General features: G+C 43.7%; 1 long non-coding RNA gene and 1 other non-coding gene across 2 annotated transcripts; both read right to left on the reverse strand.

The window, feature by feature from the left end:
* Positions 1–7,424: 7,424 nt before the first annotated feature.
* Positions 7,425–110,916, reverse strand: LOC105466903 (uncharacterized). Its single transcript, XR_011607421.1, has 5 exons — positions 110,509–110,916; positions 97,590–97,722; positions 29,940–30,106; positions 14,847–14,922; positions 7,425–7,617 (listed from the first exon to the last, which is right to left on the reverse strand). It is a non-coding gene; the product is annotated as an uncharacterized lncRNA (long non-coding RNA).
* A 24,526-nt stretch (positions 110,917–135,442) lies between these two features.
* On the reverse strand, positions 135,443–135,502 carry LOC112424329 (U7 small nuclear RNA). Its single transcript, XR_003015060.1, has one exon. It is a non-coding gene; the product is annotated as a U7 small nuclear RNA (small nuclear RNA).
* Positions 135,503–144,179: the final 8,677 nt, after the last annotated feature.

Consider the following 144,179-nt stretch of genomic DNA (forward strand, 5'->3'; position numbering starts at 1 on the left):
TGTTCACACACTTTTGAACACAGAAATGCCAGCCTCACTGTCTTTGTTGTCCTTTGTCAGGATATCTTATAGAGCCAGCAGTCTGTGGTAAGTGCACACTACTGTGCTATTATTGAAGCACCTGAGGCATTCCATTTAGGCCAATGGTTCTCAAACTTCAGCATGCATCAGTGCTACCTGGAGAACTTATTAAAACACAATTCCTGAGTCTATCCTGAGAGATTCTGATTCAGTAGGTCCAGGGTGGAGCCCCAACATTTACATTTCTAATAAGTTCATAGGTGCTGCTGCTGCTGCTAGCACAGAGACCATACTTTGAGAAGCAGTGGCTTAGCAAGATTTAGTGATTCCCCAGAAAGAATAATGACCTGGAGGGAAAGGAGTGGTTTTCTAGTCACAAGGCCTGTTCTTTTGGAATAGTAAATGTACCATTTCCTCACCAAAGCATCATGGTGAAAGGATACCTGATTTTTAAAGGCCAGGGTTGAGGGCTTAAAGGAGAAGATGAGATCTGACCTGGGAGCACAATTAACTTGGTAGTGACAGAAGCTATGGTAGAAGCTGGGTAGTTACAGAAGCTATGGGAGTCTGTTTAGCACAGGAGTTGGGAGTACTAGCTTTGTTGTCAGGCAAATCATCTCTCAAGCTTCAATTTCCCCATCTGTCATATGGGTATCATACCTGCTGTATTAGTCCATTCTTGCACTGCTGTAAATAAATACATGAAACTGGGTAATTTATAAAGAAAAGAGGTTTAATTGACTCCTGGTTCCACAGGCTGTATTGGAGGCTGGGGAGGCCTCAGGAAACTTACAATCATGGCAGAAGGCAAAGGGAAAGCTGGCAAGCCCTACATCGCTGGAGCAGGAGGAAAAGAGCAAACCAGGCAGTGCTACACACTTTTAAACAACCAGATCTCTTGAGAACTCACTCATGAACATGAGAACAGCTCCAAGGGAGAAATCCACCCTAATAATCCAATCCCCTCCCACTAGTCCCCTTCTCTAACACTAGGGATTACAATTCAACATGATATTTGGGTGGGGACAGAAATCCAAACCATATCACCTGCTATGGTTGTGGGAAGATCAATCAAATTAGCCAGCAGGTGGAAAGCACTTAGCACAATGTTATGTGGCAGCCACTTAATAAATGCTCGCTGGGACTAAGGCAAGAATTAGGTACAGGAAGTGAGACATCAAGGCCAGACAACAAACCTGATTTGCTGAGCATTTGGTCCAAGTTCTCTTAAAATGCTTTTGTCTGAGATTGGTTTCTTTGTGCAGGACTGGGATTAGAACTCAGAGGCCCCTCCATGGGGAACTGCAGGCTCCAGGAGCCAGGCTGCCATCTCAGAAACCACCAGGTCTTTTGACTCTCCCAAAGCTATCTATAGCCCACAATGACACACAGTAGGTGCTCATTAAGTATCTGTTGAAGCATCAATGCACTTAACAGAGGGATGTGAACAACCTGACCCCCAGGAGCTACTGAACAGTAAAACACTGAGGTTTGCTTTAGTCAGACAAGCTTTGTCTTCTTGGAACAAACAAAAAAACAACAAAAATAAATCAGACAAGGCTTTGGTTCTGAAAGACACTGAACAAATACACTTGAGTTATTATCTCAAGAAAAATCAATGACTCCCATCCACCAGTGTATGTGCCTTCGGCATTGACTTGGAAACACTGAAACCCTCCTGCCCCAGTGCGCTCTTGAGTCCACAGGCTGAGAACACCAGTTCCAGCATTCCCAGCTGGCTGAGCCGATGAGAACTCATTTCCTTCTTGGAGTGCAGAGCCATCACTGCAGGTACTAACATGCCTTCGTGCTCTCTGCCTTCTGGCTAACAAAGCAAGCAGACAAAGAAAAGAGGAGGCAATGCAGGCAACTGTGAGGCTAGGAGTTTTGAAGAGTGAGGTTCGGGAACTATTATGGGGAAGTTAAGTGGAGGTGACAGGCTGGCCTAGAACCAAGAAGATACTTGGCTGGGCCATGGAATCACCTGGGGACTATTAATTAATTTATTTATGAGATAGGGTTTCACTCTGTTGCCCAGGCTAGAGTGCAGTGATGTGATCATAGCTCACCGCAGCCTGTAACTCCTGGGTTCAAGTGATCCACTTCAGTTTCCCAAGTAGCTAGGACTATACAGTCCTGGGGGCCTTTTAAATAATGACAGTTTCCTAGGTCCTACCCAAGACCAGGTTCTCCATCTTAAAATGCTCTTTAGAAGATTCTATGATGAAAAAAAATTGCAGAAATCAAGTTCTGCATAGACACCATTACTCTGAGTGACCTTCAACCTTTTGCAGTTCACCAAGGGGGTCTCAGACTGGAGAGAACTTCTCCCCAAGTGTTCCCCTGGGAGGACTTAGCTGACAATATTGAAGAGGAGGGATGTTTTTTTAAGGACATACAGAGGTGTCTAAAATAGTCGAACTCATGGAAGCAAAGAATAGAATTGTGGTTGCCAGGCACTAGGGGGAGAGAGGAAAAGAGTTGGAATTTAACAAGAATAAAATTCCAGTTATGCAAGATGAATAAGTTCTAAAGATATGCCCTACAACAGTGTGCCTACAGATAACAATACTATATTGTACGCTTAAATATCTGTTAAGAATGTAGATCTCATGTAAAGCATTCTTACCACAATAAAATGTTTTAAAAATGAATGGAAGAATAAAAAAGAACATAGAGCATGGAAAAGAAGAGCTGGAAAATTCTCAAAGGTGTGTCTCATGGTTGCAGCCATGTGTCTGTAAATACATCTTGGAAGGAATTCACCCTCAGAAATAATTACACAGAATGACTAATATAGAAGAGAAGTGTTTCATTATATCGGTTTAATAGAGCATCAAAATTCCTCCTTTTGGTACTTTGGCTCTCAGGAAGAAAAAGTGGATGAGGAAGACCCTTTGGGCATCATCAAAAGAGGCATCATTAGCAAATGAGGGGGTGCCAGTCCTGAGAGCCTGAGAGACTGTGAACAACCCTCCCACCTGCTCTTCTCTGTCTGTCCCACTCCTCATGACAATGACTCTCCTCCTGGAGGGCCTGCAGTAGCATTCCACATACATATCTCATTTAATTCTAACAAGAGTCCTGTGAAACAGGCTAGGATTTGGCAAACAATTGTCTGCTACCTGTTTTTGTAAATACAGTTTTATTGGAACATAACCACCACAATTTATTTACATATCGTCTATAGCTGCTTTTACTCTACAATGGCAGAGTTGAGTAGTTGTGACAAAAACTCTAGGCCCTGAAAAGTGCAAAAATTTATTTTACCATGTAGCCTTTTACAGGAAAAGTGTGTTGACCCCTTAAATAAATGGGACGTTGCTCCCACTTTACAGATGAAGCACAGAAAAGATAAGCACACTGACTGAGATCATTTGGGTTATAAATTATAGTGTCAGAGACGTCTCGGACCCGGAGACAACTGTTCCCTATGTTTTTCTCCACCCTACCTTATAGTGCCTCCTACTCTGTCATATTCATTTGTTCCTACTAAATGTGTCAGCCAAAAAGAACACATTCATTTGCACTGAACAAGATGTCTCAGGTTGACCATCACACAGAAGTCAACAGGAGGTTTCTGGAGAAAGTGATCATCCAGCCTAACCTCTCCTCTCCTAGCCACTAAGGACTGATTCCTCATCTGCCCAGAGTGTATAAGAGAGACAGTCATCCAACATGAATAGAGATGGTCTGAACAGGCATGGGCTCTTTGAAATCCAGAGAGATCAACTCAAGAATACACTGGAAAGAACCAAGTTGCCCCAAGCAAAAGGCAACAACTGCCCTTGGTTGAGCAAGGTTCCTTGGGAAGCTTATCAGAGGCCCCACCTCTAAGGATAGGCCCACATTTGCCTTGTCTGCCATTCTTCCCTTACTGATGTATTCTGACCCTGTCTTGGCTTGATTTATCTTTGGTGTGGCTCATGACCATGCTGCCTTCTTCCTGGGAGTTCCCATCTGGTCCTGGTTTCTGCTTCTCTTGCCTTAGCTCATACTCAAACCGTGTGGGTAACAACCCATATGTCAACAGTGGTCTGCAGCTCCTGAGGGGTGTTGAAAAGATTGCTTCATTCAATGCCATAAAAATAACCAAGACTACAGCAATGGTTGTAGAAATGATGGTGAATCTGCACAATGAAATACTATGCAGCCATTAAAATGGACATCAATTCAGATTTCTAAATGACAAAATGTAGCAGAGACAGGGTTCATGGATGTGGGTCCTACACAGTCATACAGGGCCTCACACTTACAAGGGCCCTACACTTGGTTTAATGCTCCATGGCTGCCACCTTGAAATTCTTAATAGTTTTTTAACAAGAGTCCTCCATATTTACATTTCACATTGAACCTACAAATTGTTAGCTAGTCCTGAGCAGAGGTGACTCTGAGTGCCCATTTTCTCCTGTCTTTTAGTAATAGAACCTCCTCCCTTTGCTTAATACATATACCCTGACTGGTGTTTCCATGCTGGAATTCCTTTCCAGTATTTCTTGAGAATTTTTTATGTTTCTCCAAATCTTGAAAGAAAAATCAGTCAAGAAATTGGGAAAAAGTATTGTAATTATCCTGCAGGAATCAAAGCTTAATGATCAACATAAAGACATCACTGGTTTGAATCCATCAATGTCAAAGGAAAAGCAAGAGCAGGAAAGCCTGGCAGATGGAGGAGCATATAACACATAGGAGAGCACATAGGTCAAGAGCTGATCAGTCAATCTTGCTTGTAGCTGTTGTCCTGTTCTAAGTGCGTGTTCTTGGCCCTGACTGATGCTAATGGCAAGTCATTCTTGGAAATAAAATAAACAGTATTAGGTTTATATGTACGTATACTTTATTCAAATCCTGCTAGTGATGTTCTAGGAAATAACAAGTTTGGGAAGCAAAATACGCCCTTAATTGGCAATTTCAATGTGTGATTCTGTGAAGTGCTTTAACTTTGCTAGGAGATCTGAATGTCACATTCTTTGAATGTTACCCAAAAATGTTCACTGGTATTTTCCAATGTTTGATTTTTTTTTAAATCTCAGGCTATAGTTGTTTATAAATTCACTAAGCTTAGCATTTCTTATTTATTAAACCAATTTCTTTTAGATATCCATAGTAATGACTTAAGAGTATAAAGATTGCTGGAAGTCTTTTATTTTCTTTTTGTTATTTAGTTTTTATTTTGTAATTATAAGCTTAACTCTGCGATCCAGCTAGACATGGAAAGGGATAAGGAAAATATGGAACCTAAAGGACTGTACAAAGATTATAGGATGCTGTGAGCAAATGGGGTGGAAGCATGCTCTCCTGAGCTACAGAAGGAAGGTCTGATGGTTCAGATAAAACAGTCAAATTTATTACAGTTGTCCACAGTCAGCAGCTGTGATCTTCTTGCTGGTCTTACCATTCCCGGCCCTAGAGTGTTCCAGGGCTTCCACAATACTCATGCCATCTTTCACCTTGCCAAAGATCACATGCTGTCATCCATCCTCTCAGTCTTGGCAGTGCAGATGAAAAACTGGGAACCATTTGTGTTGGGTCCAGCATTTGCCGTGGACAAGATGCCAGGAGCTGTATGCCTCAGGATGAAGTTCTCCTCATCAAATTCCTCACTGTAGAGGGACTTGCCACCAGTGCCATTATGGTGTGTGAAGCCACCACCCTGGCACACACCCTGGAATGATTCTGTAAAAGCAGGAACCTTGATCACCAAATCCTTTCTCTCCAGTGTTCAGAGCACAAACATTTTCTTCCATCTTTAGAACTTTGTGTGCAAATAACTTGAAGGAGATGCAGCCCAAGGACTCACTATCAACAGCAATGTTGAAGAACACAGTGGGGTTGACCATGGCTGGTGGCAGGGAGCTCTGGGCAGAAGCGATGTCTGTAAATGGAAGTCTTTTCAGAATAACATGAGTTTACCTGTATAGCAAACCTATACGTGTATCCCTGAACCTAAAATAAAAGTTTTTTTTTTTAAAGGATAACTTTTTATTTCAGAGATTTCTAAGAATTCCCAGGAATTCTAACTTCTCATTTATATATCCTGATGAGTATCCATTGGGTATTTGGAAATGCCAGTTTCTGGCATATGATTGCTTAGCTAGAGACTACATTTTCAGCCTCCTTTGCAGGTAACTTTAGCCACGTTCTAGGTTTTAGCCAATGAGATGTGAGCAGAAATGAAATGTGTGCCTTCTGGATTTTATTTTCATAAGAAAGTTGCTTGTCTTCTATTCTTTTTCCCTCTTCTCTCTGGCTTGAAAATGATGAAAAGTACAGGACTCACTGGGACCAAGATTCAGAAATTACATGTTAAGGAAGACAGGGCTGCTCCTCTAGCCTGTTCTCCTTATGACCTTGTGGAACGGAATTGTCTGCCTGCCCTGGACTATCCTAAGGTTGTCATATGATGAGAAATACATTCTATTTTATTTAAACCTCTGTGTTTTGTGGCTTTTTTGTTACAGCAGCTCAGCCTATACTAACACAGATGGGAACATACTATCCTAAAATGCTACTTGGTAAAACATACACAATTTCATATCCAATAGAGCATCAATCACTAAAAAAAAACCACACACACACAAAGAAAATGCCTATGCCTAGGAGAAAATATGTCAAAGTACAACAAAAGGTAAGAGAGAAGCCAAGTTGGATGCTGTTCCAGAAAGAAACTAAATGGTATTACCTACATAATCATGAAGCAAACTGAGCACTGCTTATGTTCTGGGCAAAGGGCTAGAACAGGGAGCAATAATGACATCTTTGTGTTGGTATGGAGTTTATAGTGAAACTGGAAAGGGAGATGTTTGTAAAAATTACTAGTATGAATGACATAAATAATTTATTCTCTTTTCAGTAGGTCTTTCTCCAGGGACTGGAATATTGGTGAGGTTTGGGGTTTAGGATAATCTCACCTCCTTCAAGGACTGATAATTTCCAGCACACCTAGTAGAAGCTGGTGGTTTTAGCAGGAGGGGATCCACCCCTTCAGCAAGTTCTTCAAGAGGAACAACAGGCAGAAGCAGCCCATGGGCTCCCGTTTTGCCGTCCTGCTTCTCCTCTTCAGAAACCTCAATCCAGCTTCCCTAGCCCTGGGAAAAGAAAACTGGAAAATATCCCAACCCTGTTAAGCTCTTTGTGTCAAGGGAGCCCTTCTTATCTGAGAACACCTGGCTAGCTGTTGGGTTGCCATCTTGGGAAAATTGATAGCGTCTATTTCGTTTTGGTTTGGGGGAAAAGCAAAGAAAGCTGAACAAACATATGAGTGGAAATTTGGCACTCGTTTTACACAGTAGCCTTAATTTTTGTAGACTTTTTAAAAAGTGAGAAACTCTAGTGTTTTGTTTAGCAGAAGTCATTAAATATTCTGGAAGAGCTGGTTTGAGTCAGCAAGAGGTGGTAAATTTGCTGTTGAGTAATGCTCCATGTTTACCAAAGACTTTATCCATCTATTTGTCCATCTACCTGCCTGGCTAACACAGCCAGCTCTGCCCACCCCTGGAGGGCATTTCTTTCCACATACCTGTCAGACTCCATTTTTCACCAGAGGCTTCATTACACAAAATAGGAGATGAGTGTTCTTAGAGGCACTTTAAACAGCTGAAAATAATGAAGGAGAAGTCAATGCAATTAACCAAGCCCTTGGCAGGAGGATTTGAATAGTGAAGGAACTAATTAAGTGCCCCAGGCACTGATGCCTTATATTTGCCACATTATCAGGTCACAATAAAGAATGTCCCAAAACTGTGCATCTCAGAGGACAGGAGTGAAACAAGCATTGCCTTGCTGAATTCCTTTCCTTCTCCTTCTCCATAAAGAAGACCCAATCTTGCGAAGCAGAGGCTGCAGTTTTTTACCCACGATTTATTCTTCCCTTCTTCCTTACTAATAGAAGCAAGATTTTACTCAGATTGAGAATGTGCCCAGACAAGAGAAGGTATTTCCTAATATCCCTCAAAATTAGAAGTGGCCAATGAAATGTTGGTGGAGGTCAATGGAACCTTCTAGAAAGGCTGTCCTTCTCCCCATTCTCCTTCTTCCTACCTAAAACACGGATGTAATCAATGGAGTACCGGTAGTTATCTTGTTACCATCAGGAAATCTCGGGGTTGGAATTCATGAGTTTAAGACCAAACAGCAGAAAGATAAAAGAAGGCTGGGTCCCTGATGGCCATGAAGATGCCATACTGTCATGGATTCTTAACCTCCAGATGTTATGTTATATGGTAGAAAAGTAAACCTCTAATTATTTATTGCAACTGTTAATTCAGATGTCTATTACTAGCACCAAGTATAATTTTAACAGATACAACATACACTCAATTTCCTCCTCTCCCACAAGTCGTTCCAAAAGCCCCTAAAAATTCAGTCACTTACTGAAGCAGTCATTGATCCACAAACAATTACTTAACTCCCACTAAAGGCCCAGCTCTGTGATTCACATGGGGTATGGAAAAGATGGATACGCATGATCCCTGACCCTGGGTACACACCTCCCAGTTAGAATGACTTGCTGTCACTCACTGAAGTTTGGTTGCTCCTGGAGCTGGCTCCCCAAAGAGGAATTGTGTAAGCGGCTAGAGAGAGAGAGAATCTGCCTGTCCATCTTGGTCTCACCCATGGTCCCTGGCACAATGGCTCCCCCTTTGGTGCTCAGTGTCCATAGGCAGCGGTATATAAAAGCTGAGCCTTCAGCCCAGCTCAGCTTGTTTAAGCAACTGCACACATCTGACAGCCACCACATAGTCACCTAGCCCCAACTCTGTGGTCACTGATGGTCGCCAGTCACACATTTCAGAGCTCAGCTTCCCCGCCGTTCCACCCTCCCAACCCTCTCCAGATAAGACACAGCGGAAGACGTGGCTTCTCTCAGTTCTAACCGTCTGTCCATCCGGGCCTTGCTTTAGGCATGGCCATGTCAGCTTAGTCATGCCCCAGGACCCTCAGGCAGTGAGCACATTCAGTGTCCCCTGGCTTGGCCACAGGTATTTAGGCTGAAAAAATCACCCTGAGGCCAGACTCAGTGGCTCATGTCTGTGATCCCAGCACTTTGGGAGGCCGAGGAGGGCAGATCACTTCAGCCCAGGAGTTCAAGACCAGCCTGGGCAACATGGTGAAACTCTGTCTTTACACAAAATACAAAAATTAGCCAAGCTTGGTAGCAGGCACCTGCAGTCCCAGCTACTTGGGAGGCTGAGGCGGGGAGATTGTTTGAGCCTGGGAGGTTGAAGTTGCAGTGAGCTGAGATCATGCCACTACACTCCAGCCTGGGTGACAGAGTGAGACCCTGTCTCAAAAAAAAAAAAAAAAAAAATCCACCTGAATCGCCCAGGCCATGGCCCATTTTATCAAATAGCCTAGAGTGGCCTAATCTCCAAAGGTCCAAGTTTTCATCAGAGAGAAGGAGCCACTGGGTCTCTCATGGCACATCCCTGAGGGTCATTTTTAGCAGTGGAATTGTGGGCCAAATATGCCATTTGTCTCCCTTGGGCTCTCCACTGTGCCAGTCCCCAAGCCAGTCATGACCAAGGTGGGCTGTCTGCCAGATTCTTACTCCTGCCAACTGGCAAGGAGGGTAACCATTCTGCTGTCCCAGCCCAGGATATGCTGGAGGGCAGCATGGGTTTAAATGTCAGCTCTATCCCTTTCCACCTCTCGGGCTTTGGTCAAATTACTTAATCATGTTAAGTGTCAGTTTTCCTGTCTGTAAAATGGGTATGTGAGGTATCATTTTTATGGAGTTGTTATAAGGATTAAAGGAGTCAATATGTAAAAGTCCTTAGCCCAGTTCCCAGAACACAGTGAGCACTCTATAAATGGTAACTATCATTATCTGTGTTATTAAAGCCCGGCATCCCCTGTTGTTATAACTGTCTCAGAAACTGGTGAATATTAAACCTATTAAAAGCTCTGATTTTGATAATCCCAGCTGGATTTGGGGGGAGGGGTAATTTTGATAGTGACCTTTTTCACATATTTTCCCAAACTCTCTATTTTATGTCCCATTTTTCTGTCTAGTGATATTATTTGTCTGTTAGATCACAAGGAAGAAACCAAATTCCAATCCAAACTCTCATTCTAACATCTTTCCTTGGAAGCATCTTTATCTCTTACCATCCAACTGGGTCAACTTGCTGATGTTTCTTCTCTTCTGAAGTTTACAGTAGAAGCTCAAGTTACCTGCCCCTTTTCTCTCCAGGACGTTTCCATCCACACACATGTGTGAGGTGTGAGGAGACAGGCAGAAACACAAAGACGCATGTGGGAATAAATGTGTAAATGTATTTAGACTTTATTTGGGGAAACTGGGCTTTCAGCGCTATCCAAGTTCAACAGAAATGGCTGTGCAGACCAAACAGTGGTTAGTCATTGACACCAAAAACCGCTTGCAGCCCAAATTAGACACAACAAATCTGGGAAAGAATTTTTAAAAATCCAAATCTTGCAACCTACCCCGCACCCCAGAATACTTTAGGTATCAGAGGAAAGGAAATATGTATTCCAGGAGGAGGTAGGTGGGGGCAGAGAGAACCCCTCGGGCTCTAGCAGGTGAAAAAATGCATTTGCTTTATTTGGGACAGAAAAGCTGGGAGGGCTTGTGAGTCAGGGCCCTCAGTCTTGCCTCCTCTCTATCCCCACTATGAAAAGCTGTCACAGCTGAGGGTTTGGTCACCCTTATACCAATGCTATGGATAACAAATTGGAAAAACTCAGGGATTGTCTATGAGCCCAGCCGAGGTTGAGCGTGCAGAGACCTGCAAGAGCAGGATAGGAACATCCAGAAGTGGAGTGGGCAGTCTAAGACCAAAGGCCTTTGGGACTGTGGTGGACCAGAGACTGCAGGCCCAGCAGGAGAAGAGACAGCCTCCCCGCACCCCCTACCACGTAGGGGGAACTATCTATGAAACTCAGGCTGGTGGTTCCTGAGAAATGTCGGCCTGGATGACCAGATTTTCAGATGTTTTAAGAAACGCTATAAAAGCCCCTGATTCAAAAATGTTGGAAACTGATTCAACACACTGTACAACAGTGTGTACAGGCTGAAGCAAACAAATCTGTTGGCTGGATCCAGCTTGCAGGGCAGCCTGCTTCTAAATTCTGGGTAGGGGCAGACTTTTATCTTACCTCTGAAGCTGGGAGTTTCAGGGGGTAGGTTGAGAGCTGACATGTATACACATTAACTCTTCTGCCCAGATTTTCCTACTGCTAAATTAATCTAGCCTAAGAACTCTTTTACAGCATTGAGAAAAGTGCAGCTCAAAATCAAAGTACAAACCCAGAGAAAAACCTTCCAGGTAGCAACCTCAAAGATTGAGCTTTACTTTTATTTTTTATGTATTTTGTAATGCCCCAGAATGGTTGGTCTTGTTAAAATCAAGTTGTGTAATAGTCACCAACCCCTCTGTAGCTCCTGACCCCACAGGACAGGCTTGGAAAGGGCAGGAGAGATGAGGGTGGTATGTGATACACCCAGAAGGCTGAGGGGGCCCAGTCAGGAGACAAATTTACTTCTCTCCTCCCCCAGCTCTTAGTTTGAGTCCTGTATCCCCAAGCCACCTCGAGAATTTGGACCATCCAGACAATGGCTCGGCTGGACTCTTTGAAGAGCAAGGTTTGGAGGGAAAGGCAATGTGTGTGGGCGGGAAGAGTGAGGTCAGAGGCTGCCCCAGTGGCAAGGTTGAGGGGAACCCCTGCCCCCAGCAGCAGGGCACGATGGCACCTCTAAGTCCTTCACATTGACCAAACATGGACTGTTCATGGGAACAGATGTAAAGGCCAAGGTGCTTTGAGGTGAGGACCAGAGCCAGAAGACACACACTGCACACAAATCTACAATTCCAGGCAAGTGATATAGCAGCACAGCCAGGACTTCTAAAGATTGGCGTCCTTCTCCTCTTCCCTGCACAGTCTACCTTCACCGTCGCAGCATTCTGGGGAAAGGGAAGAAGCGGAAGGCAAAAAAGCAACAGAACGATAAAACAAAGGCCAGGTACAGCTCTCAAGCCTGTGATTAAGCCCTCAAGGGCTGGCTGCTAATCACCACGGTGGGAGAAGTTCTCTCACCCACACCCGCCTTGCTTTTCTGTGCAGACACAAACGTCCCTCTCTCCCCAGAAGCACGCTCCAAACTTTCGCTTTGTTCCCTGGAGCTCAGACACTGGGGCTGCTCCGAAAGATCTAGGAGCTTGCAAAGCACTGTGGGTACTGGCATGCAAATGAGGAGCACAACCAAGCGTGTCCCACATTGCTTCAGAGGACCTGAATTTTTTATGGCTTGTATGTGCTTTTTGATGTTTTCATTGTCTCCCAGCATAACTGATAAGCATTCCGATTCTGACAACTAGAAGTTGTGTGTGTGTGTGTGTGTGTGTGTGTGTGTGTGTGTGTGTGTGTGTGTGTTTCTTTTCCTGGAGCTGGTCTTCTCTGCTTTTTTTTTTTTTTTTTTTTTTAAGTTCCAAGGAAAAAAACCCAAAAAACAAAAACAAAAAAATCTACCATAACAAACCGAGGTTACTTTAAGAAGTGAAATATTTTAAACAATTCAACCACAGATGCAACCAGGAAAGGAAAACATGTTGATTCTCTTAAACTCCTTGGAGTAAAACAACTTCAGCATGCCTACCTCACTTGAAGGGACAACTTCCAAAAGAAGAAGTAAGGGGGAGATGGGGATTTTTTTTATTATTATTAATTTGATGGTGGTTTGTGGTGAAGAGCCTATTTCTATTAGGAAATACGCCCTTCCCATCTGTTTGCACTTGCTCTTAATTAGCTTGGGGACGCTCCTTTGGAAAAAGTGAGAGCCTTGTTGGACCCGTCCTCTGTACACATGCTCCAAGGACTAAGTCAGTGAACTTTTAAGGGAACCATTTTTATTTTACAGCTATTTTCCCTTCAAGGATTTAAAATGCATCACCCATGCCAAATACCTCAGGTTTAGTGGTATTTCTGGTTTGGCTACAGGGAGGAATTGCTGGACAAGTCACAGGGAAGTCATTCCTGAGAGAATCCCGCCAATGTCCGCCCTCCCAGCCCCCTCCCTCTGGTGGCTAAGATCATTCGGATAACAGGCTGAAGCAGAGAGGGCCTGTCTGGACCTGGACTCAGGACCTTCCAAGCATTCCCGTTTCATTCCAGCCTTCACTGCACAAAAACAGCGCAAATCATGTAAACGTGAACGCAACCACAATATCTATAAAAATCCTAACAAACCTTGCATTTTTCTCACCATTCTTCTCATCCCAGGTCTTGCAACACATCATTCCAGCCTCCGTGTCCCTACTTGATCCAAGCCCAGCATCATTCCTTTCCTTCAGCACCATTCCTGTGCCTCCACTGGCCTCAGACCACTCACCAAATAAAGGACAGACTCCCAGCTCCTCAGTGTCCCCACTCTCCACCCTGCATGGCCTGGACAATGGAAACCCAGTTGCTCTTTCACACCTTTCCTTGAAACTTCCTCCTCCCCACTCCTTCCACCATTGCTGAAATTTTCCTATAGCCTGGTGGTGACTCCAGGTTCTGAGGTCAGAGCTGCTGAATGGTGTCATCAAGGTCAGAACTGTTCTTCTGATAATTTCTCTCTCCATCCCCAGCTCCTAGCAGCTTGCCTGGCATGCAGTCAATGTTGCAGGGCATTTCTGAATGAAAGAATGCGGCACTTCACTGTTTGCTAAACAGTTGCAGACAGTTTACATCTGCACCAGAGGCCTAAGAGGTATTATCATTTCCACTCCCCAGATGGTAAAATTGAGGCTCTGAGAGTGTAAAAAACTTGTCCAAAGTCCCCAGCTGTTAAGTAGCATCCTCAGCCCAGTGATTTCCCAGTGACGTGCTGCTTCTCCAGCAGAGATAACTCTTAGTCCTTTTCCATTTTCAAACCACTTCCACAAACAATGGTTCTGTGACCTCCACAAAGACCCCATAAGATAGATATTAATAGTAACCCTGTTTTACAGATGCAGGATCAAGTAGCAGAAATCTCTGCATTCCATTGCAGTTCTGCTCTCTTTTTCCAGAACGTTCCTTGGGAGACCACAGCTGCAGTGACTGAAAAGGAGTCTGACTCTCCCATAGCATAAACTACTGGGGATGGGAGAGGGGTCAGTTAGGAACTTGAAGGAGCCATATTACCCTTTACAATGACAAAAGTCTTAAGCTGGGCAAGGTGGCTCACGTCTGTAATCCCAGCACTTTGGGAGGCCAAGGCGGGTAGATCACTTGAGCTCAGGAGTTCGACGCCTGCCTGGGAAACATAGTGAAACCCTGTCTCTACCAAAAATACACACACACAAAAATTAGCTGGGTGTGGTGGTGTGCACCTGTAGTAGCAGCTACTTGTCGGGCTGAGCTGGGAAGACCGCTTGAGCCCTGGAGGTCAAGGCTGCAGTGAGCTGTGTTACTGTCACTGCACTCCAGCCTGGAAAACAGAGTAAAGCTCTGTTTCAAAAAAAAAAAAAGTATCTAGTCTCTAGGGGTTTAATTCACCAAACCACCCTCAAGACCACAAGAATTTATGATCTTTCTAAATATACCCAAATGAGTCTCCGGAAGTATAGCAGGTAGTCAGAATCCAGCTCCCTAAAGCACATAAATACAGTTAAAATAGCAGTAAAATATTTCCACCCTTCTTTTTTTAACTATTGAATGTTGAGAAATGTTGGCAACCACCTTCTTAATAATGCTATTTATACTTAACACATTGGGGTATAAATGGAAGCACAGTAGGCTCACGTACCAGATCTTGGTTTATTTGCTTTAAACCTCAGAGCCAGACAGTCCTGATTTTATACTGACAACAAAAATAAAGAGGTCCCAAGTGTTCTCACCTCCCCTTTGGTTCCCAGATCTGGTGCCCTTTGACATATTCAGTTTTCTCCCAAATGGAGGCATCCGAGAGGTCTCCTGTTGGAGAAGGAGAGGGACATCCAATAAGCTCAGCTTTCCAAATCATATCAAAGAAGAACATTTCTTGAAGAAGGCTTTGGTGGTGGCTGCAGTAGGGCTCTAGAAAACTCAACTGGCACAAATTAGGGTGGACACAAGAAGAAACGATACTCCTAACTTCACATAAAAGCCGTCCAAACTTCCCCCTCCGAACCCCTCCCCAGCCCCTCACATTGTTTAGATTTCAGGCTCTTGAAGAACATGCATTTCTTTTGACATCTAATAATGTCCGTTGACATGCAACATCCCTGCTAGGGCTTTTTTTTTTTATTAAATGATGTAAGTTCTGTAACTGATACCAGTTGTCATCAAACATCATAAAAGCCAATCATGCCTCAAGTCATCAATATTTATTGTCCCTGGTGGGGGAGAGGCTGTTTTCAGTTTGGGGCAGATGGGTTTAATTTTTAAGTGGAATAGTTAAAACAGACGCACCTAATATAAAATATCAGACCAGTGAGGATCGGCCAACGTGGTACAATTGAGATGTTCAGGCAGCTGAAAGGAAGATGTAGAAAGAGAAGGAGAGAAGAGGTTCACAGAGAAAAGAAATATAGGACGTGAAAAAAAGAAGGAACAAGGCGAGAAAAGGAGTGTATGCTTATCAAATGCATAGCATCCACATAGAATAAAATGTTTCCCTGTTGAAAGCTATCAAAATGGCTTGAGTAGATGGAGAACCACCATTTTTCTAGCAGACTGAGCATGGTTTTAAAAAAAAGTGAGATAGAGGAGGTAGAAGAGAATGAAAGCGGCATGAAAGAAAATGTGAAAGAGGCCAGGCGCAGTGGTTCATGTCTATAATCCCAGCACTTTGGGAGGCTGAGGCAGGTGGATCACTTGAGCTCAGGAGTTCAAGTCAGCCTGGCCAACATGGTGAAACCCGCTCTCTACTAAAAATACAAAAACTAGCTGGGTGTGGTGGCGTGCGCCTCTAATCCCAGGTATTCGGGAGTCTGAGGTAGGAAATCGCTCCAATTCCGAAGGTGGAAGTTGCAGTGAGCCAAGATCATGCCACTCCACTCCAGCCTGGGCAACAGAGCGAGAAGAAAAGAAAAGGAAAGAAAAGAAAAGAAAAGAAAAGAAAAGAAAAGAAAAGAAAAGAAAAGAAAAGAAAGAAGGAGAAGGAAGGAAGGAAGGAAGGAAGGAAGGAAGGAAGGAAGGAAGGAAGGAAGGAAGGAAGGAAGGAAGGAAGGAAGGGAGGAAGGAGAAAGAGAGAGAGAGAGAGGAAGGAAGGAAGGAAAAGAAAGAGGGAGGGAGGGAGGAAGGCAGGAAGGAAGGAAGGAAGGAAGGAAGGAAGGAAGGAAGGAAGGAAGGAAGGAAGGAAGGAAGGGAGGAAGGAGAAAGAGAGAGAGAGGAAGGAAGGAAGGAAAAGAAAGAGGGAGGGAGGGAGGGAGGAAGGCAGGAAGGAAGGAAGAAAGGAAGGAAGGAAGGAAGGAAGGAAGGAAGGAAGGAAGGAAGGAAGGAAGGAAGGAAGGAAATGAGGAAGAATAAGATAAAGTGTGAGAGATAATGAAAGAGGGAAAAAAAAAGGTGAGAAAAAGAAAATGCAAGAGTAAAATCAAAAGTTAAAGAGATGGCCGGTCCCAGTGGCTCTCGCCTGTAATCCCAGCATTTTGGTAGGCCTAGGCGGGTGGATCATTTGAGGTCAGGAGTTCAAGACCAGCCTGGCCAACGGGGTAAAACCCTGTCTCTACTAAAAATACAAAAACTAACCGAGCATGGTGGCATGGGCCTGTAATCCCAGCTACTTGGGAGGCTGAGGCAGGAGAATCGCCTGAGCCTGGGAGGTGGAGGTTGCGGTGAGCTGAGATAGCACCACTGCACTCCAGTTTGGGCAACTGAGTGAGACCCTGTCTCAAAAAAAAAGTTAAGGAGGCAATGAAAAGGAGGAGAGATTAATGGAGAGAGATGGTGAAAGAGTGAGGGAGTGGAAAGGTAAGATCAAGGGAGTCAAGTGAGTCTGACATCCCAGTGCCAGCAGAGGCCACAGAGCCTGGCAGGGGACAGGCCAGCATCCTGGGGGTTTGGTAGGCTTTGGTCAGGCCAGTCCCAAGTAGGGCCAGTCAGGAATGGGTGAGATTTGTCTGTGGCACCCCCAACTGCCCTATCTGTGTCCCCTTCCCCCTTAGATGTCCCCATGTTACTTGGCAGGTGATATAGTTGGGATGTTTGTCCCCTCCAAATCTCATGCGGAAATGTGATCCCCAGTGGTGGAGGTAGAACCTGGTGGGAGGTGTTTGAGTCTTGGAGGCAGGTCCCTCATGAATGACTTGGTACCATCCTGTGAACCCTAATGAATTCATGTAAGATTTGGTTGTTTAAAAGAGTGTGGCATCTCCACTCTCTCTCTTTCTCTTGCTTCCTCTCTTGCCAAGTGACACGCCTGCCCCCTCTTTGCCTTCAACCATGAGCTTCCTGAGGCCTCTCCAAAAGCTGAGCAGATGCTGGCACCATGCTTGTAGAGACTGCAGAACTGTGAGCCAAATAAACCTTTTCTTAGTAAATTACTCAGCCCTAGCCTCAGGTATTCCTTTATAGCAACACAAAATGGACTAACACAGGAGGGTTCTGGAGGGCTCTAGAATCTTCTCACTCTCTCCTCTCAGGAAAGCTCTAGGCATTGCATTCACACCGAGGTGTAAATGCAAACTTCCCCGTCCGATAAGGCTTAATGAGATACTACTGACAGGGCTGAAGTTTTTCCTCTTTGACTTTAGTACTAATGACACATTCTGAGACATCTGTCAGCCAGGTGGGGAAATTTTTAGGGAATGCGAAGATGGTAGCCAGAGTCTCCCATGGACAAATCCATTCTGCCTCTTAAATGTTCTGTTGGGGTACACTTTACAGAGCTGAAGTTCTTTTTGGAGTAATAGATTGGAGAAGTGTGACTAAGCCTTGGGCCTAGATGGCTTAGGGCCTGAGGCCTCTGCTTGGTACCCCAGACCTGGGCTGCTGGGTAGAGGAGACTAGAAAGTGAGAGATCTAGGGGATGAGGATTGAGAAACCTTGTCCTTTGTCCTTGGGGTTCAATGGGACTCTTGCAGAGACCAGGGCCTGGGAGGGGCCAGGAAGAGACTCACTGCTCTGCAGTGTCCCCGAACGCACAAATTCTGCCCACGCTGGCTTTTGTGTTGACGTCAAAGTCAGAGGGAAGAAAGGAAGAGGGAAGGAAAAACCTTAACAAAGAATGTTTCCAAAAAAGCTCCTGGTGAAAAATAAATAGGTCAAACCTCAAAGCAGCCCAGCTAACTCCTCCTAATGATCCAACCCACTACTTGGATTTTGAAATTACAGGCCTTCATATTTATGTAACCTGGCCTCTGAGGTGGATAGGGGCAGGAGCCACTCCCACAGCATGGATGAGGATTCTGAGGCAGGAATGGCCCCTCCAGAGGATCCCAAGGCATGTTGGAAGTACCAGAAGAACCAGAACTGAGGATCTCATATCTGCCTGCTTCTTTCCCTCCTTGAAAGACTGAGAAGCAGGGCATGGGTGTTCATGTTCCCAACGTCCCATGACTATTCTGTATTTCCCCCATCATGTGCATTCCCAAGTGGAAAGCTACTGCATGCTGCACCCTCCTCTTGAATGTCCCCATCTCCTCCAGATGAGCCCCAGGATGTGAATGCCACCATGGTCTCTCTTCTTGGTCTACATCCAGGCAGCCCTGGAGATTACCTGGTAGTTCATGTACAGCTCTACCTTGCTTTACTTGAAACAGTTCTGTGCCATTCCTGCCCAAGGGGACAGCTAGCAATCCTGAGCTCAATGATGGTAGCATGGCTGTTGACCCTTGTCTGTCTCCAAAGGACACTGGGTCCTTGTACTTTTGGAGAATTGTGCACAGTGCTGGCTGCTGGGAAGGCTCCTGCTACCCCGCATCCTCCCTGACACCTGATCTTTTTTTCTAACTTTTCTAATGTTTACCATTGTCATCTCATTGCTATTTTAATTACTGATGAAGTTAATCAGTTCTTCGTAAACTCATTAGCCATCTAGTTTCCTCTTCCAGGAAATGCTCATTTCCCTCCATTAGATTTCCTGTCTTTGTCCTGTTAATTTGCAGCATCTTATATTCTAGAGCCTATTCCTTTGTTGGTTTAGACAGCGTTCATTACCTCCTCCCAGTCTGCAGCAACACGTTCGTTAACCACGGCTCTAGTGGCCACATTTGAACACATATATTTAATTTTGATGTAGTCAAGTTCACCAATTTTTGTCATGTGATTTATGCTTTTAGTGTCTTATTAAAGAAGTCCTTACCACCCTTAGGTCAAAAAGGTAGTCTTTTTTACATTCTTCTATTGAATTCATAACATTTTCTTTCACATTTCGGTCTTTCCTGAGTCATTTTTGAATGTGGTTTGAATTAGAGCTACAACTTTATTCAGCTTCATCCAGTGAGCCGGTTACCCCAACAGCACTACTAAATAATTCATTTTTTTTTTCCTCCACTGAATACTGGTGCCTCCTTACCATAGACTATGAATCTCTTTCAGAGTTATTTTCTTTATCCCAGTTGTCTATTTGTCTGTTCCTTCACTAGTATCCCACTATCTTTATTACCACATCTTTGTAACGTCTTGATATGGAACAGGGCAAAGTTTTCTTTCTTTATTCTTTTACTTTTCAAAATTATCTTAGCTGTTTATGTAGCTTTATTTTTCTAAAGATCCAGAAAGATGAAATTTTATTAGAATTGAGTACAATTTAAAGAATTAATGCAGGGGGAATTGACATCTCAACACATACATAAACATGTACTGGGCTTTGGCCAGGCACGGTGGCTCACGCCTGTAATCCCAGCACTTTGGGAAACCGAGGTGGGCGGATCACGTGAGGTCAGGAGTTCAAAACCAGCCTGTTTCTACTAAATACAAAAAATTAGCTGGGCGTGGTAGCTCATACCTATAACCCCAGCTACATGGGAGGTTTAGGCAGGAGAATCGCTTGAACCCGGGAGGCAGAATTTGCAGTGAGCTGAGATCGTGCCACTGCACTCCAGCCTGGGCAATAAGAGCAAAACTCCATCTCAGAAAAAATAAAATAAAATAAAACCATGTATTGGGGTTCTACTTATTTAGGTCTTATTTTATCTGAATTTTTCTCTGTAAAGATCTTGCATATTTTTAGGTTAATTTCTAGATACTCCTAAGGTGGGGATGGGGTGGGCTATTAGGAATTATAACTTGAGTTCTATTATATTTTTCTAGTAGGTTATTGCTAATACAGTGGAAACCACCCCTTTTTTTTACTTTTTTGAACATCATCTTTATCAGAATAAAAATTTATAAACAGTAAGATATACTCATTTTAATTGTAGGATTTAATGAGTTTTGATAAACATATACACCCACATGATCATCACTACAATAAAAATACAGAACATTTCTATCATCCCAAAATATACCCTCATGCCCCTTTGCAGTCAATTTCTATTCCTTCCACACACCCAAGGAATCCCCTGATTTACTTTCCATCACTATAGATTAGAATTGCCTTTTCTAGAATTTTATTTTCTACTTTTTCTTTGGTAGTATATGGAAATACAATTCATCATTGTATACTGACCTTGTATTGTGAAATATTGTTAAATTGGTACATTAGTTTCAGTTGCTTGTTTAGAGACTTCTCAGGATTTTTAATATAATTATGTCATTTCCAAACAGAGTCTCACTTCTTCCTTTCCAATCTGTATGCCTCTTATTTTAAACATTTCTTGTCTTATTGCACTGCCTAGGACCACCATTACAGTACTGAACAGACATGGTGAGAGATGTTTATCTTTGTTTGTTTTCAATCTTAAGGAAGAAGTTTTAATCTCTCACTATTAATATGATGTTAGTTCTAGGTTTTTTCATTTAGAAGACCTTTATCACTTTTAAAAAGTTCCTATTTCTAGTCTATTGAGATTCATTATCATGAATGGGTATTAAATTTTATCGAATGCCTTTTCTATATCTACTGAGATAATCATATGAGATTTCTACTTTATGCTCTGTCTCCCAGGATGGAGTGCAGTGGCATGATCTCGACTCACTGTAACCTCTGCCTCCTGGGTTCAAGCCATTCTCCTGCCTCAGCCTCCCAAGAAGCTGGGATTACAGGCATATGCCACCACACCCAGCTAATTTTGTATTTTTAGTAGACATGAGGTTTTGCCATGATGTTTTATTCATTTTTTAATGTTAAACCATCTTGAATTCCTGGGATAAACCCCACTTGCAAACAATATATTTTTCCATTTTATACATTAATAAAATAGAATTACTAACATTTTGTTAAGCATTTTCTCATCTGTGTTTGAGGAGGATATTGGTTCATGATTTTCTTTTCTTTTCTTTTTTTTTCTTTGAGACGAAATTTCGCTCTTGTTGCCTAGGCTGGAGTGCAATGGCGCGATCTCGGCTCATGCAACCTCCGCCTCTTGGTTTCAAGAGATTCTCCTGGCTTACCCTCCCAAGTAGCTGGGATTACAGGGATGTGCCACCACACCCAGTTAATTCTGCATTTTTAGTAGAAACAGCGTTTCTCCATGTTAGTCAGGCTGGTCTCGAACTCCTGATCTCAGGTGATTCGCCTGCCACGGCCTCCCAAAGTGCGGGGATTACAGGTATGTGCCACCACACCCAGCTAATTCTACATTGTTGGTAGAGACAGCATTTCTCCATGTTAGTCAGGCTGGTCTCGAACTCCTGACCTCAGGTGATTCATCTGCCACAGCCTCCCAAAGTGCTGGGATTACAGGCGTGAGCCACTGCACCTGGTGATTTTCTTTTCTTATAATGTCTTTGCTTTGTTTTCATACTCAGGTAATGCCAGCTTCGCCACATGAACTGGGAAGTGTTCTTTCTTACTCTCTTTTCTGAAAGAATTTATTTAAGATTGAAGTTGTTTCTTCCTTAAATATTTGTTAGACTTCACCTGCGAAACCATCTAAGCTGGGATTTTTCTTTGTGGGAAGATTTTTAATTACAAACTTATTTTAAAAATTGATTTAAGGCAACTTATGCTTCCTATTTCTTCTTGAGTTTATTTTTTTCGTAATTTGGGTCTTTTAGGTAATTTTTTCATTTTATACAGGTTAAGTTAAATTAGCATAATATTGCTCATAATATTCCCTTATTGTCCTTTTAATGTGAGTAGTATCTACGATAGTGTCTCTTTGTCTATTTCTAATACTAGTTATTCCTGTCTTCTCTCTTTTTCCTTCACCAGTCTGGATTTAAGTTTATTTTGTACTTCCTGGCCTAGTTTCTTATAATGGAAGTTTAGATCACTGATTTTAGAAATTTATCCTTTTCTAACAGGAGCACTTAAGGTTACAAATCTCCCTCTAAACACTGCTTTGGCTGCATTCTACAAATTTTAGCTTGTTCTGTTTACATTTTCGTAAAGCTAAAAGTATTTCCTTATTTGCCTTGAAACAAGAAATAATTGGGTTCAGTCTGACAATCTTTGCTTTTTAATTGCAGTGTTTACATAATTTACATTTAATATAATTGACAATGATTGGGTTTAAGTATACCACTTTGTAATTTCTTTCCTTTTTCTCCCATCTATTATTTATTTCTTTTTTCTCATTTCCTGCCTTCTTTCAGATCAATCAAGTATTATTTCACATTACATTTTATCTCTACTAATAGCTTATTAACTATAACTCTTTGTTTTATTCTTTTGTGGTTACTCTAGAGTTTACTATATACACATTTAACCTGTCACCATCTGTCTTCGAACAATATTATCCCACTTTGCATATAAAAACCTTACAAGAGTATACTTCAATTTCTCCACTCCCATCTGGTGCACTATTTTCATAATACATTCTACTTCTACATGTTATAAATTGCTCAATAAAAAATTATTAGTTTGATTTTAAAAGTCAGTTATCTTGGCCGGGTGCGGTGGCTCACGCCTATAATCCCAGCACTTTGGAAGGCCAAGGTAGGTGGATTGCTTGAGCTCAGGAGTTCGAGACCAGCCTGGGCAACATGGCAAAACCCTGCCTCCACCAGAAATAAAAAAATTAGCTGTGTGTGGTGGTGTATGCCTGTAGTCCCAGCTACTTGGGAGGCTAAGATGGGAGGATTGCTTGAGCCTGGGAGGTTGAGGCTGCAGTGAACTGAGGTAGTGTCATTGCACTCCAGTCTGGGTGACAGAGTGAGACCCCTTCTCAAAAAAAAAAAAAAAAAAGTCCATTATCTTGTAAATAAGTTTTTTTAATTAGAGAAATTATTTTACTTTTACATTTACTCACATATTTACTATTTCTGGCATTCTTCTCTTTTTTAATGTAGATACAAATTTCTGGAAGTGCAAATCTGTAGGCAATTTATTCTTTCAACTTTTATTTGTCTAAAACAGTCTTACTTTTACATTAATTTTGCCAAACATAAAATTCTATGTTTTATTATCTTTTGGGTTCCACACATTCTGAGGAGAAATCTGTAGCTATTCTTTGTTCCTCTGTGCATATGCATTCTCAAATTAGGTAAGATTGCCCTAAGGAAGGAGGAGTTGGTTCTTGGGGAGGGGACAGAACAATTACTTTTTAATGTACAAAACACAGATAAACATACAGTACATAAATAGATATACAATATAACCACGGTATTAACATTTCATGGAAAGGTACAATTAGAGGTCAACTGTCTTCTTATAGGCTTCTGGGGGCCAGGCGCCGTGGCTCACGCCTGTAATTCCAGCACTGTGGGAGGCCGAGACAGGCGGATCACATGATCAGGAAATGGAGATCATCCTGGCTAACATGGTGAAACCCCGTCTCTACTAAAAATACAAAAAATGAGCCAGGCATGGTGGTATGCACCTGTAGTCCCAGCTACTTGGGAGACTGAGGCAGGAGAATCGCTTGAACCAGGAGGTGGAGGTTGCAGTGAGCCGAGATCGCACCACTGCACTCCAGCCTGGGTGACGAGATCGCACCCTCAATCTTAAAAAAAAAAAAAAAAAAAAAAAAAAAAAATTGCCTGGGGAGAGGTCAATAAAGAAAAAAGTGATTGGGAAATATAATCTGTATATAATTTGGGTTTTTTTGGTTGTTTTAAATATTTTATCTTTATCATTGTTTTTCAGCTCTTTTATTATGATGTACCTTGTTGTAGTTTTCACTGTAACTATCCTGCTTATAAATCTTTTACTTTCTTGAATCTCTGAGTTTACAGGTTTTACCAAAAATTATATCATTTTGGCTATTGTGTTTTCAAACACTTTTTATGTCCTCCTCACTCTCAGACTCCTCTTTCTAAAACTATAGTCTTGTATATGTTGGATTCCTTGATGATTTCCCGAAAGATCAGAACCATTGGATATTAAGATATTTGATAGTGTCCTATAGAAGTTCTATTCATTTTTAATTAGTCTTTTTCCCCTGTGCTTCATTTTGAATAATTTCTATTGCTATGTCTTCATAGCAAAAGGCCTTTCGCTGTTTTTAATCTACTGTTAATCTCACCCAGTATTCTTTTTTCATTTATATATTGTATTTTATTTAATCTCTAGATATTCCTTTGGGTTTAAAAAATATATATCTTTCATTTTCCTCACCATTGTGTTTATATCTTCCTTTAAATCCTTGAGCTGCTTTAAAGCCCTTGATTGCTAATTCCATCATCTCTGTCATTTTCATGTTTGTTTTTTTTGACTTTTATTTTCTTTCTCAGCTATGGGTTATATTTTTCTGCTTTTTAACATTTTAACTAATTTTTTATTGAATGTTGGACATTGAGAATTTTATATTGTTAGGTGCTGGATTTTGTTGTTTTTGTTCCAGAAGGTTGGGTTTGTTCTGGAAAACAAGCAGTTTAGGTACTTGCAGATCAGCTTGGTTCTTTTGAGGCTTGTTTTAAGGTTTTGTTGGAGTAGGGTTAGAGTAAACTTTCCTCTGGGCTAGTCTAGTTTTCTTGTTAAGGTCTGACTCTTTTAGCTACTCTACTGAAAATTTCACGTGTTCAAGGACTCTTTTCTTTAGTTGATGAGAACTCAAGTGTCTCTAAGCCGGATATGAACTCCAGAAATTGATTGCCTTACAGGTCCCCAACATTCTTTGCCTGGATTCATGGAGTTTTATTTTACATGTGCACATTTTAGTAGTCAGCAGAAACTCATGGAATTATTTCTTTATGTACCTCCCTCCTCTTGGGTTCTCTGCCCCCACAAATCCTGGTCTCCTAAGTCTCATCAAACTCTGATCTGTTTCCCACTCAGTGAGGCAGTCATGTGCTGCTTGGGGTACCCCTCCCCGTGGTCTGTTCCAGAATGCTCCTCCAGGCAGAAGGCCAGGGACTATGGAACTTACCTCATTTGTTTTTCTTTTTTCAGAGATTGCAGACCTGTGCTGCCTGTTAGTCAATGCCTGAAAACAGCTGTTTCAAATATTTTATCCTGTTTTCTAGTTGTTTATCATAGGACAGTAAGTCCAGTCCCGGTTACTTCAACATGACCACACGTGGAAGTCAGAGATGACTTTTTTCATTAAGGTATATAAATTACTCTTGCATCCAACAATCTTGCCGAATTTGTAATTCTTAAGAGTTTTTCTGTTGATTCTGTTGTTTCTGTTGGGTTCACTGTGGAAATGTACATTATCACCTGCGAATAAGGGTAGTTTTTCTTCTTCTTTCCATTTCTGTTTTTTCCTTTTCTTATATTATAGCATTAAACAGGATACTTGGTACTATTTAGTAAAATGATAGCATGTATCTTTATCTTGTTGTCAATCTTAATGGAATATATTTGAATTTTTTTCATTAAGTTTAACTTTTGTCCAAATTCTGGCACCAAACATTTATCAAGTTAAGGAAAGATTTTTTAAATTACTTTTTTTCTGAATTAAAAAAATCATAATTAGGTGTTAGATTTTATTTAAAACATATTCCGGATCTATTGAGATAACCATATAATTCTTCTTAGGACATTTTATTTAGTACATTAATCTAGTGAATTACATTAAGGGCTTTTCTGAGGTTAAGCCATCTTTATACTGTGAAATATACTCTACTTTGTCATTATTATTTTAGTTACGTGATTGGATCTTGTTGGCTAATGTTTCTCTAGAATATTGTATTTTTCTATTCTTATCTACTTTTTCAATCAAGGCATATTTCTGTCATAAAATATATTAGACAGCTTTTCCTCTTTCTGCTTTCTGAAACAGCTTGTGTAAGGTAGGAATTATCTCTTACTTGATAATTTAATAGAACTTACTTCTAAAACTGATACTGGGACCTAGAATGGAGAGTTATTTGATCACTGTGCCTATTACTTTAATAGTGATTTCTATTAAATGCTTCTATTTTTTCTTATTCCAATTTTGGCTTTTTAATTTTTCTGGCATTTTATTTTTCAAATATTTTGGGATATTTAAGTTTTCAAATATTTGGGGATATAGTTGTTCATATAGTCTCTAGTCTCTTACTGTATCTAGATATTTTTGTTTTCATTATGTATCTATTTATTTATATATTCTCTCCTTTTTTAAAAAATCAGTCTTTCATGAGAGATCTTTATGGTGAAAGAACTGCTTGGTATCTTGAGTGGGATGGTGAATACAAGAATCTGAATGTAATAAAACTGCATAGAACTAAGCACACACACACAAATGTGTACAAGTAAAACCGGGAAATTCTGAATAAAATAAGTGTATTGTATCAATGTCAATATCATTGTTAAGATATTGCACTGTAGTTTTGCAAAATGTTAGCATTGGGGAAAACTGGGTAGAATACATAGGATCTCTCTGTATTATTTCTTACAATTAATTGCATGTGAATCTGCAATTCTCTCAACCAAAATTTTAATTAAAAAATTGGTTTTACCAGAAGTTTGCTGCTTCTTTTTAATCTTTTCAAAATAGCAGCTTGTGGTCTTGTTAGTCCCATCTTGTTTTATTGTTCTCTGTTCCGTTAGTTTCTATCCTTATTTTCATTATTTCTTTCAACTTTTTTTTTTTTTTGCAATTTTAAACAGTTTAGATTTGAAAGCTTAGATATCTGTTTTCAGTAATTTCAGTTTTTTGAAAATGTACTTACAGACATAATGTGTCTTCTTTTTTTTTTTTTTTTTTTTTTTTTTTTGAGACGGAGTCTCGCGCTGTTGCCCAGGCTGGAGTGCAGTGGCCGGATCTCAGCTCACTGCAAGCTCCGCCTCCCGGGTTTACGCCATTCTCCTGCCTCAGCCTCCCGAGTAACTGGGATTACAGGCGCCCGCCAACTCACCCGGCTAGTTTTTTGTATTTTTTTAGTAGAGACGGGGTTTCACCGTGTTCGCCAGGATGGTCTCGATCTCCTGACCTCGTGATCCACCCGCCTCGGCCTCCCAAAGTGCTGGGATTACAGGCTTGAGCCACCGCGCCCGGCCCAATGTGTCTTCTTTCATCCACTGCAAAAACTTTGATATATAATGTTTTCATTTTCTCTCACCTTTACGTATTTTAGAACTTCCTTTATGATTTCCTCCTTGACTCAAGAGTTATTTTATAGTATACATTTTAGATACCTAACAGACATAGTTTTTAAAAACTCATAATTTGATATTGTGGTCTCATTTTTCCCAACATGATTAAGACATTAATGTTAATTCTTGAGAATTTAATGAGGCTTCGTTTATGGCAAATCTATGCCAACTTTTTGTATGTTTCATGTGTGCTCAAAAATGATGTATGCTCTGTGTTAAATGCAAAGGTTTATAAACACCCACTAATTATGTTGCACATGTTTCTGGGCCTTTGTTTTTATTCACTTGTTTGGTTTTTATTTTTGGTCCAATCTGGAAATCTGTTTTGTTTTGATCGGTGAATTTAACCTATTTAATATGACTGTTACATTCAGCTAATTTCTGTCACTTTATGCATTTCCATTTATCACACTATGTCAAATCATTTAGAAGCAGAACCTGAGATGAGCATCCTTGTTTAAGTGATTTATTGGAGAAGGACTCTCAGGAGAGGGAGAACAGGGAATCTGGACAGGGCAGGATAAACCACAGAGTATGCTTTTAGCTGGAGATGCTTCCATTCTCAGGGAAGCTGGCGCCCCAACCTGCTAGGCTAGAGTCACCTGATGGTCACCTGTTGCTCCCAGAGAAGATAAAGAGAGCAGCCAGCTTCCCTGGGCAATGTGAGAAAGAGGAAAGAACAAAATGAAAAAGCACTTCCAGACCTTGGGGTCTGACCTCTTCCACTTAAGTGCTCCCATTCCTCGGGCTGGGGGCCCAGTCACCTTCTATGTCCTCAGGGCTCCTCACAGTCTGCAAAGGTATTTTCAGTTCCATTCACTTTCCTCTTGCCTCCGTGGCATCCGCCGGGTTGGGTCAGGGGAGGAACCAGTAGCCTCTGTCTGTTTGACATCTTGTCAGAAACCAGATGTTCTGCTCTTTCTGTTTCCCCCCTCTTTTGTTCCACATTGTATTAGCCCATTCATACACTGCTGATAAAGACATACCCAAGACTGGGTGATGTATAAAGGAGAGAGGTTTAATTGATTCACAGTTCAGCATGACTTGGGAGGCCTCAGAAAACTTACAATCATGGTGGAAAAGGAAGCAAACACATCCTCCTTCACACGGCATCAGGAAGGAGAAGACTGAGCAAAAGGGGGAAAAGCCCCTTAAAAAACCATCAGGTCTTGTGAGAACTACTCATTATCACAAGAACAACATGAAGGTAACTGCCCCCAATTATTCAATTACCTCCCACCGGGCCTCTCTCATGACACGTGGGGAGCATGGGAACTACAATTCAAGATGAGATTTGGGTGGGGACACAGCAAAACCCTATCAAGATTCTTCCAAGGACACAGGTTCAGCTTTGGTAGGTGAATTGGAGGCTAGATTGAGTGACAGCCTGCACTTGGAGGAGCCTCATTTTTTGCAAAATTGGTCCCTTCTGCCTTTCCCAGCAGGTTCCTCTGTGCCTCAAATGAATAGACTTCTCCTGGGGACCCACAGTCCTTGGACTGGCCCCCACATGCCTGTCTCCCTGGGTAAAGGCTGTTCAGATGTAAGCTAAGAATCCCCCACCAATTGGATCACATGCACTTGCCAAAATGTTTGAAGTGGCTGACAGAAAAAAAAGAAAAAAGAAAGAAAAAGAAAAGAAAAAGAAAAAAGAAGGAAATAGATCGTATAAGGTTAGAAAAAAAAACACAAAGCAAGAGTGATAAGTCAAATACATGAAGAGGTAAAAGAATTCTTTCAACAAAGATTGTTGGACTTGAGTCCCAACTTTACCTGACAGCCAGGGTAAACCAGGTGGGTGCTGGGTCGCATTCTTCAATTGGAGATTATCACTGAATGTTAATCCAGTAATAATCCAGTGTTTGTTGATGGAAAATTGACAAACATTTCTCATTTTAAAAATCCCTGTTTTTCAAAGGCCTATGTATCTTTAGCCAATTTGGTTAAACTCCTCTTCTTTTATCTGGATTTTCTTCAAACTCTTCAAAAGAATAATCACTAACATTCTTCTTTAATTCTCTTCCTGCTGACAAAATGGCCAGTTGATGAGTTGTTCAAGCACCTGCTATGCTCCAAAAGTGTTCAGAGCTGTAGGGGGTGCTGTCAACGTCTCAGAGAGGTACACTGAGGGTTCCAGCAGAGACTCCAGGCTCAGCAGGCTTTGGTTTGTCTCCCAGCTCTGCCTCTGAAAAGTTGTGGAATCTTACTTAAGCTCTGGGCCTCCAGGTCCTCATGTAGAAAATGTGAGTAAGAAGAATGCCCACCTCATAGGGTTGCTGTAAGAATTCAATAAGGTGAAGAATACAGAGCACGCAGCGACGGGAAGTCGAGTTAAATATCATCATCATCGTCCCAGCAGGGGCTGCCATTGACCGGCTCTTATTAGCGCTGGGCCCTGTGCTAAGAGCCTCTCATTTGGTTCCTCATTTAGGCCTCCCAGGAGCCCTGGGAGCAGGCAAGCATTTTAATAATGAGAAAACTACATTATGGCTCTTACCACGGGAGGAGTCTGCAGGTAACCTCTCTCCTCCTTCGAAACAAGCGGAAGCTGACATCCAGAGAGAGGAGAGCTTGCTGTGATTTCTCAGGGCACAACCAGCCCTGTTCCCAGCACCTGGAACATCTGGAACGTCTCTGCTTCATCTTTCTGCTTCCATTTTATTACTGGGTTAAAAAAATAAAATAAGAAGATGTACCTTCATTGTCCTTTTAATAATAGGAGGCCTTTGCTTTTCTGGGTGGAAGGTGTAGTACTGTGCTCAAATGATATGTTTGTGGTTGTGTGTGTGTGTGTTGTCTCCTCCTGGAACAATTTATTTCATACCTTGAAGCCTTGTGCTGGGTTTTTTTTGTTGTTACAAACTATCCCCATTTCACAAGTAGCCTCAAGCAACAATTAGTCCTGCATGTAATTTCTGAATCAAATGGTGGGTTTGGGTGAGAACCGTGCTGAGCAGTTTGGAAGCAGATGTAGCCCGAGGTGAAGTCACTCCCTGTGTTTGAGGCGAATCTGGGAGGGCATGGAGGGAAGGAGGGCAGGTGCACAGCCTGGTGTATGGCCCAGGGCTCTAAATTGGGAGCCCTCAAAGACGTGCCTGACAAATTCCCTGGAACCTGTTCATATGTTACCTTAACGTGGCACAAGGTACTTTGTAGGTGTGCTTAAGGTTAAGGGCCTAACATGGGGAGATTACCCTGGATTATCTGGTGATCACAATCTAATCACACAAATCCTTAAAAGGGGAGACCCTTTCCTGACTACAGTTAGAGAATGTGACCACAGAAGAGCTGTCTGAGAGAAGCAGCATAGTTGGTTTTGAAGATGGAAGAAGGAAGCCATGAGCCAAGGAATGCAGGTGGCACTAGAAGATTGAGACGGCAAGGGAATGACTTTCTACCCTGCAGCCTCTCGAAGGAACACAGCCCTGCTGGCATCCTGACTGTAGCCCAGTGAGACCCGTGTCTGGCTCTTCGAAGATACGAAATGTATGTTGTGTTCAGCCACTAAGTCAGTGGTAATTTGTTACAGACACGCAGAAAATGAACATAGCCTGGCCCCAGCTCTGCCTTTGATTAGCCCTAACACTTTGGCCATGGCATTGAACTCTCTGTGAGCTTTGGTGCCTTATTCAATAAAATGGGGACGTATTCATGTTTTATCACCCAAAACACTCTAAGCCTCGCCAGCCCATGGGGACTGGTAAAGTCAGTTTAACGACAATATACAAAAGTGTGCCACTGCCCTGGACCTGAGTCAGTGGGCACCTGGCAAGCCTCTTCCCTCTGTCCCAGAAGACAGAGGACCTACCTCGCAAGCACTGTGAGGAAGTAAGTCATTTCCTTTCTCTTCCTGGGTTTCATTTCTTCTCATTTGTAACCTGAAAGTGTTGAATTTGATGATTTCTAAGATTCCTTCAATCACTAAAGATCTTTCACATACAATTGTATCTTTCTTTCATTTTCTGAAGACATTTTAGGACTTTATCCCAACTCAGGGCCATTGTGGCAAGTGTCAGTTTTCTCTGTACAAGGCTGTCATTGTAGACTCTAGACTCTTGAGTGAATCTAAACTCAGACTGTGGCAGAGCCCAGAATTTGTTTTGAAATGTGTAAATAAATTTTTAGTTTGTAAAGAGGAGAAGTAAAAATAGCTCTACCCACCTTTCTGATGAACATCCGGAGATGGAAACTATGGCTTGAACACGTACAAGTGGTGCCAGGCATGAAAGTGGAATGGGGTAGGGATGAGGTGGGAAACCAGGAATTCAGAGGAGTCATCTTCCTCCAGCCTCAACAAGTGTAAAGTTCACCTGCTCTGCTACTTCCTCAGGTTAGTGTAAAAAGACACAGGGAGGTCTATGCGGACCTATTCTATAAAAGTTGCATGTGACCCTTTCTTTTCCCTCCCTCCTGAGTGTAGGCTCAGCCTTCAGGATGATGCCATCATGTCAAGAGAAAAGTGAAGACCAGAGAAGAAACGTGACTGGTTTAAAGTCACACCTTCTTCTCTGATAGCCAGTCATTCATCTAAATCATGCCCCTTGTATCAGTCAGGATGGGCTAAGTTATGCTATAGTAACAAACAGCCCCCAAACACAGTGAGTTAAAATAACACGCTTTATCTCTTTGCCATCCTCCAAGTTCATCATGGTTGGCAGGGGGTTCTGTTCATTGTAATCACAGAGGGGCCTAGAGTGGCAGAGCAGCTATCATTTCAAACAATATGGTCACTGTATCAGAGAGAATGAGGGGGCTTTGGAGGGTCTAGTGCTCTGGCCCAAAAGTGACAAAGGTAACGTCTGCCCACACTCATTTGTCAGAACTAACCACAAGGCTACACAGGGACAACAAAGGAAGTACAAGCCTAGCATGGACGGCAGAGAGCTGAGAATATTTGGCAAACAGCATACAGCCTATACATTGGTCCTTTGGGCCCCATCAGCCTTCATGCTACCTCCTCTACAAAGCCTCTCCTCATCCCCATAGACTGCATTCTTATAATGCACCAACACCATATAAATGCTTTACAAATATCACTGAATCCTTAAAACAATCCTTTGTGGTCATTACAACTTATTTCCCTCATTTTATAGTTGAGGACATGGAGGCACAGAGAGGTTAAGCAACTTCCCCAGGGTCACAAAGCTACCAAGTGGTGAAATGGGGACTCGAACTCAGGTTATCTAACCCGAAGGTCCAAGTGTATAATAATTACACTCTGCTGTGTCTCGTTGCACCAGTGGAGAGGGTCCCTTACCACTGTGATTCTAACAGCTCAACTCAGTAACTCTGTGCACAGCAGGCTCTTGTAGGGCCCACCATTTTTTTTTTTCTGTAGCACCTTAAACTTTGTGCCCAGTTTCCTTTTCTGTCAAAACTTACCTGCCCTGTGTCCCACCCACTTCCCTCAGGGACTTGCTGTCTACAGATCAGATAACTTCCAGAGAGCTGGGAGATGCCAAAGGTAAAGATTTTCAGTGTTGACAGTTTTACCCCAGGCTGGCCCAAAGCAGATAACACACCCGGGGTGGCAGTGAGTGGGTGGTACAGGTGGCTTAGCGCGTGGCAATGCAAATGCACACACTCTGTGTGGCCCTATTTGGAGCAATATCTTCTAGGAATCAACTTCAAGATCAGCCAGAAGGTGCCTTGCTCCAGCCTGCAGGCGCCACGAGATGGCAGCATTTCTGAACATTCCAGATGGGCCCAGGGCCGCCCACTGGGGCGCTGGGGGGCCTTGGCCCTGTGTCAGGCGCACATCCTCCCTTAGTTTAGGAGGATTAAGAGTCCCGACCCCGGGATGCTCTCGTCTTCAGCCAGAGACAGAGAGAAGAGAGCCAGAGCAGAAGGGCTGGATCTGCCTGGTGCACATTCAGCTGTTTCAACAAAATCAGTCTTGAACCCAAGTGCCTGTTGGCCAGTGGCCAGATTGGAAGTTGGGCTGGATTGTCTTTGTTTATCTGAGAAATGAAGGCTTTTGGGCCAGACGTTGTGTGGGGGCCAAGGAACTTTGTGGTGCTTTAGAAAGTTCGTCCCTGCCAACCTCAGTCTGTGTGCCCTGGAGGACTTCATCTACTGGGCATGGCCAGGCACTAATGCTAGCATTCAGGTTCCCACCCCACTGCCACCCTGCATATCTGCTCCCATCATTATTTGGTGTGAAATAATGGACAGCTTTTTTTTTTTTTGCCATGAAAACTCTTGCTGGTATCTGACTTACATACCTCATTCATTCATTCACTTTTCAACAAAGATTTATTCAGCACCTTCTATGAGCCTAGTGTTCTGCCAGGTCCTGGGGACACAAGAATGACTCTTCTGCCGTCAGGGAGCTTGCATTTAATGAGAGGGGGTAGAATTAATTAACCAAGATTAATCAAGCAGTGTTGTGTAGTGTTCTCACTTATAAGTGGGAGCTAAACATTGAGTATCCGCGGATATAAAGGTGACAACAATAGACACTGGGGACTAGAGAAGCAGGGACAGAAGGGACCAAAAACTCACTACTAGATACTATCCTCACTACCTGGGTAACAGGATCAATCATACCTCACACCTCAGCGTCATGCAAAATACCCACATAACAAACCTGCACATGTACTCCCTGAGTCTAAAATAAAAGTTGAAATTACGTTGTTTTAAAGTGTTATGTAGGAAAAGTGTAGGGTGTTATAGTGGGGACTCTCAAAGATTCATCACTTATTAGCTGTTGACCTTGGTGTGTGGTCTCTGAGTTTTGCAAGAGGATTAAAGAATTAATACATGTGAGAATGTGTGGCATAGTGTGGATTCCAAATGAGTACTGCCTGCTATTTTCATTACTGCTATGCACCTACAGCGCCAGGGGGTACTACTCACATGGACTACACATGCAACTGATGTGGCAGCCTTGACTTAACGTCTCAGAGTCTCACATCCTCATCTGTAAAAAGGAATAATATTATCAGTATCACCATGGGACTGTGGTGGGTATTAATGAAGTATGGAAAGAGTGTTAAGTATTTAGCTGGGTACCTGGTATCTGCTATGATTATTGGATCTAGACGCCACAATGATCGAAGCTAAATATACAGGCTTGAACCGGCATTTGGAGTCATAACTAAAGCCCCAGGCTGCCTTTCAAGGTGTGTGTTTGGCTAAATGATGGCCAACTTTCATCTAATAACTCCTTCCTCTTTCTACTACCTGAAGGAGTTGTTCAGAGAGTTAACTCAACTGAGTATCAGTGCTATCAGATGCTATCTAAGACCATTCAAGATACAGTCAGTGCCCATCTCGATATAGCAGAAAAAGGACTTGTCCAACCATCTGGTGAGTCAAGTCAGCAGAGAGTCAGCCGAGGGAGGAAGGAAAGGAGGCCACTGTCTTGGCTGAGTGTCTTCTACGGTGGGGCTACGGGTCCTGATACATGTGACCTCATGTAACCCTCAGGGCAGCCCTGAGACAGACGCCCTTGTATTAGCATCCCCATTTTACAGATGAGGAAATGGAGGCCAAAGGCCACACAGCAAATATGTGATGAAACTTGGCTTAAACCCAAGTCTGTTTGACTCCAAAGCCTGAAGTCTCTTCACAGCACAAAGCTGTTAAGTGGTTTGATGAAATCGACTAGAATGTTACTACTTAGCTTGTCCCCAAGCCAAAAAAAAAGGCACGTAAATGTTTGTTGAATTGGGCCAATGTCCAATTCAGTCCAAATGGGCCATCTGTCAGCTCCATGTGTGAATAAACTAGGATGCTAGAAAACTATGAAATGGCTATTCTACCAGTTTTTATGATGAGGTTTGCTTCTGCCCAGCCCATGCTCAACTTCCCCTAGGTGAGCTGACTTGGGTGGGTGGATTGCTAATCTGTGGGACAGGGGGTCCCTGAGGGCTTGGACCCCATTCCAGCACTGTTCCCAGCTCATCTGAGCTTGAGGAAGATCTCATCGTCTCAAGTCAATCAGGGGTGAAGTTAACCCTGGTGAGACCCCCGAGGGAAGGCCCTTTTTAGGTCTTCACAGGAGAGGGAAACACTAATGTCTCCAAAGAGCTTTCTCTACTCAAGCAGGACACCAGTAACATCTACCAACCCTCCTGAACTGAAGAAGGTGGGGTCTCAGCTCAGCTCTGCACGCAAGGTGGTGCTGCGCTCTTCTGGCCACTTTGGTTTGTAGGACGTCCTGGCAGAGCATTGGTTGAAGTGGTTCTCTAATAAAGAAAAAATTATGTCGCCAGAAAGTTTGAGGTTGGAGGGTTTGGGTCAATGGGGTATCAAGTATGACTCAAACAGCTAACTTATTTTCTCCTCAAGATATGTTTGGTAACTTGTAGTGGACATCTGATGTTTCTGCCGGCCCAGCATCTGTTCCCAACTCTTCTCATAATAGCATCCTGAGTTTTCCTTTGGGGGCCACCCTTTCCTTACTCTCAGTCTTCTGGTCTGAATTAGTCTGACTCCATTCACTATCTCTGGGGATGGTCATGTGACACCCATCCTCTGAAACAGTCACTCCTCCAGGGTGTGAAGCCCAGGGAAGACCCATACGTAGGCTTCATACCCTGGAGGAGTGATTGTTTCAGAGGTGGTTATGTATCTTCAGCCAGACCCAAAGAAAATCAATCCTGAAGTTTTGCTGGAACTGGGGGACAATGTACTTCCTGTGGAGGCAGCTAAACTGTTTGCCCCTCAGCCTGGAACTGCTAGTGGCCAGGTTGCCCCCACATGAGGAGAGCCACCTGAGACTGAAGCCAGCCCAGAGGAAAGCAGGGAGAAGAGAAGGTAGGACAGAGATTCCCGGTGACATCTTCTAAGTCCAACCATGGACTTTCCCAATTATGTGAGTTAATATATTTCTTTTGGTGTGTATATAAGTTCGAGTTGAGTTTCTGTCTCTTAGACCTGAAAGCATCCTGTGTAATGTAGAAGCATTCCCAAAATAGATCAGTAAATTGGGTGCTGAGATTATAATGACAATTTTATTTGAAATTTATTTGACACTTAATATCAATCATGATTGTTTTATGCTGTAGATGTAAGAGAAATCGTGCTATGAGAAATTTAAGGTGTAACAGAAACCATGCTATGACTAAGCTATACCACGGAAAGTAAACAAAGCAAAACAAACATACTCCACCACATTTTCCAATAAATCCCAGAGATCTGCTTCCCTGGAGTCAGGCAAATCTGACTTTGAATTCTTGCTCTGTTAATTATCTTACACAACTCTTGTAACTGTCATGGGCCTCAGTTTCTTCATCTGTAATATGGTGATAGCAAGAGTCACTTCATCACTGGGTCATTATAGAGGATTATCTAAAATAATAATAGCCAGCCTGCTAACACACCTATGAAACAGGAACTGAGGATTAGAAAGATTAAGTAACTTGTTCAAGATCCTCCAACTAGTAAGTGGCGGAGCTGGGATTTGAGCCTGGACAGTGTGGCTCAGATCTTCTACTACTGACCTCCATCTTTACTACCTCTTAAAGCTAAAACAGGTTAAGGAACTTACCCAAGGTCACACCTCATAATAATGCACACCAAGCATTTGTCCTACAGCCTGACACATTGTAAATTTTAACAAATGTCAAGGAGAACAGAGAAGGGAGAGTATTAACTAGTTGGTTACACTCCAGGGCAGGACCTTGTCTGCAGTAGTCGGGCCATGAACGAGACTTGGCTCGAGGCTCGACTCTGTCACTAACCTGACATGTGAACTTCTGAAAGTTCCTTGCTTCTCTTCTCTGGTCTTTGGTTCCTCGCATATACCTTGACAGGTCCAAGTTGTTGATCTCCAAGGGCCTGTCCACCGTAACCATCTATTGGCCCAGGGATCAGAGCCATTTCTTGCAACCAAGGAGACTGAGACCGCACACTGGGTTTAGTGAGGATTTTTACACAAAGGGGCTGGAGTAGAGCCTCCACTCTCCCTGAAGGTGTGAGCCCAAGGCCGCGTGCCCCTGGTGCCACACTGCTTCCAGTATGGATCTTCTCTCCTATGTTCCCCATCTTTCTCTAACCTAGTCCATTTCCAAAGTTAAGGAAAAAAATTGGGACCAAAATTTGGCCATCTCTGAAGCAGATCAAGGAAGGGCCAGGCCAGGCCAGGACCTCAGCCTCCCAATGTGTTGAACCTGCCTTGTTTCCATGACTAGCTTGCAGCCTCTTTCCTGATCATCTTAAAAGCTTTTAATCACATCTGAAAAATGCTTCCTAAATGGCAACAAACTTTCCCAGAAAAAAATGTAAGTGTTTTGATGAGTTAAGTGTTAATGCATCAAAGCCATATGGATTAAATATCCCCTGAGATACACTCAGTATTACCCATTAAAGACAAATGCTTAGGGACAGTATGGGCTGGGGGTGCAAGGGTTGAAGAGCCTAGGGACTCACTTGGACCTTCTTCTGTATCCCTTAGCAACATGGCCATTTGTTCCACTGTGTGCACAACCCCAGAGTCCCACTAACTCACATTTAGTGTGAGTCCCCCTAAGTCACACTTAGCATAAGTCCCCCTAATTCACACTAAGTTTCTAATGAATGAATGGGTAATCTTAGGCTGGAACTTAATGAAACCTTGGAGAAAAAATTCAAGTAACCAGGAGCACCCTGTTTTGGCTGTTTTTGCTGTAAGAGTCTCTCTCTGAAAAGTGGCACACTTGTTTAAGGTAGTAAACAATCTTGAACAAACAAGTTGGTCTGTTCATTCATTCAAAGGACACTTATTGAGCACCTAATTTGTGTTAGAAACTGCAAAGTAATGGGGGAAAGAATAATTTAAAAAGAGGGAGCAAAGTGATGATGGCAGAGTCCCCATCCTAGCTTCTCTCTCTCCTCTCCCTCTGTCATGATGTCATGGCCTCCCGCTGCTTCTCAGTGGGTCACCCTTGCATTCAGTGACACCATACTCCCTGCATAGAGGCTTTCAGACCAGCTTAGGCTATTTTCTCAAGGCTTTGGTTGAGTCTGGGAACATATAGGATGGCAGCTTATCCATTCTCGCGCTGCACGAATGCACTGCCTGCTCATCAGAGCCCATCTTCTACCCAAACACCAAGGCAACCACCTAATTGCTCATCCTGTATGTCCTCTTCCAACCCACTCTCCACTCAACCACCAGAACAACCTGCCTAGACCTCAAATGTGACCCCATCATTCTACGGCACTTTGCAGAGAGCCAGGACTCCGAAGGGTCTACTTGGTTAAACCTAAGCTCCATGGCGTGGCAGGCAGAGTGCTCTGTGGGAATAGCCCCATCACACACTCTCAAACCTCTTCGTTCATCCCTCCCCACCTGATGGGTTGTGTTCTGGCACTACCAAAGTGCCTGCAGTTATCACTCCCATGTATCCCAGGAAGCCTCTCTCTCTCCTTTTGTTTACGCTGAGCTCTCTGCCATTCATCTTTGCCTCATTAACTCAAGTTCCTGAACCCTGTTCTGAGGAAGACTGGTTCTGCAAGATGCTGAAGCTTATGTTCTATGCAATGAAGGGGTTCCGTGGTCAGAAAAAGTTTTCAGAAGTGCAGAGTTAGAAAAAGTTACTTGGGCTTTTTATTGCAGGACTTCTTGGAGCCTTTATTATGCCAATGTGCACTGTGGCTCCCTAAGACCAAATCTCATTTGATCACAGATTCCTATTTGCCTCAAATACTTGTAACTCTCTGTTGTATCTGGGAACATAGTTGAGGAAAGCTGTCCCAGGCAATGACTCACTTTATGACCTGGAACAAGCAAGTTAATTCGTTCATTCAAAGAACATTTATGAGTACCTAATTTGTGTCAAACTGAAACGTAATGGAGAGGTAAAGAGGAATGAAACAGAGTTCCTTCCGTGAAAGAGATCGGCTTTTCCCGACTGTACTTTCTCAAACTGTCATACTTGTTCTAGTTCTCAACAACCTTAGAAGGACAAACACGATATATCTGTAGCCTTTATAGGAAATGCATTAGGTAAAAATGTATTAGATAAAACCTGCAGAGAAGTTTCTGGAGGGCTTTCAGGTTGACATCATTAGTATGGTCTAAATTACAGTGACAACGCCCTTAGTCACTGGGAGAATGTGGCTAAACCTGCCATCTCGAGGTGGAGGGTGATCTTTAAGAATGCTCCATAAAGGCTTGTTGGTCTTTTCCTAACTTATACCTTGCCTAATTCTCATTTTTCCTCACAAAGTCCATCTTTGTCATGGGAGATCCCCTCTTTTATTTTTAATCTTTTCATTTTTGTGTCTTTCTTGGACTAAAGATAATTTTGTTCCTTTCTTGTTCAACCCTGTCCACCCAAACTTTCAACACCTTTCCAAAAATATTCAATCACTTTTTCTGTCTACTGTTTCTTGATTCAGCTGGACATTACTAGAAACAACTGGACTTTACTCGGGTTTCTAAAAACTGGGTTTCTAAGTGTAATGAGCTATTGTTTCATTGGAAAGAGGAAGATGGAAGGAGAGTACAGTGATCCAGTCTGGCAGCCTTCCCGTAAGAGTTTTAACTTTCCATGACTAGAACAGCAAGGTCCATAAATAAATGAGTTTTCAAGACAAAGTGTGAGAGAGCACAGAATCTAGGGTTCTGCGAGGCTCTGGGCACAAGCAGGGTCACATCTGAGCACAGATGACCATGTACTACACCTTGATGGGGAGGTAACCTTGCCACGCCTCTGCACAGAACCCAGAGACATCCTAGCATCTAAGGATTGGGAACTGTGGGCACATCTGGGGTCAGAACCCTTGGACTAGACAGGACTATTCATTCTCATGTGGCCACTGTAAGGCATATTCAAGAGCATTTTTGAGGTATGAATAAGTGGAAACCAGAAGAGAGAAGAAAGAGGGCTTGAGGATCACAGCTGACAAACCGGACTGTGGCCACTGGATTATCTGCTCCATGAGTGTAGGGGTCCTGCCAGCTGTGACTGCCATTAGATTCAATCACCTAGTAGAGCATCTGGCACTTGGGATACATTTCATGAATACATGTGCGTGGAGGAATACCAAACATGTAAGGATTCTTTAGGGGCTGGCATAATTGCATCATAGTTTCTTTAAGAGGGGCTCATTTCCAACAGTCAAGATAATGAGGTCTTGTGCTTTCTAATGTTGCCCTTAAAAGTAATCATGACCAAGTTTGTATCCTGGGATGGTGACAGCTGGGAGAGCTGGAATATATAGACTTTCTTGTACATGGCAAGAATGTATCTAGCCTGTTTAAATGAGCAGTGAATGAACTGAATTGCATGCCAGCCTATTTTTGGGAAGGGAAATAAAACTCATTTTTCAAAGAGTCCATTACAACAGCTGGTGCTGATGTTGTAGCTTAAGAAAGATGAGGCACATTGCCTGCTCATTCAACTCAGCCTCCATTTACAGGTTGGATTTTTGTGTGGATAGGTGATGGTCTTTCTCCAACTCAAACATTATCTTCCCCAAAATGCTTATGGCTGGAAAATTTATAGTTAAAGAATTTAAGATCTTAGAAAAACAGAGTTTGTAGCATAGGTACAAGCAAGGCTATGAAAGCCTTTAAAAACAAATTTAAAAGAAAATATGTCCAAAACACATATCTGACAAAGGATTGGTATCTAGAGTATATGTTTTGAAAAGAACTCTCAAATCCCAACAAAAAATAAATCATACAATCTAAGTAGAAAATGGACAAAAGAAATAAACAGACGTTTCAGTAAAGAGGATATACAGATGGCAAACAAACACATGAAAAAAATGTTCAATGTCTTTAACTATTAGAAAAATGCAAATTAAATCACAATGAGAAATCACTAACACTTACTGTAATGGCTAAAATTAAAAATGGGGACAATACTAAATGCTGGAGAGGATGTGGGGAACTGGATCATTCATTCATTGCTGGTGGAAATGTCTACTCTGGAAAACTGTTTGGCAGTTTCTCATAAAACTAACCATGTGGCCAGGCACCATGGCTCACACCTTTAATGTCAGCACTTTGGGAGAGGCCAAGGCAGGCAGATCACTTGAGGCCCAGAGTTCAAGACCAGCCTGGCCAAAATTGTGAAACCCTGTCTCTACTAAAAATGCAATATAATTAGCTGGGCATGGCCGGGCGCGGTGGCTCAAGCCTGTAATCCCAGCACTTTGGGAGGCCGAGACGGGCGGATCACCAGGTCAGGAGTTTGAGACCAGCCTGGCTAACACGGTGAAACCCTGTCTCTACTAAAAAATACAAAAAACTAGCCGGGCGAGGTGGCAGGCACCTGTAGTCCCAGCTACTTGGGAGGCTGAGGCAGGAGAATGGTGTGAACCCGGGAGGTGGAGCTTGCAGTGAGCTGAGATCCGGCCACTGCACTCCAGCCTGGGTGACAGAGCGAGACTCCGTCTCAAAAAAAAAAAAAAAAAAATTAGCTGGGCATGGTGGCATGCACTGGTAGTCCCAGCTACTTGGGAAGCTGAGGCACAAGAATCACTTGAACCTGGGAGGTGGAGGTTGCATTGAGCCGAGATTGCACCACTGCACTCCAGCCTGGGTAACACAGTGAGACTCTGTCTCGAAAACGAACGAACAAACAAAACTAACCACACTAGTGCCATACGACCCAGCTATTATGCTCTGGGGCATTTACTCCACAGAAATGAAAACTTGTGTTCACACAGTAAACTGTGCATGAATGATCATAGTAACTTTATTCAGAACACCCCAAACCTAGAAGCAACCCAGATACCCTTCATTGGGTGAATGGTTAAATGAACTGTGGTCCATCCATACCATGGCGTGCTACTCACCTATGAAAAGGAACTGCTGCTGCACAAAACAGCCTGGATGAATCTCTAGAGAATTACACCGAGTGAAAAAAGCCAATCCCAAAGGTTACATATTATGTGAATTCACTTGCCTAACATTCTTGAAATGACAAAGTTACAGACATGGAGAACAGATTAGAGGTTGCCAGAGGTCTAGGATAGGAGGTGAGGTGGGGGTGAGCAGGAGGTGAGGGTGGCTATAAAAGGGCAAGAGGAAGAACCTTTACCTTTGCGGGAGGGAACTGTTTTGTATCTTGTTGTTGTTTTGCGTGTTTGTGTTGTGTCTTGAGTATGGTGGTAGATACAGGACCTACACATGTGATAAAATTGTACAGAACTAAACATGCACATGCTATCACAGGGTGGGAATGCCAGCATCTAGCATCAGAGCCGAGACCATGGAAGCGCAGCACACAGCCAAAAGCAACACGATATTGCCCTGGACTTGACTGGGATCCTGCTTGGTTGCATGGGAAGCTGGAACAGAAGAAGGAAGGCAGATGTGAGACCCCCAGATATCTCTTGCCTTAGATGGCTATAATGAAGCAGCCAGTGTCAACTTTAAGTTTCAAAGGAACTTTTCATTTGGAAACACTCAGGCTGAAATCCTGGAGAAGTGAGTTGTGGTTATGAAGAAGGCACCTCAGAGTGAATCTACATACATCATGATTTTTATTTTTCCCAAGGAGAAGAATGGTTGGAGAGAAATAATTGAACCAAGCTAGAGACAACCTGGGGACTAAGAGACTGAATATACAAACAGAAAATGTTCAGACCATGCATAAAAATAGAACTTTGACCCACAACCTGCAGCAACCTCTTATCTACAACAAACAACCCAGGAAGCCAGTCTGCTGTAAGTCGGATTTATGGAAAGCCAGTTTGCTCTCTCTAGTGATGATCCAGGAAGCTAAACAGTAACCCCTACAACAATCTGCCCCAAATAGACGGGACTTGATTAATAAGTGACACTTCCCTAATTTTTGCCTCCACTTCCAACTTAAAGACCAACCAGAGAAAGCCAAATATGTACCCCAACCAATCAGATAGGATGCCCCCTTTCTAGTTATCCCACACACAGCTCCCCAAAACCAACAGCTTCAAATCTGCACTCACCTGAGGCTTCCCTTTTCTCTCTGTAGAGCTTTCCCACTCCCCTGGCCTGCCTTTGAGTCTTCGCAAAGGGTGGTGGCTGACTCCCTTGCCATAGCAAGCTCTGATTAAATAGCCTTTGCTTTCCTCACTTGGTTGGTCTTTGTTTATTTCATGCACCTTTCTAGATGTTTGTAGAATAAACAATTTCAAGCAACTAATGGAATCACCTAGTTTTCTGACACGCCAGTCAGTGACTGGGTGACTGTGGGCTGCTCCTTCCTCCACATAGCTCCATCTCTGGGCTGTTCCATGATGGTTTCACTGAGATCTAGAGAGGCCTGAGAGTCAGCATCAGGACCCACTTGGGAGCACGAATGGCATTTGTGGTTGGCGTCCATTATGCTTGCTTGATGCCCTTGCCCAATCTAGTGGTGCCCATCCTGGACTGGTTGTTAAATGATTTGGATATACTGTTCTTCCCACCAGCCCCCGAGTTAAATTGTTGCCATCCTCCTGGCCCAATTCAACACCATGTTTCCTACTGAAAATTACCATGGAGGATGAACAGTTGTGGGTTGACTTCTAATCTCAGCACTCACTAGAAGGGCAGGCCACACCCTCTCCCTGGTCCTGTCTCTGCTGCTGTAATATAAGGATTGGATTAAATAATTTTTCTCCCATCCGTATCTCACCCTGCCCATCTTTTCCCAGCCCTCATGCATGTTGAGCATGAAGTCTCAGAAGGACCACCCTCAATGGGCTCACCCTTTCGAGGAGGGTGAATTGAGCAAGGGGCATTTCCTCTGCCCGGCTGAGCAGAGGCAAATCCAAGGCAGAATCAAGTTCCTGTTTTTCTGCTGTTCCAAATGGTACCATTTAGGCACCACCAACTCTGAGGCTGCCACGCCCTTCGTTATAATTCACAGCTCACAGACTTTATTCCCCTGAGAACATGTTTTTAAAATTGAATGAATCCAGAGTTCACATATGTTGCCTGAATGCGACATTGTGTAATACCTTTTTCCCCCTAACTGTCCAGCCCCCAATTCCCCTAAGAAACTCATTCTCATTGAGTGGCATTAGAAAACAAAACAAAACAAAATCCTCATTCCCACGTACAGGCCTAAGTCCTGGGGAGCCAGAGCAGAGGAGAGGTTGTCTCCTCTAAAGTTCAGAAATAAAAATGACTTTCTCCTTTCAGCTGCTGTTCCCTGATGTGACTCTGTGATCAGTATCAAATGCTCGGTAGCAAGGATTTCTGTAGAGCCTTCTCAGCTAAAATAGATTTAACCTGCCCGTTGCTCTTTGTTAGAGAACAATGCGTGTAACAATAAGGAGCTGCTATATTGTTCATGCATGAATAGTCCCGATTCTAGATATTTGCTGTTGGGCCCTGTAGATTACCTGCAAAGAATGTCCGGCTCCCTCTGTTGAGAAAGGTTAGGCTACAGGCAAGCACTCCAGGCTGTTTCATGGTAATGAATCAATAGGGGAATGCAATTAATGAAGTCCTATTTCAAAATGGTAGGGAGTCACCTTTTGAAATGGGGTCTGTTTTCTCCAGTCTAATTGCACAGCCCAGGGTGTCTCCAGTTCGAATGGGCCAACTCCATGTGTGCGCAGGGGTTAGGGGCTGGCAGGAGGAGGCAGAGGATGGCAAGCCAGGTTTCTTTGGAGGCTTACTTGGGCAAGCTCTGGAGGAAATGAAACCCATACAGGTGTTATTAACGTGTGGCTTGGAACCAAGCAAGCAACAGAGGCACACTGGAAGGGCAAGAGTGTCTTCTGAGTTTCCCATCCTGTTTTTCAGCTGGACAAAATCTTGGTCGTCAGGACTCCCACTATGTGGCTACAGATTGAGTATTTGAGAACCCATGACTAGTGCACCGTGGTGCAGGCAGAGAAAAACCCAAGCTTCAGGTCTGGTATGTGTGAACTGCAATTATTAACCAGCAGTGTGACCTTAAGCAAACGATTTAACCTCACTAAGTACCCCTTGTCTCATCTGTCAGACAGGAATATCATCACCGCTTCCCCTCAGGGTTCTTACAAGGAAATCTGTCTCCGTAGTAGGAACTCAATGCATGGTATGGCACACGTTGTTAACTGGCCAATAGCTGTCCTTCCCTTCTTCCTTACCAAGAGAATCCCAGTTTTGTTCATGACCACAGTGTATTCATCCAAGAATAACGCAATTTCTAGTGTCCCTTGTAGTTGGGATAGCCACGTGACATAGTTCTGGTCAATGAAAATGGGTATTTGCTGGGTAGGGCTTCCTAGAAAGCTATAATTTCCTCGATTTTTCTTTTTAAAGCAGATTTCACAAAGGTCTTTTCTTTTTCTCAGCCCTCTTCTTCCTTCCTGGAATGCAATCATGATGCCGCGAAGCATAAGAGCTGCCATCTTGCAACCACAAAGACAAATCTCATACATGCTAAGGCCAGTGGACAGAAGGACAGAGGGAGCTGGAGGTATTATGAAGTCGTGGAGCAGCTGTACCAGTTCCAGTCCTGACTGCCTCCCTTGAGACCTGTCGTCAGGTGAGAACAATAAATTCCCACGTGTTACTAAGTCAGTGGTTCTTGAACTTTCTGCTACATACAGCCAAGCACAAACTCTAAATGATGCTTGGTGCTTATATTTCCTCAGGCCAGCAAAACAGGCCCTTGGAAACTTCCTTGGGGACTGACTAAGGTAAAGGGGAGGAAGACACCAGGAGACATATTACCAGGGCTCTGGTATTTTAAGACCTCACCACCTTTCCCTTTATCTGTCAACCCATGCACCTGAGCTTTTTTTATTTACATAGGATTCTTGACTTATTAGTAAATCAGGGCTTCTGGGGAAGTGGAGTTAAATTGAGAGAGATCAGAGGCAAAGATAGTCAAGGCACTATATAAATACCTGTCTGCATCATCTAAGATACTAGAATTAATCAACTCCAAGAACAAAGGCAGTGCCCGAATGGAGAAACCGCCTGGCGGAGCTGACTACAGCAACCCTGCCGAGTGCGGGAAGTAAATATGGGAACCAACAGGCCAAATATAATAACGATAATAAAATTTAAAAAGCTTCTTCCCTAATAAAGAAGGTTTTGCTGAATTCTCATTCCCTGGAGAAATAGCCAAGAGTATTGGGCTTTTCCAAAGGGACTTCAGCGGAAACTTGGGAGCAGTATAGACACATCTTCACAAAGATTTGGATGGGGCCCCTTGACCCAATAGAAGAGCTAGGAGGGGGCTTTCTATTGACCTTTGAAGGTCAAGCTCCTGACCCCACAGCTCTGGGCAGTGTGGCTTAGAGGCTGCTTCTCCAGGAGGATCCTGAAGTAAAAGTGAGTCACAAATGAGCTAATCACCATTAATGTGTTGGCTGAAACTGCCAGTCTGACATCCCTCCTAATGGCTGACAAATGTCAGGGTGACTTGTGTGCTTTTTTTGTTAATTAAATTGGTTAATTAGGTCCCAGAGGCCTAGCTGCTAATTATGAGCTGCAGCCGAATATGAGCTTAAAAAAAAAAAAAAAAAAGATGCAAGGAAGTTAAAACAAAAGAGAAAACACACACACACACTTACACACACACACACTCACACACAAACACACATCCCCAACTCCTTTGTGTTCTTTACAATCTGTACTGTTACCTTCTCTTAATTTCTGACCTGCCACATGTTACTACCTTCTTGATGTGTTCAGAAAAAAAAAAAAAAAAAGAAGATAGGGTAAAAAAATCTCCAATTCTGCCTTTTTCTACAAGAAGCATCTGCTCCATCAGTACCTTGTTCATTAATTTTCTGCCAATTAACAAGGAAAAAAAGGTAGAGGGGGAGGGGGAGAAAAAAGTCCAGATTTGCAGCCTAATGCATTACCTTGTGAAGACCATGTTTTCAAGAGTGACACGTTCCCTCCCTTTTGGAGAAAGGGGCGGTAACAGTCAGCCAGACCCCGCTCTGACTTGTTGGTGGAAAAAGTGATGAAAACTTTTCCCAGAATTTCATAGAACAGGCCCCAGTCCCAGGTATGAAATCACAGGGCAGTCTACCCTGTGCCACTGAGGAAGAATCTGCCTTAAAGGTAAATAAAGGCACTTCCAGCTCATGGAAGAATCTAGAAAGTTAGAGCTGCAAGTGAGTGTCCCCAAGAAGTACCTTCCGACACTCAACCACACACCACTGGGAGCGTCTTCCCCTAGTTCTCACTTCCAGTGAAAGGAGAACATTGAAGGAAGCTGCGTCTTCCAGCTTCATACCTCTGGCTCACTCCCCTTCTGAGAGCTGGCAAGCCCCAAATAAACTGGCTGATGTTCTTTGGTTGGGGGAGGGGGAGGAGGGATAGGAAGGCGTAAGGAGGGAAACTGAGGTAGTGGAGAGGGAAAGGGGAGAAACTCAAAGGGCCTTTGAGGCAGAATCATATTCTTTCCAGCCCCTGAGTTTCCAACAGTGACATTTAGACTCTTCAGGGTTTAGTTGTTCCAGCTTCAGCTCTCCTCCCACTCAGAGCCCTGGGCTAGAAGAGTCTGGGCCTTTGAAAATATGTGGCTTGAAGCTCGGGGACTGCAAGAATATGCATGACCCAGACGCTACGCGGAGCAGTCTTCCCCTAATGCATTCAGGTGAACTTGACTTCTTCTCCCAGTCCAGTCTGCCCTCCTAGCTCAGCCTTGGAGTACAGAGCCCAGCTCCTGGCTTCTAGTTCCCAGCTTTGACCTCACCCAGTCCTGCACATCTGCTTCTGGGGATATGAGCTGGCTTTGGCCCCTTCGCGGTTCCCAAGGCCTGCACTCAATGGTTCTACATTTCCCGAAGCCTTGAGGAGTCATGGGCAGGAGCCACAACCCACACAGAGCCTTCTGCCTCCCGCATGGCCCTGCCTTCCAAGCTCCAGCACCTTATCACCACCTTCTGTGATCACTCCCAATTTAGACTGCCTCGCCCAACTTCCGGCCAGAAGTCACTGAGAGAAGTGCCTGGCAAGCTCAAGGTAAAAGCAAAGCTGCAGGTTTAATAACAATTCCACTTGAGTCTCTATGTGTTCATTAGCAGCGGGGTGTGTGTGCATGCATACGTGTGTGTGCGCTCCAGCTGGCATTAATAGCAGTAGCTGCTTGGGGTGATTCTGAGCAAAGCACCTTTGAAGTAATTTTCAGAACATGGTAAAAATCTGTGGGACAGTTGATGAGGTTGATTATGCTGTGCTAGGGTAGACAAGACAGGCAGATAGTGTTCCATAGTGGGCAAGAGCGTGGCTGTCTCCTGATGACCAGGGCCCAAGTCCTGGTTGGCCACTAACTTGTTGCACAATCTGAGATCAGTTACTTCAACATCTGTGAAACTCGGTGACATCCCTCTAATAACAGTACCTGCCTCCTAGGTGGTTGCTGGGAGCAAATGAGACAAGGCCTGTGAGTGGTCAGCACAGCACAGAGCCTGGTATTCACTGAGTACTCGGGAACCATTAGCTACTGTATGTCCTTTGCCCTCGTGCTCATTCCTTTAAAAGCTCCACAGGAGCATCAGTTACACCAGGAACTTAGCATCAGTGTCATGGGCGCCTTGCTTATATTTAACTTATTCTCAAGTTCTTTTTCTTTTTTTTTTTTTTTCATATTTGGTAGAATGGCATCTGCTGTTCTTTCTCTAAGAAACTGTAGTTTTTATGAATCTTAAACCCAAAGAGGGCTGGACACGGTGGTTCATGCCTGTAATCCACTTTGAGAGGCTGAGGTGGGCGGATCACCTGAGGTCAGGAGTTCGAGAACAGCCTGGCCAACATGGTGAAACCCCGTCTCTACTAAAAAATACAAAAATGAGCTGGGCGTGGTGGCAGATGCCTGTAATTCCAGCTACTTGGGAGGCTGAGGCAGAAGAATCGCTTAAACCTGGGAGGTGGAGGTTGCAGCGAGCCAAGATCGCACCACTGCACTCCAGCCTGGGCGACAGAGTGAGATTCCATCTCAAAAATAAATAAATAAATAAATAAATTTAATAAAATAAACCAAAGCGATACCAACATTCTCTTTTGGATTTATGATGGGTGCCGTTCTGCCCCCCGGGGTCTCATGTGAGACCCAAAGGAGAGGTGAGGGGTGGGAGAAAAGTGATTCTCATACTCTATAAGAAGTTGAACTGTTCACCCCATCACATCATTCATATTGTCTAGTGCTTTCTACAGAATCCCTTGTAGGAAGGAGTGCCTCCTGCTCTCTGAGGAAGGAGTGGCTATTTAAGTCCCAGTCCTCAGAACAGGGAGCTCAGGGTCTCTTTGGGTGTCCCCATTCCTTTTCGGTAGAGAAACCTCACAGTTTCCATTTTCTTTTGTTGCATCATCCGCTGAAAGGGAAGACAATTTGACTGTGCCAAAAGGTAGGGTGACCAACTGTCCTAGCTCGCCCAGGACTGAGGGGACTCCCAGGACATGGATTTTCAGTACCCAGGGGCGGAAACTCCCAGACAAGTCTGGATGAGTTGGTCACCCTTCTGGAAGGCAGAGTTTTAGCTGTTGGTTTACGGGAGTCAGTGCAGTCGGGGGAGGTGCTAATTCCAAGCCACCCAGCAATTTAATAAACTCAGTGAAAACTTGAGGCATCTCAGAACATCGGCAAATGCTAAATGGATAAATGTGGCTTGGGGGCTTCTGCTGCAGAAATCACAGAAACACATAAATTCCCAGTTGCACAGTACATGGGTTGTGGGTCTCACCCCCTTGGAAATTGGAGTCCTATATGGGAATTTTTGAGAATGAAGTCCTGAATCGACTAAGCTGCTCCCTACAAATTACTTTCTGGAATACAGAAAGGGAGAGGAAGAGATGTTTAAGAGTCAATAAGACAAAAACAAAAAACCCAGAGGGGCCTTGTGGAAACTACCCAGCAGAGGCAACTCCCGAGGGAAGTCAGCCTGGTGCCAGGGCCCAGAAAGCTTGCTCTTATCAACTGGGGTAGATCTTTCAATCCTGACTTGAAATGAAGGGGCTAAGCATGCTTCCTTCAGATTTACAAAGAATGCTGCAAGAAGAAACGAAGCATTTATCCCTCCACAAGAGGAAAGAAAGACAACAAAAATTAAGGGAAGAGAACTAACATGCATTGAGTGTATAAAATATGCCTCCCCATCAATTATACAATATTTCCATTTAATTCTATATTTGACTGCTGAGGGGACCAGGGCTGAGAAAGGAAAGTAACCTCTCCAAGGCCACTCGGCTAAGTGACCAGACCTTGGAATTGTAATCGTAATGATGATAATTTAATAAAAATAGCGCTAATAATGAAGAAACAGTTAAAATGTATTAAGTGTTTCTTAGGTCCAGGCACTAAGATACATTCTTTGATGTTTAATCCATCTAATCCTCAAACAGTCTTCCAGGTTTGTATCATGATTAAGCCCATTTAACATGCAGGTAGATTGAGGATTAGAGAGAACATGCAGACTACTAAAGGATATCCAGCCAGTAACTACAAGAACTGGGGTATGAACCTATGTCTGGCTTCATAGACCATGCACTTCCCATTGCACAACACACTTGATCCTTCCCAGTTTATAAAAACACTTTTGCATGTGTTACCACATTTAACTATTGAGATTGATATTTTCTATATTCAAACAGTGAGGCCAAGAGAGGGTCTGACTTGCTCCAAATCTTATAGCTTGTTAGTGTAGGAGCCTTGCAGAAAACTGATTCCAAGTCTAGCACCCTAGGAGAAACATGGCCCTATGTGTCCACTGAAAAAAAATATATATATATTCTTCCAAAATGGTGGCTTTGTCCTCTTGCCCAACAGGAAGCTTCTTAAATAACTGGATCAACCCATAGGGATACCTGAGTGACTCAGAATGGAAAAAAGATGCTTATTATAGAGGGCAAAGAAAAGTGAGTCAGATATCCAGCCCACAGCTGCCTCCTCCCCCTGACCATGCAGAAAGGCCTGGATCTTGCCTGTATGTGGAATATTGACCTGGTAGTATTGATGCACCCCCTGCAGGGCTGCCTTTCCTTATCGATAACCAATGATGGAACCTAAAGTTCAAAAACTGCTGGGCAGCTTTTATGTTTGTAAACAGTATTGATGTGCATAAGTCAGGGCCCATCAGACTGCAGGATTAAACAAGGATGGAGGCAGAACATTTGGGAGATTCAATCCGGAAGCAGCTAATTAAAATCAGGGCTTGGAATGAAGCTGTAAATGGTGGCCAATTAATGTAAATGCCTTCCAATCCTGGACACCCCAGTACCCCAACTTAGGCTTTCTCATGCTTGTGGCCAGTGTGGCTGCCTCCTTCCCCTTAGGATACGATTTGGTCTAACACTGTCTTTGGTTACCCCTGGCAAAGCTGCCCAGGGTCCAAAAAAGACACACTGAGAAGACTGGGTGGTCTATGAAAGAATACAGATATTTGACATCACCACTTTGACCTAGGATAGTCAGACGCAAACTAGAAAACAAATGCTCAAACTTAAAAAAAAAAAAAAAAAAAAAAAAACCCTAAACATATCATTAACAGGAAATGTGGGAAATAGCAACACTTTTTCATGGACTCCAAGACAGTCCATTTCAAAAACAAGATTAGGCTCAAGGAGGGAGGAAGGCACAAGGCTATCTCTTGTTTTCTTTACTTGTTAATTTAAAACGTGTTCTTACATTTTGATGGTTCATCATCAAAAGGTCCACGTTGAAAATCCCCCTGGCTTAAAACGGACCTGTCCAAAGATTCCACTTCTCTTGTAGGGTGACCTAGGCATGTGAGGATTGCAGCCAGTCACAGTTGGGCTGAAGAACTCTCTTGCCCAATTGCCTACTCAGGAAAATATCTTAAGAGCTGTGATAATAGGGAGGTAATTCATGCTTTTATTGGAGCCACACTTTCTACTTTTCAACATCTTTACTGGTGGCTTTGTTAAAAGCCAATAAAAATAATGACCAACATTTATACGGCACTTTCTGTGTGCCAGGCACGACCTTAAGCACTCTGCATGCATTAGCTCATTTAATTTTCATAAAAACTCCCAAGAGAGGGAGCTGAGGCACAGACTATATTATTGCCATGGTGACTTTATTTTTCAAGAAATTTTGGAGGTAAGATGAACAATGCCAGTCCCATTGTTGAGGTGAAGAACCGAAGCCTAGAGGGGTACAATGACTTGCTCATGGTCAGAGGTGGTCACCCGGCAGAGAGTCTTCTTCAGGGCATATAGATGCCCTACTTTTGAAGAGGTGGGATGGCCAGTGCTTTCTCCCCCAGGTGCCATTTACCATCACCATTTCTACCCATAGTGAGCCATGGCTCAACATGCTTTCAGAAGCCTTTTTGTTGGACTCAGGAGAGGATGAGATGGCTCCCAACATCATACTATCAGGAAGAACAATGAGATCAAGTACTTGAAAAAGAAAAACCTGTAACAATTCATTGGGCTATTCTTCTGATTAGAGGAGTATTTCCTGAAGACAGACTCTAAGGTTGCTCATTTCCTAGCTGATCCCAACAAAGGTGCCCTCCACTGGCTTAAGCAGCAAGAGAGCTGCACAGGGCAAAAGCATCTAGGATTCTAGGAGCAAGGGAGCCAGCAAGCATGTCAGTGAGTGGTATCATGTTCCTCGTTTTAGGTTAGCTCCAGGACTGGAATACTTAACTCATGTGGTTTTTCAAGATTAATCATAAGTTACAACAAGCTACTCTCCCTTGGGATCTCTCATTTGCATCATTTTCTCTCCCAGAGGGTTGAAGGAAGAAAAAATGTCCACCGCACAGCTTTGGAAATTAGCTGCTTGTCATTCGCCCACTTGGAATGAGATTTGGATCTCATGTCCTTTGCTCCAGAGCTCTAGACTGGCTCCCCATTAAGCCAGAGATGCAGAGCTGGAAAACACACTGCTGCCAAGGCACTCAGGGTGAGGAAAGCTGGTTGTGGGCAGCTCTGGGGTAATATGAGCCCCTGGCTTCTGAGTGCCATCATTTATCTACAGGTCCCCGGGTACCTTCAAACCCAGGCATTTAGCTCTCCATATGCATTTGAGGATCAGGAGTGATTCAGCTTGGAAATGAAAGATCATGGTTACATCGTGGGGAAGGGAGCCTTATGTGAGCTGTTCAGGGTCCTTGGCAGTCCAGGGTGGGGGCAGCTGACAGGAAATTGACCTGGCTGGAAGGCTGCTGACTGCCTGGCAGAAGGGCAACCCCTCGTCCAATTGATACAAACTAGCAGAGTGAACCCAAATTGGATGGAATCAGTGATTACAGGAGTTGGATCTGGGGAATGGGCTATGTTACCATGCTTCTCCAAACATGAGGCCCACACTGTCTGAAGGAGGACCCTAGCCAGAAGTTAAGGTTGAGGGGTCATCAAGGCTCAAGGCACTAGGCTGATATTCAGTGCCCCAAATCCAGAGTGGTGGCAAAACTTGAATGGAAACCCAGGAAGGACTTGGGATAGATAGGATGACCACAGAGCAGTCAGGTCAAGGCTGGGGTCCCCCGTGGCAGGTCTAGGGCAACACAATTCATGGCAGATCCACTTTCTGGCTGGTCAGACACTGCAGTATTCTTTCTGCCTGATTTGGGCTGACTGTCTCAGGAATAAGACTGATGCCCAGTTCTGGGAGGAATGAATCCCTTTGGGTGCCTTCAACCATGCGAAGATGGAGTGAGTCACTTCTTTGGGGGCGGAGGGATGGGTGATGAAGGTGTCACTGCTCAGTGATGAGAGTATCAGAAGTTTGACCAACATAATAGCTTCTTCAGGAAACAATATTCTCAGCTGTGTAGCCAGAGGGAGATTGATTTACTCCACAAAAGTTAACCGCTCTAGAAAAACTATTCATTACCTTATTATTTATTGTCCCAACTTGGTGATTTCCCTTGCTCAACCAGACTTGGTCTTGATTAAATTTTGATCATTTACAAACCCCAAATCCACCAGAGAATCCTTCCTCAGAAACTTGTAATAGTTCCAGACTGTCGAAAAATCAAGGCATTTAATGTCAGCCTATTAATGAAGAACAAGTTCTCCTATGATCTAGCCTTATAATCTACCTTCGCCCAGACTCTCCAGCACTACATAAGAGCTGTGTCAATGTCCTCAAACACAAAAGGTGGGGTCCCACCTTGGAGCTTGCTGATGCTCCTTCCTTGCCTGGAATGTGTCTTCCTTTCCTGCTTCACTTTTTATTTACCAAATTTCTTCTCATCCTGACCTAAAGCCTAGCCCATTTATTACTACCTCCATGGCCTGAAGAAATTGAGAGGTGTATTAGTTTGCTAGGTCTGCAATAACAAAGTGCCACACTGTGCATGACTTAAATGACAGAAATATATACTTCTGGAAGCTCAGTCTGAAGCCAAGGTTTTGGCAAGGTGAATTCCTTCCAAGGGCTGAGAGGGAAGGATCCATTCTGGGCCCCTCCCCTTGGCTTGTAAGTGGCCGTCTTCACATTCACATGCATTCTCTCTGTATGTGATACATGTATCTCTGTGTTCAAACTTTCCATTTTCATAAGCACACCAGTCATGTTGGGTTAAGACCTATCCTGGTAATCTCATTTTAACTTGGTTACCTCTGTAAATATCCTATCTCCAAATAAGGTCATATCTGAGATACTTGGGATTAGGACTTCAGTATATGAATTGGTAGGGGGAAGCACAATTCAACTTATAACAAGAGGTACACATGGTTAAAACTAACAGGAGCATTATAAATCATGTAGCCCAATCCACTTGTTACACATGTGGGAAAACTGAGGCTTGGAGAAGCCAGGGGGTTAGCCTAGCAGCACACAGTCGATGGGCAGAAACAAAACTCAAACTTGAGTCTCTTGACTGTGGCATCAGGGTTATTTGCATCATATCATCCTATGTCCCTTCCAACTCCTATTGGTTTCTTTTCCATTATTTTCTCCATGGAGAAACTGAGGCATGGGGGAATCCTGGCCTTTATAGTAGGTTACCTGGTCTTCATAAAGACTGTAGAAATTTAGCTGAGACAATTGAAGCTTTCTGACTCTACTGCATAATAATTATCCAGCTTCAACATTCCTCTGAAATGACTTCCAAAGCTGGCAGGACTTTCTTCTCATTAATCATCATTTATCTAACATATGTATATCAAGATCCCCCACTGTATTCCAGATACAGTGAAGTGAGGGCCTCTAAGTTCCATGAGATTGGTTAGCCTAGAACATTTTCTTCCATCCCTTATTATGTGTCTACATGGAGATTAAAGATTAACAGGATGGGGGCTCTACCCCGTGGTGACCAGACAGAGAACATTCTTTGAACAATGGAAAGGCAGAATTCAGATGGTTCCTTTTTTTTTTTTTTTGAGATGGAGTCTCACTCTGTCACCCAGGCTGGAGTGCAGTGGCGCGATCTCGGCTCACTGCAAGCTCCGCCTTGCAGGTTCACGCCATTCTGCCTCAGCCTTCTGAGTAGCTGGGACTACAGGCGCCTGCCACCATGCCCGGCTAATTTTTTGTATTTTTAGTAGAGATGGGGTTTCACTGTGGTCTCGATCTCCTGACCTTGTGATCCACCTGCCTTGGCCTCCCAAAGTGCTGGGATTGCAGGCGTGAGTCACTGCGCCCGGCCCAGATGGTTCCTTTTACTCTTCCCATTCACAGATGAAGAAATTGAGGCACCAAGAGGTTAAATACTTTGTCCACCATCACATCGGAATTCAGATGGGAAGAAAGGAGAAGAGAAAGTATTAGCATGTTTGCATATTAAGGTTCTGACGTCATTGACCACTATGTGGCCTCAGTCTATGGTCAGAATCATTTGATTTTGTGCTCATAAAGAGCTAATCAGGGCTTTATGAAGGAGAGGGATGTACACTAAAATATGAAGCAGAGGTCACTATTATTTGGCCACTTAGAATTACCTTCTAAGAGAGCAAATGTCTCATGGAGGGAGAGCACAGGGTATAGGTCTTGTGAGTGGAGGGTATGTTTCAGCAAATGTACTGTATCAGTTAGGATACGAGAGGTTTGGCTGTAGTAACAAACAACCCCACAATCTAAATGATTTACAATGACAAAGCTTTACTTCTTGCTTATGCTATACATCCCCTGGAGGCCAACTGTAACTCCATTCCACATTGTCCTCACTGTGGAGCCCAGGTTGACAAAGCAGCCTGTACCTGGAATTTCACCAACTTTCTGGCCAAAGGAAAAATGCTTGGCAAATTACACATAGCTCTTAAAGCTTTTTCTTGCACAGAGCTCACATTTCACTGGCCAGTGAAGTTATACGGCCAAGTCTGATGTCAACAGGCACTGAATATGGGTGACCAGAAGCCCAATCTACCCTCATAAATATATGCAACTATGACATAGCTCTCAGCGAAGCAGTTTTATGTGAGCTTGGGTTGTCATTTGAGTTCTCTGGGCCTCAGTCTCCTCATTTAGCTTGCAGGAATCATAATACTTACCCTACCTTCCTTACAGGGCCATTGTGAAAATGAAACATGACAATTGATACGGAAAATCATTGGCAAATGATTCCTAAAGCACCCCAGAAACAAAAGGCATAAATCTACCATATTTGGGATGGAAAGTAAATTGCAGTTCATGTCAACAAAGACAGGTGACCAATGACAAAACAGGTCCTGGAGGGTATTATCTAAGTGCTTTCTACAACCACAGGGCCTAGACTTGCCCCAAAGCTTCTGGAAAGGAGGAAAGGCTGGTATGGTTATTGGGGTCAGCCAGAAAGAGCCCTCAGTTGTAGCCTGGACAGCTGGGAGGAGGACTGGAAAGGAATGATTTGGCTTGTTGGCAATGGGAGCCCACCAACCACAATGGACTCTTCCTTTAACCAGCTTCCATTGTCCACATATCCTCCTGGTCAGTGCAGGTCCAAACACTAGTCTACATTAAAGGAAAGTAAATAGAACAGTATTGCTACCTGTTCTAAGCAACATGTTCAAGGCTACAACATAAGGAAACACTTATAGAGGCTTTCTTTTAATCTTTTAAGCCTTTACATACCTTAATATTTAATCCTTGCAGCTACTAAATGAGGTGGGTTCCTTTTACTATTCCCATTCACAGATGAAGAAATTGAGGCACCAAGAGGTTAAATAATTTGTCCACCATCACACAACTCATACATTGCCAATCACCGGAGATCCCTTAGGTTTAGGCATCCCAAGATGCACATTCTAGCATCTCTAAAATTGGGATTATCTTTTAACTGATGGCATATCATGGTTGAAAAGTCAACATGTTTTTCTTTATTAGCGGTATGTAAAATAATAGAGCATCTTAAAATCACTGACATCTTATCTAGAATCAATAGAATATGAGACATGACTTCTTCTCACCTTCCCGTCTCCCTTTGTCAACTTTTGATTTTAAAATGATCCTTCCCCCTAGAAGGAGGGGAAGGTAGACACAGCCATGATCCTGTTAGCATTTCTTCCTCATCCTTCCAGCTCTCTGGGTGAAAATGCAGGAGAAACTGACAAAAAGTGGCCAGTTGAAGCTCAAGGCAGCAGGAGTGGCTGTTTACCGTTCCTGCATGAGATGGGGTATTTGGGAACCAACCCAGCCTGTGTTTCTGTGGGGTCAGAGCCCCGGCCAAAGGTCCCTGCACATGGCACCCATTTTGGCTCCCTAGTGCTGAGAGCAAACCCATTCTCTCTTATGCAGAGATGGAGCCAGGAAACTCAAATAAGAACTCAGGGGCAACTGCAGAAGGCACATCTAAGGTGCTAGAGTTACTGAACAAGACACGAATCTGTGTCCATTTCTTGGGGGGTAAATACTACCACATGTGCCTGAAGCTCTCACATCATTTAGTCTGTGCTGACATGAATCCCCTTGGAAGAGTTAGCATTTGGTTAGGTAAACGTTTCCCCTCTCCCGCCCCTCCTAACCTCCCCTGTTCTCCATCAATATCTTGCAGATGTTGGAACAATACGCTGACTGACTCCTTTCCCACACTGGAATGCCGGCCTAGGGAAGAATGTGGCTGAGCACTCTGGCCGCCTTCGACCCTCAGCTACGAGGGGCCTCCTACATTCTCTCGCTTGTGTATCAAGCCGTTAGCTGCTCGCTGCCAAATATTAAGTGCTTGTTCCACAAACCTGGTGTAGATTATCACTTTGCTGTATAGATGTATCTAATAGAATTAAATTGTTGGCTCCTGACCAGTAACAGATGTGCTACATATAATGCAATAATAATGAGATTGAAACTACCATGTAATATTAAGGGAAAAGTGGAGGGCGACTTGCATTTCTCTAGTTTGGAAGTAAACTTGGAGAAAAAGGAAACTAGAAAGGATGACCACTTATTTGCACTGATTGAGTCCTGTCTGTGTGCTTCAGATTCCCCCAAGAATACCTTTCGCAGCCGCATGTGCACCCTTGAAACAAGTACAAGGCAAATAGGGTAGGAATAGGGATATGTTTGTGCTGGAGGTGAATTAATCCAGGTCAGTGACCACCTGCCTCCCCAGCCTTGTGCTGCCCACCTTTGTGGGGGCTGTAATGACTTCAGAATGAGAGAAATTCTTGCAGGCTGCTCCAGGTGAGGGGTGAGAGTGAAACTCATGCTCAGGGGGTCCGTGCATGAACAGGGAGAAGACAAAAGTATAGATGAGGACAAATGGAAATCTGGCTGCTGCTGGGCAGGCCCCAGTGTTCCCAAGTGTAGACTCCAGTGCTCTCTCTTGATGTTTATGTAGTTCTGGGACTTTTCTCAGAATTAGGATGAGTGGACATCTGCTTCCCAAGAGTCTGCAACTCCGCTTCCTGGAAGTGCCCAACAGGAGACTCAGAAGGGATTATTCCAACAGAGAAAGAGGTAGCCTAGAGATCAAAGAGTAGGCTCAGTCAAAGGAGTGATGCACGCAGAAGTTTGAAAAAGTGTATGCCTATTTCTGCCAACCCTCTTGCACAACTGAACTTCTATATGACTTTGCTGAATGTGAATCCAGAGCTTGGGCTTTTCTGGGTGCTTTGACCTGCTGCTGTTCCCTCTGCCCTGTCTTTTCTTCCCCTGTTATCTACCTTTTCTCTTCTCTCCAATACAATGACCCTATCAGTTGGTTATTGCTGAGTAACAAACAGCCCCAAAATTTCATGTATGGTTTATTTTTTTTTTCTCACAAATCTATGGGTCAGTTCTGTCATCTAAGGCCAGCCTTGACTGATCTTATCTGGGTTTGCTCATGTGTCTATAGTTAGCTGGCAGATTTGTGGGACACTGGCTTGTCCAGGATGGTCTTGGCTTTTCGTGGTTCTTACAACCCTCTGGTAGGCTAGCCCGGGTATGTTCTTATGGCAGTATCATGATGGAGGAATCATGGCAGGAATCATGATGGAGAACAAGCTCAATTATGTGAGAAAGAGGGTTGGTAAAAATAGGTATGTACTTTTTCAAGCCTCTACTTGCATCACATTTGCTGTCATCCTATGGGCAAGCAAGTCTCATGGCTAAGTTAGAATCAGGGTGAGAAGGATGATACAGCTATGGGGCAAAGGGCATAGATTAAAAGAGAGCATGAATTAGGGCCATTGAAACAATCAATCTACCACAGTATTCTTGGAATTTTCTTGAGGTTTCCAAGTACACTCATTAGGAACAGTCAATGGGACAGGTCAGTGACATGCCCTGAAACTCAAGTCCTTCTTCAGTCCATCCAAAGAAATGGTCGAGAAGCTGTCAAGTCAGTTTCTGGTTTTCTCTACCTGGACTTCTGTTTGTTAGCTTGCCACATGCTGACAATTTGGGATTATTTCCTTCTCTTCTCCCCATCCCTCCTCCCCCCAACCCATATGCATACATATACAAAATAGATCTTGGTTCAATTTCTGGGGACCCTTTCCACCACAGTCACCAGTCCCCAAAAGAATGGGTACGACAGAGAAAGTCTGGGTGTGAGGCATGGAACACAGTCCTAGAGGGATTGGGTGGCAAGAGATGAAGGACAAAGGAGCAAAACAGACATGATGCTGAGAAGAAGGTAAACAAGGCGGGGAGGCTCTCAGGTACTGGACCCAGAGGTACAACTGAAGCCAAGACAAGATGGGGGTAAACAGGCACATCCAATCAGGGGAACAAAGTCAAGGGTTGCATAGTCAAGCCCTCTGTAGAGCACCAGGAGGATTAGACTAGAAAAGCAAAAGGAAATTTGCTTAGCACATAATAATTGCTCAATGAATATTTGTGGACTGACCAACTAGGAAACTATCCTAAGAAACCAGTAGAATCTCAAACACAAACTTGGGAAAAAGGAGAGACATTGAAGCATTATTTGTAGTAGTAGATAGAAGCATACCAAATGTTCAATGATAGGAAAAGATTAAATAATTTATGGTACATCTATATAATGGCATATGATATGGTTATTCAAAATGATGTTTTAAATTAAATTTTTATGACTGGAGAAGCAGTTCACCATGTAATATGAAGTGAAAAAGCAGGTTACAAAACTGTATGCAATATAATTGCAAGTAGGCATAAAATAAGTGTGGTTTTAACAGTGGTTTATGGAAGATTTTTGTATCTTTACACTTTCTATATTTTCCAGGTTTTCCATAATGAGAATATATTTCCTTTATGACTATAAAAATACCTGAAGTTCTAAAAAGAATGTGAATCTTGATTTTGAAACAGGGACCAAAATGTTAGCTTCTTAAGTTATATCAAGTACCCCTTATATATTCTCCTGTAATTTTATTGGTAGCATTTACCACAAATTATGAACAGTTAGAGGTCTCCCATCTCTCTCTCCAACAGAATGTAGACCACAGGAGAGTGAGGATTTTGCCTGTCTTGTTCATTGATATGTTTCCAGTACTCACCACAGCCTTGTAGACAGCAGGCCCTCAGGAAATGTTTGTTGAACGAATGAATGACTAAAGCAACTCAAAAAAAAATTCCCTTTCCTTTCTACTGAATTGACTGAGACCTGCTGTAGCATCAGTATTAGGAGCACCTTGACTGGTCCACAGGGAGACGTATTAGGAGCTGAGCAACCTTGATTTGTAAATACTCACTGCCTCCAAGGACTATCGATTGTCTAATGGGGGCTCAGCATGGTACCAAGTACTATGGGTCTCAAGACGGAAGAACTTACCTGGCAGGGTATAACTGCAGAATAGAGTGCTCATCGGGTCAAATAGGGAAACTCAAACATAGAGCACAAAGAAAGGCACAGTTACACATGCCCCCTCCTTCCTCCTTGAGATGCATGCGCTGTTCCTAAGTTCTTGAAGAACCCACAGACGTGTTCTTGGGCTCCTGCGCCACTTGGAAAACAGTACCAGGAACACATGTGTCCTCCCCTCCCATCCTCTTCAGGCAAATGATGCCCATTCCAGGCCCTGCTCTGCTCTGTCTTCCACCCCATGGAACACGTGATTGCATCTTGTCCAGTTCTTTGTCTACAGATCCAGACATTAAGGAACTCTATTCTGCACCCTTGGTTGTGTCACTTCTTTCCCAGGCACATCAACATAAACTTTATTTTAGTCTCTTTCTTCTTGTTTCTTTGCTTTTCCTTCTGTCCTATTTTGGGTCATCCCCTTTCTCCTAGAAAGTCTCTAACACCACTAGGAAGGAAATGTTAATGACAGGAAAGGAAAAAGAGAGATAACAGCAAAATGAGCCATAAGAAGCACATCCACTGTTTAGCGTCCCTGAAAGTGCCCCAAGATTTGTTTCAGATGCTTCTGTCCATTCTTTAATTAAATCTGCCTTTCCTCACCCACCAATGCTTGAGATAAGAAAAACAAGTATTTTGGCCAGGAGTCTTGCTGGTCTCTTTAGTTTCATTGTAAGTGAATTTTCCACTATTTTTAAAGAAGTACATATGTACAGTATTTCACTTGGTAATAATAATAGCTACCATTAATTGAACTCTTACTAATGCCCAGGAGGTATGCTAAGGACTGAGTCTAAAATTATTTAATTACCTCAACAACCCATGGGCTAGTGGTATTATTATTCACATTTTACAGATGCAGAAACTGAGGCTCAAAGAGAGTTGGCAACTTGCCCACAGTCATCCAATTAAGTTATTCTTACATCTGGAAGAATAACTACCACTTATAGGATTGTTTCTATGAGAAAATACATATGCCTGTTCCAGATGACCAACACACACACACAGACGAGTGCACACACACATACACACACACAAGCATGTGCACATGTGCAAGGAACACAAACTGCTTCTGTTTCTTAGAGGAAAGAAGAGTCAATATGGATGACACTTTTGTCACTATAGCAGACATGAGTTAGGATGGCTTTGCAGCTTATGATTAATTGATCCTCCTCTTTTGGTGATCTATCAATAGATCTGTCTCTGGATGAATGCAAGTTCCTGTCCTCTCCCAGCCACACTAATTGGTCCACAAGCTGAACCTATAACCTAAGCTGGGCCAACCAGTCTCCTTCCCAAGGATTTTAGAATTTGAAACTGGGAGGAAGTGTTACTCTGCCTCATGTCTCCTCACTGAATGGCTGTGAATACAGAGTTACTGAACGCTGCAGAAGGAGGAGACAGCCTATTTACAGGCAGAGAGAAGGAGGCCGGAAAGAGAGAAGCAGAAACTAGTGATGACAGAGAGGGAAGGAGGAGGGAATGAGATTGAATCCGGTTGTCCCCAGCCTCCTCTTTCAGTTTTGTAAGCTGTGTCTTCAACTGCTTCCTTTTTTTTTTTTTTTTTTTTGACGGAGTCTTGCTCTGTCTCCCAGGCTGGAGTACAACGGTGCAATCTCAGCTCACTGCAACCTCCGCCCTCCGCCTCCTGGGTTCAAGCAATTCTCCTGCCTCAGCCTCCTGAGTAGCTGGGATTACAGGTGCCTGCCACCACACCCAGCTAATTTTTGTATTTTTTAGTAGAGACGGGTTTTGCTATGTTGGCCAAGTTGGTCTTGAACTCCTGACCTCAGGTGATCTGCCCGCCTCGGCCTCCCAACGTGCTAGGATTACAGGCATGAGCCACCACGCCCAACCCAACTGCTTCCTTCTTTTTATAATTGAGGAAACTGAGCTTAGAATAGTGAAAAGACTTGCCCAAGATTATGCATTAAACTAAGGGCAGAGCCCAGCCTGGAGCAAAGTCCCTGGCTCCAGTACATTGCTCTTAAGGACAACCATAGGCCTGGGAAATCGAGGGCAGGGACAAACTGAGGGTTGAGAAGGGAGAAGCACTCTGTGCTTCCTGTAGCATTTAGGCATCGCCTGTGGCTCCATCTCTCCACACTGAGCTCCTGCCGCAGCTCCCTGCCTGCTGCCTGGATGGCTCTGCAGCAGCCCAGTTCATGCCTCATTAACTGGATCCACCTGTGGGCACTTTATTTAATTATCTCAATTGGAATGGACTCAAGATGCTGGAGTTAATATCCTTCCGTTTTCTGGGAGCTAATTATCACCTGTAGCTTGGCCCCAGGCACATACAGAAGGGGTCACCAGTGGCGCTGTAAATGCATTGGCTGAGTCAAATACGTTCCCTCTCATTTTGGCGGGCAAGGTGAGTTAAACATGACAGGGGTCAGCAAGCATCTGGGCCAGTCACTCGCCTCCAGACATCAGAGCCTGGTGCCCCGGGTCGTAACACTTCCATCACCAGGCTGGGCATAACCGAGTGCCCAGAATCCTGGGCCTGGAAAACAACAATAGCTGCCTCTTTGGCCCCCCAGCTGTAAGCACCAGGTCTAAGGGTTTTTCTACCTGCACTTCTGCCTGGGAAGGGTCTGTTGGCTCAGAGAGGTTAAGTAATTTGCCTGGAGTTACACTGGTAGGCAGCTAAGGTAGGATTTAAACTTCCATCTGGCTGATGTTGTAGTTCAGATATTTTTCTGCCTCATGGCAAAAAAATCATTATCCCCGCTTTGCCTCATGGGTGGTAATTGATTACCTACTAGGTGCCAAGCCCTGCGATCAGGGAAAGGAACTGAAGGATGAAATTCAAAGATGTACAAGACACAGTCCTTTACTGCAAGGGCGCACATAAGCTCTTTATGGTGTTGAGACAGTTACACTCTCCTGACACCGTAATGGTAGGGTGGCATGAAAAGCATGTAGAATGTGGAGCCAAAAGGCATGGATTTGCCCTCTAGCTCCACGCTCCCTCACTGTGTCATCTTCCAGAAATCGCGTCACTTTTCTAACCTCAGACCCGCATTATGGAGCATGGAACGTGGAACTCATTCCATCTGCCCTGTTTCACAGGGTCTCCAGGAGCTCCACTCAGATAACATACACGAAAACGCTGTTTACACATGCACGCCTTTGTTTGTTGTAGAAACTATTATTATTGGATGGACTCCAAGATCCACTTTACTCCTCAAGAGGCTCAACTGTAGCATAACTCACAAGTGAGAGGTGTCAGCCCAGCAATGGGAACTGGGTCCCTGCTCAGGAATGCCTTCTCCTGCCTTCCACAGGTCCAGTGGGAAGCTGAAAGAGACCCTCTGTGCCTTTAAAATGACCTGCTGGCTAATAAATAATAAACAGAAATCATCATTTACTTACAGACACTCCAGAACTGGAATGTAAGATGATTTCCTTCCCTCTTTGCCTGGAAGATTGTTTGAGGGGACACTTTTGGTCTTGTTACACAACAGTAGCATGTGCCATTATTGCTGTTTCTGTCTTCATTTGTCATTTATGAGGAGGGTATTTTGGGGGTGCCCTGTGGGCAAGAAACAGGCTTGCCTTCACTAGACCAATTTGCCAGTTCACCTAATAGAGACTGAGCTACAAAAATCCACTTTGTCATAAACACCGACAAAGGTCACTCAGTGTCAATCCACCCACACCGAGGGTGACCAGCTAGTCCCAGTTTGTCAGGGACATTCCTGGCTTTAGCAGAAGCTCTGCTCCCTCAGGACCAAGCAGACTGGGGCAGATGATAACGCTGCACACACCTCATCTCCCTGCTGGGTCAGGAGAGCACAGTGGGACTGAGCCTAGGGTCTGGTGTCCCACATGGGCCTCATCCCTTTTCTGTTATGTAGGACAAGTTGCCTCACTTCTCTGGGTCTCAGTTTCTTCATCCGTAAATGGAGACAAGAGCAGAACCTATCTCATTGATCACTGTGATGATCAAGTGAACATACATGGAAAGTACTCTATCCAGCGCAGTCACCTAGGACCCAAAAGTCCTTAGTTATTGTTATTGCCTGACCTGGCCACAAGGAGCTTACGCTCAAGTTGAGGAGACGGACAAATTCCTTAAAAGATGGTTTAGCTCCTTCTTCCTCTTCCCTTTGCATTTCTCTTTCAGGTTTTACCTCCCTCCTAACTCCCTGTTCCCCAATTCCATCCCGCCGCTTCTTGTTCCCCCGTCCAAGGATGCAGGACGCTGTTTCTTTCACAGCGCATTATTCATTTCTTGGCAGGGAATGCTGTGCTCATAAGAATTAACATTTGGGTTTTATTTACTGGCTTGCAAAGTGCCAGGATTGCATGGGGGACTCAGTTGCACAAACTCTCTTCATGGGAAATCATTGACAAATTGAGAAAAGGGGAGTCTTGAGGATCAAACAGCAAACCCTTTGCAGTCCTTGTTTGAAAACTCAGTCCTGGCTGATTTATTGCCTTCCCCAGAGTGGTATAGGGGAGGGACATGGTCTCTCTCCGGAGTCTCCTTGCTGACCACCACACCAAACAGTTAGACCCATTCCCAGTCTTACATGAGATTAGTCACAGGATATTTCATTTTAAGTCCAACGGAATGTTTTCCTAAATCAGACAAGACTCTTTTAGTGTTTATAGCTGTTTTGTTGGAATTCTCTTTGGCTCCAGGAGGCATTTGAAAATTAACTACATTTCCTTTTGGTGACCTGGGGCCAAGTTGGAGGAAGATGAGGCCCTAGGTTTGAGCCAGCAGCAACTTGTCAGACTTGTTCCAAAAAGTCTCTTCCATTGGCCAGCCTTCCCCAGCACCTGCAGCCCACCGTGGCGACCAGGCCAGGCCAGGCACCCCATCCCCACAAGTCTTTGTTCCATGAACTGGCCGGCCCATACACTATGGGAAATTGGAGATGCAACACAAACATTTTGCAAAATGAAAAGAATGGGGTGAGCCCGAGCCATTTGGAAGAGAAGTGGAAGGCTCACCCGGGGCTTCTTTACATGTCAGAGCTTTCTTTTTGCCTGTGTGGTGGATGAAAATATGGAATTATTAGACAAGTAATGTGGTCAGAGGCTGCAGAATTTCTCTGATACAGCAGATTGTTGTTTCACTTGTCATTAACATAGATGAAGAGATGAAAAGACAGACAGTTATAGAGAAATGATGGAGAGATGAAGTAATGGCCAAACAAGCATAGTCAGCTGCCTGACAACTAATACTCTTTGTTCTCCAAAGCAATATCTTCCCTGGAGATTGATGAAATCCTAAAGGTATGTTTTTCCCATTTTATAATTTCAAGTGAGTTCTATTTTAATTGCACATTTCTACCTCTTGCCTTCTACACTTATTATCTGTGGACCATAACCCACAGCAAATGAGTAGCAGGGGAGCTAGTGGCACAGACTCCAGCCAAACCAACTGAATTTGAATCTAGTTTCAGCCACTTACTGGTCGTGTGTCTTTGAACAAGTTACTTAGTGTCTCAGTATAAAATGTAGATAATGGTAGCACCTGCCTCACAGAGTTGTTGAGAAGATTAAATGAAGAATGTAAACTGCTCAGACAAGTCCCTGATACACAGCAAGGTCTGAAAAAGTGCTTGCTGTGATTAAATCTGACTGAATCCACAAGTTGTTTCTAGAAAGACTCTATTCACACAAGAATGAGTTTCCTCAGAGCATGTTGTAGGTAGTCAGGTGAGCAGAAGTTGGGCTATGTTTCCTCTGGGGGAATCCAAAGCCCTGATGAAGCCAGCTGGAGGTATAACCATCTACAAACCTCCTGGTTCTGTTTTATCAATTGTGTCCATGAGGATGTGCTAAACTGCAAATAATAGAAAACTCTATTCACACTGGCTTAAACACTAAGGAATGCATCATATACCAAGTGCAGAAAGTCCAGAGGTATCTGGGATTACAGTTGTCTCTGGAGGATCAACTAGATCACCAGGGACCCATGTTTCTCCCATATCTCACTCTGGCATCCATGGAGTAGGTGTCCTCCTAAGGCAGCTTCCCTCGCGATTGTAATAGGGCTGGTAACAGTCAGAGTGAGGTGTCTTGTTATGTCTGTCAAGAGATAGCATAGAACGATACTCTCTGAAAGCCCTTTATTGACAAGAAGGCCAGACTTTCTCAGAAGCCTCCAGGCAATCTCTTCCTGTATTGCATTGCATTGTCTTCAGTTAAATAACATTCCTGAACCTATCATTGACTAGAAGGATGAGATTACCCCTAGTCTGTGGTCAAATCAAAAAACAGCACTATTGTGACTCAATGGAAGACGAACAGACCAACATTGGTGGAAGGGGAGAAGGTAGTCAGCTTAACTGTTCACCACTCTGCAGGTTCCATGCCCCCCACTTTAGGTGGTGAGTAATGTTCAGGGTTTTTTGACTTTTCAGGAGCTCCAGAAAGTCCCATGATATTGGTTAATTCTGTATGACATTCTACATAATGGAATTTCTAGGAATGGAGTTCTGAAGATAAGACTTTTAAAAAACATATAATGGTGAACATTAGGCCCACTGTGTATCCTCTCCATATCAAAGCTCTCAGCTTTGACTTAAATATTGTATTAGATTAGACAGAATATTTCAACACCCTCCCCCAATTCTTCCTCCTCATGGCCAGTGAGAACAGGGATTACTTCTGGCTACTTCACCATTGTATTCCACGCTGCCTGGCCAATAGTAACTTAATCAATATTTATTGAATGCATGAAAACTCCCTGCCACTGCTCTCTATCAAAAAAAAAAAACACTATGGGCTCAGACCCTTTTATCAACTTATATTCATGCCCTTTGTTCCTCTTTCCTTAAGTGTTTTCTTTCTGTCTGCTGTCTTAGATGCCTTAGAGGTCTTGAAGTTAACCACTTCCTCTAAGAATAAAATAGCTTTCATTTGTTTACTGAGCACTTATTTTCTGTCTTGCCCAGTGCTAAGCACTTCACAGATATTACCTTATTTAATATTCAAAAATCCTACAAGATAGGTTTACAGGTGAAGAAAATGCCTTAACAAAGGCCATAACATCTATAAACAGAAACAGACTACAGACTCAAGCCCAGATCTGAACGGAGGCCAGATCTGGCCTCCTAACCACTCCCTGTGCCTTCCTAGACTTTCACAGCCCACAGTACACTCTTCCAGTGCTGTTCTCTTGGTCTGTGCTCTCCTATTCTTTTCTGATGTCCATGTGTGAGTCTTACTTCCCCAACACCATGTTATGCTGTGAAGGCTAGGTGGGCTAGGGGCTGTGTCTTGAAACTGCTGGGCTCCCAACACTCACCCTAGCAGAGATCCCTGTCTTGAATAGATGCCATTTGAATTGAACTGCATCCAGGCCCCTGGCCTCTGGATGGCCCAACTGCAGCCAATGTGTGGAGACTGTGAGGCTTCCCCAGCCCAGCCTGTATGTATGTGTTTTGTGTGTTGGCCAAGTCAGCTTGCAGCAGGCAGTCTCAACCAGGCACCCTAGAGCAAAGCTCAGTTTCCATCTGAACAAAGCAGAAGTCTGCCATGGGTCCCAGGCTGACCGGCTTGACCTGGTTCTCTTCTACATGAGCAAGCTTGGTGACCTTGGCCCCCTGGATCTGCTGTAGGCCTCTGTGGCTCATCCTTCCACTGAAGTATTTGTCTATGTGTGCATAGCTCTTCCAGGCTAGGGGGAGCACCAGGGAACTGGACTCTTCCTCCTCCATTAAAAGAACTGTGTGAAAACTATTGACCTCTCCCTGAAGGCACAAGAATGGAACAATTTACAGCTGCCTATTATGGGTTGTGTCTCTTGGGGCATGCCTTATGAGCTTTCAGCTGGGCCACACATACGTGCACAATCTGCTCAGCACAATTCTGGTCACTTGTTCCTGGAGCTCAGCCAAATTTAGGGCAAGTGTGTGGCCACTGGCCTATTGGATCAACCACTGAAGAAGCTGGTAGAGTTATGGGATGGTTTAGTCTCCTGGAAACCAAAAGCAATTGCTGACATCTGGAAGCCATGGGGTGCATTCCAAGTGCCGGGTCATTAGCCACAGTCATGGGAGAGGAAAGCTCTGTTAGTCAGGGAAGGGACAGAAAGAAAGCCACTTCTCTTATTACCATTTCTCAAGAAAAGGCTGAAATCCCTCTCCCACCAAACAGGTCCCTAACTGGGTAAATCAAATTCTATGGTTGAGATTGTGAAGCTTTATCTGGCTCTGTCTGGTGGATCTTTAAGCCATTTGTTTCTACCTTCTCTGCTTGTTGTTCTCTCTGATCTCATCCCTTACTCTTTCCCCCATTTCCATGTGGGCAGAAAGACTAGGGGAGCAACATTCCATTCTATTCTTGGCTCAGCACCCACTTTTGTCCTTCCTGTACTTGATCGCTAGGCCTCAGGGGGAAAAAAAGAAGATTGGGAGATGCAGGACACAAAGGAATAAAATTTCCTGATTTCCTAAGGAAGTCAGGGAAGCACCCATATGTAGTTTCTATATAAGATTAAAAGACAACACAATGTGTGCTCTCATCCCTTATGCTCAATACAAAGCAGATTGAGAAGACAGAAAGATTTGACAAGCCAAAAACCAAACAAACAAAAAATGGTTTGATAAATCCAAGCAGCTGATTGATCACAATAAATATGAATGGATCAAATCCATCATATTAAAAGATAAAGACTTTCAGACTGAATTTTTAAAATATCCCAAAGTGACTTTATGGTACTTCAAAGAGATAGATGAAGGAAAATGACACAAGGAGGTTAAAATAAAGGAATGATAAAAAACTATCAGATTCAAAAAAAGGGAAAGTAAAGTGAGGAATAGGCAGAATGGCTACTAGGTGCGTCTTCTTTCTCCAAGAAACAATATATTTAGAAACAATCTGTCACTTAACTTTATCCTCAAAGTAATCTTGAGGAAAAGCATTTAGAAAATATGTCCAGGGAACACTCCACACTAAACGTCTCCTCCATTCAGTCCCCACCCCCTCCAATTTTAGAAGTAGGTGAAGCACAGAAGTCTCTTGGGCATCTCTGCTGCATTTGTCCACTCTCTATAAATGAAAGCAAAGTTGTTAAATTAAAGACAAGTTCAGATTCTCCATGTGTTTCTTCTCACTACCACCCTAGAAAATGGCCTCAGGCAGGCAAGTTTGGATAATCCCCAGGCAAAGAGATGATGTACAGACCACAGAGCCAATTTTGTTATTGGGCCAATTGGGCTTCCCATTTAGCATCCAAGTGAAACCAGAACAAAGGAAAATGGTGGCAAACAACAGAGGAACCAATGGACAAATATGTGGACTACACTGCATGCAGGTAGTCCATGGATGGGTCTCAGCCCTTAATATTTTATGTAAATTATGAATGTATGAACTTCCCCCTCACAACAGGGTTTATAGCTTTCAGCACATTTTCAAATGGATTCATGACTCCAAAGGGTTTTGAAACCAATGACTAGCTGGTGAAATAATTTCAAAACTGAAATGAGAGTCAGTACCCTGCATCCTGCAAAGACTCACAAGTCAAGGCTTAGGCTTCTACTGCCATTTACAGAGCAGAGATGTTTCTGAAGTTGGTAAAACTAAGCATAGCGCTCAGCCCTTAATCTTTTGGGGTGAAGGGGGGCTATGGTATTGGGGTTGAGAAGGGTGGAGGCTTGTGTAGGCCTCGTGGTTAGCCAAGAGTGGAATTACCTTCTCTCTGGTTCTCTCTCCCAATCACTCCACAATCCATTTCATATGGAAAAGCATTTTCCAGAGTGACCCATTTAACAAATCCCATAGACTTTACCTTGAACAAAACATGGGCTTATTGGTAGAATAAATGTGACAAATGCTGTATAAGTTACCCTCCCCCAATGAAGATTCACACGGTACATTTTTATAATAAAGGTTGTGACAAATCCTGCAATAAAGAAACCCATTTAATTTAATGTAACTTAACATAGTGTTTCCAAAAGTTATTTGAGCAAACTTTTCTCCCCCCTAGAACTTCTTTCTGCATGCCACTAAACCAGAGTTCTAGTGCACATGCTTTGGGGAATGCAAAGAAAGTCAAAAGTCTAACGTACTTCCTGGCATTCGAAGCCTTCTTCTTGCTCCTTCTCTGCCTCTCCCTTTCCATGAGCCATTACCCCTTCAGCCAAACTTGGTGCCCACTCTAAGCCCATCACACCTTGCCCTTCACCACCTCTTACTTCCACAGGCATCATACACTGTCCCCAGCAGCACCCTTCCCAGTCTTCCTGGTGTTCCAAATCTTATCCATCATCGGTCCTAGCCCACATTCCTTCTTTCTTTCACAAAGACTTTCCAGCAGTGAGCAGATGCAAAATAAAAGCATGACTTGGGGGTAGGGACACAGATATAGCAAGGAGAGTAACCCTTTCTGGTCACCCCTGCCATCTCCCAAGTCCTTTTGGACAAATTGTGTTCGTAGGTGTGGACATCTAGTTTTCACCTTAGTTCAACAAGCTCTGTCATCTCTATGCATTTCCAGGCTGGGGGTAACAGGATAATGGAGGAAAAAAAAAACAAAGCAAATTTAAGAAATGGATGAGTATTAAGTGCAGAGTCAAGATACACTTGTCTCAATCCTGACTTCTTTTGCCAGAAATTTGCTTTTATGTTCAGAGTGAGGCTCTTCTAGACCCAATCCAGAAATTTTACACCAGCTCCTATGATGAATCCACAGTCTGAAGTGTAGACTTGATGAAGGTTAAGCCATAGGGCAGGGAGGACTTGGTGACATGCTGAACTCCAGTGAACCTTAGATAGTCAACCAAAGAGGCATGGAACACTAAGTGAGGTCCTGGCACCCCAAAAACTTCCCTAGAATGCCGGCCCACTTCAGAATGACTTCTTTGTGCAGCATAGAGATCTCTGGTTAGTCAGGTCTCCAAGTTCAGATAGTAGAGCCCTTAGCTGCAGAAACTACAGCCACCTCTTCCTCCACGGCCCTCAGACACAGAATTTTGTTTCTTAAACTTAGATTAAGGCGTGGGCATGAATCCACCCTTGGGTCTGTGGAAGCTCTTTGCCTTGAAAAGACCCAGGCAGTAGAAATTAGTCCTCAAGGCAGTAGCATAGCAATAAAAGGTGGCAAGAGGTGTGATGAACATCCAGGTTCATGCCCTTCCTCCATCACTTCTGGGCTGTGCAGCCTTAGATAGGTTACTTAGCCTCTCTGAGCCCTAGCTGTTTTATTCATGAAATGAGGACAGTAAGCACATTCATATCATAGGTCTGTTATAAGGGTTAAATAAAACATAAACCCTCTTAAAAAGTGCCTGGCTCGGCCGGGCGCGGTGGCTCAAGCCTGTAATCCCAGCACTTTGGGAGGCCGAGACGGGCGGATCACGAGGTCAGGAGATCGAGACCATCCTGGCTAACACGGTGAAACCCCGTCTCTACTAAAAAGTACAAAAAACTAGCCGGGCGAGGTGGCAGGCGCCTGTAGTCCCAGCTACTCGGGAGGCTGAGCCAGGAGAATGGCGTAAACCCGGGAGGCGGAGCTTGCAGTGAGCACAGATCCGGCCACCGCACTCCAGTCTGGGTGACAGAGCGAGACTCTGTCTCAAAAAAAAAAAAAAAAAAAAAAGTGCCTGGCTCATGTAGACACTTGTGGATAGTAACTGTCATTATCATTATGACCATTATTACCATATAATACCCTGGATTGGGAATCAGAATGCCTTGAGTTCCAGGCCCAGATCTACAACTAATGTTCTTCCTGGCCTTGGAACACGGTGGGCCTCAGTTTTCCCATCTGTAAACGGAGAGTTCTATATACCCTCAGAGGAGAGTCATGAGGCTCAAATGAGATAAAAAGTGTTAAAGTGCTTTGTACAATGACGACTCTAAGAGATTTGTAAGTACCATTAGGGATGAGCATACAGTCTGGGTCACCAGCTATTCTTTACTCATTATTTTGTTGTTGTTGTTGTTGTTGTTGTTGTTTTCAGACAGAGTCTCATTCTGTCGCCAGGCTGGAGTGCAGTGGCATAATCTTGGCTCATTGCAACCTCCGCTCCCAGGTTCAAGTGATTCTCCTGCCTCAGCCTCCCAAGTAGCTGGGACTACAGGCATCCATCACCACACCCGGCTAATTTTTTGTATTTTTAGTAGAGACAGAGTTTCACCATGTTGGCCAGGATGGTCTCAATCTCTTGAACTTGTGATCCACCCACCTCGGCCTCCCAAAGTGCTGGGATCACAGGCATGAGCCACCGTGCCCAGCCTCTTTACTCATTCTTAACTTTGCACATGGTTCCTCTTTCTCTCTCTTAGCTCCTCCTTCTTGCTGAGATTCTGGACTCAGATGGCTCATCCTGGTGTCTGATGTGGCTGCCAGGATTTCCTTTGCTGTGGCCAGTCCTTTAGGATTCTCTGCAGAGTAGAGAGAAGACAAAGAATATTCCGTCTTCCAGAATCTCAGAGGGCTTCCTTGATTTCATTAATTTCATGTTGTCTGGCTAGACACCACAGTCTTCAGAATAACTGGAAAACTAGAGCTTCTGAGCAAGGCTTACATAAGAAAGCCAAAAATGCTCCCTGTGGCAAGATTTGTTACTATCATCATTATGATTATCATTATTGTTGCTATTATTAGCAAATGTTATCAATAGCATGATGACGATGAGCATTTACTGAGAGCCATGCAGAGGCCAGCACCCTAGGAGGCCGAGGCAGGTGGATCATTTGAGGTCAAGAGTTCAAGACCAGCCTGGCCAACATGGTGAAACCCCATCTCTACTAAAAATACAAAAATTAGCCAGGCATGGTGGTGAGTGCCTGTAATCCCAGCTACCTGGGAGGCTGAGACAGGAGCATCAGTTGATCCTGGGAGGTGGAGGTTGCTGTGAGCCGAGATCGTGCCACTGCACTCCAGCCTGAATGACAGAGTGAGACTCTGTCAAAACAAAACAAAACAACAACAACAACAACAAAAGCCTTGCAGTATGCTGAGAACTGGTCACACATTTACACATTCACTCCTCACCACAGCCTTACGAAGGAGGTACTAGCATTGCTCCCATTTTACAGATGGTGAAACTGAAGCTCAGACTGCTCCCAGCCCCATAACAACTCACTCTGCAAGGTGGCAGTGAAGAAACTGTGGTCAGGGAAAGAGAAACAGTCTCCTCTGAATTGGTCATTTTCCTATGGAAGTTTTGGGGCTAGGCAGCATGTCTCCTGGCTTCCCTTGGTGAGCTCCTTTGTGCCTGGATATGTAGCCCATGAGCATGGAAGGATCCAGGATGAGCTGGTAATCTTGGCACCATGGCATCACTTGGACCCTCAACCTCATGTTTATCATTAGAAGATGGTCAACATGACATCACTTTTCATCACTTTCTGCTTAGGACAGGAGGTTGAGCTAATCATACTCTTCAGCTCATGGTACATTATCATCACTGGTGGAATGATTCAGTCATTCGTTTTATTTCTTCTTTTTATTTCTACAGCCCATTTCCATTCCTCTCCTCCCATAGACAGCTCTTCTAACGCATTTAAGGTGATCTTTTTGTTTCATAAATACTGCTGCTTTACATGTGTGTACTTTTCATAGTGTCTTATCCTGTTTATTTTGTTTTTATTTATTTTGTTTTTACTAAGCTCAGGATCACGTTCTGAAGATCCATCCATGTTGGGGCATGTATATACACACTGAGTTTATCACACTCCAACAAATGAGCAGATTTCTAAGGGAAGGGTGAAGCCAATAAGACAAAGGGCATGCAGGGTGTGTCACAGATGAGTCAATGCAGGAGTCTGAGAGAAGGAAGGGGAAAGTTCCAAGTGGAACAGCAGCATATTCAGGCGCTTTCTCCCTGCCCAGCCTATGCACTCACCAAGAAGTCCAGAACAGGCTCCCAGCTTCTGCAGACACCACATTCAGCAATATCAGCCTGAAATGGGGGAAGGGAAGAAGCAAGCGGTGGAGGTCACAGCACAGTGGGTCCTGACCTAGTCTCTTCTGCTCTGACAAACCCACATCTTCTTCTAGGATGTCTGCAGTGGCTCAGCCTCACACAACTTCACCCAGGTTACACTGCTATATGGTCAGCAGTGCATGTATGACTCTGGGGCTTCAGGCTGCTCCTCTATCAAGTCATAGGAGAGTTTTCCATGTGCCCTGGGCATAGAAATTTGACCTAAGGGTCTGTCAAAGCTGGGAGCTAGGGGGTTGCTGGTCTTCGAAGGGGACCCAGTTTTTTGGCAGCTTTTTCTATCCTCTCTACATCTACAGAACCAGAGAAATGGGCTGACTTTTTAATATATCCAAATCAGTTTCACTTTTTAAAATTGAAATTTCACAGGTCATCAGCCTACCCCATGGCCCACTGCCCTTGGAGAGGATGGAAAAATAATTGGAATCATATGAACCAGTTTGATTAGAAAAGTGAATGTGGTTTGGAGCGAAGGCCTGGATTCCCTGTCCTTGGTGACTAACTTGACCTCGCCTTCCCCAAGCCTAAACCCTGTAGAGATGAAGCTGCCTTCCTGCCTGGGGAAATTAGCTCAACTTAAGAGGCAAGAGGTCACCTACTTCCCCAGAGGCCAAGATTGTTCACTACCAGAAAAAACAGTTGAAAAGTGAAAAATTCAGCTACACAATGGGGTGTTTCCAAACCTCTGATGGATGGCTGCCCCCACCCTCCAGCTCACTGCAGTTATTATTTGTTTGATTGGGCTGTAGACACAATTGTAGACAACACAACTTTATCAATGTCCCCAGTTGTCAGAGTTTGCTGGGAGAAACTATTATATTTCAAGCTTGCAAATGGCTCTAAAAACCATGACGTGGGAAAGGGGTGGGGAAATGCATCCATATATCTTCATTAAGGTTTCTTATTATGCATCTCTGAACATTTTCTGGGAGATCTGATACACGGCTTCTAATTTAGCAGAGACTGTATCAAATCAGGTTGAGTGACGGGAACAATTAGTTTGCTTCTCTTACTCAACAACGAATCAAGACAAACTCCCAGAAATCTATTCTTTGACTAGTTCCTACACTCTCTTCTTGGTCATCCTAAGTAATATGCAAAGAAATATGCGCCAGGAGCTAATGAAGGGACACGGTTCTTCCTTAATGGTGCATTTCCATCCAGAAGTTTTAGAAGTTGTGCTTTGGAATCGGAAGAGTGCTTTCACTTGAGCAGTCTTTTCTAAGTTGTGAAACATTTTCTTTTATGACTAAGTCACTCACAAATCCCCTCAATTCCCTAAACCTAGGAACATGTCCACATTTTCCACAGAGCATGAATAGCAATCTCCCTGCACTGACAAGAAAAGGTTCTCCTATGAGACTTTGTAACTGGTCACACGAAAACAACCATCCTTCAAAACAAAGAAATCAAGACAAATGTCTTTTTTTTTAGTTTTTAATTGTAAATTGACAAATTATAGTCATATAGTCATATATATTTATTAAGTACAAAGTGATGTTATGATTTATTAATACAATGTGGAAAAATTCAATAAACTAATTGATCCATCACCTCAAATACTTATCTTTTTTGTGGTAAGAACATGTGAAATTTACTTTCTTAGTGATTTTGAAATGTACAATACATTATTATTATATTCATAATACTTTGCAATATATCTCAAAGGGAAAAAAAACTATTTCTCCTGTGTAACTAAGGCTTTGTACTCTTTGAACATCATCTCCCAGTTCTCTCCACCCACCCCCAGCCTCTGGTAACCATCTTTCCACTCTCTGCTTCTTCTAGTTCATTTTTTTTTTTTTTAGATTACACATACAAGTGAGAACATGCAGCATGTGTCTTTCTGTGTCCTCTTTACTTCATTTAGCATAATGTCCTCCAGTCCCATCTGATATGATTTGGCTCTGTGCCTCCACCCAAACCTCACCTTGAATTGTAATAGTCCCCACGTGTCAAGCATGGGACCAGATGGAGATAGTTGAATCCCCCATGCTGTTCTCATGATAGTGAGTGAGTTCTCATGAGATGTGCTGGTTTGATAAGGGGGCTTTTCCCCCTTAGCTCTGCACTTCTCCTTCCTGCCATCATGTGAAAAAGGACATGTTTGCTCCCCTTCCACCATGATTATAAGTTTCCTGAGGCCTCCCAAGCCATGTGGAACTGAGTCAATTAAGCCTCTTTCCTTTATAAATGACCCAGTCTCGGGTATGTCTTTATTAGCAACGTGAGAACCGACTAACACACCATCTATGTTGTCGCTTCCCACTTACAGGTATTTACCCAGAATATTTGAAATCAGCATGTCGAAAAGAAGTTTGCTCTCCCATTTTCATTGCGGCACTATCCACAGTAACCAAGTTATGGAATCAGCCTAGACAAGTGTCTTCCATGAGTACCTTGTAAGTCTAAAATCTCCCAGTCCAAAACTTAAGAGTAGGGAATTGGTGAAAAGCCTCAGAATTGCCTCCAGCTGCCTGAGCTTTCCTGATAACCTATTTTGACCCCTGCAAACCAATCCCTCAGCCATATCAAATGCAGACCAGTAATGACCTCTAACAACGTGGAACTTAACAGCCCAGTCTCTCTGAGCCAGGAGTGGCTTAAGCCAGATGTGCATGCAAACTAGAGCTGGTAAAATTCTGAACAATACCTCTTGTTAAACATGTTTTTCCAAGACCTCCAGCTATCTATTGCTCCTTTTTTTTTCTCTTTCTTTTTTTTTTTTTTTTTTTTAGGCTTAGTGAGGTGAACTACCTTTCCCCCACAGACCTCCCTGCAAATTGCTTTTCAATAATCCTAACACAACCTGCTGGCAGCCGTATTCTACATAACAATGCAACTCGAAAATACATCACCTGCAATTATAACTCTTGCTTTGATGTAAGACCAATTTAAAGATAGAGAATCTAGGTCTAATTAAGGCAGCTCAAGCTCAGGCTGATAAGGGCCACCTTCATTACAGCTCAAGTGAGCCGAAAGCAGCCCTAAAGAGTCAGGAATCGGCTGGGAATATTTTCAAGGCATTTCAAAGCACACTGCATTACAAAACAGGATTTTGGTCCCTGCATCTACTTCTATGGACTCACTAGCAGAGTTATTTCTTCCCTTGGTCTACCCATGCAAAACATTTTCTCAGTATCTGAAAGGCACAATGACAAAAAGAGGTACTGTTCTGGAAGATGCTTATCCTGCGTCAGTCCAATGATGTCAAGTCATCTCTACATAAAACCCTCCAGTGGCGTCCTGTTGCTCTTCGAATAAAATCTCATCTCCTTTTGTCCTGGCCCACAAGGCTTTGCACAGCCTGGGCCCCATCTATAGGTACAGCTTTATCTCACTGCCTGCTCCCCTTGGTTATAGGATTCAGCCACTACATGGAACTATGCCTGGCTCGTGGTACTGGTATTTGTGGTTCCCTCTGCCTGGAATCTTGTTCTCTGCATAGTTGGCTCCTTCGCATTGTCTCAGACCCAATGTCACCTTCTAGGAGAGCTCTTCCCTAACCACTCCATTTACAGTAGACACAGTCTTCTTTCATATCATCCTGTTTCATTTTTTGTGTGTGATCTCTTTTGTTCATGTTTTAAATTTTGGATAGTTTCCTGGTACCTAGTAGAGCACCTAGTAAGCACTCAATACAAAATTGTAGAAGGAGTAAATTGACGAAAGGCAAATGGCCTCTTGTTAATGCACCGATACAATATGCAAGGGTTTGCTGGGGGTGGGGGGGCTCAGATGCCTCTTGCCATGCTAAGACTCCTCCTCCAAGGACAGAAATGAGTGTCCCGAGCCTCTGCTTGGACACCTGTGGTGACATCTTGCCTTGTTGGCCATGGGAGCCCATTTTCCACAAAGCTGATTTGAATCTCCACGAAAAAACTCCAGGGTAGACATTACTCAAAAGCATTCATTGCAATGCTGACTTCCCTGCACCATCCCTTCCTGACAATGAGCAGGATGCAAGCAGTTCATTTTGGCTTCTGGCCCCCTCCACATAAAGGGCTTCCTGGCCAGACTTAGAATAATATTAACGAATATGAGGCTAGTGATGGTATTCAACATTTATTGAGTACATGCCATGTGCTGCATCCTGACAGGGATGCTTCTGCAAAGCCACTGGCATACAATTAATTTGCAGGCATGAGGCTGTTGGGTGCCCTTCCCCACCAGCCGTGGGCACACTAATGAACTAAGTTTGTGCCTCAGCTTTGGCCTTGACCACAGCAGCGCTGGCCCAGCCAGAGTAGAGGCCATGATTACCAAGGGCCAGCTGGGCCCGAGCTCGGCCGGGGAGCCTCTGCACAGTGTGGCTGCCCTGCCGGCTCGCTGTGTAAATGATTTCACACTTCGGTGGCCGAATCAATTGGGTGTTTCTCTGCTTAAGAATTGCTGGGATAAAATGTTTCCTTCCCTATAGTCAGGGCATGTTCTTGGCCCTTCAGGGGGCCTTTGAAAAGGGCTGGTTTTGTATTTAAGAAGAAAGTGTCGCTATCAAGAATTTTTAATGTATTCTTCAGCAATTGAGAGGTGACACTCGCCTCGGAACCCCCTGACAGAGATGCCTCTGAAGGGATTTGGAAGCATCCTGGGAGGGAGAAATGTCGTGTTGCCAGCTCTTGGCTGAAGACAGGCAACTCCAGGATGGGGAGTGACATCAGAGGTGGGGAGGCAGGGGAGATGTTCAGAAGAAAAGGAGGAGGGCAGAGCAGGTGGGGATATAGCCCCACATGGAGCTCATGGGGCCGCCCCTGGAAAAGGAAGCCAAGCCGGTGGCATCTGGGTGGTCAGCTGTGCTGAGGGCCTCCAGAGTGCATTTGGTGATTGTTGGGGAAAGGGATGGAGCTTCTTGTATTCTCCTTTGGCGTGTGAGTACCCTCAGAATTCTTATCTGTCTTAGAAAACCGACTTCATATGACCTGAAACAAGGACATGCTATGAACCCCAGGGTGAGGCAAGAATTTCCACATCATGGGCATAGGCTTGGTTAGACTTTTGGTGGGAGGCGATGGTGGGAAGGAGGTGGCTCATCGTTTTTATCCAGTGCATACATTGGAGGTGGGGGCAGGGAGGCTGGATGGAGCCTTGGGTTCACAGGGCCACCAGAACAAGTTCTACCCTGGAGTATCTTCATGCTCCTCCATGGGAAGGGGCCAAGGGGGCCATTTCTGTAAGGTTGTTGCCTCATGGTGAGGGCAGGGGGCAGGTGAAGGAGGGAGAGATCTGGAGAAATCTTATGGGAACTTTCATCTTGAAACTTCCTGATCTGAGTTCCTCCGGGGAACTCAGAGGCTAATCTACCTGTGTGTAGGTGGAAGAATCAGTTCAGGCAACTAGCTGGTCAATTAATGGACAAGGCCCAGGCCCCAGTTCAAAATACTTGTTTTCCTGAAGAATTTAATCTATTTAGTCAAAGTGATTGATTCTCTTTCCTGAGTGGACCATGGATAGCAGCATCCTAGTCCTACGTGAGTCTCTGTTTCCACAAGTTTCCCCAAGCTGTTGTTGTCTGCAGGTGAAGCAAGTACTTCTCCCCTATTCAAAGCAACAGCAGCTACCTTTTTTAAAAGTAAAATATACAAAAGAGAGGGATAAAGCCGGTCAGGGTGCCAGCACCCACCTCTGCTCCTCAGGCTATCTCAAAGCCAAGAAAGAAGCTTCTGGAAGCTCAGCACAGTTGACTCTGATGACAGGTCTCACACAGCAATCTAAACCTAAAATAACATCTCTCATCTTATGGTCAATCATTGAATTGACTGTAATTTTTATTAAGAGGAAAACCACCATTTCATATTTTAATAGAGTCTTTTCAGAAGAAAACAAAACTTCGAAGTGTGAAAAGATGGTAAAATCTAAAGATTCAACTACTCACAATGAATTTTCCATATGACCTGCTCAGGCACATGGATGAAAAATGAACATTGAATAATATACAGATGAAAAATCACAGGCAAATGAATAAGAGGGGAAGGTAAACACATCCATACCCCAAAAAAGATGCTGGACACTGTTGTCACCAGGAAGGGGTTGGACCTATCCCTACAAATTAAACAAATGAGACAACTATCTGTGTGGCCAAATCCCACCTCTCCAAATATTCAGACAATTTGAGCTGCAAAGTGCATTTCCCTAAATAGGGTAGTGGGCTTGGTTCTAGAGGCTTCTTGTAGCATCATAATCTGCCAGCACTGTCTGACTCCCAGGTAGCACCGCTAGGCAGAATAATCAGCCAGGATTCCTCCCCTGCAGTCCCCAGGCAGGGAGGGGGTTGGGGAGGAGGTGGCTTCAGACAGTATTGACATTGTCTTTGGTGCATCGGAAAACCTCTTCAAGATTTCTAATGCCTTCTCCCCAAAGATCGTTAGCTAAGTCTTCAGGTATATTCAATATTTTCAACTTAGGAGAGAGAACGCCAAGTCGATGCCATTGTCCCGGCATCTTTTCATATGGAAGCCTTTCAAATGTATAACCACATTATAAATGATCCCACCCCAGTCAGGGGGCCTCTCCACAGCATGAAGAATGGAGCCCATAAAGTCTGCTTGACATTCGAAATCTGCTTTGACCACCCATGGACTGCACGGGCCTCAATCTGCCTCAGGGAGGGCATGCGGTGCTGAGAGGGGCGCAGAGCACAGCTTTTGTTAGAACCCAGTGGTGTCTTCCAGAGAAGGGGGGGCCACTCCCAGAAGGCCCACAGCACTCATGCCAAAGACTGAGGCAGAGAGGCTGGAGACCTGGTGTCATGGAGCCCCCAGCCCCACACTGCACAGAAGCATTACTGTGTTTGGTGGCATTGAGCACTGGCCATTCACTGAGGACTGGAGAACACCTGCCAGCCACCTGTCCTATCTGCCATCATGTGACTACTGCTCTGCCCTGAGCTCCCTGGCTGGTGCACAAGCCTGGGCCTCAGTTTCTCCATCTGTCAGACACATTTAGGTGAAATGGTTTCCAGGATGATACAAGCATTCCCCTTCTAGGAGATTGTACCAGTTTCCTAGAGCTACAGTGACAAATTACCACAAAGTAGGTGGTTTGAAACAACAGCATTGTACCCTCTCCCAATTCTGGGAGCTAGACATCTGCAGCCAAGGTGTGGGTAGGGCACATTCTCCCTGAAGGCTCTTGGGAAGGATCTTCCCTTGCTACTTCCAGGATTCCCGTGGTTGCTGGAAATCCTTGGCCTTCCTGGGCTCGTAGACGCATCACTCCGATCTCTGCCTGTTATCTTCACATGTCTGTCTTCCCTGTGTGTCTCCGTCTCTGTCCAAATTTTCCTCTTCTTATAAGGACTGCCAGCCATTTGATTAGTGTCACCCCAATCCCGTATGCCCTCATCTTAACTTGATTTTATCTGCAAAGACCCTGTGTCCAAATAAGGTTGCATTCAGAAGTGTCAGGGGTTAAGACTTGACATATATTTTGGGAGGATTTGATTCAACCCAGTACAGAGATTGTACATTTTCCTTCTATTACATTGAACTGAGAATTTGGCGTTTGTGTTGGCTTCAGGGCGATCACAGGGAATGTTAAGCACATGTGCTTTGTCTTGTAGGCTAAGGAAGAAGTTAAGCCACCTCTTCAGAGACTGAGGATATCTGTGTCCAATATTCTGGAGGCTGACTTTGGACAAAACTTCCCCTTGCCACCGTTCTGAAATCTTCAGCCTTCTCCTTTACTGGATGATGGAGTAGAGGGGCTGAGAAGTGGCTGGAGTTTGCACAGCTGTGATGGGAGTGGCAGCATCACCTAGTGACTCAGGGAAATCTGCTTTCAAATCCTGGCTTTGACTTCCTCCTAGTAGCCATGTTCACTTGAGAACATCCCTTCATCCTATAAAACTGGGGATGATGAAGACAAAACAATACTTGCTTCACAGGGTTATACTGAGGATTAAATGAGTTCACAAATAATAAATGTGGTTATTGCCCTGCCTGGAACTCAGGGCTGGATAAAGTTCAGTCATGGTCATTGGTAGACCTGTTTGTCTGAGAGGGCACCTTATTGGATCTGGGAGTGTGGGTGAGTAGATTACTGCAAAGTTACCAAGTTCGATTGAATGTTATGACCCAAAGACATGTCTAAGAGATTGTGCAGGTTCTGCTACCAGTAAGAAAGACATTAAATGAGCACCTACCGTGTGTCAAGCTAGTGCTATGTGCTTTACATTCCACATCTTGGACACAATTAACCTAAAAGCTGGGGCCTATTTTTATGCCCATTGCACAGATGAGGCAACTGAAGCCTAGAGTACTTCAGTGTCTTGCTCAGGTCACACAGCTGACTCTGTAGCCCTAGGCTTCCAACCCAGGTAAAACTAATGACCTCTAAGTTCTCCTGGCCTTAGATTCCCACCCTAGCATCCTCTGATGGGGAAGAACTGGGACTGGAATGGAAAAATCTTGCCTTAAGCCTTGGAAGGCAAGCCAACCATGCACATAGAAAGCACAGAATCCTGGGACCAGGCACTCTGGCTCACACTTGTAATCCCAGCACTTTGGGCGGCCAAGGCAAGCGAATCACGATGTCAAGAGATCGACACCATCCTGGCCAACATGGTGAAACCCCATCTCCACTAAATATACAAAAATTAGCTGGGCGTGGTGGCGCTGGCCTGTAGTCCCAGCTATTCGGGAGGCTGAGGTAGGAGAATCGTTTGAACCTGGGAGGTAGAGGTTGCAGTGAGCCAAGATCGTGGCACTGCACTCTAGCCTGGTGACAGAGTGAGACTCTGTCTTGAGAAAAAAAAAAGGAAAAAGAAAGAAAGCGCAGAATTCCTGGCAGGACCCAGGCTGACACGCACACCTGAAGCAGAAAGACCAGCCCAGGGCCTGGCTAGCTCTGCTCACAACTGGAAGCAGCATGCTCTCCAACCCCAGGTTTATGAGCACCACTCCCCATTTCCTCTTTTCCGTTCTTTCAGCCAGAGAGGAGCCACAGTCACTCCCAGATCCTCCTCACATTGCAGCTTAGGAGTTCCCAGCAGCAAATACAAACACACACAAATGAGAGTGACAGCTCCCGTCCTGGAAGCTAGATTCCCCTTCACCCCTTTCTCAGGCAGAAACATGCAGGGGTATAAGCTAAGCTCCCAGGGTCACAGTTGGCCATTGTGTAATTCCAAGCCTCATGCCTCGCTTCTCCCAGCTCCCAGCTCTGTGCACAAGCTTTGGCACAGTTGTAGCTAATGGCCAATCAGAGTCTGGCAGGTCAATGCCACTGGGAGATCATTTTTCACACTGTGACAGCCACAGAGCCAAAGTAGGTAGAAGGTGTGGGGGAAGGGGCCACCAGCCTTCAGCCTCACTCCCAGCCCAGTGACACTGTCACTGCTGGCTGCCACCCTCCCCGGCCCACCATGCTTGCATATCCTTTTCCTTCCTGCCTGGCTAAAGGCTTTGACTTAAGCCCACTCTAATGTTCAGGGTTTTGAGAAGCAGGAGGTTCATTACCAGGGCAGCAGGGATAAACACCTAGTCCATCAAGAAATTGGGATTCTGCCCAAGATGTTGACTGTTTTCCTACTGATGGGGGAAGTTACCAATCAATCATTCCTAGGCATCAGTTTCCTCATCTGCTAAATGGGTATAATACCATCCTCATGTATGAGAATTGAAAGAATGTCCCCAAAGCACTCATCTTGGAGCCTGCCACATGCAATAGACGTTGCCTACATCATTATCATCATCATCATCAGAGGAATGCTCATGAATTTGGAAAGGGTGCTTAGCTGCAATTTTGGGCAGGGGAGTGGAAAACAGGGCTGGTCCAATGATTCATAGGAGAAGGATGGTAACCTTGACTTTCGCTTTCCTGGTCTGGACTTTGTGGAAATGGGGAGGAAGTGGCAGAACAACTATGTGAGAAAGGAAGTCAGGGAAGATGGGTGTTAGAAGAAAAGAGAAACCAAACTTCTCCCAGGCCTGGCTAGTGCCAGAGTCTGGGCTAGAAACACAAGCTATTTCATTTAGTCTTCCCCAGAGCCCAGCCAGGCAGGTAAAGTTTCTGTTATTTTGCAGAAGAGGAAACTGAAGGTTAGTGATCATAAGAGACAAGCCCCAAGTCCCTTGGCTGGGTAGAAGATGATGTTGAGATCTGAACCCAACTCAGGCCGACCGTGTCAATGTGAACAGCAGTTTCACACCACCGGTGGAGAGAAAAGCTACCTCCTAGACATAAACATCAACAAAGGCCAAAGCTGGAAAGTGCCTTGATCCATAAGTCCAGTACACCTTTTGTAGATTAAGGAAACCAGGCTCAGAGAGGTTAAGTGACTTGTCAAAAGACATATAGTGAACTGGTGATGGGATGAGAACCAGAGCCCAGAGCTACAACATTGTGCCAGGTTACTTCAGAATGGTCTCAGAATGCTCACAGCTCAGAAATACAGGTTTGTATTTGAAAGGAAAAGAGACATTTTGAATGTGCAGAAAGTTCCAGGAGTCTCTTGGTGAGGAGTTTGGGTGAGTGCCTGTCCTTTCCTTTTCCTTTTTCATCTCACACCAGGGGGCTCACCCTCCTGCAGAGCCCCTTCCTCCTTCTGCCAACTGAGGATTTCACAGCTGACTCTGACAATGAATATGATTTCCTCATCTCAGTCTTACCGAGGAGAAAGGATCAAACACCTCACTTTCAGGATTCGTGAACTATTGTTGAAGGGGTAATAGACCCCTGTACATGTAATTTTTCAGGAAACTTTTGGGTCTTGAAAATATACGTTGTGTCAAGAGGCTGCATCATTTAGAAGAACATTCTTGCCAATCTTGAAAGGATTTTTGTAGCTGCTGTTGAGAGCTGTGCCCAACAAAAGGGGCTGGGTTAAATGTTTCTTATTAAGCTAACCTAGGATCACAGCTGTTTAGGTGCCTTCAACTTGAATCATTCTTATCACAATGACAACAATATTATTCACAACAGTATTTATGGAATGTTTTTCTCTGCGTCCGGTACTGTGCTGAACATGTTACATGAGTTCATCTCACTCTCACATACACCTTCCACACACACCCCTGCCACGTAGGTAGTGTAGTTAATATTGCCATTTTACAAGTGAGAAAATTGAGGATCAGGGAGGTCAAGTCACTTGCCCAAGGACACACAGACATTTAGAAGCCAGGGTTTAAACCTGGGACATGCACCTCCAAGCCTTCATCATGAAGCCATTGACTAAAGAGACATCAGATGAAGACACACCCACCTGTCTTCCTATGTCTCACCAGCCATTACTTTCAAACAGGTATGCCCAATTTCCCGCTCTTACCTGTGAGCTTGGGCCTGTTACAAGGCCTTCATATATCCAGTCAACAAACCTCCCCACATACTGACTCTTATGGTCTGAACATGTGTGCTCTTACCAAAATTCTGTTGAAACCTCATCTCCAACGTGGTATTAAGATGGGGGCCTCTTAATGAGCCCAGATGAATGGGAGTAGTGCCCTCATAAAAGAGGCCTGAGGGTACTCTTTCACCTCTCTCCCTTTCACCACCTGAGGATGCAGCAAGAAGGCCAATCTAGGAGAAGGAGGGCCCTTACCTGATTCTGAATCAGCCAGCACTTTGATCTGGGACTTCCCAGCCCCCAGAACTGTGAACAATACATTTCTATTGTTTTTCAATTACCCACTCTAAGGTATTTTGCTTTAGCGGCCAGACAGACAAAGACACGGATCATCTAACTAGGAGACGGGTGCTGTCCTGTGCTCTGGAGATCAAAGGGTGAAGAAGGTGATGTTCTGCTTTCAAGGTCCCATTGTCTACTGGGTGAGGCACGCCATAAACGGGGACATGAGTCCCCCAGTGATAACAGAACAAAGCGTGGAGGGGATAGAGCTAGGAGCAGCCAAACCTGCAAAGAATGTGGCACTGAAGCTCAATCTCTAGGAAATTTCAAGGATGAAGGGGAGCTTGCTCGACACAGAGGAGGCCCAGGGGCCATTTTATGCTGAAGGCACAGCATGGACGACAGCACAGAGGCATGAAAGGGCCGGGCAGGCCTGAGATCAGTGAGAAGAACGGCCTGTATTCCAGGCGTCGTCCTGACCTTGCTGGAACATTCAGCGCTCGCTGCCCTGACGGCTGTCCTGAATTCTCACTTCCTTCTGTATGTTCCTAATCCCCTTCTTTGATTCCTGGGGCTCTCTATTTCTGCTGGATTTGGCTGTTTGTCTGCTTGGCTGTTGCCCACTCACCAAGTTTCTGATTCACAGCATCTCTTGACTTTTATACTAACAGGTCCTAAATTTTTGGAGGGCCAAAATGATTTCTAAATTTAGGACCTCTTAGGATCCCTGCTTCCCCGCACTGAGCTGGGAAACGAAATAGGTGCTTTAAAAATTGTGGTGGTGAGGAAATTCTATCCTGGTTTCTGTTTGTTCCTCTGAGGATGGTGCCCACAAGTCCAGGGCACACTCTGGGCCACTCACCAGGTGGAGGGCTTCAGACCTCTGCCTCCTGAGCCAGGTGCTGGGAGGGCACTTCCCCCTGCCCTCCCTCTTCTGCCCTGGCCTCCTATCCTTGGCCTTCCAGGTACCTGTCCCTGAGTCCAGTCTCCTGAGCCAAGTTTTCTGGAGACTGGACTCAGGGACAGGTACCTGGAAGGCCAAAGATGGGGAGGGAAAGTTACTGTAACCATCCAATGTCCAGGGTGGGTTTTGTGGAGGAGGTCCAGAACCCCATCGCATATGCCATGTTCTGACCTGAGTGCATCTGTGTATTTTTAGGGAAGTAATGCAACGTAGGGTTTAAAGAATCAGGCTCAGAAGCAAGGGTACCTGGGTTCAAACCTGACTTTACTTCTTAGTAAGTGGTATGGGTTGATTGTGTCCTCTAAAAAGATATGGTGAAGTCCTAGCCCCCAATACCACAGAATGTGACCTTATTTGGAAATTGGGTCCTTGCAGATGTAATTAGTTAAAATGAGGTCTGGTATCCTTCTTTAAAAAAAAAGAGGAAGAAGAGACACAGACAGACACAGAGAAAGAGGTGACCATAGAGGCAGAGGCTGGACTTATTCAGCTGCAAGCCAAAGACTGCCAAGCATGGCCAGCAACAGCAGCAGCCAGGAGAAAGGTGTGGGGCAGACTCTACCTTCAAGCCTTTAAGAGAGGACGGCCCTGCCCACACTTCGAGCTCTAGTTCAGACCCTCCCCAGAACCGTGAAAGAATACATTTCTATTGTTTCAGGGCACCCAGTTATACTTCCTTGTGGCAACCCTGGGAAACGAATGCACAAAGTATAGCTGTGGCCGAGTTACTTAACTTTCTATGCCTCAGTATTTGCATTTGGCGAGAATAAATAGTATCTGCCTTCAAGGCTTGTTCAGAGGTTAAATAATCCATGGAAACATTCAGCACAGGGCCTGGCACAAGGTCAGTACTCCACAAAAGTTGCCATCATTCCTACTTACATGTTCGTTTTTGTAGGAAAAGGGACCATGGATTTTATTGGATTCTCAAATAGATCACGTCCCAAAAAGAGGGTTAAGAAGCACAGCCCTGGGTCTTTCTATCTACAGGAGACTGCAGAAAGAGATAGGCAAAAGGCCACCCCTGCCAAACAGAGCCTTGTGGAACTCCACCCTCCTCCAGGACTCCCAATCCTGTGATTGTGTGCAAGGTCCTGCTCTGCCACAGAGGAAAGACACTGGAATTCTCTGAGCACCTCCTCTGCACTAGAGTTGCACAAGGTACTCATGATTCACAAATATGGCCTCATGGCATACTTATAACCATTCCAAGGGGCAAGAAAAATCATCTCCATTGTATAGATGAAGAAATCAAGTGATCAGTCACTCTTGCTCCCTCCTGCTAGAGACATCCATCACCCACCTTGCCTGGGACATATCTCAGAGGACCATGAAACTTCACAGATTTGACCAAGTAGGTAGTTAGACAAGGGGATCCCAAAACCAGAAAATCATGGGGACAAGTCCTCAACAAATGTCACAGCTTGGCCACAGTGAGGTGCTAACTTGGTGTTAAACAGGAAGTCAAAATTGTTTACGAGACAAAAGTGGAATGAAATCATCCTCTGGCTTTTCATGTGACAATGGAAAATCACATCACAATCCACCGAGTTACAGACTGTTACTGCTGATTCTCCCTGTGCCTGCAGACTTCTCCATGTCCACCCCCAGCCACTCAGCAGATGATGCTAATGAATGGGTATGTTCTCTTCTAGGAGAGGGCAGACAACATGTCGCCCAGGGCATTTCCTTTTTGGCTTCTGCTGCTAAAAATGTCCAGTCCAGGTCATTGCCCAACTCCAAAAATCTACTTAGCCATGTCCCTCAAAGCAATGACTCTTTTTTCCACTTCCATGAGATAGCTCAGTTTCCTTTATTTGGCCAAGCATTGTCCTTTAATGCATGAACTTCCTCAAACCATCCAGGAAAAAGCTGGAAAGCAAACCCTAAATGCACAGTTACAATGCAATGGGCCATTAACTTAAAGTCTCCAAGAGATTGGCAGCAAGATGATTTTCCCGGATGGCAGAGACACATCTGGAGGAGCCCGAGGAGTGCAGAAAGCATGGAGGTGTCTTGGCCAAGTGGTGATTTCTTCACCCCAAGCCATGGCTAAGTGTGTGTGCCAGCATCTGCCACCTACTTATGTTTGGAGCTTGGTAGGAATGGTTGATTCTATCTTTAAATTGGTTCAATCCTTTTGACTAATTTTGTGGGTTTGTTCAGTCCCCCAAAAGTCAAAAGTTTTTTTTCAAATTTTTATTAAAAACAACTTTTCTCTCAAATGTGTTAATTAACTGAGTGAGTACAAATGACCAAACTGGTTGGGTATACTTGTATATACAACCAATGCCACACATGTAGATCAGGATGGAGAAATGATTGAATTGTTTTACATACTGGTAAGAAATTACCACCTGTCTTGATCCTGGGAGGGAAGAAGGATATAAGTATGAATCATCCAAACTGAGTTTCTGCCTGGGGGAAGTTCACAACCTGCATGCCTCTCCTTGTCCCTTTTCCTGCCCCACCTGTGTTGATTTGGACCCAATCTTGGCCAGCGTAGGGTCTGAATTCTGATTGTCTGGGCCACCTTTCCTATAAAAGAGAATCTTGAGAAGAGATGTTGCAGGAGACAGCATTTCTGCTCCATTCCAGATGTATCCTTCATGGGTTATTTCAACATTTCCTTCCCAGATATGAGATGAGATGCCATATGTGAGCACAGAACTCCATCTGCATCTGGCAAGCATGTTGACATTAGTTTCTTCCTCAGTGGTAGTAAAAAGATCAAGTTGCGGAGACCTCAGCCAGCTCCCCCAGATACCCTGGGAGTCCTGGAGCAGCTTAACATAACCGGGCCAAGTGGCAAACAGAGAGAAAAGCAAGCAATGCCCGGCAGATTCTAACATCTCTAGGTATCGATCACCAAAGCTCTCAGAGACCTAGCTTAGCACAAAGCCATATTCTCTCACCCGGATATCTTTTAAAAGAAGCACAATTCCTTGGAAGCTTTTGGACCCTTTTCTAAGCATGACTCAGCAGTGCCTCCCAACTCAAGTTTAGGGTTGTGAATCTTTCTTTATCATCATAGCCTACCAAGTCATTGCCTCACACTGTAGTCTGGTCACCAGTTCATGGAGTGGGCCCCCCAATAGCCTTCTTGTACACTTGGAACTTAAACATTGTAAAAGGCAACAGCATTTACAGAAAACTTGAGTGGCCCAAAATACGCAGTTCCATTCACCTGATCTCTCATCGCCGACAGACTCAGCAGCCTTGCCAGAAAGCACAGGCTCCCACTAATTCGCTACCGACCTGCCAACAGCGTGCTGCCGATCTCTGGGATATAAGAGGGCTCAAGCATTCATCATCCCCCAGTGGGATGTTTCACTCTCCCCTGACTTTGTTCTGGATGTTTGGAAATAGAACGATGTTGATTACTTCTTTAGAAGAAAGTGCCACAGCCACTTCCTCACAGTCCCATGGCCAGCCTCCCAAAATGCACCACATAAATATTTATTATAGCATAACCGGGGTCAACCTGAGTTCATTAGTTTTTCTGATTATCCCCGGCATTTGATGTGAGAAGGAGATACTGTAAATATTTACTGAGTACTCCGATCAGAAAGTCTGGCTTTGGCTCCAAATGGCTCACCCACATCTCACCCACAGGCGAGACAGGCACCAGCGCACGTGCACTGAGGGAAAACCCACAGGGACATGGTGGAGTTGCAGCTGCAAGCCAGGACAGCCACTCTGAGAAGGAACAGCCAAACAGGAGGTGCCCTGAGCTCTGAGTTTCTATAATGGAAGCACCTTTAATTATTCATAAACACGAGGGTTTAACACTATTTATAGTATTAAAGTTAATCATTTATTTAGCACAGTTTCTCCAAACGAGTTCAAGATAACCTTTATAATGCTCATTAAGCAGCAACTTATAATAATTAGTGCTTGTTCCTTTTCTGTCTGCCCAGCTAGACCATAGACATCCCAAAAGCAGGGCCAGTATCTGACTGGTTGACTGCTTTATTTCATGTTTAGAACAGTCTTTTACATAGTAGGTGCTTAATATGTATTGGTAGATGAAATACGTCAATTAAGACCTTGGCTTTTCATTTGACTTCTAAAAAGGCACTTAGAAAATCAAATATATATATATTATTTCAAGGCTTCCTTCAGTTCAGGTAGGTTCTGCTCCCAAATTTGGGTTACCTTAAGCGTCTTTCTTTGGGGTCGTCTAAAGAGACCTGTACAGAGAATTAGGAGGCCTGGTACTCTTTCCACCACTGACAAGCCGTGTGAGTCAGGCCTAATAATCTTAAAAATGAAACACAAATCCCCAAGCCCACCACTCTAGTAATATCATTGCATTTTTAAACAGGTCTTAGAAATGGAAAAGTCTGGACTTAAAGGGCTAACATTGACTTAGACAAGCACTGACTTAGATCATTGATCAAGAGTTTTTCATGTGGAATCCTTGGATCCCCTAGAGATTCATGCTTCTAGGGCTATGAAACCCCCGAAATTGTATGCACAGACGCAAACAATACAAATGTCACTTACATCTGGTAAGAGAGATCACATAGCCTTAACTAGACTCTCTAAGGACTCCATAATGAAAATAAAGTTAAGAATCGGTCTGTTTCTCTAAGAGTTGGGATGGTGGTGGGACAGATTAACTCTGGCCTGTTTGGCACATAAATCCATGGTGAACATGCGCACCCTCTCCTAGCACTGGACACACCTTCCATCCTCTATCCCTGCCTGAGGTTTGCTCCCACCCTGGTCTATTAGCCCATCCTCCCTTCTGTATCCTGTGCTCCCAAAGTGACGAGTGGCTGCACTGGCCAGGACTGAGGACCTGCAGATTGATGCATCACTGTGGGCCTTTCCAGCCCTACATTCAAGCCTATGCCTGGCCTTTTCCTTCTCATCTTTAATTGAGTGCACAATGCTGTACAAACATACATTTTACATTTGCTACATTCTAAAGCAATAGTCTATTCTATTCGAATCTGCCTGTGATGCTGGCTTTGTGGAATGTTTTTGAGAGAAGGAGTGCAGGTGTCTCTCTAGGACTATGAGGGTAGTGACTGCAGGCCTGATTGCCCCATTCTGTGTAGAGCAGAGTATCTGCATGAGTAGTATCAAGACTTGAGACTTGAGTCCTATAGCCCAGATTCCAGCCAGGAATTAGTAGGGGGAGATCAGCTGGATGCATTACTAGCAGTTTCTAGTGGCTGTGTGTCAGCATCCATTTAGTGAAAGTGCTATTTGTCTTGACTCTTCTGCCTGCCATTTAATTGTTAGAACACCTGCCCTTCAAGTTCAGACTTTTCCATTTCTAAGACCATTTAAAAATGCAATGATATTATTAGAGGAGGTGAGGTAGGGGATTTGTGTTGCTTTTTAGAGGTTATTAGCTAACACCTTAAGTTGTCACACTAAACCAAGGAGAGTCAGCTACTTGTAAGTGGGTGAATAATTTTATTTCTGTGGGCTCTTGTTTCCTAAGCTCTACGATGAAGTGGTTGGGTTATAGTAAGCAAATAGACTTCAACTCCAGTGTAACTCCGGGTGCCTAGCTCCACGCTTCTGAAACTGTATTGTGTATAGAGATCCTCCAGGATCTTGTTCAATGCAGATTGTATTAGTTCATTTTCATGCTGCTGATAAAGACATACCCAAGACTGGGTGATTTATAAAGAAAAAGAGGTTTAATGGACTGGACTCACAGTTCAATGTGGCAGGGGAGGCCTCACAATCATGGTGGAAGGAAAGGCACATCTCACATGGTGGCAGACAAGAGAGAATGAGAGAGCTTATGTAGGGAAACTCCCCTTTATAAAACCATCAGATCTCATGAGGCTTATTCACTACCAGGAGAACAGCATGGGAAAGATCTGCCCCCATGATTCAATTACCTCCCACTGGGTCCCTTCCACAACATGTGGGAATTATGGGAGCTACAATTCAAGATGAGATTTGGGTGGGGACACAGCCAAACCATATCACAGATTCTAATTCAATAGTCCTGGAGCAGGGTTTGTGATTCCAAATATGTCTATCAAACTCTCAGATGATACCAGTGCTGCTGGTCCATGGAGCACATAGGTAGCAAGGTTCTAAACTACTGTATCAGGATAATGTTGAGGCTAGTCTGGACCCATCAGGAAAAAGTAGCAGGACTAATGAGAAGGAAGAGGCAGCACGTGAATTTTTAATACTCAGACTAGATGTTTCTAAAGGAAGCCTTTAAAGTCTAATACAGTCATTCTCAAAATTGGTCCCCTGACCAGCAGCAACAGCATCACCAGGAAACTTGTTAGAGCTGCACAATCTTGGACCCTCTCATGCCAGACCCTACTGAATCAGAAGTGGGCTCCTGCAATCTGGAGTTTAACATGCCTTTTAGGTGATTCCAGCACATGTTCAAGTTTGAGAAGCATTCATCAACATACAAGTCTTCTACAGAATAAATGACTTTCAGCTCAGGTCACGAATATGCACAGCTTCAGCAAGAGAGACAGGGGTGTTGTCCCAAAGGAGAAAAGAGGTCTAGATAATACACTTTGATGGAGGCCAAAAACACCCCTCCCTATTTACTTCATATTCAACTATGGAGCTCTGATAAAAAATTATTAAATATTAAGAGCACACTTCAATCTTCTCTGGTATACCCCAATTAAGTTTATTTTCCAACCCACAAAATGTAACATGGTAGCATGATCTACTTGTCATTCCCACAGCCTAGGGAATTGCGCCTAGTGAGTTTTGGACAAAATTCCATTTTGTTCATAGCTGGCACGTGAGCTGACTCTCGAGCTTGACCAACTGCTCCTTCCTGATTGGACTGTTTCCATATTGCCTAGACATTTTAAATAGCAAGTTCCAGAAATAGTCGAGTGCTGAAACCTTGGGTTCAAATAGAGTCCTGGCCCAAGAAAAATTAATGACAGTCCAACCACCTGTACCTTCTTCAAAATGGTAGAAAAATAATAGATACATCAAAAAGTAGGAAAGGACTCTCTCCTTGTACCCCATCTCCACTACTCTGGGAAAAATACTAAAAATCAAGAAAAACAGCACTCAGGTGTGAAACAGATTATGAATCAGCTGGAGGCAAAGAAGTTGCAATTCTATCCAATTACGCCAATTTAATTGGGTGTTAAAATCCTAGGTCCCAACAGTAGTTTCTTGGCCAGACAGAGGTCTGTATTGAGAGTGAGTAGCACCTCTATTTGTTAGGAAATGTGATTTCGGGCTGGGGAGGGAAAGCAGCACACATTGCTTAGAGTACCCCAAGATGGGTGCCATTTTGACTTTGAGGAATCTGAAGCCTGGTTTGGATGGTGAAGACTTCAAAGTTCTTCTCCAGCACTTGAGAGAGCACGGTCTGAAGCAAGCCCCTCCAAATTCTTATAGTCCATGGGCTACTAGGGAAAGTTCTATATTCAGTCTCTCCCACTCACTTCTTGTAAGTCTCAAATCAACCCCCAAATATGTAAAAAACTGGACACAACTTGAATGTCCAGCGTGAGAGAAAGGTTGAGAGACTTATGCTACATGGATAACATGGTGACCAGTGAAGCCAGCATAAACATTCATGAAGAATTTCTAATGGCAGGGAGAAATGCCTGTGATGGAATGTTAAAAAATGTGGGATACATGATTGTGGTATGGTGTGTTCTCATCAATGTCCAAAAGGACATAGAAAAGTACCCCGGATTCATAAGTGACTTCCATTCAATGATGGATTAACAGGCAATCGTATTTTCTCTGTCTTGTTTTATTGCATTTTACAAAATGCCACAACGTCATGTATTATTAATTTATTTCCTTTTCTTTTCATTTTTGAGACAGAGTTTCGCTCTTATTGCCCAGACTGGAGTGCAATGGCATGATCTCAGCTCACTGCAACCACTGCCTCCCAGATTCAAGCGATTCTCCTGTCTCAGCCTCCCGAATAGCCAGGATTACAGGCATCCACCACCATGCCCAGCTAATTTTTATATTTTCAGTAGAGACGGGGATTTACCCTGCTGACCAGGTTAGTCTCTAACTTGTGACCTCAGGTGATCCACCCGACTTGACTTCCCAAAGTGCTAGAATTACAGGCATGAGCCACTGCGCCTGGCCTATTATTTTTTACACAGAAACAATAAGTTTAATTTAAACAAATTTGCTCCTAGTTAGATTGGTCACTTTAGTTTGACTGGCCTGTCCTCTATACCTGGCTCACACTTTTTTCTTTCAAACCTTCTGCTCCAAACCATTCCTTCACCTGGCAGAGTCTCCTTGCTCCTCTCTGCCTACAAAAACTTTCTCCATCCTTCAGCCTGTTGGGTCCTCTATTCTTCCATGGAAGCCACTGGGACCATTCCAGTTGTACAGCATCCCCTCTTCTGAACTCCTGTACCACTGTTTCATCCACACCATTTGAGAAGCCTTGGAATGTGAGAATATTTCACTATCAGCCTGTCGTGGGGCCCAGGCATCAGTACTTTTTAAAACTCCCTAGGTGGTTCCGGTATGTAGCCAGGATTGAGAATCACTCTAATCAAGTCAAAAGTCACCTCCTATCTATACAGTAACCATCTGTCCCAGATTTTCTGTGCCAATTCTATTTCAAATGTCTGTCATTGATCCCACATAAACCACAGAAGCTTCACAGAAATCCCAATGTTCCAGTGCTTAACTGTCATTATTATTATTATTACCATATTAACCATGTCTCTGAGATGCACTTGGATACCAGACCGACGTTACAGTTTTTTGAGTGGTTCAGATATATTTGTTTTGAGTTCCATAGGGATTTAGACCAAAAAAAAGAGACACCAAATTAAATTTGTGTTTCAGATGAACAATACGTACTTTTTAAGGATGCATATAGCCCAAATATTGCATGGGAGATACTTATCCTAAAAGTTTATTCAATGTTTATATGAAATGCAAATTTTAACTGGGCATCGGTACTTTATCTGGCAACACTTGGTTCAGAAGAAGGATTTCTGTACTTGAGAGCTTTTACTTTTTTACAGTGGAGCCCTCATATAGGCCAGGCTTCACCCTCAAAGTGGCAGAGTTACTGACTGCAGAATAGACTAACTCTAGAATCGGCAGGGGAAAAGGCCCAGCTTTCTAGGTTCTGTCCCCGAGGGGGCTTGTTAGTAAAATTTTACTTGCAGAAATACAGATAAGGCCAAAATATAAGTATTACTTCCAGGTTGCATCTGGAACTTGAAACTCAATAGTCTATATGGGCAGCGGCTCAAAGTACAAGGTTCTGGAGTGAGATCATTCTAGATGCGGCTCTCACCTCTCCCTGCCAATGTATGACTAGGGGCAAGCTAACTAACTTCCATAAGCCTCAATTTTTCTCCTGTGTAAAATGGGAATACTAATGTGTTTATACCTAATTGATTGGTCTGAAAATTAAATGAGATCATGTTTACAAAGTTCTTCGCATAGTGCTCGGTGCATTATTACTATCATTAATATATAAGCAATTTTTTCATATTCAGCCAACAAGCAAACAACATATACCAGGCGGCTTGCTGCTGCTCCACCCAACTACCCTCTGGTCCTTATCTGACCACTTCTGATACAAGCAGACCGCAATGCCTGGGAAGGGGGCAGGAGAGAAGCCTGCTACAGGAAAAGAGGGTGAGATTCTTTTAGAATTTGAAATTGAAGACTGCTTAAATAAGGCGTATCCCGGTTGGGTTGGTGGAATTTTATGCAAAGAAAAAACAAGTGGCTGACCTTTGTGAAAAGATGTGAAAAGATGTTACACACCTGCATGTGGTCCTCGAGCAAGTCCAAGTAGAAATGAGTGGCCAGAGTCATCACACACACTGAGGTCTTTGATCGGCCCCGACTGCTGGAACCAAAGGCCAGTGCAACTCCTGTGCGTTACTTCTTCAAATTCCTGCAAGTCAAAAACCATGTTTCACTTCTCAGCAATTGTTTCTACCCTGGGGCAATTCAGGATCACCTCTTCTGATGCTACCCAGAGCCACCCCTTCTGGAATAGCAAGACACTAACCAGACTCAAGGTTTTGGTTTCTCAAAAACAAGTCTGAAAAATATCACCTGGGACAGCCCCCCAAAAATGCCGGCCTGCCTGCTCCCTGGCAGTCCTTAAAGAGACACATCAGCTGCCAGTCACTGTCAACTTTCTGCCCAGACGGAGACAAGCCACCATGTGGGGAGGAGAAGGAGACCATGCAGCTATACCAGGTGCTGGGCACACTGTTTCCACACAGATCCCAGGAGGGGACTGAAAACAGAGCCTAAAGGGGAAAGTGGGCATGAGGGAGTCAGGAGCCCCAGGAGCAGGTGGCTTCAGGTCATTCCTCCAAGTTCATCTTCTCCTCCAAGAATGTTGGATTATTGGGAGCTCTCGAGACATGTTTAGGGAAGCGGGTGGAGAGTAGGAAGTCCTAGCCCCATCAGTACACAGGCAAATCACCTAACCTTTCTAAGTCCCAGTATCCTCCTGTGAAACAGGGATAACGCTTTCTTTGCTCCTCTTACAGTGGCTGAGAGGGTCACAGGAGTTCACAAATGTGAAAGTGCTTGGCAGACTATAAAGCACTGAAGATATTCTGCGTTTTGCTATTACATCTCTTTCTTCACTAGAACAAAGCATCTATGCAGATGCTGAAACAGACAAAGTGAGGAAGAACTCCACGGTCTCCCCTCGCCTTGCAAGCTTAAGCCAGGAAGGCTGTCCAGGAATCCACAATAAACAACTGCCGCTGACCTGTTCTGTTTCCCGCACCGTGGACCTGAGTTCTTTTCTAAAATCTGTTCTGTAGCTGGGAAGGTAAAGCTGGTAAGCCTCGGAGGGACACAGGGGGTGGCTAAGGAAAGCCGTGGGCTGGTGACGCTCTATGAGTTAGGAGTAGAAAGCCATCCTATTTGCTAAATGCAACTCAGAAACAGGATTGACCCTCTTCGTCTCTGCGCCGGCTGTCCACCCAAGTGAGGTGACAACACAATGCAAAGGCTGGGGGCTGGTCCTGTGGTTTCCCATCTGGTCTTGTTTGGCTTTTGGAGTTTGGCTCCTTTGACAGACACATGGAGAACAGCCTTGTCATTTTGAATCAGACAGTCGGCCTTCATGTACATGAATACGTGTGAGATTTCGCACATTTGCTAGAGGAAAGAGGCCATGGAGCGGGAGAGAAGGCACATTTACATTCTCTGCCAGTGTTTGGTTTTTTAAAGAAAAAAAAAATAGACATTTCACAAGGCATGCTATAAACCAAGGTCAGTTTTTCCCTTGCATAGTATTGAAGTTCGAATAACCCAAAGCAGGAGAAAAACCTGATTCCAATCTGGCAGGGTTGGGAAGGCCCACCTGATTCATTCAAGAGTATTTTCTTTCCTTATTTACTCTGCCTACTAACATTTCACAATGAGCCCTTCCTCAATGTGATTTGGGGGAAGGATGGTATTTGTATGCTATTTTTAAAATCTATTCTGAGTAATACAGTCTATAACCCACATGCCAAGAACCAAAAAATGAAGTGTCTTGAAAGCAGAGGTGAGTATTTTAAAATATGGTTATTTTTACTTTTCTGAGTTATTTAACTGTTCACAGTAGGCACAGATTGCTTCACAAAGACAATAAAATAATTGTAAAAAAAAGAAAGCAGTCATCATAAAGACTGCCATGGACACAAAGCTACATCACTAATGACCATGCAGCTGGAGACGGGAATGAGAAAGAGACCGGGAGCAAACAGTGTGGTTAGAAGGACAGCTATTACTCTCCAGCCACCCCTTTCTTTGACATGGGAGATTCCTGTCATTCAGAATTATTCTTCTCAGGGGTCCCCACCAATCTTAGCCATCTTGAGAAGTGCCACTGTGAAATTAGCTAAGAGGCATTCTTTTCTTTCTTTCTTTCTTTTTTTTTTTTTTTTGGAGACAGAGTCTTGCTCTGTCACCCAGGCTGGAGTCCAGTGGCGTGATTTCGGCTCACTGCAACCTCTGCCTCCGGGTTCAAGAATCCAAGCAATCCTCATGCCTCAGCCTCCCAAGAAGCTGCGGGTACAGGCATGTGCCACCATGCCTGACTAATTTTTGTATTTTTAGTACAGACGGGGTCTCACCATGTTGGCCAGTCTGGTCTTGAACTCCCGGCCACCTAAGAGGCATTCATGAAAATGGAACAGTGCAGTGTGCTGGAGTTGACCAAAAACTTCCAGTTAAGTAGCTCCAATAACCCTGTTGGATGACAATTATCATCCCAATTTATAAGGGCTCAGACTGACATTCAGAGAAATGAGAACATTTTAGCTCCCATAGCTAAGAGGGAATAGAGCTAGGACTTCTGATTCCATATTCCATTCTGCATTCTTAAACTTAGGCAGGCACCAAAACTGCTTTGTAGTTAAGCCTGCAAGCTCTCATGCCAGTTGGCCTGGGTGCAAGTCCTAGCTCCAGTCCTCACTTGTTTTGCTGACCGTGGGTAAGATACTTCAATTCTGTGACTCTCGGTTCACTCATCTATAAACTGGGGATGACAATAGCAGGGCCCAGTTCACAAGGTTGTCAGGGAACTTGCATAAAACGATACATATGTAGAGAGCGCTTAGCCCAATGAAGGGCCCTCACCAACATCAGCTCTCATCACTAACTCTTTCCCTTTCACCCTATCCTGCTCATCATAAAGAAGACCAACACCTGTGCTCCAGGGTGTGTGTGTGTGTGTGTGTGTGTGTGTGTATGTGTGTGTGTGTAATTAAAGCGATCCCTGAACTTGAGAATTATTGAGCATAAATGCATTCAAACTATTCATATTTTCCATACTATTAAGATTTCCTGGCATGTCAATCTTCTTTGCGGCAGAAATCAATAGTCACTGTACTTACTGAAAGAGGTCTCTCCAGACCAAAACCCCTGTGTCCCAGGGCTGGGAAATTGGCTCCTAGGAAATAAACTCTGGCCTGCAAACTTTTCCAGACTTTCCCCAAATCCCCAGTTGAGTAAAATAATGAGTCAGGCTCTCTAGGACATTGTCATACACCTTTTGGGGCAGAATAAAACACGTTAAAATAATTCCACAACTGAGGAAAAGATATAAAGAAAAAATCTGGAAGGGAGGAAGGGAAGTAATGGTTATCCCCAAAAGAATAGGATGTCTGTAGGGGCAAGGATGGTGACTTTTAGTACTTATACATTTCAGTAATGTTTGAATTTCTTACTACAACTATGTATTATTTTATAATGAGAAATTTTAAACTGACCCCATTCCTAGGCTGGCGGGAATAGGATAGGGAGGGTAACCTGTAGAAACTGCCCCCAGACCTTTCTTAACTGAGAAACTCTTAACTTTTCCTACAGGAAGCCCTTCCAGGTGCAATTCATTATCTCGACCTTTGCAACAGTGCCTACCAATGGTATAGCACTTCATTCATTCAGCCTTTCATTTGTTCATCCACTCAACAGCTATACTTTGAACAAGGCCCTGTGGGAGGCCCTGTGAGGCAAAGACAAGACAAGTGAGTTGCCTTTCACACGGTGTGTGGGCTGGCAAGGAGATCCACAGTAAACCCCCAGTCCTGGACTCACCCTTACGGCGTGTGCTTGGATACAGATGGGACAAGGCCCAGAGGGGCACATGCTTGAGAGACTGGACCCCAGTCCAGAGGTCTGGGAAGGCTTCTCTGGGCAAGAGACCTTGCATCTGGAAACTGAAAGATGAGAAGCAGCACTGACCAGGTGAAAGGGGTGGCAAGAGCAGGAGTGTCTGGGCTGAGCACCCAGGCAGGCACTGAAATGAGAAGAAACAGAGCTCACCAAGGAAATTTGAGGGAACTCAGCCTGCTGGAGGAAGGGCCAAGGCGAGATCAAAGAAGCAGGAAGGGGCCAGATCACCTGATGCTTTGCAGAATGTGAGATTTTAAACTTTACCCTAAGAACAGTTCGAAACCACTGAGAGAGGTATCCCCGAGGACTCCATTTGTTCTCCACTGTCTTTGTTCACTTCCACTCTGACACACAAGTTCCTAGCTCCATGCCTGGCAATTAACAAGAGCCTAATAATAATCAGCTGGACAGCTGAATCCAGTCACCCTAGAGAGGGAGAACCTGCAAGCAAAGACCATGACCGCACATCTGACATCTCACCTCTCTCTCCCTCCTTTTGTCTCCCCTGATCCAGGCCTGCAAGCTGAGAAGTATACAATCCTCACAACAAGGAATGATTGGCAATCAGATGCAGAACTAAGCTATTTCTTTCACCACCACAGTCCTTCCAAAATGTTCCTAACTGGCATCAGATATTCTCATCCTGACCAGTAAGACAACCCAATGAAAACTGGTGACTCAGGAAGGGTAAGCATTTGTCAAAGGCTGTACAGCAAATCCCCGGGTGCTCTGAGAGTCATGTCTTGGCCAGTTGTCAAGGGCAGTGTCTCCTATCTCATTCCTCAAATACATATTTCTTGGCTTAATTATGTGAATTTACTTTTCTTCGGCTCAAAAAAAGTAGGTATAGGGGCATTTTCAATGCTGCACACAACTGAAAGTAGATTGAAACCATTCTGACCTCAAACAGAATGTCAAAGCAGTTGGGTTTCTGAGCAGCAACAGAATACTTTTTATAGAATGGGAAGTCAATTGAGAAATCATAAAAAATTAGAGTTGGGAAGGACCTCTGTGCTCACGAGGGTCAGGTCCCAGGGGCTGCTGCAGAATTGTTCCCTGTGGTGAAGGGTCTAATGCTTTGTCCACTCAAGTTTTAAATATCTCAACCAATAGCTCGCCCCTGGGGACGCCTCTCCACAGGGCAATAGATCTTGCTGTCAGGGCTTTTTTCCTGCTATTCAATCTCACTTTTCCTTTCCTCCGCTTCATCCCATTTGTCTTTGGCAATAATTTAGACAAGAGTGTGCTGACGTTTGAAAACAAAAAGCCCTGTCTTTGCCTTCAATTTCGTTTTTCCAGACCCTTCTACCTACGGAAACTTCAAGATCTGGCAGGGAGACAGGGAGGGAATGAGGACGAGAGGCAAACAAACAGGCTGGCGTGGGTTCTGGAAGAAGCTCTCAAAGGGCCAGCCCCCAAGGCCTTGAGCCCACAGGTGGACAGGAAAAGAGGGCACTGCTGCCTCCGGAATGTGTAGGTTATAGGGGACTTGACTCTCAAAGGCAGAAAATCACCGAGTTTTCTGGGCAGCCCAGAGCTCAGCCACCTCTTGCTATGACACATTAGACAGAAGGTGGCAGCATAGCACCAGGCTCTGTGTGCTCAGCGGTCCTGTCCGTCGCAGCACACCCCAACTGTTCCGGCTTCCAAACTCCACAAGCAACAAAACCCAACCGGCCGGAATGCCGGGCTTAGGCCAAGAGTGAGCTGCAAATCAAGGCCCTGGCCAGTTTTTTAAGTCAAATCCCAAACAGTTAGGATTGTGTGAGCAGAGTTCATTTTCTCCCCCAGAACATCGTGCAGCCAGAATGGAATTCAAAAAAATAACTGCGGTCCTAAACAGCGGTGTTTGTCCAAGCTGATCTAAACACATCAAGTTACCGTCTCGTCTGGTGTTTTGTGCACAAATTTTTGTGTTTAAGGAAATTTGGGGTTAATGCTCTTTTTTTTTTTTTTTTTTCTTTATTCTTTCTAGCCCCTAGCTACTTATTTCTGAATTTGTCTCTGGTTTTCCTGTTTCCCTTTGCTCGATTTTTTTTTTTTTTTTTTTTTTTTTTTTTTTTTTTTACTTATTTGGTAGTGTTTGCATGTGGTTCTTCTGAAAGCAAGGATCCACAGGGTATGCATTTCTGACTTGGAGCTGAAGTCCTGCTGGGGAACCAATTATATGTACTACCCACCAGGGAGAGCGTGATATTTTTTATTACTTTCTAATTTGAGGTCTTGAAACGGCTTCAGTGATCAGAACATTCTTCTGCTTAAGAACCTAAAAGAACCAGTGAAAGGATGCTTTTGATTTGTATTTCATTTAGAATGGTCCATACTCACCAAGTGTACTCCAAGGATTTCCATGGGGCCTCAGAGGCTTGAAGTGGGGAAAAGCAAGACAAAGACAACAACAAAACTTTCTCGCTACTTGCCTTATCATACTGGGAAAATGCTGGCTACTTGGGGAAAGTCTTTGAGAAGCTGGTGAACTGAGAAAAAAATGGATAGAAGATTTAGAACAAAACAATTTCACTGGATTCTAAGTCTATTTAAACTACAGTAGTAAATCGAAACCATGCCTCTTTCTCATTACGCATGGCCCAATAGCAGAGCCTCCTAAATGCTTATTAAAGCAAAAGCAAGAGGTGTGTTTCATTTCTAAATACATTCACAAGAACCCCCAACAAGGTGGCTGCTTCTTTCTAACTGCTATTTGTTTTATGCTTGTTTCTCTTCTTGAAAGAGTTATCATGAAACGGAAAGGCTTAAAAGGGGGTTTGGGGTGGGGGTGAGGGTCCAAATAGGTTCTAATGAGGAAGAAGGCAATAAAAGTCAGATTCTCCCTGAATGTCTGAATTCCTATTTATTTATCTTTGCAATAAGAGAGGATGCCTGACGATCCAGAACTGCTCTTGGATAAAACGAATCATACCAAACAGCTAACAACCCAGCAGAATAGCTCAAAGCCCAAATTATGAGCTATTTCAAATCCTTTCCACTTGCCATGGGGGTCTTGGTTGAGCTTTTTTTTTTTTCTTTTTTTCTTTTTTTCCTGGTTCACATGCTTAGCCAGGAGGTGATTCTGAATGTTTATCTGAAGTATCTCCCTGATATTCTGGGGGGACCTTTCTTTCAAGCAAAAGCTCTCCTGAAAAGAGGAGCTTGTTTTAATTCTCATTAAGTTACACTCAGTGTTGTGAACCTTTTACTAGTGAACCGTTAATTTTAGTAAGACCGACTGCAAGAAACTGCCACATATAACCACGCTCAGTGACAACTTTTTACAAAATGTGAGTCAAACATGAACATTTGCAATTTTCTAATAAGCCAGCTACCATATTTGCTATTAGATGACGCTCTGTTAAAACAATCTTTTCTACTTTTAAATAGAGATCCCATGAGAGCAAAAATGTTTATCTTTGTTGTGTATAGCCTCCTTAAGTACCACTTTATTAAATTATTTAAAATTCAACAAATTAGCAGCCAGTATTTATTATTTAAAGAAAGGGTGTTTCTTCAGTTTGTCTGAATTAAAAATCACAAAGCAATCCATCTCCCTCCTTTCCTTCCTTCTCTCTTTCCTTCCTTCCTTCTGTTCATTTTAAACCCAGCAACTAGATTTTGTTGGGTTTAAAAGGTCCTTAAAAAGTCAGTATTCCTTCAGGAATAAATATTTGTAGATTACTTGAAATGGCCAACTTCTTTAACAGGTCTTTAGGGAAAATACTCTATGTAAGTTTGACTAAAAAGACAACGTTCCTGATCAAAATGTAATCTGAGTCTATACTGGCAAAGAGAATTGAACCAATATACAATGAATAGCAGCATAAACGAATGAAGGAATATGCAGACAGGCATCAAGTAGAATCAAAATACTCAAAGCAACCAGTTAACTGAGGCACTGAATTTCCTGGACAACTGTCTCAATTCCCCACGTTGCGTGAAGGCTCTTGCCTATAACCGAGTAAGCACTTATTCTGCAACCTCTTGCCTCTTGCAAGAGACAACAGATTGTTAGCCTCTGGGAAATAGCACTATTTCAATCAACCAATTTGGCATGTTGTGTTTTACAGTTTCTAAAATTAACACAAAATCCAAACAAAAACATGGCTGGTGTGGAACTATATACAGCGAACACTGTCATCTGGTTGCTTCGAATCTGTTCATTATCAAAATTAGCTGTCTTGTTTGTCCTACTCCCATTTTTGAATGCACACCATTAATTAACCAACCTGTCATTATGTGCTGGTAATGACCAAGTTTTCCAGGATCCCACTGTAAATACAGGATTTTATAGGACTCCCAAAACTAGGAGGAAAGGAGAAAGTGGAGGAGGTAGGCGTGGCAGAGAAAGTAGAGGACATTAACAGGTAGGACCCAGTATTGCTTCCAGCTACCCTTGCTTTCTAAAACAAGGGCTGCACGTGGAAACAATGCTGATTTATTCCCTTGCATTGAGCAAAGCTAAATTTTTCCAGGCTTCACTGAGGAATTTTCTTCACAATATCTGCATGAATTATGAAGCTGACTTCTAGCCAGATGTCGGGTGCTCTGCCCTTCCTGTTCGCTGAGGATGAGACACATCAGTGTTTAACTCATCATGCCTCTCGAGTGCGTCTCATTTTTCAACCCATTCTCACTTGGAGGTTAAAAAGGAATTGGGGTTTCTTGTAAAGTCTCTTTGATTTTACCCAGTTTCGGTGAACAGATCCATGCAACTTCGAAGAGGACGTTGACAGAATTGAAGTAAGGGAGGGAAGGACAGAGGAGGGGGGCAGAAAGCAAAGCCGATCATAAAAAACAAACCAAAGAATATTTAACGACATATTTTCCCAAAGAGACTTCGGCTGCCCACCGAAACTGAAACCATTACTCACATGGAAGACACTTCCTGGGGGTGTGCTATCTTGAGGAAACACATACCGTGAAGGCCTCTGCAGGAAGCAAATTCAATAGTAAAAGGAACCGCAGCAGATTCTTATAATTCTGTCTTTTGCACCCTGACTTTCCACTTGAACATTCTTATTAAAACTTTCCTCCAGCATCCTTACCATGTACAATTTTTCAAGTCACAGAATGACTTTTTAGAGTCTCTGTGTGCCCATAAAATTCTGTCTTGAAGATTTTATTAATAATCATAAAAACATCAGTATCCATCAGGATCACTTTGGAAAGGGAGAGGCAATTTTTCCTAAACGTGTGTTCAAATGGTCTGAGACAGATGTTAAAATGAAAAGGGGGTGAACTGAAGACCAATGACTCATCCAGCCCCCTACTCCCCTACGGTTCATGGTCATGGGCGAGGACACCGCCACAAGCTAACACAAGCCAGCTTGGGAGCAGGCACCAGCCCTACCTGCGGCTGATGTAGCTCCACGTGGAGGGAAGCATTCCAACTCTCACTGCTGCAGGTTGTGTATTTATCTACTATGAGGAGGGAAGGAACAAAGTATACAGGACTACACATTTTCTTATGGCATCAGGATAGGTTCGTTGGGACTCTGAGAGGTCTAGAATAACATGCTTAAAATGACTATTTGACTATCTCCCAGCCAGTTCAAAGCATTGGCTGAGCAGCCTTCGCTTGTTGATTGTCAGTTAACAGCAACCGAAATAGCAAAATAGTAAAGTGATCCCTGCAAAGGGATTTGTGGGGTGGTCTCCTTGGCTCACCTGTTAGAGGAGGTTGACTCTGTGATCATGATCCTTCCCCCAAGTGCTCTCACCTTTTCTGTTCACATTGTGCCTTAAGGCCTGCAGTCAGGCAAATCTTTGAACAGAGAAATTCAAACCCCTTAATGACCAAAGATTTTGACGGATCCCAAGAGATGGGGTGTATTTCACAATGCAACCACCCCCAGTGAATAGGAGTTATTGACCAGGCAATGCAATGATCTCATAATCCACCAGTATGGAGGCAGCATGGGGTGGCTTCAAGGCATGAGCACTGGAGTCAGAGAAGTTGAACTCCATCAGCTCTGCTACTTCCAGTTATTCAACCTCTCTGTGCCTCAGTTTCTTCATGTGCAAAAACTAGGATGATACTATCTACATACTTAAATGGGCTGTGGGCTTTCAGGAATCCATACTTGGAAAGCACCAGACACAGCACCTAGTATCTAGTGGGATATGCTATTGTCTCCATAATCAACTAGAAATTTCTTCGTGATTACTCACTGCAACAAAGAGGGTTCTCAAAACTGGCTGGAACCACCACAAACTAGGGAACTTTAAGAAATACATTCCCAGGTACTTTCAGCAGTGAGACCCAGAAATCTTCCCCAGGTGAAACTAATGTAGCCAACTTGGCCTAGGACCATAGACCCATACAATGTCCCATTACTATAAAGGATGGTGAAGCATCACATCCAGTCCCAGTCTCCAAAAGGTTGATGGTCTGATTGTGAAGACCAACACACAAACTGTAAGTAGAAACTATTCATGAGCAACATGAGATAGAATAAAGTTGGAGACTGTCTTGTGTGGCATTGTCAGTTTGCTGTGAAGGATTTCAGAGAAAGGAGAAACCCATAATTGGAATACACCAGAAAGTCCCAAGAGTATTGTGAATTCTGTGGTGGTCTTTCACGGTAGAGTTTCACAAAAGTTGATTTCTTAACTTTGTGTACATGTGCACATCTATTTTAGGGGGAGAAGTTCAGCTTTGATTACCTTCTCAAAGTGGTCCATGACCTCCAAAAGCTTAACACTGTGATTCTAACGGTGGATACTAATAAGTACTTGTCATATGCCAGGACTGTTTCAAACACTTTACCTATGCCAGGACTGTTTCAAACACTTTACTTACATAATCCCAAGGAGTGCTCACACCACCCATATGGGGTAGGTACCATTATCATCTTCATCTTACAAATGAAGAAACATCGGACCTTGCCCATGGTTACTCAGGTAGTGAGTGAAAGAGAAGATTTGCCCCTCTGGCTCCAGGGCTTCTGTTCTTACCAACTCAATTTAATCCAACATGCTTCATTTTGACACTTGCTTCACTTCCAGAACAATCTGAATCTTATGGCTCTGTCTCAGAAGATCTACAAAGCACCTGGTAAGAACCAAGAGCTACTCTTACCCCTTGAGAACCAGCCCTCTCTGAGCAAACAAAGCCAGACTGGGTACACTGGCATCCTTCATTTGGAAATCATTTGTTCGGCTATTCATTCATCCATTCATCCATTCATCTGTCTACAGAGGGACTTGGGGCTTGGAACAAGAAGGGGAGGAAAAGTTGATGGCAGAGCAGAAGGATTGTTTTCAACAACCCAGCCTCAAGAAAAAGGGAAAAGCACAGGACCTTGAGGCCACCTTCTCATCTCATGAGGGATGTCGGGAGGTAGAAAAGCCCTGGTGTGCCACCGTTGCTCTTGACTCAGTTCAAGTCAATTGTCTTTGACACACTTTGGGCCAGGAGTTCTCAATTTTGCCACTATTGACATTTAGGATCTGATAAGTTTGTTGTGCGGGGGGGGGGGGGGGGGGGGGGCTTTCCTGTGCATTACAGGATGTTTAGAAACATTCCTGGTTTCTACCCAGCAGACACAAAAGGCATTCCTTCTCCTAGTTGTGATGAACAAAAATGCCTCCGGACACTGCCAAATGTTTCCTGGGAGACAATAATCACCCTCCTTTGAGAACCACTGGCTTAAGGTAAATAAAATAGATTCTTAAAAGTTACATAATACTTCTTCCAGCAAAAGTCTCCATGTCATCCTGTGGTGTCCCTTAAGCCATGATCAAAGGAGAGGTAAGCAAATATATTTGCTTGATAAACACTTGCTGTATTAGTTTGATTGTAAGGCAGTTTTTCCCCTTATGGGAAAATAGCTTAAGCAAAAGCTGTTCCATAGTGCATAAGTTTTTACAAAGTTTCTCACTCCTGATGCTTTCTCAATTACTTTATTCTGAGCACCAAGGAAGTGTTTGGGGAAAGACATTAGTCCAAAGAGATCTCAATGGATGATAGTTGCTGGGGGAGATGAGATGGGGAAACTTATAGACATCATCTGATAGTATCAGGGGGGAAAAAAGAGGCAAAATATTTCATGCAGATTCAGTCGTTATTTCCGAGGATATGACTTCATCATTAAAAACATGGGAGGTATTTTAAGCAAGTCTTTTAAATTTTGCCTTTTTTAAAAAAGCATATTATAAATGGTGACCTTGTGGAGATCATAAATATCCACCCATAGGACAAATGGAAAAAGTATCTTGGGGCCACAAATAAAATTATCAGTGACAGCATCTTACATCATTCAAAGTGCTGTGTCTTGAACAATTTAGAAGTGAAGATAATGTGGGATGGAGAACTGAGTTATGATTCAAAAATGGCTTCGGTGACAAGGAAGGCAAATGACAAAGGTGCCCGGGAAGACTGTGAATATAATTATTTCATGAGCTAAAATTTTTTTTTAAGATTAGGGAATATCTATTTCTAAATGTTTATACTATTTTATATAATACGTGCTATAAGCAAATAAATCGATGCATTTAGTATGAAAGTAGAGATTTTACTATTTTGTAAAAGCTTATATATTTCAGTTGGCTTTCTCTTTGGAAAATGAGACATTGCCTTATACTCAGGCTTGTCTTACACTTGGGCACGTAGCCAATCTAAGCACCTAGTGTTGTCAGGATTCTGTGCAAGTCACACGGAGCCATGTTTCTGTCCTCTGGAGAGTTTGTGTTCTCTGTGGGAACACAAGACATAAGCAAGGGAGGCAGCTTTCACATAATTCAGTGTAATTTGCCTCCAACTAAGTTATTCAGATGATCTGCTATGCGGAGGAGACAGGATGTCCTTTGAGGGATGCCTTCAGATGACCTTCTTGAAGCTCAATTCAGATGTGTCACTTCCTACTGCAAGGGTAAAGACCAACCTCCCTAACGTGGGTTCCAGGACCCACATGGTTTGTGCATCTCCTCTCTGTCCCCGCCACCCCTAGCTTCAACTCTCACTCTGTTGATCTCTGGCCTTGACTACTCCTTGGACACCCCTCTTCCATCTTCGGCTTTGATTTTCCTTCTCTCCCTCCCCCTCTCTTGGCTGTACCTTCCTTCCCTTGGCACCTCCTCTTCTCTCTGTCTGTCTTTGCAACTGGTATTCTCCTGTCCTCTTCTGTTAGAAACTCCCACTCCTTCTTCAGAGTTCATCTCAATCCTCACTTCTCCTGGGAAGCCTTCTCTGGACCCTCCATTTTGGTCAGGTTCCTTTGTTTTCAGCTGTCACAAAACTGTAGTTCGTTTCTTTGAAGTATTTCTCTCCATTAATTCTCATGGATGCAACAATGCCATTGTTGACTGATGTGTATCTCTCCTTTCATGCTGTAAGCTTAGTGAGAGCAGAGCCTTCATCCTTTATGACTCATCATTGCAGCCCTAGAACATGGACCAAAGTAGATACTCAATAAACAGCAATTGAGTGAATTGTTGATTAATCAAATGAATGTTTGTTACAACTTTTAGCTTTAGGTTTGCTCTTACTGACATTGTTATAGAACAAAGCTATGATCCAATGGCATTACTGTAAGTCAAGCACTATATGTGTATTATCTCAGTTAATCCTCACAAAATCCTGTGATGTAGGTCCTACTGTTATTATTATCCTGTTTCATATGAAGAAACTGGGGCTCAGAAGAGCAGTAACTTGGTCAAGGTCATAGGCATAACCAGTATGCAGAGGAGCTGCAATTGGATCCCTGGTATTTATGACTCCAGACCACTACCTCATCATATTGTATCATAACATATCATATTAATTATCTCACTTATTATACTCACTTAGAATTTACCCAGATGATTTTGTATGAGATCTAACACCTCTAAGAAGTTCTTGACCATGCTCCTCATCTCCACCCTCTTACATTACTTTAAACTGGCTTCCCAGCATAGGTAACTGATGTCTTGGTTTGTGGAGTTAGTCTCACTATTTATAAACACAGCTGATATATCTTTATTATATTGCTTCTTTATTGAAACTGGAATAGGGGGCCTCCAGAGGTAGGAAATGCATCTTATATTTCTATGTGATTCATGACATCTGGCACATAGTGGGGACTCACCTAACACTCCTTTATTGGTTGATAAAGGTCTCCTAAATCATCACAACGATTTACTTAGAATCAACAACTCAAAGTTCAGAATTGAAGCATAAACCAAGGCTAGATCTTGTATACCTTTGATGTTATTGCCTTCTCCAGAATTTAATCATCATCTTGTCTCTAATGGTAACAGAATATTTATTTTAAAAATCTTGTGCACTTCATTGAGCTCATCAGCAAATACAGATATTGGTTGACAATGGTCTTTATGGTCCTCCTGCTTGTCCTCTCTCCTGGTTATCTGAGTAGCTTGTTTAACTCACTCAGACCACTGGGTGACTCTGTAGGGAGCCACTTCATCATTAACACCACTAAAGGCACCCAGTGACCACAACACATGAGCCTTTCAATCTGGCTGTCAGATGCCTCCCCAAGACTTAAGGGAAGCCCAGCAACAAGGCATTAGTGGCACTACAGAGATTTTATATGAGATCAAAATAACAGCAGAACTTTTAAATTGTGAAACAATGGATCAAGAGAAGAAGAATCAAATAAGAAATGGTAAATATTCAATAAAGAGAATGATTAGAGTTCTCAGGCAGGGAATACCCACAGCTATCTTTATACCAACTTAAATCAGGCAGAAGTTCTAACGACAAGAATAAAATGAAATAATGGATGCATTATTTCTAGTGGGACTTGCATTGCTACTTGGCCTAATTATATGTGATATTTCACCCATGGTAGGAGAAGCTTCTTCAGAGGAAAGAAATAATAACTTGTCTCCTTGAGAACAAAGGGTTCTGATGCTCTCCAGAAGCTCTTCTGTCATTAGCAGGAGAAAGAATCTGTCCATTAGCAGGAAATACCACCCCCGCCAGAAAACCTGAATATCTCCCCCAAATAATCCCTCAATGACCTTCAAATACCCACAAGGAGGAAGATGCAAAAGTCGTAGGCCTTGTTGCAAAGGTAAGACAGAAGATGTAGTTTAGGGACCATGCAGGTGAAAGAAATGTTCCCTCCATCCTTGCTGTATGGTGTCTGGTGTGTTTGCATGTGTGTGTGCACACATGCATGTGTGTACTATAGCCATGCACTATAGCCATAAAACGGTAAAGGAGAGAGTATCCACAGGTTTGCTTCTCCATAGGTCCCCTAGTATAAAGGATTCATTTGGCTAAGGATGATAGAAAACTCAAAATAACAATGGCATAAACAAGACAGATGTTTATTTTTCTGTCACAGGGAAATCTGCTTGAGCAGTTTAGGGCTGAAATAGTGGCCCACAATCTGTAGGATCTCAGACTCTGTCAGTATTTTTGCTCTGCCATGCCCCACTCATGGCTTCCATTGCATGGTTCAAGATGGCTGCTTCCTCTCCATACACTGTGTCCACATTCTAGAAAAGGGAGGACCATGTATTTAGCTAAAAGTCAACGGGTTCTATTGCTATCAAAGAAGGGGAAAAGAGATACCAGGGAACAACTAGCAGTCTCTGTAACATTCTTCAAAGTATCATAGCTTTGGGGATTTCTTCTTAGGTCACACCACTCCCTTCCAGCCACCAGAGTCAATCTACACTGCTGAGCCATCCTTACCGCAGTGAGTTGGATCAAGAGTTTACAGAAACTCAAGTTGAATAAATTATATGTTCTCTCCCAGGAATTTGGGATTAGGATATAGTGACTATCATTAGTCTCTCAAACTAGAATCATCCTGGATACAATCAAGTGGCCAACTTCTGCCAAATTTGTCTGCAGAACCCCAGAGAGAAGCAAGTGCAAGAGACATGCAAGCCTGGGCCAGGGAAAGGTGAAGAGAGGGGCCACCCTAGCACCTGATGTCTTTCTAGTTCTGGGGGCTCAGCAGCACTTCCTCCCCTTGGGTTGCATAAGAAACCCCCGAGTCCTTAGAAAAGGCCTCCATTTTTGGCTTAAGCTAGTTTGAATGGGTTTCTCTTCCTTTCGACCAGCAGAACCTTGATGATGACATGTCTCTGTGTGGCTCTGGTTCCGGCCAGGTGATAGTCAAGTCAGTGGTCTTCTCATCCTTCCTTCTTGGCTGGGAAAAAAAAGTACATCTCTCTCCCACCGGACTGTGAGCTCTTAGGCTAGTAAACTCACCAAGTTGATTCACTTTAAGAGTTTACACTCTTCTCCTTCCTTTGCAACACATTTTCACTAGGTCTTGGGCTACCTGGAGACACCACATCGTACCATGAAATACCACAAAGGAGGGAGTATTGTTGGAAATATTGGAGCACAAGTCAGGAGTTGGGAGAGATATTTGGGGGCTAGTGGGCCATCCAGTGGCCCTTAGGTAGAGAGCCACATCTGGAACCCCCAATATCCTCACCACTGTGGTGATAAATCTTGTCCTTATGATCGCAACTCCTACAGAAACAATTCCATCTGAGTGTGCAGGGTTAGGCCTGAGTGCTGGATGTTACAGCTATTACTGGTGGATTCTCCTCTGCATCTGTCAAACATTTAACACCTGGAGAAGCAACCAGATGAATCCTCCTGACTAACAACTTGTCTGTCTAAACCAAGCTCCCAAGTAAAATAATCTAGCTTGACCCTTTGCCTCTCTGGGCCTCAGTGTTCTCCTTTGTAAAATGAAGGGGTGGTACTAGAACCCCCTTCTAATGGGGAGGTTGCATGGATCCCTACCCACAGAGAGGGTAGGATCACCCAGTAGTTTCTTTTTTAGAGAGAGATAAGGTCTCACTATGTTGGCCAGGTTGGTCTTGAACTCCTCGCCTCAAGCAATCCTCCCACCTCAGCTTCCCCAAGTGCTGGGATTACAGGCATGAGCCACCATGCCCTGCCCTCACTCAGTGGTTTCTGAAGACAGAAGAAGACAGTTCAAATGTAAGTTCTGCCACTTACTAGCTGTCCATAGCTGGGAAATATACCTCTGACCCTAAATATCAATTTCTAATCTGTAAATGAAGAACAGTGATAGTGCCCACCTGGTAGGGGCCTCCCATGGCCTACATGATCATATTAAATGCTCGGCACAGTGTGGCCAACACATGGTAGGTGTGCAATGAGTGTTAGAGTCATTCAGAGCTCCCTGAAATGGATCCATCTTGCAGATTATCACAGCCACCTGCAACACCCTATGACACACACACAGAATGACTTGACATCCTTGATAAATGTTGCTTTTATTAATTAACTCTGTGTGAGGGAAAGCTAAAGCAAAGGGATGGAGGGTGTAGGAGTAAAACCTCCAGAGCTGTGAAAAATTCCTGAGTTATTATCCAAATAATCTGGTGGCTTGGCAAAAAGAAAAGGAGAAAAAAAATCCCTTACCAAGCACATATCCTGCTGGTTTTCAAACCCGAGTGTGTATTTCAATGGCAATTTAATCCATGTGTTTCTTATTCTTCTGTACTTAAAACTATCAAAGTATTGTTTGAAAATAATAATTTGATGTCCAATAAACAGTCTTTGCTTTTGAGTTTCCCATGCAACCACCTGTGTGATTGTTCCCTGAAAGGTGAGTAGCCCAGTTGAGTCTCAAGGTGCCTACCTAGCCAAACCCTGTGGACTGAGCAGCTGTCCTTATGACCCTCTCCTCTTGGTTAGAGATGGACTGGTGTGGTCATCTGACCTGGGGTGACCATCCATGGCCCCCTCTGAGCACAGCATGACTTAAATAGACATGCTTAACCAATCTTTCTGTTGGGTATTTGAATAAAGTGAGACAGAATGACACTGCTAGTGAGCTATGGGTGCTGGAACTGCATGGTTATGTCAATACAGGCTAGGGCCATCATGGGCTATTTTAGTGTATTCCCACAGAAGTAAAACCTTGAGTCTATTTGGGAGGTGGTCCCAGAAAATACTGATTAGGAAATGGGAAAGTGGGACAGGACAGGGTACGAGCCAATGAAACATTTTCACTGCGGAGTAGCCTTGCTGGGGAACTCTAAGGGTCAAAGCAAAACATGTCCTTCAGAGTTATCTTGGCCAAGGGGTGAGGGAGTTGGGGTATTTATCCTCTAACTTCTCTAAGTTGTTGGTTGAGAACTGCCTGAAGGGGTGTTAGTTCCCTAGCACTACTGGTCTGCCCTGTAAGAAAGCCCTCAGCAAAGAGTCACAAGTCCTGGCAGTTAAGCCATGAACGGTTGTGACCAGAAGTGATGAGTGTTGAGGGCATTTGTACAGGGCACTGACAGCACCTCTACATGGGCTTGCATGAAGCAGAATCTCCAATAGACAGAGAGATGATAGAACAGAACATCAATAATGGCACAGAAAAGAAGGGTAAGCGGGGGTGGAGAAAGAAAGGGGAGGCCCTTCATTCCTTTTCTACTTCAAACCTAATAGTTCAACTTTTTCTAGATTCCCATGAAGACTCTGTATCTTTACACCCCCTCCACCCCACCCCCATATCCTTCAGCCAGTCAGAATGGATTTCTGTTTCTTGTTCAAGAAAGAAAGGATTTTCCTTTCCTTGCATTACCAGCAATCACAGAGATGCAGAATCTCAGAGAAGATACCCTAACTTCTTCATGCCACCACATTAGTAGCAGTTGTTTTGATTGCAAGCAACAGAAACTAACACTGATGAACTTAGCAACAAAAAAAATGAATCTACTAGAAGAATCTGAGGTACATAGGGAGGCAAAGGAAAGCCACAGAACCCAGCTAGGGATGGACAGGAACCAGATATAAGGTCTCTGTAGCAGGAACCCCTTGATCTTCTCATCTGGGCATTGCTACTGTAAAGAAGGAGCACCAACCATTTGATCATTTTGCCATTCAGTCAGGATTCAGAGGCAAGGACCCAGCTAGCCAAACTTAGGTCCACCATTGCTTGGCTGCACTGGGCAGTAAGACAAAATGCCTGTAGAAGGTTCTTCAAAAGGAGTGAGAATTCCTGGAAGAAAATGCTATTAGGATGGAGGATGCAAAGTTGGGGGCGGGAGGATGTATGCACACAGGCACGCATGCACACACACACACACACACACACTACACCTATACATTCAGGTAACCTACTGTGTAGTGAGGGAATCGGAGGTTATAACACAATATAAGACATGCTATAGTAGAGGCATATACATACAAAGAACTCTAGAAATCCAAAGAAAGGAGTTACTGGGGACAAACGGAGGTCAGAAAGGTTTTCCAAAGATCCAATTCGACAATGAGCAATGATTATATGCCAAGCATTATGCCCACCATGACATTTAAGCAGAGTCTAGAAAGATAAGACAGTGTTCTTAGGTATAACCTAAGACTGAAAGTAGGCATTACAGGGAGAATAAATAGCATGTGTGAAATCACGGCAGTGTGAAACTGCAAAGGCAGAGACAGCATAGGAGACAGGGAGAGATTGTGTAGAGGAAAGAATGGGGAAACAGGAGTGATCTCAGTTCATGAATTCACAACAGGTTTTCTGTGCCAAATTCAGGAGACCAGATTTATCCCAAACGCAGTGGTCAGACATGAAGGATATTGCATGTGTCATGGGATTGAGGTCTAGAGCAATCTCTGTGGTGGATTGCAATGGATGGATCTTGAGTATATTATGGGAGATGCAGTACAGCTGACACTGAAGTCCAATTAGATGCCTAGGACACCACTCCAAGAATGGTATGATGAGGGCTGATCAAGTTCATGCCTTAGGGAGGGATAACAATTATGAGTAATATCTGCAGGCCAGAATTAGCAGGAGTTGGTCACCAGCTTTTGAGGGTGGAAAGAGAATAGATAGTACTAATGTAGAGAGCTCATCGGGTGACCATATTCAACAGTAATTGCAAAGCTTTTCCTGGCCTCCCATTGTGGAAATGGGAGGGTCTAGTCTATTCTTTTAACCAGAAATGCAGTGGTCATCTATGGAGCCTCCACCTGGTTCTCAGAGCTCACCAAGGAGGAAAGTGTGCTGGGAAGTGTCTCAGGTGGCGAGAGGAATGGAGTAGGATCCAGTTGTCCCCTACAGGGCTGACTGTGCAGGTGCTCATCCTCCCCGTGCTGTTCTTTCGAAACTCTTGACTTTCCATTTGAGACCTTTCAAACACAGATGTCAATCTGATGCATCAACTTTATCTCCCACTCCTTTCCAATACATAGATGGTACTCCAAACTAGACTTACTGATTTTCCAACTCCATATCTCTATTCAGGCCATTCCAACCATCCAGAAAGCCTTCCACATCCTCCAGGTTCCAACACCACCTCCCTCTTCCATGAAGCCAGCCAGAGGATTAGGAATTAGGAAGCCGGAAGCGGAAAGTGGGAAACACAGTAGATAACACAGGCTGGTGTAGCCAGGATTCAAGGTGCCAGGAGAGAGAAACTGATCACCCACCTGCCTGGCCCTGCTTGTGTGAAAGAGTAGCCAGAGGAAGAAGCCCAACCCCTCAGCTTCCATGTAGAAAGAGGGTACCAGACCTTACACCCTTGCCAAAATTTCACATTATGGCAGATGGAGGAAGATAATTCCCCATAAAAAAAAAACCTCAAGGTCCTGCATGTAACCAGAAATCAAACATCTCCTACAGTGAGGAATGAGGAATGAGTTGGGTCTGACTAGAGGACTTTGGGGGCTGGTGGACACTCCTTGGCCATATTCTGTTGTAAAGCAGTACATGGTGGCTGCCTTTCAGGAGGCTCTGAGGCGCCCTTCTGGGCTGGAGTGAAGTAGGAGAGGGAAGCTTTTCTCCTATGTTCCAGCCTTGTTGTAGGGCAACAGACTAGAACAGCTGATACTGATTGGGATCTTTCCTTGGGAGATCACACAGATGGCTTTTCCTTTCCTAGTACAGAATATTCAGAGTAAGAAGGAAGTCGAATTGAATATAGAAGTGAAGGTCAGAGAGTTCAGAACCCTGACTTGTCCTTCCCCATCTAGTTCTGCCATTTAAGGGCAAGTCCCTTGGTTTCAAACAGGCATGCAAGATTGCTCACCTGGTTTACCAGCTGGTGAGAATGAAAATAAATCACAACTGTAAATGTGGTTGAAAAATATTATACCCATAAATATCTCTATCACTAGTAGAGGGACCCCATCAGCAATTATCCAAATTGGTAGATGATTATAACTGACCCCTCCCCGCAATTCTCCTGCAAAAGCATATATAGATATAGATATATCATGGAGACTTTTGCACAAACATTGCTCTTGGGTTTCAGCTGAAAAGTATCCAGCCCACCACATGTCCCCCTCGGGGCATGATCTGTTGAGGAGTAGGGCTGAGAGTTTTATCACTCTTCCTGTAGCAACCTAGATTTCCTTGGGCCTCTCCCAAGTCAAGTAAAACAGTGAGAGTAAAACGCTAGCTCAGCATTTCAGTTTCTGCGAGAACATGTGCCAACATGATATGGATCAGGGACTCAGGGGAGTTTTCAAACCAATAATGCAAATAAAAATAAAATAAGTTTGGGCAAGCGGCCTGCGATGTTAATATTACGTTCAGTGTTATAAGCTACCTTTCCCTGAAAATTACTACCTAGAGGTACTTGTTGGAAAACCAGAAATTGCTCTCCTAACTTAGAGATTTTAATCCTTGAGCTTGAAATCTACCAGATGCCAAAGTTTTCAGTGGGGCTTCTTCCAACCTTCATTTGAATGTTAATTGCAGTCCTCCTTGCTTTATCTCACTCTCCCTTCCATATATCCACTGTTCTGTTCTACTTTCCTGGCAGAGAGTTGAATTTCCTGGGTAGAAACAGTTGTTCTCTGTCAGTGGTTTCTAAACATATCGGAACTCTTTCCAAATTGTACAATCTCATCTCGCTTACAACTCCAGCCCACCTTTCTGGTTGTTGTAGCAGTTGCAAAGCAGGATTAGTGAGGGAAATGGGCGAATAATTAAGCCCTAACTACATTTCATTCAAAAGTAAACCTGGGAAGAAAGTTCTCCATGGCTTAAAAGGCAAACGTTAATTTTGCATTGTAAAAAGGAGGGAATGCAGCCCTCTGGGCCTGCCCATCCCTTGCCTAAGTGGAGATCTCTGTCAGATTGCTGTTGGCAATCTGATGGCAATCTGTGTTCCCAATCTAAGTGGGTTGGTGTAAGGGGCTCAGCCAGGGGCTCAGAGTCCAGAGACTCAGGACAAGGGGCACGCTCTGGGGACTGGGAGGACACGGGCCAGGCAGGCCTGACATGTGTGATTGGAGATGGAGCAGAGGGAGGAACAGCACCTCTGGGGAAGGCCAGATGAAAATCCTAGGGGACTACTCTACTCTGCACGTTAGGTAGGGTCCAGATACTTAGCATGGCCCAATGGAGAAGAGGGCAGGAAAAACTCCAGCAGAGATGGAGGAGGGGAGCCATTTCTGCCCTGTCCAGTGAGCAGGTGGATGACTTTCACAAGGACCCCCTGGGAAGGAGGTGAGAGTGGATGACTGTCTTCCCAATAATGAAAATGAATTTCTTTTTCTTGGTTTTGCATGAGAGCCAAGGATGGTTTCAGAAAGAACCACAGTCAGAAGGGAGAAACTTCCTGTGCTCTTCAGTAGATGGAGGAGAGACCAAGTTGAGTCAACTCTACCTAGATAGTCACGTAAGCATAGCCTCAGGGGAACATGGGAGCTACACACAACTCATAGTCTGCAGGCGTGGCATGCCAATATCCCACTGGGGAAACAAGATCATGGCAAGCCCATCAAAAGCCCACAAAACCAGCCACAGGCATGTGGCCTATACAACAGTGTTCTGGTGCAGTACTTGGGGCACCTACCTTTTTGGAATTACATCACCTGGGTTCAAACCCCCTCCCCTTCTCTCATCCTCAGCTTCACAATGGAGCTGATAATAGCACCTACCTCACAGGGTTATTTGAAGAATGAGGAAAATGCATAAAATGCTTGGGATAGCATCTGGCACCAAGTAAGTGTTCAATAAACATCAGTTGCTACTATTTGCTCTGAGGCAATATAAAGAAAATAGAGGACGACTGGGCCCCCATCTTGTAATGAGATCCACCAGCACCACATCTCATGTCTCTTTCTTCCCACATACCTTTGTGTTAAGCTTTTTACTGACTGTGTGAAAAAAGTCAAATCAGCTTTGCCCGAGACTTAACTTATCCAGAAGGTTCAACTGGAAGATCATGTGTGACAGTAGCCCACGGATATATTAAATATAAAGGAAAAGGAGATGTTTCTTCATTCGATGCCCACCATTTAATGAGGTTTCATATGTGTCCGCACTTCCCATCTCATTTTATCCTGTAAAAGTTTTGCAAGTAAGTATTATTATTCCTACTTCACACACACACACACACACACACACACACACATACACACACACACACGCACACACACACAAGAAAGAAAAGGAAAGGAGACCTGGATTGGCTTGTGCTTTTTTTTTTTTTTTTTTGCAGGCCTTCATAGACTGTAAGTCACACTGGACGCAGTAGCAATTCCAAGTGGGCGAGGAAAAAAGAGCTGATCAGCCAAAGAACCCCTGGAAGAGAATCAAGGCTTCCTCCTCCTGCTGCAGGAGCCACCTCAAGGGGCACCTTCTTGGGAAGCTTTCCCTGACTCTCCTTGAAGACACAGCTTCTCCCACCTTCCTACTCCCCTGGGTCTTGCCCACGCTTCCTGTGATGATGATGATGATGAGGTTGTGTCATCACCTCTCCGGGGAAGACTGCAAACTCTTTTTCAAGAGCCCCCACCCCGGCACCTAGACAACACATGGTATAGAAAAGGAGCTCAAGCTTGAATTGAATGAAGATAAAGTTCTGTATTCCATGGGTGTCCAAAAAAACAAAACATGACTAAGTTTCAAGCCTTTTTACATTGGACTGAATATTTATGTTCCCCATCTCCCACAAATTTATATATTGAAATACTAACCCACAATGTGATGATGTTAGGAGGCAGGGCCTTAGGGAAGTGATTAGGTCATGAGGGTGGAGCCCTCATGAATGGGATTAGCACCCTTATGATAGAGGCCAGAGAGAGGCCCTTTGCCCCTTCCACCATGTGAGGACACAGCTAGGTGTCATCTCTGACCCAGAACACAGGTCCTCACCAGATACTGAATCTGCCGGCACCTTGATCCTGGATTTTCTAGCCTCTAGAACTCTGAGAAATACATTTCTGTTGTTTAAAATCCACCCAGTTTGTGGTATTTTGTTATAGCAGCCTGAATGAGCTAAAAAATTTCTTTATTCCTTTCATTTGCAATCCTAAAAGAATGATAGTTGGGTCTTTCATGAGCAAAGAGTCTGTCACCAAGATGGTAAGAAGTTAGAGGAAAGTTACAAAGTAGACAAAGATGCCCACTTCTACTCAATACAGCTCTGGAGGTCCTGGCTTACGCCAAAGACAAGAGAAAGAAGTGAGGCCGGTGGAACGGAATAGAAGAGACAATCTGTAATTTCCAGATGTTATGATTTTATGATTGCCCACATTAAAAAAATCCAAAAGAATCCACAAATGATTAGAATAAGAGACAGTATCAGCATAAGATAGAAAATCAATCTCCTAAAATTACTAGAAGGAGAAGCAAAAAGAGAAAGTAGACATATGAACAAAGAAACAAAATGTGTTTCTAGTTAAATACCTCATTGTCTTTGGGAGAAAGGGGAGGGATATGGAAATTTTTGATCAAGCAAAGCACAGGGCCCTTTGGCCACAATTCAGCTTGCAACAAGGAAGACTTTCCTAACCAGGGAGAACTGTGTGGAGGCCTTCAAGCTGAGTTGGCACAGAGAGTATGGGGCATGTTGTTAAATGTGCATTGAACTATATGACCTTTCTGGTTCCCTCTAATCCTGAGACCCATTTAGGATAAAACACGCTGGCATATTCAAAAGGAAGAATATACACAATCATTGCTTTGTTTGGAGAATGTCATAGGCAAACTCTAAGATGGCCTCCAATGATCCCAGCCTCCTGGTATTCACGCCCTTTGTGTAAAACTCTCTTCTTGAGTGTGGACTGAATTTACTGACTTGTCCCTAACAAACAGAATAGAGCAGAAGCGACGAGATGTCACTCTCAAAATGCAGTTATAAAAAGACCATGGTTTCCATCTTGGGTGCTTTTTGTCACTGCAAATCTAGCCCTAAGAAAAGCCAGTTGCCAGGTTATATGGAGAGATCCACGTGGCTAAAACTGAGAGAGGCTTCTGTCTGATATCCAGCAAGAAATGGAGGCATTCAATCCAATGTCCATGAGAAACTCAATCCAGTCGACAACCCCATGAGTGAGTTTAGAAGCAGATCCTCCCCAGTCAGCCCTTCAAATGAGAGTGCAGCCCTGGCTGACACTTTGACTCCAACTTCATGAGAGGCCATAATCCCAGAGGTGCCTAGCTAAGCTGCATCCAGATTCTTGACCCATAGAAATTGTGAGATAATATATGTTTGTTGTTTTAAGCTACTGAGTTTTGAGATGATTTGCTATATAGGCAAGTAACTAATGCAGGGGTCTTTTAACGTGTACTTCACACCAGGAACATGTGCTTCTGGTCAGTAGCCTATATTTTTTATAAGAAATTCTAAAATTTAAATCTCTTGAAGTCTCACTTTATGACAGTCATATTTCTTTGAATTCTGGGCCTCACCCTACTTTTGAATCTTATTTGGAGAGAAGTAGGAGGAGGGAGCTACAGGGTCTGCCTTAACCTTCAGGGATGTGTACTTATGTTGACTTGATGATCCTCATTCAGAAAATTAACAATCTACTAACATGTTCCCACTGCATCTTCTCTGGCCACACAGACGCAAGTGTCAAAAGCATCAACGAACACACTACCTGAAATTAACCATGATTCTGAGGTGGAATTAACAAGGCAGGTCATGTCCATGATTTGGCCATGGTTTTGGTGTTTATCATTCTTCCATTCAGTGGTACTGGGTTTCCACTGACAACCTGATGCTCATTCAAGCATCTGGCCATGTGAATATTGCAGTTCCCCAATACCCTCTCAGGCTAGGCTTCATAATACTCTCTCCCTTACCTCTTCACATTACCTGCTACTTGTTCTTTATCTTTCATCTTAGGAACCACTTCCTTTGTGATGAGTTTCTTGACCACTTAAACCAAGATGTTGTTAGATGCTCATCCTACATTCTCCAACAATTCCTTGTACTTCCCCAGTCACAGCACTTCTCACATTATTATAACTACTTGGTTATAAACCTTTTTCACCACCAGACTTAAGCTGTAAGACTAGCTATTTTGTCTCTTTTGGTTCTGTTGCATCCTTAAAGCCTAGCAAAGTCTCTAGCACTTAATAATTGAATAATAAATACATAATAAATATATATATATATATATATAAATAAATGCTTTGTACTCTTCAGGCCAAAAGTTTGCTTCCAGAACTTACCCAAGCACCCTACCACCAAAACCTCATAGAACAGCAACCTGGATTAAAACAATGTAAACAATAAAAGGAAGTCAGAATGCAAAAGGACAGACATACTCAAAGGACAGGGGAAGAACAAGACAGCCATCCAGATAATACAAGCTGTCAGACACACTTTGGCTGCAATTCACTGGTGAATTCAGGTGGGGGTGTCCTGTTGGCCTAAATTATCTGGATATGCCTTCATTTTGCTTTGGGCCATAAACTCTTTTATCTCCTCTACAACTGGGAAGTTGGCAAAGCTTGCTTCTCCTACCAGAGAATGCAGATGAGCTCCCAGGCACTGGCCTTCCTCCTATTCAGTTTCATCCCTTTTAGTTCCATTTCATTTCCTTTAGTTCCAGTTGGTTCCCTGGGTTAAGGACTCCAGAACTGTTTCAGAGCTACTTTCTATTTCAACTGATCTTACGATCGAACCTCAGTGAGCTTCAGCACATGGTATTCACTTTGCACATTATTCCAGCTTTGAGAAGGTTGATGCCAAACTTTTTAAGTATGATGGAAGGAACAACTTTAAAATAGTTTCAGAAAAAAATTTATTGATGTCTTAAATCTCCTTGTCTTTTGCAATTTATTTTAAACCACATGACTGTACAAAATAGCTACTAGAAGGCTTGCCATCCCCTAGGCTGTCTCTACAGAAAAAAATATATATATATATCACTTTGAACAAAAATGAGTTTAAAATCCTATTTAAATGACTGGTTGATCCAATCAACAAGGGGAATAATAGGGTGGATGCCACCTGATCAATTTACTGTTGCTATATAGCAAACCACCCCACAACTTTGTGGCTTAGAACAATTTTTAATTTAACTCTCAATGCTATGTGTTGGCTGGGTGGTCTTTGCTCTAAGCTGGTTAAGCTAATCTCTGTTGCTGGTCCCTCTCATGCCACAGTAGTCAGCTGATAGGTGGGCCAGTGGCTGGGTGATCTGGAATGGCCTCTCTACATGACTGGTAGGTGACAGGGTATCAGCAGGGGACTTGGCTATCATCTTCCAGTAGGCTAGTTCAAGCTCATCTGCATACAATTCAGTGTTCCCAGCCCAGCAAGAGAGAGAAAGCTCAAATGGACAAGCAATTTTCAAATCTCTGCTTGCTTTGCATTTGCTGATGCCCCAAATCACATAGCTAACCAAGATTCGAGGGATGGGGACATCAACTCTACCTCTTAATGAGGTATCTGCAACATCAAAGGAAAGTAAGTAGATGGAGAGAAGGGAAGTATTGGTGCCATTTTTGTTCTCTATTATAATTTATATAATTTGTACAATTTTCTGTTATAATTTCCATACAATTTGCCTTGTTCATTTCCCATGGATACTCTTTGAAAGAGCACTTATTTCCACTTTATGGATGACAACACTGAGGCACAAAGAAGTGAAGTAGAATGTCCATGGTTATACCACTAATAAATGACAGAGCTGGGATTTGGACTCAGTATCACATTGCTCTGAAGCCTGCATTTCTAATCATTCCCTTTTGTGTATAACCCAAGTACTGGCTGGTTGCTAACAGGTTGCTAATCTGAATTCAAACTTTAAAAAAAAAAAATTCATGTATGTAGGCAGCAGCCTCAGTCTGTATTTATCAAATATTTTCAAAATATTTTGCAGAGATTATTTTTATTACTAGTTCAATAAAACCTCAAGCCCCAGATGTGGTTAGTCAGGCTCTCTTCTCCTGAACTTTCAAGCCCTAAGGCACTTTATGGTAATGAAACCTCAACTTCTTCAACTCCTTAGTGACATTCCTTCCCACTTATAAACAGAAAGAATCTTCTTTTTTGAAACCATGAAATTCTACTGCAGTTTCCACCCTTGGAAGAGACAAGACTCAGAATCTCTGGGCTCATTCCCAGCCCCAGCTCTCCTTTCAAAACCATGGGGAACTGGGACCAGAACCAGGGATATTGCCTCTTTGCATAGATAAGAACTGGTCATGTGAGCCCATCAAGTTTCAGGCAGATTACTAACCACTCCAAAAATGAAACCAGAGCCACAGTGAACAGTGCCTCAAAGCTGGTCTCTCCCCAGTCCTTGCAAAGGTAGGTTTTCTCCATGTCCTGTTTCTGCCTTTCCTCTCCTCCTGGCGCTCTCCCTTTCTCACTGGTCTCTTTGGCTCTCTCTCCTTCCATTTCCATTTCCTCTAATCCAAACTTCCTTTCCTCCCCCATACCCCTCTTTGACTGTGGAATACCATTAGGAATACCACTTCCATTGAAATTAGTCCAAAAGATGCCTTTGGCTGTAATATGAAGAGATGGAAGACCCAGGAGGTGAATTAAATGCACTCAGTGAATCTGGTAATCCTGTTTATTTTGAGGGAATAGAAATACATTATTTCTTACATGTAGTCTACTTCTACTCTGAAGTCTCCCATTGACTAGGAATGAATTTATCTTCATTTGACAGTTTTATGACCCAAATCAGCTAGCTCTGTCCATTGATCTGATTTAAAATGCAACCAAAGGGTTGGGTTGCTTTAACAGAAATCTAAACATGGCCAACAGTGCCTGCCATCACCTAGATTTTTCATAATATGTGAGTTTCTCAGTGTGGCTGTCGGGACCTCCTGGTGAAGCTTACCTCTTGAATGGCCATTATTTAGCAATAGAAATGATTCAGCAACGAAAACAAGTGCTTGACTTTTTTTTCTTTTTAAAAGATTTATTAAAGCTCCTCAGAGGTTGTTTTTATAAAACCCAGCCCTTAGAGTGGTTGACCTTAAAAATGTGTTTATCTAAGCTATATTCCCCAAAACGTTGACCAACATAATAAATAATTTATTTAATGTTTCCTTAAATATTATTTTGTTTGGTTTAAACCCAAAGTAGAAACTTCTCCCCAAAAGGAACACTGTCTCATTTTTGTATACAATGGAAACATTCGGGAACAAATAAAAGAAATATAATCTTTCTCACAACTGTTGGCTTACTAAGTGAGCTGGTTAATCCAGGGGATGCAAAATAAATGTTGTGACATTTGGCTGTTAAATTAGAAGCTGGGAACTTTGGTTGATGGTTATATCGTTATTTTTAGTACTTCGTTATACTGGTAGGAAAATAAATATCCACAAATAAACATAGCAAGTAGGGCACAAAGAGATTATCAACAGGAAAATGCCCTTCGCCCAAACCATGGAGGAGCAGCTACATGGACTGTGTTCACACTTACAAATGTCTTTTTCCAGAGATGTTGGTAAATCTAGAGCTTAGCTACATTGGAACTGCCTTCAGGACAACTTGCTAAATGTACCCCCACTTCCTCTGCAGAGCTGTCCCTTCATCCATAGTGGGACTAATCACAGAAGTCCTGCCCCTGGGCCACAGAGGGGGGCCCTGACAGGCAAGTCAATTAGATTCCACTTTGTGAGCCCCGACATAAACTAGCCAATTAGATTCGCTTTGTGAGTCCTGACATAGGCTAGCCAAACAGATTCCACTTTCTAGGACTCTGTGTTTGGGCAAGAAGCACATTTGACTCAACCTCAGCCAATTATAATTTGGTGTATATATATGAAACAGGAGGAGAAGGAGCCTGCTCTTTGGGTCATAAAACTAGAGGCAAATCAAAGGCTGCCCAGGAAAAAGCCTGGTTACAACAGAGGGCACTAGAGAAGCAGAACTGAGCGATGGTGATGCGTGATTTCTGACAACGCTGTATCAGCCCCTGAGTCCAGCAATGCCCAACCATTAATTCCCCCTTTTGCTTAAACTGGCTGGAATCAGTGTTGGCATGTCCTGTAATAACCAAAAGAGTCTTGACTAATCCCGGGCACCCAGGATGAGGCACAAGTTGTCCTCAGGGGATATTTGTTCATTTTATCCCTCTAGCTTTCTGATACTAACTTAGATTTATACCTATCTTAAATCCCACCTTCAGCGCTACCTATATTTCTGTTCATCCCCTTTTTTGGTGAAACATTCTCTATGGGGACAGGAAGTCAGGACAACTAGTCAGAGTCTCACAGCAATGAGTGTGATGACCACATCCTAGACCAAGCCAGTTCCTTAGAAGCAGTCTTGCTGATTTCAGAGCATATCCTTGGATTAAAATTAAATGTCAATGACCCAAGGATTCTTACTCTTTAAATACAATTATGGGCTGGGCGCGGTGGCTCACGCCTGTAATCCCAGCACTTTGGAAGGCTGAAGCGGGCAAATCACGAGGTCAGGAGATCAAGACCATCCTGGTGAACACTGTGAAACCCTGTCTCTACTAAAAATACAAAAAAAAAAAAAAAATTAGCCGGGCATGGTGGCGAGTGCCTGTAGTCCCAGCTATTCGGGATGCTGAGGCAGGAGAATGGCGTGAACCCGGGAGGCGGAGCTTGCAGTGAGCCGAGACGGTGCCACTGCACTCCAGCCTGGGCAACAGAGCGAGACTCCGTTTCAAAAAAAAACAAAATAAAATAAAATAATTTTAAAAAATAAAAAATAAATACAATTATGAAACTAGTCTGTGAAGGCTCGTTTTGGGTTCAGCTAGAGACACATGTGGCACCTTAAAAATCAGATATCTGCACTGTACAGAGTACCTTACTTATATTGTCTCATTAACGCCTCCCCCAAACCTTGTGTGGCAGGTATCATTACTATCCCATTTCACAGAAAAGGAAGAAACACTCAGAATGGTTCAGAAACTTATACAGTTAATTAGTTGTGGAGGCTGGAGGAAATTCTGTGTCTATAATATTCTATCCTTCCCTAAATGCTGGCCACTATGCTAAGACAGTAAAGAAGCAGAGGGGTGGCCATGGGGGCTATCAGTCTACCATGTGAGATTCAAGAAAAGTTATTAAGAACAGTCACCAGTAAGCAAAGAACACTGAACTCGGAATTAGACCGTTCTGAAATTGACACCCTAGCTCTGCCCCTCATTTCTTCTGTGTTCTTGGGCACTTTTCTTTATCCCTTGAAGTCTCAGTTTCTCCACTGTGAAACGTGGTTAATTATAATATAGTAGAGAATCCTATTGCTTCTTGGCCCTTTGACTAAGATCAAGTGTATAGTAGACAGTCTCCAAGGACAGCCGCCAATAATTCCCCATCCCTGTTCATGAACACCACTCCTTGCTTTAAGAGGAGGAGTCTACTTATTACCCTCTCCATAAATGTGGGCTGGCCTCAGGGCTTATACAGGCAAATAGAATGTGGAGAAAGTGACATTCTCTGACTTCTGAGCCCAGGTCTTAAGCTTCTGCTTCTTCTCCCTTGGAGGCCAGGATTTAAGGAAGTCCAACCTAGACTAATGAACGGTTAGATGCCCTGAGGATGAATGACCATTTGAACATCAAGACTTGACCAAACTCTAAACTAAATGCAGCCTCAAGAAAGACCCTAAGCAAGGCCAGTAGAAGAACTGGCCCAGCTAAACCCCAGCCAAACCACTGAATTGTAAGAAATAATATGTTATTGTTATTTTAAGCCTTACTCTCTGGGATGATTTGTCATGTAACAATAGATAACTGACTTGCCTCAGGTTGCTGGGAAGATTTAACAGGTTAATGTATGTAAAAGCAAGAACACCTAGAACAAAGTTTGCCATTCATGTATTCAACACATGTTTATTGGGCAAGTACTTTATGGGCACCACTGCAGAGGCAATTGGGATTCTGAGGGGAGCAGGGCAAAGTCACCACCCTCTTGGAGCTTACATTGCAATAAGAGGAATAATAAATAATAATAAAATAAATAATACAATGTCAAGTACTGACTTCTGCTGAGAACAGTTGCTGTGTAGCAACCCTGTATTATTTGTATGTGCTGCTAACTATCCTTGGTTTACATGCTCTTGGTTCAGGCCTTCAGAAATTCAGTGAAAGTGAAGCAAAGTAGGGAGGTGAAGGCTGAGAGGGAGAAGACCTATTTTAGATGGTGTGGTCCAAATGGCCCTTTTTGCATGGGGTATTTGAATAGACACCTGAATGATAGAGGAAGTCAGCCATGCCTTCCCTGTACAGCCATGAATCCTATGCATGCACCTGTTCACATAATGTATTCTAGTTATTTGTTTTTGTCTTATCTTCCCTCATTGACAGAGAGGTCTTATAGGCAGGCAGAGGCATTTCACATTCAGATCCTCTGTGGTTTGGGCAGTGGTTGATGCCCAGTAGGTGCTCAGGGAACACTGATTGACCATATGAAGGCATGTCATGGAGCCATCCACTACTCAACTCAAGGGTTAAAGTCACTGAGCCAAAAAGAAGGCCCAAAATATAGCTACTACCCTCCACAGGAGACCCTGCAGAACACAGGCCAGATTCCCCCTTTACAGAAAGCTTCATTGGCAGCCCAACTGTCCCATGACCTCCATGTGAAGCCTGAGGAAACCCTGCCTTACTTGGGTCCAGTTGCTGGGAACAGCCACCCACCTGTCCTATACCCTTAGGCAGAAACCTCTATGGCCAGCACCAGAAGGGAGGTGTCTACCTGCACTTTCCTTGAGCTGCCCAGGCACTATGGTACAGGGAGCAAGATCTCCAAGGACAGGGGAAAACCCAGGGGATCTGAGATCTGCCTCCTCCTGCACCCAGCAGTCAGGCTGCAAGTTCCAGGCAGGATGTGATGGGAGGGAAGCCTGGTGGAGCAGAGGCGTTTGCTCAGCAGGAGAAACTCTGTCATTCCCTGTCCTCCCCTGACTCCACCTCATCTGGCCCACTAGTAACAACATCCCATTTGGCCTCATGAAAAATACCACACCCGATTTCAATGAAGACACCTTGGTTGTGCACAGCCACAGGCCTGCGGGGTGTGCTTTCACCTCTGCCCTTCCCACCAAACCCTCCTTTATTATCCACCAGAGCAGATAGCAATAGGGCGACTTCGTCTTCCTGAGCAGCTCCACATTCCACAAAGGGGCCGTTGCTATTTGCCACTCTGGGAGAGAAAGCCCATCACGGGCCTTCCCCTATGGAGCCCTCTCTCTTTCCCTGCCTCTCCTCCAGCTGCTCCTGGTTCAAGCCGCTGCCTGCCCTGGCTAATAATGCCTTGTCATGCAGTGACAGAATTACGGCCTCACACTGGTTTCACATGTCACAAATAATTGTGCTCATTGCGCATCATATTGAAGTTGTCAGGTCTCTCTTACGCCTATAATTTGTGTGAGTTGATCATACTTTGGTAAATCAGCAGGTCGCGACCTGTGCCCTTTAGCCCCCGTGGCTGGCTGAGAATGACCTACAAATCTTGTGACAGGGACAACAGAGAGGGTATGAACTGCTCAATTGCTCGTGTCTATCAGCTGCTGTGGAGACAGTCCGTTGCTCTCTGCTTTCACCATCACTTTAAACGGCTAACACGGCACCCTATGTCAGCCCATCTTAATTTCTTCACATCTGTTTTTTTTTTCCTCTAGATTTTTTTTAAGTACTTTTGGATATTTCTAATTTTTTATCCTTTACCACAAGACATTTTGGTGCCAAACCCGTGTCTTTCTTGCATGTGTTTTAAATAAAAACCTCCAGCGACTGTGATAAAGGGAACAGACCTCACTTTCTCTGTCCAGCCCAACTGAACAGAGCTCCATGCAATGGTTAAATCTGGCTGGCAGCTTTATGAGCTCCATTGCTAACACTTTATTGGGTAACACGTTCACAAATAGTGTTCCTGAGACTTTGTTTTCATTAAGGTACAACATGTACCATCAAGTTGCATTTAATTCTCTGCTTCACATTTTATACACAGTGTCGCTGACCGTGGCCTTCAGTATCTAATGCTGGAAAGAGAGTAATGAAGTTCAAGCTGCTTTTATTACCCTGGATCTTCAATAACTGGCTTCTTAAAAAGTCAATGGAAAAGAAGCAAGATGACCAAGTTCTGTCCAGACTGATGCTCTGCAGAAATGCTGGAGTGAGGTCAAGAATAAAATGGTTTTATGTGGGTCTATCTCCAGGGCAGCTGTTGCAAGTTAGGTGCCCAGAGAGTGGCTAGCCTCCTCCTAGGTTAAGAAACAGAACATGGTGTCAATGGCTCCATGATGTTCACTTTGGTGGCTTCCCATTCTTTGGCAAGCTACCTCACTCCTGCAGAGAAGCACCAGTGGGTGGGTTTGTAATTCTGAAAGCAGATGGCAACATCTGACTGCCCATGTTGGGATGTCAGGAAGTGAGGATGATGCCACTTGTTGGAGCAATAACAGGCATAAGGGCAGTGGGTGAAAGGAGAGCAAATAAGCAAGGCTCTCTCTCCACACCTATACAAGGCATGCCCATTTAATTTCCAAAAGCGTCAACTGAGGGCGTGTGAACAAGGAATAATTAGTAGCACACACAAGCAATGCACAGTTGTTACAGAAGACACAAACTCATGTTGCTTGAGTGTTTGGATTCCTTTCCCCCTTACCTCTTCTGGTCATAGGCACAGACCCATGATGATTCTCAGCACTGAAAGGCATATCGCTTTCGACGCAATTTACAACAGCCAATCACCAAGTTAAGGCAGGAGTGGGGAAAGAAAATGTTGTGTCTGGGTTGCAACTATAACCCTCCAAAGGCCCCAGCTATGAAGCAAGTTCAATGCAGATGTGGGTGGTTATGGACTGGAGATTTATTTTTCAGGAGTATCTCTTTGCTGAGAAAACTTAATGGAAATGTAGACAGACGGGGGTTCAGATCACAGTACAACCTGTAACTAGCTTGGTGACCTAGGCACGTTACCTTAACTCTCCATGTCTCAGTTCCTCAACCTGCACAGTAGTTGGCTCATAGTAGGTGCTGAGTAGATCTTATTTTTTTTCTCAGTCTAGGTTTTCAGTTGCAAGCAAAGCAGTGTGACAGTTAAGCAGAAAAGGAATATATAGGGAAGATGTGGGCAGCTTACAGAGTCTGAAGAAATGCTGGAGAGCTGAGATGAAAAATGAGCTGGAACCAAAGGAGGTGAGAGGGCAAAGAACATAGCTGACACCAGACCATGAGCACAATCCAGTTATGATGCTGCCCCTGGCACCACCTCCATTGGCCCTTGGGTTCTACCACTGAACCCCAGACTCCAGTATCTTCTTCCTTCTCATTCTTTACCTGGGGCTGGGGGAAGGAAGCAGTTCAGGCTTCAGGTTTTACTCACAATCCCTTTAATACTTTAATACTGTATATATTATTTTTTGGTTCTTTTTCAACAAAGGTGTGGGGTGTGGGGTGGAGAATCTGCATTAAAGCAACCTGATCAGCTTATCCAAAGCCATGCTGTGAATCAGTGACACTGTTTGGAATGAAAATACACCCGCATCTCCAGTTCCCCTTAAGTTGTGTCCATAACTAGCTCATGGAATGACTGTGGGAGAATTCAGGGGGAATAGTGAAACTCTGGCTTCCCATAGGAGCAGTGAAGACACTGGCTACCAAGTGCAAAGTCATCTTTGACTCCCACCTCTGTTACTGGTGAGAAAGGGCTCTAAAGAAGTGCCTTGGATGGCCTTGAAAGATGGGACTCAGTCAAATCCATGGATAGGAAGAGAATGAAAAACGAATCTGGAAAATTCAGTCACACACTCCATTATTGAGTGGTTATGTTCTAGGCACTAGGCTAAGTTCTTTTGTGGCATTATTTTATTTAACATTCACAGCTATTGTTATCCCCATTTTACAAATGAGGAAATCAAGTCTTCTGAGTCGGAGGGCATGTGGTAACATGGACATAGCACAAAAGCTTTGTCTTCAAAGCGGGACGTGCCCACAGATGTCTCTGGGTGGCGGCGGCATAGAAAAAGGACACGGGAACCCCAGGGCACAATATCATGGGTACTTAAGAAATGCCTGGTGATCTCATAATCTCCAAAACCGGTATTGTTTGGGCTAAGGGATCAAGAGACAAAAAGCTAAGGAATATTTCATGATCTGGAAACTTTCAGTTCCTTTAATATGAAAATGCTCAACATGAAGTATTAAAGATGTAAGGATTCGGAGGTTGCAGGAGGCCAAAGAAGATTAAGAGATTCTTTCCCCCAAATGAAGTGCATAGTGTATCCATTACAGGGCATGGAGATTTCCCCTCCCCTCCCCTGTCCCTTCCGCTTAATAGAGAAAATGCTGAAAACTTTGAAGAAATACATTCTTTGTTCCTTAAGTTCCATGATTAATTAGGTATAAGCCATGTTTCAAAATGTTTCGTCATTTATTTGTAATTCTCCCCAGAGTGTGTACAGTAACTTGGCTCAGAACACATAGATTACATTGCAAATGCTACTCATATGCTGAAACTTTTTATGTGTCTTTCCCTTTCCTTCTCTGCTTTCCCCTATAGTACTTGAGTGGAAGAACAAAGCTGGATTTCCATCGAAGAGCACACCCTGCTTTGAGTGGATTTCTCCAGCCTATGGGGAACTGACAGAAGGGGGACTGGAAACAGTCAGCAGGCAGCTGTGCGCCCACACAGGCATGGAGCCTCCCAGGTTGCTCTAACCCCGTATCTCTGGATCAGTCAAGCAAAGCTGTGCATTTGCTTTAAGTCAGTCTTCATCTCTCCATCTCTCTTCACACACCCCTCCCCAGGAGTAACGCCCAGGATTGATCCCAAGGATACATAAGCTAGGGAGCAATACAGTGTAGCCGTAAACACTTGGGATCCAACGATGGAGCTCTGACTCCATTTTTAGAGCTTTGTCTTTTTCTCATCTATTAAATGGGGATAAGAATAGCCTCCGAGATCCACTGGGTCATCGTAGGAGCAAATGTGATTTAACAGGGTGCTTCATTCAGAATACGATTTCTACGGGTGTTCACATTATGTTTGTTATTTTCAATTTGGCCCAACTCCCAACCCCCAACACACACACACACACACACACACACACACACACACACACACACTCTCTCTCTCTCTCTGGGGCCAAGTGACTTAGGATAGTGCTTGGAGCAGTGAATTTGAGTCTGTGGAAGAGAAATTGGATCGGTCAGACAAATTCCCAAGTTGAAGCAATCTGTGTTATGCACACACACACAAAACACACAACACACACGTACACATGCACACACACACAGCTCAGGTTACAAGATTTGTTGCTGATTCCAAGGCAGAGGCTGCTCTTCTTGCCTTCCATCAGACCCCCTGACTTGCTGCAGAGGTAGCCCCTCCCTTTGCAATATCTTTACTTCCATATCTTTGCTTCCCATCACTCATCAAGAAAAACATTCCTCCTCCAAAGCTCAGATCAAATGCCACCACCAGCTTACAGTCCTCACTTTGCCACTCTTTAAGGTGGACTGCGTATGGTCAAGGGTGAGGCCTCATCTCCTAGGCTTCAACTGCCTGGGCCTTGAAGGTGCATTGAATTGAATCACCAGGTGTATCAGTTTCCTGGGGCTGCCATAACAAAGTACACAAACCTGGCGGTTTAAACACCATAAACTTAGTCTCACGATTCTGGAGTCTAAAAGTTCAAAGTCAAGGTGTCAGCAGGGTGGTTCCTTCTGAGGGCTGCGAGGGAGAATCTGTTCCATTCCTCCCTCTTAGCTTCTGGTGGTTTGGTGGTGATCTTTGGGGTTTTTTCATTTGCAGAAGCATCACCCCAATCAGCTTCATACAGCATTTTCCCAGTAAGGGTGTCTGTCTCTGTGTCAAAATATGCCCCTTTTTGGGGGGTATCAGGGTAAAGTTCTGGTAAAAATACAGAAAATCTGCTAGACAAATTCAAAAAGAACTGTAACACTCATAATTTGTCCTTATTATAAGAACACAATCACTTTGGATTAGGGCCCACCCTAATGACCTCATCTTAACTCGATCAACTGTGAGGACCCTATTTCCAAATAAGGCCACATTCACAGGTACTGGAGAAGAGGACTCTAACTTTTTTCTCAGGAGAGGCAGAGGACAGTTTTCAACCCATGGCCAGGGGTGAATGAATAACAACTCTGAGTCAGAGTCCATAGGTTCATTCTGTTTTTCTTTTCTTTTTTCTTTTTTTTTGAGAGATGGGATCTTGCTTTGTTGCCCAGGCTGCAGTGCAGCAGCATGATCACAGCTCACTGTAGCCCCAAACTCCCAGGCTCAAGCAATTCTCCTGCCTCACGCTCCCAAGTAGCTGGGAATACAGGCTAATTTTTAAAATTTTTTTGTAGAGATGGCGGGGGGGGGGGGGGGGGTCTGGCTATGTTGCCCTGGCTGGACTTGAACTCCTGTCCTCAAGCAATCCTCCTGCCTCAGCCTTCCAAAGCACTGGGACTACAGGTGTGAGCCTCTGCTCTCAGCCTCTTTCTAATTCTAGCAGGGAAGAGCAGTGAGAATACTGAAAGGGTAACATCCAAGCCCACCCTTATCATCAAACACAGATAGTTCCCATCTGGTGGTTCTTGAGCCCCGCTGCCACATTAGCCTCACCTGTAGATCCTAAAGGCAAAATGAGACAAAACCAAACAACGATGCTGGGATGGGGAAGACAGGTCAGTGGGACTCAGCCGTCACTTTCTTTCAGGTGCAGCCAAGGAGGAGATCCACCGCACTAGACTAAACACACGAACAATCCATGTGCTTTTCCGTGGTCTAGCCCGAGAGCCATTTCTTGTTTGGGGGCTTACAGTGTTACTTGGGATGTTTAAACAACTCTTAAAAAATTAAACTGACCTCTTATGTAGAATTCTATAAAGAATATAGAATGTTAAAAATCTCCAGATGGTTGAGATTAAGGAAAAAACATACGCTTTTCCTAAAATATGCAGCCATTCGTCTACTTTTGGTAGAACTAACTCTTGCCCAAATGGAGAGGTAGAGGCGGGGGTTTCGGTCTCATAGTTGGAAATGCTTTGAGATCCAAGAGGGAGAGATTTGGTAAATCATGAAGACACCACTGCTGGCTGTTCTCGTGGTGGTCAGCATGATACTCCAGGCTTATACTCAACGTGTCTTGCTGGTTCAGTGTGGACATGGTATTACTGGTGCCTCGTGTTTCCGTTGGCGAGATGAGCTGGCATATGAAGAATATGCAGACACCTGGAGAGGAATGAGCAATCCATGAGCCCAGGTTTTTTAGCAGAAAAGAGAGCAGGCGCACTGGTGATCATAACAATAGGGAACACTTCCATGAGTATATCATGCAACTGATAGTTAATAGTAGCGACATCCTTATTACTTCTATTTTTTTTTTCTTTTTTTTAGACGGAGTCTTGCTCTGTCTGTCGCCCAGGCTGGAGTGCAGTGGCGCAATCTTGGCTCACTGCAAGCTCTGCCTCCTGGGTTCACGCCATTCTCCTGCCTCAGCCTCTACAGGCATCCGCCACCACGCCCAGCTAATTTTTTTTGTATTTTTAGTAGAGACGGGGTTTCACCGTGATAGCCAGGATGGTCTCGATCTTCTGACCTCATCATCCACCTGCCTCGGCCTCCCAAAGTGCTGGGATTACAGGTGTGAGCCACCACACCCGGCCACTTCTAAACTTTTTGTGCCAATTTTCTAACTACCAAAATCTAATTTCGAACATTTGGCTACTTGAGTGACTACATTCTTCTCTGTGTTTTGGAAACATGAACACAAAGCAGATTCTTTGGAAATTAAACACATTTGTTTCAGGGATATTTTATTAAACAGACTAGAAGGACAAAAGTCACTTACATTGGCAGTTCAGTCTTTGCTACCTGAGAACAAGTTCTAAGAGACAGCAAATAACAGGCATACAGGCCCTATAAAGGAACTGTGAAATTACTCATTCTGATAAAATTCAGGTTTCTTATTTCAGAGGGAATTGGGGGAGGAGGTGTAGAAGAAAACTGAATAGTCAATTAGGACTAACTACATGGCTAATCGCAAAGATTACAAATCCCAGGGATGTAAATGATACCTACAGCCCCGATATCTTCAGTAAACATTTAAAATAATAAAAACGATAAATTATCCATTGCCACAAGTTTGACCTCTTACCCTGGTCATATCAGAGTGGGTCCAGCAGAAAGGGGAGGAAGGTCTAAACTTTGCCTGGGTGATGTGAGGTTAGGGACTGAGGACCCTCTTCTGCCAAAAAGTTAATCTCTAGTATTTATTTGGGTGCAAAAGAAAGTAGAATAATGGGGAAGGAGGTCCTTCATGTAAAACAAACTCAAAAGCTTTACAGACTGAATTAGGTGTAATCCTTATGGGATCCCTAACAGCTCATAAATAACTTTTAATGAGATTTCCAGCGAGTAAAATAGCACGTGGGGGAAAAAAGTATTCTTTTTTATTTTTGTTATTTTGTTTTCAATAAAGCACATGCTTCATATCGTTGTTTTCCAAACCCATAACCAAAAGAAGGGAAACCATTTCAATAAGAAGAGATTAGTACTGAAAATATTTAATTAACTGATAGGGACAGGAAACGCTTGAATATGTCATTGAAAATATTTGACATTGACCACTAATCTATGGAAACTTATAGAGCTGAGTCTAAAGCATGTTCCGGAGTTAAGCAGAGAAATAAATCAAGGTTTGCAAATGTCATTTAAGTTTTCACCTGTCCCACGATTCAAAATTATTGGCTTCCCAATGAAAAGCATATGTTGTGTCCCATGCCTGGGGAGTAGTAATGAAGTGAGGCAGACACTCTCCAGCGCTCCCTCCCATGGTGCCCCTCTTTATTTCCCATCAAGTGAAAATAATTACTGTATCCTTAAGGGAGCGCTTCCCTGCGTCTGGTCTGCCGATAAGGGCTGCCATGCTGGCTCCTCCAGCCCTGCCCCTCTTCCTTGAGGGACCATGGTTTGATTTATGAGAAAATAGTTGGCAAATTGCGATGTCCATCTTGATGGATGACATCATTTGGACCATTTTGCTGATCATGTATGACTACCTTTTTTTTATTTAGCCTGGTTGCAATTGATCCGTAGCTCCAACAGCTGAAGAAAGGGGAAAAAATAGCAATCGCCTTTTCTTGGAGAGGTCACTAAGCAGAAAGAGCTCTGGCCTTTTGTTCCCTAGAAACTCACCAGTGATGTTCAAGCCCTTTACAAAGAGCTCTCATAGATATTATCTTAGACCATCCAAACAAAGGCTCTCAGAAGTAGGCAAGACGGGTATAGTTCTTCTCATTGGGAAGATAAAGTAAAGTTCAGAGAGACTGAGTGCATTCCCTCAGGTCACACAGTTAGTCAAAATCAGGGGTTCAAATCTTGGTCTTTTGACTCCCAAGCAAATTCTTTCTCTTTTCATTGTTTCTTGATGGAACAAGAATGTATACTTAGTGACAAAACCAAACTCCCCCTATAATAGGCTATTCAGTCCTGCTCCTTCCCAAGTTTCTGGGAGCTTTCTAACTGAGCTCCAAGCCCCTGATATCTCCCTTCACCATCTTTCCTCCTAGCCACCACAAGCATTATAACCCTGCAACACAAACCCAATTATGTCACGACCCTGTTAACTTTCAGTGCCTTCTTATCCCCCAACACTTGCCTCTCAGGACTTTCCACCTTATCCTCTCTAACAAGAAGGTTGTGGAGGTGTGGAGTGGAACCTAAAGTGGTCTATTTCGAATTTATTTGAAATCTCATGCTTCATATCTAATTTTATTTTATTATTTATTTATTTTGAGATGGAATCTCGTTCGTCACCCAGGCTGAAGTGCAGTGGTGCGATCTTGGCTCACTGAAAGCTCTGCCTCCCAGGTTCATGCCATTCTCCTGCCTCAGCCTCCTGAGTAGCTAGGACTACAGGTGCCCGCCACCATGCCCAGCTAATTTTTTTGTATTTCTAGTAGAGACAGGGTTTTACCGTGTTAGCCAGGATGTCTCGATATCCTGACCTCGTGATCCACCCGCCTCAGCCTCCCTTCATATCTAATTTTAATAGGGACTTTGCATTATATTCAATATATTCTTGTTCGCTCTCACTTAAAAACAACGATTTCAATCTAATCTTTAATTAAAATGAATGCCTGAGGAAAGCAGCCTCATCTTTATTTTATGGCTTTGGGCTCTTCTTAGTGTACCTCCTATTTTGAGTACTCCTAGTACACATCCTGGGTCCCAAGGGATCAGGTCTAGGGCCTTAGCATTGACTATAAGGTCCTCGTTCAGCCACCTTACCTTCCTCCTAGCCTGATTTCTACCACTCATACCCTGACCTCTTACACTACAGCCATGCTGATCTTTCATGCCTCCATGCCTTTGCACATGATCCTCCCTCAGCCTGAAAGTCTTTTCTCCCTTTACCTCGAAATTCCCAGCAGGCATGCATGGCACCCCTCAGTGCACCTTCCCTTGTGTCCCCAACTGTGGCTCTATCACCTGCACCCCATTCCTGGTAGCAGTTAACCCTTTGGGTCCTAGTCATCTACGAGAATGTCCCTCTTCTCCCACTAAACTAAGTTCCCTTACCCACTATCTTCATAGCTACCAGAGCCCAGTACACTTGGCATAAACTAGGTACTAAATAAATGCTTGTAAAATAAATAAAAACTATTAAAATGCTTTCCACTAGGAGATTTGTTTTTAGAAGCTAGCCTAATCTCAGTTGCTTATATTGTACAGTTTTTAAGAGTTTTATACATTTAAAAAAATCAATCATGTGCATTTTTTATGCATGCCAGGTGCATGATCTCATTGGATATTCATGATCTCATTTTTCTTCAAAAAAGTAGGTAGAGCAACACCTCATTCTCTTGCCATACTTGGAGGTAAACTCCAGATCCTGGAGTTCAAATGCCTGCGTTTGGATCACCCTCTCCTTACTATCTCTGCTTGAGCTCAGTTTCCTCATCTGTAAAAGGGGATGATAATGGTACTAATACTTGGCAATAAAGGCCATGAACTCTAGAAATGATGGACTAGGTCAGGAATTGGCAAACGATGGCCCATAGGCCAAATCCAGCCCACCACCTGTTTGTGTGTGACCTGGGAGCTGAGAATGGTTTTTATAATCTTAAGTGATTTTAAAAAATCAAGAGAGTAATCATATGTTGTGATCCATGAATATTCTATGAAATTCAAATTGCAATGCCTATAAACAAAGTTTTACTGAGATATAGCCCTGCCCATTTGTTTACATATTGTGTGGCACTGTTTCTGTGCCACAATGGCAGAGTTGAGTTTCTATGACAGAGACCAGTCAGCCCACCAAGGCTAACATGCTTACTGTCTGACCCTTTGCTGACCCCTGACCTACGGTCAAGTCCTCGTTCCACCCCTCACGAGCTCTGGGACCTTGGGAAGATTGGGTAACCTCTCTAGGCCAGTTTCCCCTGTGAAGGAGAGATAATAATATCTGCCTCCTAGGGCTTTATGAGATTAAGTGAGGTAACACACTTAAAGCGCTTGGTAAGGACCCAGTACTATGAATGTTAGCTAATGTTACTAAGCTACCTTCCCAGAGGGCTAGAATTTGCCAAGTAGCAGAATAGGGGTGGGAAGGAGGTACCAGTGCCAGCTGTGTGGACGGTTCCAACCTGATGTAATTGGAGAGGCTGAGAGGCAGGATGAGAGCCAAATGGAGCTGAAGAGAAAGCCAAGTGCCAAGGTGCAGCTTTGGCGCTTTGGCCAAGTGCCAAAGGGCCCAGCCAGGACCCAAGCTGGGTCCCAAAGTTGAGTTCCCGGTTGGGTTTAGAGGGGACCAACTCAGAAGTCAGTGAGGAACAAGCCGGGAATGGGGATAGAGGGCTCTGGAAGATTTCTTCAGGACTCAGACAGCACTCCACAGGAGGACAGGTTTAAAGAGACAGGCTTGACATCCCCATTTACTCATGAGACAGAAGCTCTGGGTAATCAAATGTCTTGCCCAAGAGAATACAACTAGTAAAAGTGACTAAATGCAAAACACCAGGTGCCCAGACCTGAACTTCTCCATCCACTTTAGCCTGCTGACTTTCCCAACCGATGTTTCAGGTTCAAATTCTTTGGTGAATCTTAGGAACTATACCATTGAGTCTAAGGGACTAAGGGAAACAGTATGTTGTGCTGTTTTGTTTTTTCAAAGAACAGAGGGCACTAATTTTCTTAAAACCATCGAACATGAATTAAAGGTGTTTTCTCCCTTTATACAGTTAGATTCCTTGTTGCTGAAGGTAGCAGGAACGTGCTCTGCAGGCTCAGATTTTCAGCGAGGCCTCTGACAGTGGTCTCTAGCCTAAGGGCGTGTTTTTCTCCACAGTTCAATGACAACCCTGCAAATGGCAAATTGTTTATGATTTGAGAGCTGCAAGGATCCAAGCTGCATTGAAAGGAGAAGGAAGGAAAAAAGCATGCTAAGAAAAGCAACAAGTAATTCAAAGACCCAGGCCAAACATAAACCTATAGATTTCAATAGACACTTGATAAAAATGTCTTTATAATGTCTGCATGTCTTTGCAAGAAGGCTCCAGATCTATAGCTTCTTTATTATTCCTAACATTTGTGATTGCCAAAGAAGATTGAGTTCAGAAAGGCACTCTCCAAGGGCAAGGTGGAAGGCAATTCTGCTTTAGAGCTTGGTGACCCAAAATGTTTGAGCTGCCCTGTCGAAAGTGAGGATTCTTGTTTATTTGACGATTTTTCTCTCTTGAACATTGTATTTAAACAAGTGTCTCCTTTTGGTCCAGTGTTTCTTCAAATGTATTTATAGAAGAAATTTTCCTTTCTCCCTCTAATCTGTTTTTCATATTTTGGTGAAAGGGATAATATATAAAATTTTACAAGGGTTTCGCTTTCTTTACATTTCCTAAACGTGGGCATCTGGTGTTCTCATTAAGCAAGCCGTGTCCATTCATAGACTCACCACATATTTAATTCATGCTAAAGAGCAGTGCTGTGATTTGAAGAGTACGCTGTCTCCCAGTGTTTTTTAAGAAAGGTTGTTTAAAAAAATATATCTATCCAGCATTCTTTGGTTAATTTCATTCTGCTTATATCTTTAATTTCCAAAGTTTTCTCCTTCTATCTTTTTCTCCCCAACGGTAGAATACATAGCATTATTGTTTTCTAGACTCTGCCAAAAGCATGCTTTTTTATGCTACAAGTTTCTCACTAAGACCCATCTAAATTTTAGGCTTTGGGGCTGAGGAAAGAGAGAGAGAAAGAGAGAGAGAGAGAGAGAGCAGGCACACTGTACACAAAGAATTTCTCATTACGCATTACAATGAGCCCTCGAAATACTATATTCCTGCTGAGAGCACCTCAGATTTGGTCAGACTTTGGAAAACTTGAATTAGAGTTAAAATCTCCTGAAAGTGATATAAACCAAAAGATTGGCTCAGTTTCTGTGATGTCATCAACACATTGAATTATGTGAGAGAAATGTTTGGATAGGATGCATGGAAAACACACACACTCACACACACAAGTAAAATGCAATAGTTCAACCACAGGCGAAGAAATTAATGCCAATTTCACAATTTTCACCTAAAGAAGTTTTGTCTATAAACCCCTTATGATGCTTTTATTATTGTTGTTAGTAACAACAACGACAATAGCTTAAAATAGAAATAGGAGTTTGGACAGAAAATATCATTGTTCCTCATTTGATATGAATAGGGATGCTCCTTCAAACAAGACTTTGAATAATTTGCATTTTTCTAATATGTTGGTACTACAAGTTTCTCCTCAAAAGTTCTCAGCACATTAGAGAGTCACTTATATATAGAAATCCATTTAAATTGACAAGCTGATGAATGACCTGCCCAGGTAATATAGATGACTGTGGGTAAACATATTGGGTGCAATGTATTTTAATGATGTCTAAACAGTCAGATGTTGGTACACCCAGTTGGGAAAGGTCTGTTGAAATTGAACCTGCTTGTTTTCTTCAAGCTCATTCCCAGTAATTTATGAGCCTGAATGTGGTCTGCAAGTTTGTTTCCTGTTGTTTGCCCTCCCTTAGAGTTGACTTGTGATTCTGCTCCATTAGGCTGGCAAACCGGTTGACTTGAATGTAGTGGTTTCTGTAGGCTGTATTTCTTAGTAGGACTTGGGTCACCCCAAATCAAAGAGAGTCACTCATTCTCCTGATACCGCTGAACCTCACCTGGTGTTTTGGTCTGAAGGACAGTCCTTAGAAAAGCAAATAGTCTAGTAGGTCAACTAGAAATTATGAGAGGCAACATGAAGTATATAGCATCACTTATGCTGTGTTTTAGCTCAAAGTGTGTAACTGAATCTATCAAGACTTTAGATATGGTATCCAGCTTACAAGAAATATAGGGGATAGAGGAACAAGCTTAACAATACCAAAAGGAATCAACTAGACAAATCTTGATTGAAGGACATTCTGCAGGACCTCTGGCCTGCCCTCTTCAACAAGTCAGTGACATCAAAAAGCAGGGTATTAGATAAAAAAGATTTGAAGGCCATAGCAACTAAATGCAATGTGCAATACTTCTTTATATAGCTGTTTGCGCAAGCACCTATAATGGACACTTGGGGATCAGCTGGGGACATTTTTTTTATTTTTTATTTT

Source organism: Macaca nemestrina, chromosome 9 (genome assembly GCF_043159975.1).
Source record: "Macaca nemestrina isolate mMacNem1 chromosome 9, mMacNem.hap1, whole genome shotgun sequence".
Classification (NCBI taxonomy): domain Eukaryota; kingdom Metazoa; phylum Chordata; class Mammalia; order Primates; family Cercopithecidae; genus Macaca; species Macaca nemestrina.